This window comes from Lissotriton vulgaris, unplaced genomic scaffold (genome assembly GCF_964263255.1).
Source record: "Lissotriton vulgaris unplaced genomic scaffold, aLisVul1.2 SCAFFOLD_1950, whole genome shotgun sequence".
In the NCBI taxonomy this organism is placed as follows: domain Eukaryota; kingdom Metazoa; phylum Chordata; class Amphibia; order Caudata; family Salamandridae; genus Lissotriton; species Lissotriton vulgaris.
Window position 1 is genome coordinate 152623 of NW_028246568.1, and position 144179 is coordinate 296801.

The 144179-nt window shown below is 46.5% G+C and overlaps 1 protein-coding gene across 1 annotated transcript; it reads left to right on the top strand.

Moving 5' to 3' along the window:
• Nucleotides 1-21590: 21590 nt before the first annotated feature.
• LTO1 (LTO1 maturation factor of ABCE1) lies at nt 21591-121169 on the top strand. The gene is made up of 5 exons (XM_086949458.1): nt 21591-21726; nt 39454-39559; nt 66933-67009; nt 88295-88412; nt 120565-121169. The coding sequence occupies exons 1-5, from the start codon at nt 21671-21673 to the stop codon at nt 120631-120633; spliced, it is 426 nt and encodes a 141-aa protein (XP_086805584.1). The 5' UTR covers nt 21591-21670; the 3' UTR covers nt 120634-121169.
• Nucleotides 121170-144179: the final 23010 nt, after the last annotated feature.

The following is a 144179-nucleotide window of genomic DNA, read 5'->3' on the forward strand; positions in this document are numbered from 1 at the left end:
CGCAAACCCACAACAGGTCGACGACTTTCTAAAGCAGCGGAGACACGATCGAGCTGGGACTAACGAAGAGAGGGGCAGATCCCGCTCACACTCGCCGATGGAGCAACAGGACTGACTCCGTCCCGGATTATGCTGTTGTAAGATGGCTTCCTGTGCTTACTGCGTGCTGCTCCAGAAACTTCATTCCCGGTGAGGTACTTTTACTGACTTTCTCTATACCGGTTTCAATAATAGACCAGGCTCGACAACCTACCTCCATCCCAAGTCGGGCAGCCCAGCGGTCGGCTGGCGCCTTTTGGGTGTGACTTGTGGGGTAGGAGGCAGGTCGGGCGCCCCTGGCAATGCTTCCCTAATGGGTGATCCCCGATATTACCTCTCCCTTCTCAGGGAGGAGACGACTCTGAACTGTTGGTTTCTAGTACTTTGTTTCCAAATCGGGTTGTTGGGTGGGGCGGGAGGTACTCTTTACCCGGCGGGTTGGAGTGGCCGGTGTGGGTGGGGAAGGGGCTCTCTTGGGGGGAATGAGACTCTGCACTGTTGTGTTTCTTTGCTATGTTTCTCTAGGTTGTTGGGAGGGGCGGGAGGTGTGCCGTACCCGGCGGGTTGGGGTGGCCGGTGTGGGTGGGATGGGGATCTAGTATTCTACACTCGTACCATCTGTTACTTGATGACAATTCAGGTTCGTTTCCACTGTGTGGAACTGACGATTGATGTTTGTATGCACGATTTGCTCTCTTGTGAGTGCTCTGCACCTCTGCATAACTGGCACAACTGTTTGAGTATCTTGACATGGGTGAGGTAGAAGGGACACAGCCTAATCAACCATTACGCTTGCTGTCATGAAATGTCCGAGGGCTCAACAATCCGCGAAAGAAGAGACTGGTTCTGGGGTATCTAGCGCGGCACGGTGTCTCTGTTGCAATGCTGCAGGAAACACACTTAATGTCGGGACCGTCTCCGCTGTTTGCAGTCCGATGGGCCTCCAGTAGAGTGTTCTCTTCATACTCCAATTATGCTAGAGGGGTGACAATTTTGGTGAGACGGGGTGTGCGTTTTACTCTCGAGGGATCAGAGGCTGACTCGGCGGGCAGGTACTGCATGGCATGGGGTAGGCTATTTTCACACAGGGTGCTATTTGTCTGTTACTATGGCCCCAACGCGGATGACCCTTCCTCCCTTCTCACAGTGTGGGGTAAGGCCCAGTCAATGGGGATTGCGCATATATTTTTGGCGGGGATTTCAACACCGTGCTTCGCCCCAATGCCGACAGGTCCCACCCTCAGCCACTACACTACACGCATACTCAGCGCACACTGTCGCATATAGTTGAGGAGTACCGTCTGACTGATGCCTGGAGGCACTTACACCCAACACAGAGGCAAGGCACACATTACTCTTCTATCCACTCCTCTTGGGCACGCCTAGACTACATTTTTTGCTCTGCAGGGCTCTCTTCCTGGATAGTTGCTGCGTCCCACCTGGCTCGCACCCTTTCCGATCATGCCCCGGTATGTGTGTCATTGTGTATTCCACAGGACGCATCTCCCTATCTCAGTTGGCGCCTTAACCCGGCATATCTTACAGACTCCACCTTCAAGGCAGAGCTGGAGCAAGACATCCGAGACTTTTTTGACCGCAATATAAACTCAGTCTCCAGCATTACCACAGTTTGGGAGGCTTTTAAAGTTACGGTCAGGGGGTGGTGTATTGCCAAAGGGGGGGGAGTCCTTCGGTCCCTCAGGGATGAGTTGCGGAAACTTGAACGTGAACTGAAACATCTCGAAAGGGAGGCGGAGAGTAACCCACCCAACTACGCAGCTAGGGCTACCCTCCGTGAAAAACTGAATGACTACACAGAACTGGCTGACAAAGAATGCAATTTCCTGGGTAAGCCGCACGCAGCGCGCATCTATGGCGAAGGGGATAGGCCCGGTAAGGCACTTGCCTCCGCGATAAACCCCCCTAGATACCACAACTATATCACAACGCTGTTAGATGAACCCGAGGTACCTCAGCGAGCACTGCCGGAGCAGCTTCGGATCCTAGCTGACCACTATTCCAAACTCTACACTTCCCAACGGTCTAACCCCACTCCCCTGAACACTTACCTTGACGATACTGCACTTGCATGGTTAGGTCCCTCCCAACAAAAATTCCTCCATCATATACTTGAACTAGAGGAGATCACAGACGCGATAATGTCCATGAAGTCCGGAAAATCGCCCGGTTCGGACGGTTTGCCGATCGATTTTTATAAAGCCTTCATGCACATTCTCGCCCCGATACTGCAGCAGGTATTCTATGCGGCGCTTGAAGAGGGCATCCTGCCGACCACTATGCGGGAAGCCCTTATAACATCGCTCCTGAAGCCTGGCAAAGTCCCTGAGTCTTGTGACTCGTACAGACCCCTCTCCCTTCTGAACTCAGATGTAAAAATACTAGCCAAAGTGCTTGCATCGCGTCTTAATTTACTGATGGAGCGGCTGGTATTACCTGACCAGGCGGGCTTCGTTCCTAACCGTGCCACCTCCCATAACCTGCGCACCCTCCAGGCTGTCATCCAGGATATTACGCCCAAGTGTGAGGCTGCGGTCGTTTTTTTAGACGCTACCAAGGCGTTTGATTCCTTGGAATGGGACTACCTGTTAGCTCTGTTGGAGCGGATGGGGTTCCCTTTCAGCTTTCTTGACTGGATACGATTGCTCTACCATCAACCAGTGGCCTCAGTTTTACTGAATGGTTCCCGGTCCCCCCCTTCGGGATTCACAGAGGCACAAGGCAGGGATGCCCACTATCCCCGGTCCTGTTTGCGCTCGCCATAGAACCCTTGGCGGCCAAGCTGAGGCAGCACCACAACCACAGGTCACTTATATACCCGGCTAGACAGCTGCTCGTTGCGCTCTATGTCGATGACATGACTCTCTATGTCCATAAGCCCAGGGAGAATCTGAACCCCCTTCTCCGAGAGATTACTAAATTTGGTGGTTTCTCGGGCATTCAAATCAACTGGTCGAAGTCGGCTCTCTTTCCGCTTACAGACATTACAACACAGTTCCCCCTAGATTACCCTGTCATCTGGGAGGCGGATGAAATCAAATATCTGGGTATTAATGTAACGAGGCGTCGGGACACCATTATTAGAGCCAACTACGGTACGGTCCTGGATACGTTAACAGATAAAGTTTCCAGGTGGATACATCTTCCCCTGTCGATGGCAGGCCGTATCTCCCTGATTAAAATGGTAGTGCTACCCAAATTATTGTATTTGTTCACTAATATTCCGTATAACCCTGGCCCTCACTTCTTTCGTGCTCTTACTTCCCAAATGTCCAGATTGATATGGGGCGGCAAGCAGCCGCGAATCAGCATGCGCACCCTTATGCTCCCTTATAACCAAGGAGGCTTTGATGTTCCGAATTTTCGGAGATATTACGACTGTGCGCAGGCTCACTTTGCGGCATACTGGCTTCACCCCCCTCCATTTATGGCCCATCTGGCTGTGGAGGATGGCTACATGAGGCCGACGCCACCGTCGGGCTATCTCTACACCGAATCCAAAATCTCAGACCGCGACCCCAGCACGGTGGATTGCACAATTCTCGCCTGGAGACACCTGGCTGACGCTCTAGACACACCCTTTTTATACTCGCCTCTGATGCCGCTCGCTCACGATCCCAGACTCCGGGTGGCCTGCGAGGAATTAGGACGCAAGATGCTCACGCGCCTGGCGCTACGCACATGGGGGGATCTATACCTTCAAGGTAGTTTTCGAACGTCTTCACAGTTTTTTGGCGATGAATCTCTGTCCGTTATGGACACCTTTCTATATGTGCGCTTGCGGCAAAACGTGAAGGCAGTCACCCCTAACTTCCCAGATGAGCCTGAGACAGTACAGCCCCTTCATTCCCTCCTTCAGACCGAGGCTCCGAAACACGTTGTCTCGTTACTATATAAACACACACAGGCGGCAGGGTCCCCACCTGCTTTGAGGGCGAGACAAGACTGGGACGCCGACCTCCAGACCCCAATGACTGACGAACAATGGACGGAGAGCTGTGCTCATGCCGTGGCCGTAACGGGCAATGCACGCCTTCGACTCATACACTACAAATTTTTGCATAGACTTTACTACACGCCAGCTAAACTGCACCGTTTCCGCCTCCGGGAGGATGACAGGTGTGCCCGCTGTGGGGCCGAGGGCGCGGATTTTTTCCACCTCGCGTGGTCGTGTCCCGGTGTGGCTGCTTATTGGGAGGAGGTATTTGCGGCCGTGTGAGACATGATCGGGGTGTCTGTGTCCCCCTGCCCGAAGATAGCATTATTGGGGCAAGCCGGCCTTAATCTGCAAGCTCACCGTAAATTCTTTGCTCTGAGCTTCCTTATAGCGAAGCGCCATGTGGCGTGCCGCTGGGGGCGCGGTCGCGCACCAAAATTTAAGGACTGGCTTGCGACAATGACTACCTGGCAAGACCACTTGCATAATTACGCCGAACTCCTTCCCCACAAGTCGAGGCCTAAGGACATATGGGGCCCGTTTACAGCGTACCTTCTGCGACTCCAAGCCCTTGCGCAACCAGATACTGCCACACCGGGAGATGGGGAGGCTTCTGGGACACCCCGCCTGATACCACACTCCTAATACATCACGCCAAAGCGCTGCGGTCTCTAGGGTTGATTGCTTTGGATGCTCTACTGCCCGCCTTCCTGCGGGCAGCATTGCCCCTGCTGCGCTGCATTGTCCACAGTTCGCCCTTGTAACATACTACACCTCTACCACCTCTGCTTCACCCGGAATGAGCGCTCTACACGTTTAGATACTGCACCAGGCGCTACCCTTCTATAGACTGCTTCTACATCCCCTCCCCCTTTAAACGATAACCTGCTGTCGGAGTTGTGACCTTGATCCACCGTGAGGGAGAGACGGACAGGCTGCGTTGGCCACACTTGCTTGTCGAACCACACACTGGCGATGTTGTTGACAGTTTTTTCTTTGGGGGGAGAGGGAGAAAATCAAATGGAAAATGAAAACCTCATGCATTCTCTGCTCTTTATTCGTTGTCAACTCCGTTATTCTAGAATGCTGCCACACACAGCTCCCTATAGTTCTGAACGCGGCCGGCCCTGCGGGGTTGTAGGCGGCTTGCTGTGTCAGATGTCATACTCTTCATTATTATACTTCTTGTTGGACTCTGGGATTGCTGCCGGCCTGCACCCGCAGGATGTAGGCGTTTACAGCTGTGTATTTAATAACTGCTTCAATAAAGGTTTTCACAAAAAAAAAAAAAAAAACAATACATTCATCCGTATGTTACACCATTCTCACCAGATCAACAATGCTACTAATTGTTGGATATGTGGCCGACTCCCTCCCTATCAGGACTACAAGGGAGCTCTGCCCCTCTTTCCTTACCCGTTTACACATAATGGTTCCTGTGGTGCATGGTTTAGTTTAATATCCTCCTTAGACACTGAATCCCGTGTTTCCCAAGGCAAATGGATATGGGGAAATCTGAACACAGTCATGAACAAAGCATGTTTCCCAGACGAAGAAGGTCTTCCGCAAATGACAGGGACCGACCTAGAAAATGAAGTGTATGGATTAGGTAATTTCACACTTGACCTCATGATTCTAAATGTTCAGTCAGAAACTAGTCCAGACCTGCCCTCTATATCAGTGTTACCAGCAAAGGGTGTATTATGCGTCAGAAAGAATGGTTCAGTACATCTAGGCCATAGTGAATGTACTACTGTGGTCGAATTCAGTGATGAAGGCAAGTCTACATTCAAAGCTTCCCGACATTCCTATTTCATTTGTGGTCAGACGGCCTATGTACGTTTACCTCTAGATTGGGATGGTACTTGTTTCATTGCATTCCTATTGCCACCAGTTTTTCTAGCCCCATCTGATTATCACAGGAATTCCCGCCTCATTCACGTTAGACAAAGGAGAGGTCTCCCAATAGTTGATCAGACTGAAACTACATGGGAACAATATACAGACTTCAATAAAGGATTCTTTCCTTATCTAGGCACTGTCTCAAATAGTAAACTGATACGCAAATTAACCAGAATCCTTGAAGCAGTAGTGAATGAGACTACTTCCGCTTTGGGCAACTTAACAGAGGAGCAGTCTGCTATGAGACTTGTTGTTCTTCAGAACCGCCTTGTCCTGGACGTCATCCTGGCCGATAGGGGCGGAGCTTGTAGAGTCATCGGATCCAGTTGTTGCGTGTTTATTCCTAATAACGCGCCATCAGTCTATAAGACCATCACCAGACTTCACGAAATTGCCCATCAGATACATCAGAACCCAGACTCCTGGACTTGGTCCGGTTGGCTCTGGAGTGTAGTAACAGCCTGGGGATGGAAGCTACTGTCATTCCTAGGGATTGTATTGGCCATAGTATTCAGTTGCTGTCTGTGTCTTCAATGTGGGCCAGCGATTTGCGGCCTGTGCGCCACAGCTTGTATTCCTCGCCCAAGTTCACGTTCCCATTCCCGAATAAAGAAAGAAGAACAGATGATGTTATATGAACAAATAGACGGTCTCATGAAAATAGATATATCCTGAAGGGTCCGTAGGGGACAAGGAGGGAATGAGGTAATTGAAATTTTTATGGTCGGATAAGTCCCCTAACGTGTACCCCAACGTCTCTATGTACGAGTTTAAAGTGCATGTAACTTCCCTCCGCAACCGAATTTGAAGACGCAAATACATTTGCGTCCAACGTCAACATGTCCTCTATCAGATCCACCATGAATGGATTGATAATTCAGTTCCTAACTATGCCATGCCAACGTCTTTACATGGTGCACTTTCACGTTTTCCTGGCTCTGCCGAGCTAGGCCCTGATTTCTGCCTTCGAACCACTTCTGTCTCTGCCTCTGAAAGCTGCAGCGCGGAGATGCATCCCTGACCTCTGCCTTACTTCCTGCCTAGCGAAGCGGTGCCTGGCTCAACCTGGCCTGCCTGCCAAAACAGTATTTTGCCTTCGAGTTATCTGTTCAGCCTCCTCAAAAACACATTCCTGTCTAGTGATTTAGGTAAACATATCCCCGGCTGCAGAGCAAAGAGCAAGTCTTCCTGTCTCCATGCAAGTATTTTACAGTTCCCGTTGCCATAGTAGGCCCATGGCCCCGCACGTAGACACGTAGACACATATGCACGCACTAGCATTCAGTATAGTATAGCCTCTGCCCGAGAGACATTTTACTCCAGATAATACATCCTCCAAACATAAGATACCAGATATGTTATAGGTCCAGGTCGTTCTGACATCCCAGACTTCTGTCTCCTTTACTAGTGTTAAAGTTCTCCCCAGTTACACGTCTATGTCACGTCATGCTAGTTGCGTGCGCATCCGCACTTCCTGCTGACTCTGCAGAATTCTCTATGCACCCACCCACTTATGACACGTTTCTGTGACGTTTCCAGCACACACCTCCGTGCACACCTTTGTACACGCCTTTATGCTACGCACATGTGTTCTTATCACTTGTCACGCCTACTGTATCCATTGCCATAACACAGTTTTACTATATATGTCATGTACTGTTAATAAATCGTTGACATCTTTTTGCCATCATTGCATATACCCCCGAACCCTTGTATTGATGGAATTGATTTCCATGGCTCGAGCCATCCTGATTAAAGCCCGAATGACTCAGACACCCCGGACTCTGACTCTCATTTGATTGAGCTATTCTTTTACTTGTCTGTAATTATATGGTAAAACTAGTACGGTAAATTATATTTACCACACAGCCAAGAATTACAGAAAGCTTGGCATGACCAAAAGGCTGTTCTGGTTGAGTACCAGCCAGGGCAGAAGGTGTGGGTGTTGGACCCAGTGGGCCCAGCAGCACTCCAGGACAAATGGACTGGACCCTACCCTATCATTGAGAAAAAGGGAGAAGTCACCTATGTGGTTGACTTTGGAACCCCTAGGAGCCCCCACAGGGTGCTCCATGTAAATCGTTTGAAAGCATTTGTTGACAGGGAAGACATGAGTCTCCTCATGGCCACAGATGGGGATCAGGAGGAAGAGAGTGACCCTCTCCCAGACCTGCTTTCCCAGAACCCTGATGATTGTTCAGTTGATGGAGTAGCCTTGGCAGGCAGCCTCACTGAGCAGCCACAGGTGGACTGCAGACAGGCCCACAGACATATGTTTTCACTCACACCCAGTCAAACTAACTGGTGCACCCATGAGGTGGACACTGGTGACAGTCTGCCTGTGAAGAATAAGATCTACAGGCAACCTGACCATGTCAGGGATTGTATAAAGGCTGAGGCGCAAAAGATGTTGGAGCTTGGAGTGATTTAGCCATCAGAGAGCCCATGGGCTAGCCCAGTGGTCCTTGTGCCAAAACCTCATACCCAAGATGGAAAGAGAGAAATGGGGTTTTGTGTGGACTACAGAGGTCTCAATGCTGTCACTAGGACAGATGCACATTCCATTCCAAGAGCAGATGAGCTCATTGATAAATTGGCTTCTGCCAAGTTTCTGAGCACATTTGATTTGACAGCTGGCTACTGGCAGATCAGACTAGCTGAAGAGTCAAAAGCCAAAACAGCATTCTCTACCCCTAGTGGACATTATCAGTTTGTGGTAATGGCCTTTGGTTTGAAGAATGCACCTGCCACCTTCCAAAGGTTGGTGAATCAAGTCCTTGCTGGGTTGGATGACTTTTGCGCAGCATATCTAGATGATATTGCTGTCTTTAGCTCTATCTGGGAGGATCACCTGATCCAACTGAAGAAGGTTCTGGAGGCCCTGCAAAAGACAGGCCTGACTATCAAGGCTACCAAGTGCCAGATAGGGCAGAGCATGGTTGTGTACCTGGGGACACCTAGTAGGTGGGGGGCAGGTTCAACCACTGGAGAGCAAGATCCAGACCATACAGGACTGGGCTCCTCCAACTACCCAGACACAAGTCAGAGCCTTCTTGGGCCTGACTGGGTATTACAGAAAATTTGTAAAGAACTATGGGTCCATTGTGACACCATTGAATGACTTGACATCCAAGAAGATGCCCAAAAAGGTTCAGTGGAGAGTTAGCTGTCAAAAGGCATTTGAAGACCTGAAGAAGGCCATGTGCTCTGCACCTATCCTGAAGAGTCCTGACTACTCCAAACAGTTAATTGTACAGACAGATGCTTCTGAGTTGGGGGTGGGAGCTGTGCTTTCACAACTTAATCAAGATGGTCAAGACCAGCCCATTGCTTTTATTAGCAGAAGGCTGACCCCCAGGGAGAAACGTTGGTCAGCTATTGAGAGGGAGGCCTTTGCTGTGGTTTGGGCCCTGAAGAAGTTGAGGCCATACTTGTTTGGTACTCACTTCCTAATTCAGACAGACCATAAGCCCCTCTTGTGGCTAAATCAGATGAAGGGTGAAAATCCCAAATTGCTCAGGTGGTCCATTTCCCTACAGGGGATGGACTTTACAGTGGAGCACCGCCCAGGGACTGACCATGGTAATGCAGATGGTCTCTCCAGGTACTTCCACTTAGAACATGAAGACTTATCTGGTCAAGGTTAAGTTTAATGTCCCTGCGTTTGGGGGGGGGGGGGTTGTGTAGGAGAGTAGGGTCTGCTATCCTATGGTCACCCCAATTTTCGCTTTTTGCTTCACTGGTTTTCGACTTACTGAGGCTGTGGGCCTGCTAATCAGACCCCCAGCCTGCTGTTCTCTCTCTAAATTTGTAATACATGTGCTATAGGTACATACCACAATTGGAAATGGACTCCTTGTCAGCCCCTGTACCATGCACTATAGGTGCTCAGGGCATAGGTGCCACCAAGGCCTACCAGGGGCTGAAGCATAGCTTTTTCCACCGCTGGCTGGTTCTTAAATTGACACAACTGGCTGATCACTCAGCTGGGGCAAGTGGGTGTAATCACCCCTTGCTTAGATATAGTATACCTATATCTAAACCTATATCTGGACACATATAAACCTGTGAGTCACTCCTATGGAAGGCCTTATGAATCCTGGAGGCAGAGTGCGTGGTCTAATGTGAGATGGAGCTCTGGCATGAGCTGAGCCTGTCTGCAGCTGTCGGGAACAACTCCCTAAGCTGTTCCGAGATAATGCCATACCATATACTATTAAGTGCCTTATAATCCTCGCGGTTATATAGCAACTTTGGTATGGCTTTATCAAAACATGTCGTGTAAGGTGTCATACGAATTGGAATACTACACCCTCGCCAGTTCTGGTGACGGGGGTAGCATTCCACCCCTCTAGAGGGAGAAGACATGTTACTTTACTGAAACGCGGTTGATTTTAAAAGAGCCTCAGATCCACAAAATGGATGCCTCTGCCACAGACACGGGTCTGGCCTCCTGCTGCTGACCGAAACTCAGCAGATGGTGGCCTGGACAAAGGGATTCCTGTCGCAGGGCGGTGTTACACCACCCCAGACAGGAGATAGTGGATTGTAGCAGGGAGGTTTGAAAGAAACCAGACACTGCCTGGGGAGCACAAGGCTGCCCCTTGCATAATCCGGCCAAACCGGTTCTGGGGCTCACCAGCCCCAGTCCCAGCGTGGCCTGGATCAAAGGAAAGGGGTGTATCCACCCCCTTCCTGGGTCCCACCCATAGGAGGGGACCTAGCAGGTAATCCAGCCCACCAGATTCGAATAAGAGTGGGAGCAGTGCCAATGCAACTCAGATTATCCTGAAGAAACATAAGAAACGAAACTCTGGACCCTTCGACATCCTCCTCAACGTAGAAGACTGAAGAATCTCCCTTGTCGTCAAGTAGTGACCACTCTGTGCACACAGGTACCATCCAGCAACTCGGCCCTTGCTTTGTTGCAGTTCCCGCCGGAACTTGAGCAACAGAGATCGACGAGATCAAGCTTGCCTGCCTTCCTCCAGCCCGATCCACAGTCCCTGCAGAGCTGAGACCCGTGGAGGCGACCAGAAGCGTGGGGCACACCATTTTGAAAAGGCCACGAGATGCTGACCGTGCAGCCCACGAGTGACCCTCGTAGCTGTACACTGGGGTTTGAGAAGCCCCAACCCTGAGCTGCTCTTGCACCGAAGCTCACCCCTCGACACTTGACGAGTGCTGCTTGGGGCCCTTCTGCTTGTGTTGGCTAGACGCGTTGGCCCGGTCACTTGCCAGCTGGCTTGTGGCCCCTGTGCTGACGAAAACCTTAAACCGACTTGCTTTTCTGGTTGCTCCCAATTTGCACCAGCTCCTGTGAAAAGGAGCCCCTGCTCTGACCCTCCTGATCCGAGTGAGAAGCGATCTCCCGGTTTCGCGTGAATTGCTTTTGCCAAGTGCTGTTTGCTCCAATCTTGAAGCCGATGGCGCTGACGGCGAGAGCCTGCGTGAGACAGATCGTGACCTGCTCCTGGACGTCGCAGATGCCCCAGAGCCCACGTGACAGCGGAGAGAAGCTCCTCGACAACCATCTGATTGCGCCCGACATTGCCTGGTTCCGTCCTGGTTCCACCCTGGTCACTGCTGAGTGACCCAGACTCTGTCCCCTCTGCTTTCAGATACTTTTCAACTTCGATCCACCCTTGGATCACACCGGACACTTCTGCTTCCCATCGCCTGCAGCATCTTCAGCTCCAAGCACCAAGAGTCTGCGTGTCAAAACCCGACGCCATTTCGACCCTATGCACCCGCTTCCTGTGGGTGAGGTAACATTGCAACGCCAGTGTTCCCACACTGGTACACACCTCTAGGGTCTGTGTCTTAAGTTTTGTTCCTTTAGGTTCAGCGGAAGTATCTTTAAACTCTACTTGTGTAACTTTTACGCACCATTGACATTGCATTGGTGCAAGCCGCACTTTACATGCTGCACCCGAATCCCGCTGGCTTTTCCCGACTTAAGCATTGCTAGTCCAGACTGCTCCCAGCGAGTCCCTAGGCCCTAGGCCTAACCACTGTTCGATTGGTATCTCTTATACCACTTTTTTAATATATGGTTTGAGTGGCCACCCGCCCTCATCCATAATTGTACAACTTTGTATGTTATACTGTGCTTTTGATTTAACGCTTCTGCCCCTTTGCTCATAAAGAGTACTGGGGATTATTTTAGAAATAAACACATATATTTTTATAATATATTCCTGTGTGGTGTCCTTTCATTTGGTATTACAGGATTGTATGTGGTAAAACAGCTCGCTTAACACGACCTCTTAAGTTAAGCCTTTAAGGCTGCTTAGTCCATGCTACCCCTAGGATAGCTTGTCTCACAAGGTTGACTTACAACCAGACACCATAAGGGATTGTTTGGGCTGATACAAGGTGGTTCCAGAATTGGAAACACCACATATCAGGCCAACTTCTCACACAAATTCTAACGGATCACGGTGGTTTTCTAAGCTGGATCTGAACGCTGGTTACCACCGGCTGGTACTGGAGGAGGAGAGTCGCTAAATTACCACTTTCAGTACCAACGGTGGCATCCCGAAACCCTTCAAGATATAAACGCCTCAAGTTCAGGATATCAACGGCTGCCGAAGTATTCCAAGACACGGTAAAGGAGATCCTGATCTGGCTGCTGGGCGTACTGAATGTAAGTGATGACTTTCTCATCCACTCACAAACTGCCGACGAGCACTACAAGCACTTCAGAGCCCCGCTGAAAAGACACCAGGACCATGGTATCACTCTCCACCGCAGAAAATGCCTGTTCTTCCAGAAGCAAATAGAGTTCTTCGGGTACACATTCAAAATAGAAGGGATCCAGGTGGGCCTGCGAAAGACCCAGGCGATCAAAGATGCGACAGCTCCAATAACGGTAGCCGAAGTACGAAGCTACCCCTGGATGGCCATGTATTGTGGCCGATTCATACCTGATCTAGCCACAATCGCAGAACCACTCCGGTACCTCACATGTGCCTATGCCATTTGGCAATGGGGAGCGACTGAAGAGGCAGCAATCCGAGCTGTTAAGAGCGCCCTCCTTGACCACACTACGCTAGTGTACTTTAACCCCACTAAGCTAACCGAAATACTAGTAGACGCCAGCCCTTTAGGCCTCTGGGCTTTCCTCATGCAAGAACAGGAACCAAGAAGATGGGCAGCCCTGGCCTACGCCAGCAAAGAGCTCTCATCAACTGAAAGGCGATATGCCCAAATTGAGACGGAAGCCTTGGCTATCGGTTGGGCGTGCTGCCATTACCACCTATATGTTTGTGGCCAGTCATTTCGAGTCATCACAGACCACCAGCTGTTGGTGCCACTGTTCAAGGGCTCAGCACTCATCCTGCCCCCACAAACGAGCGGTGGGCCATTGGACTCCAGCAGTATTAGATGGAGCTTGTGTCAAAAAGCCTGCCGATTTCCTCTCGAGGCACCCAGCCCTGCAGGAGAATGGAGCAGAAGAGCCAGACACTGTAGCAATAGTATCATATCTGTACATGATCTCCACCATTACGTGCTCCAAGGCGCTGACTCTAGAAGACGTGGCCGCAGCCACAAAAGGGGTCCCGGTCATCACCAAAGTCCGTGACACCATCCAAGGAAGGCGCCAATTCCTACAGTCAGCCAATTCATGGCCAGTTCCCGAGAAGGAAAGCCTCATGCAAATGTGTACGATAGGCAAAGAAGTGAGCGTCAAAAAGAAGCGAGCATCACTAGAGAGGGGTTCCTACTGAGAGTATCTCAGATCATCATCCCGGCATCCCTCCAACAACAAGCAACCCAGTTAGACCAGGCGGGCACCAAGGAATGAGAAGATGAAAGCTTGCATGAGGGCAAAGGTCTGGTTTCCAGGACTAGAAGCCCGAGTCGAAGAAACTGTCAGTAGATGCTATGCCTACCTAGCGACAAGAGTGCCAGAAAGAGCTGTGCCGCTCCAAACAGAAGATAACTGAAAGGGTCCTTGGGAAAAAGTGAGCAGCGATTTGGGGAGTTTTCCAGATGGCGAGATGACCCTGGCCCTGATCAACAGTTACTTGAAATATCCCATTGTGGAGGTTGTCAGCTCTACCACCTTCTCCCAAGTAGCCTCAGTGCTTGAAAAGGTCTTCGCAATGTTCGGGTGTCCTAGTGAGCTCAAGAGTTACAACGGACCCCCGTTCTAGGGCAATGAGGTCCGAGAATTCCTACTTTACCGCCGCATCACTCTACAATGGCCCCAGTCTAACGGCGAGATTGAAAGATTTATGAGGACTCTCAACAAGACTCTTCGCATTGTAGTGGCTGAAGTCGCAGATCCTGAACGGCACCCACAGAGGTTCCTACGAGAATACCGGAGCACCCCCCACCGCTCTAAACGCCAGGCGCCGTAGGAGCTCATGTTCAACGGCGTTCACCGTGACACTCTCCCACGTTCCCGGGGAGCGGCCCCAAGCCCCTATGATGAGGAAGGCACTATCAGGAGGAGAGAAAAGCGAAACCTCTCTGCCAGTCAAATCCGAAGAGCAGTCTCCTGAGAGCTATTAAGGGGGGACACTGTAATAATAAGAGACAGGAGACCTGGAGGTAGGTTCCAGACCTGCTACAAACCCGGTACTGGACAGAGGTCAGCATATGGATGAAGCCCTGGAAGGGTGGGAGACAAGCAGAGCCGAGCAGTTCTCGCCTGGAAAAAGCCAACCGGCATGACTATCACCTGAAGGCTGCCCCACCCCATGAGGAGGACGCTAGAGAGAGCACAGTAGCCCCTTCAACATCCAGGGGACCTGGATCTTCCTCGGGCCTCAGAAATATAAACCACAGGTGTTAGACCTGGCACCATTGGCGTGAGTCTCCCTTCCATTTTTCGCATTTGTCTCCTCTGTGTATGCTGGTGTTAGATGCTCTGGGCGCTGTGCCACTGCCATTCAGTGCCACGGCGCGAATGCTCCCTGTTGTAATTTGACTGTATGAATTAGTATAATCCTAATAGACCCAATGAACATGATAGGAAAGTCGAAATTAGTATGCCTGAGCTGCAAATATGAAGACAATTCTTTGTATCTTCTGTGATTGAAAATACCACTTTTAGGAAGTAGGTATTTTCTTGACTAAACCTTCCAGTGTGCTCTGCTGTTATATGCATTGGCTGTCTGTTTTGGGGGTCAGGGGAGGCTGAATAGAGAGATCCGCAGTGGAGTATGGGGAGGGGCTACCCTTTGATCTGAGCAGGGCTGTGCCTGGGAAGTGAATGATGGCTCTATCTCCCACTGTGCGTCTGATGGCAGACCCTTTCTTTCTCAAAGGCAGAATGCAGCCTTGTAAACAAAGTGCTCCAGGACGACACCAAACAGGTTCTGGCTGGGTTCAGTGATTTGTGACTTTTTGAGAACATAGAATTTTGGGGTATATAGACCTGTGCTAAGACCCCGAGACGGTGTGTTACTTCTGGATGTCAAGATGTACCTCTGTCCGTGTAACTAGAGGGAAAGGACTCTGAAACTTTCATCCTTCTTGCTGAAGCAACTACCCAAGAGCCTGTTTTGAGCTTGCCTCCTGTCGAAGTCTCAGGGACATTACACTTCTCCCATCAGCCATCCGGATTCCTATTTGAGGGGAATCTACTCACAGGTGAGACCTCTGTTGAGAAGTCCAAGCCTCTGGTTCTACTGCGGGAAACGCGGACTGAAAGTCATCGCAATCGCTATTGTGGGCAGCGGCAGCTGAGGAGCTGTTGCCGCTGAGAGCCCGCATTTTCCTGTGCTACCAAAATCATCGATATCGCTATTGTGGGCCGCCGCAGCTGAGGAGCTGTTGCCGCTGAGAGCCCGCATTTTCCTGTGTTACCAAAGCCATCATTATTGCTATTGTGGGCCGATGCAGCTGAGGGGCTGTTGCCGCTGTGAGCTCGCATTTGCCTGTGTTACCAAAGTCATCGTTATCGCTATTGTGGGCCGCCACAGCTGAGGAGCTGTCGCTGCTGAGAGCCCACATTTGCCTGTGTTACCAAAGTCATCGTTATACGCTATTTTGGGTCGCTGCAGCTGAGGAGCTGTGTCGCTGAGTGCCCACATTTGCCGTCCTGCGAGAATCATCGCTATCGCTATTGTGGGCCGCTTTGCTGCTGAGAGCCCACACTTGCCTGTGTTACCAAAGTCATTGTTATCGCTATTTTGGGCCGCTGCAGCTAAGGAGCTGTGCCGCTGAGTGCCCGCATTTGCTGCCCTGCCAGAATCATCGCAATCCCTATTGTGGGCCGCTGCAGCTGAGGAGCTATGCCACTGAGTGCCTGCACTAGTCCCCACTTCAAGGATCTTGTTACCACCTGCGTATGCCGCTTGGTGACCGCCTTTTACCTGGGAGCTGTGGCTGCTGCGAGTCTGCCTTTCATCACTGCTGCTTCCTTTAAATTTCAGGTACATTGTGCAACACCAGGTCACATGGACCCCGGCCTCAAACTAAGTTTGTTCCACACGCTTTTTTGAGTGCCTTTATTGCTTTTGAAGTGAACCTGTAAGTATGTGCATTGTGGCCCCTTGAGCGCACGTTAGCCTTGTGTTCAGTCTATATAAAGATAACTATTTTTCTATTACTGCTTATGGTGTACGTTTGTAGCGTCTTCCCTGCGTTATTGTGTATGGTCATAAATGCTTCACACACTGCCTCTGAGATAGGCCAGTCTGCTTGTGCTACGCTACCACAGGGTTGAGCAGGGGTAATTAAAGGGTGAAGCCTCCTTACTCTGACTTAGGAAGTAGGATCCCTATTTGGACTTTGGTGCCAGCCGCTGCCAACTAGAGTTCCCCATTTCTAACACCAGAGGCCTCATTTATGAAAAGTGACGCATCGCTGCGAGAAAACAGCGATGCGTCACTTTTCATTGCGACCCCAATGATGCGTCATATTTACAATATGACGCATCATTGCGCAAGGAATTACAGATACGTCAATATTTCTGACGCATCTGTAAGCGCAAAAGTGACGCATTGCTGGAGTGTGTCACAAAAGTGACGCAACTCCAGCAATGCGTCCTTTCACATGGGGAAAGCCCCATGTGAAAGGGCTTGCGTCAGTCTTACGCCTGCTGTGAGGCAGGTGCAAGATTTTGACGCAACAGCGTCCTAAAAGTGACGCAGTGAGATCTCATAGATTTCACTGCGTCACTATTACGAGGCTTTTTGCGGGGGAACGCCCCCTCTGCATAAATTATACCTGACGCAGGTATAATGAATGAAATGAAAAATTCCACTTATATAGCGCATAACTGCCCGAAGGCCTCGCAGCTCTGGTGACTGATTACTGTGTTCGACTGCAGGGCAGAGTTAGTACGCTTTTGAGAACAGGTAGGTTTTTAAGTCTCTCCTAAATGACATCAGATTGTCATTTTGTCTAAGGGACAGAGGCAGGGAATTCCATGCCTTCGCTGCTGAGCAAGTAAATGAACTGCCACCCCAACGGGCTTTCTTGATTTTTGCCGTAGTTGCCAAATGCAGAGAGGCCGAACGAAGAGTTCTAGACGGCACATAGGGCGGTACTAGGGGGAGCAGCACTGCCGGGCCAGTTTGATGAAAGGATTTGTGCAGAATGCACATGGCCTTGAACAATGTTCTTGCAGCCACTGGGAGCCAATGAAGCTCCTTTAGGGCAGTTCTCGCTGACTGCCAACGGGGGATGTTAAATAGTAAGCGCGCGGCACAATTTTGAGTGACTTGGAGTTTTTTTGTCACTGATGCCGGAGCCCCTAGATATAAAGCGTTTCCATAATCCAGGCGGGAGAGTATCAGGGCCTGTACCATGACCCTTCTCGCCTGGAATGGAAGTAAGGGGAGCACTTTCCTGAGCATTTTCATTAGCCCCACGCATACGGAGGCTGTTTTAGTGGCTTGAACCGAGAAATCCAGTGCTCTATCCAGCCAGATTCCCAAACTCTTTATCTGGTCCTTTGGGAGAGGAGGGGCGCCGAGACACGAAGGCCAGTTCAACAGGAAGGTAGGAGAAGGGTTACCTAGTAACATGATCTCGGTCTTCTCCCCGTTGAGTTTGAGATGGGAGAGTTGCATCCACTCAGCATCAGCATCTAGACACGGACCCAGAGTGTTAGACGAACCCTCCTTGTGGTCCAATGAGACCACAAGTTGGGTATCGTCAGCGTAGGTGACAATCCGCACACCGTAGGGGAGAACAATCTTCTCTAGAGGCTGCATATAGACATTGAACAGTGTGGGGCTCAGGGAGGAGCCCTGAGGAACCCCACAGCTGAGCGGATGTTCAGATGATACCACCTCGCCCTAAAATACCTGGAAAAAGCGTTCCTCCAAAAAAGAGGTCAGCCACTTCAGGGCCGCGCCCAACACCCCCATGCCCTTCAAACGATGTAATAGGGTGGCATGGTTAACAGTGTCGAACGCGGCACTGAGGTCCAACAGTATGATAGCAGTTTTTCCACCTTGGTCCATTATTGCTCTGGCCGCCTCTGTGACCGCCAGAAGGGCGGTCTCAGTGCCATGTTGAGGACGGAACCCTGTTTGGGAGGCCTGTAAAAGTTTGTTGGACTCCAAGTAGTCCCCTAATGTTTAATTGATATGTCTCTCCAACAACTTACTCAACCACGGAAGCAGCGAGATAGGGCGGAAATTGGATAAGTTGTTAGAATCCAAGTTCGGTTTTTTCAGCAAAGCCCTAACGCGCGCACACTTCCACGTAGAAGGGACAGAGTTGGAGGTAATGGAGGTATTCAGAACTTCCAGCAAAGACGGGCGAATAGCGCCCATTGCTTTCTCTAGGGTCTGGGGCGGGGCTGGGTCGTTAGGAGATCCTGAGGTGACCTTCTGGACCAAAGTATCTAAAGCATTAGAATCCAGGAGTGGAAACGTGACCAGAGAGCATGATACATGCGAGTCTGAGTCTGAACCAGAGGGGGAGAATATGTCATCGCCATTTGTCGCAAATTGGGAGTAAATGGCCTGAATCTTCTGAGAGAAGAAGGTAGCGAGATCCTCACAGCGGGCCTGTAAACCCTCTGATGGTGGTCTTTCAGATGGAGGGGATATCAAAGATTTTGCAATTTTAAAAATTTTCCGGGGGGAGTTGGCCGTCATACTAATTTTAGTTTCATAAAACTCGGCTTGGGCAAGTTTTATCTGGCTCTTATAGGGCCTTATTGCTGATCTGTACTCTGAACTCTTAAGTTGAGAGCGATCCTTCCTCCATGCTCTTTCAGCTTTACGGCAGGCTTGTCTTAGCAGCCTAAGGGCGGGAGAGTACCATGGAGCAACTTTAGATCTTTTTATTGTTTGCAAAAAACACTTCGAAAGGACTAAATCCAGAGTGCTAGAAATCCAGTTGTGAAAATTAAGGACAGCTAGATCAGGATTCGTCGTTTTCCGAGGCGGCTGTTCGGAGAGGGCCTGTTCCCATGTAGGAAGCGGAAGGGCATTCCATTTCCTACCCCAATGCCTGTCGTGAGTTTGACCAATGATAGGGGTATTGATAGCCCATGTGAGGGGGACCAGAAAATGGTCCGACCAAGGCAGTGGTACCGGCGTTTCAGCAGAAAGCGTGTCTAAGTTGCTAAATATATGATCCAAAAGATGACCCCTGTTATGTGTCGCCTGAAACCCCTTTTGCGTCAGGTTAATAGCCTGAAGGTTTAGTCGAAGATTGTTAGCCGCGGCATCAAGAGGGTCATCTAAATGCAAATTTAGGTCCCCTAACAAAGTGAAGTTGTCTGAGGTCAGCACAGAATTAGCGACTAAGTCCGTGATGTCGGAAATGAAGTCGCCGAGCGAGCCTGGTGGTCGATAGACCACGATACCAGAAAAGGTACTTGTGGGGGACAAATATAAAGAGAAGTATAAGCTTTCACATGTTAAAGAGTTTGAGGAAGTGATACGGCAGCTGTAAATGCCCTTATAGATAATAGCCAATCCCCCACCCCTGCCTAACTGGCGAGCAAGGCGTTTAATGGTATAGCCTTGGGGGATGGCCCAGACTACAGTAGGGTCGTTTTGGAGCTGCAGCCAAGTCTCTGTTAAGAAAAGGGCGTCTGGATTGTATTCCTCAATCAATAGTGTCAGTTCAGTGTGGTGTTTAGGGAGTGAGCGACAGTTCAGAAGCAGCATTTTTATAATATGTGAAGGCTGATGTTTACTAACTTGTTTTCCTATAATCGGAGAAGGAAGGCTCCAATTACGGTAATTCTAATGTTCCAATAAAGTGCTCAAACAATTTTTAAAATTCGATATCTAAAATGTAGCAATATTACACTATTAAAACACAGTTTTAAAATACTTGTTCCAAATGCGTTCACTAGTGCGCCCGTTAGCGCGATGAGGTTTGATGAGATATAATGTAGCGCAGGGGTTTAGAAAGTGACGCTTCTGCTTAGATGCGTTACTTTGTAAATAGTGCGCAACAGGAGGCATGTTTTACGCCGCCGATGCATCACAAAAAGTGACGCACCTGCGGCGTAAAAGTGACGCACGTTATGAGTGAACTGAGAGAGCCAGTGACATCCCTGAGAGACTTTGAATGTCATGTGGGTAGCCAGCGGAACCACCGAGAGTACTTCAAGATCTGAGTTAGGATGGGATGTAACGAGTCGGTAGTCTAGCTGCACTCGGCCGGTCCGCGCCGGATATGTGACACCCACGCCTGAAGAGTGAGCGTGCAAATTAAAGAGGTGGGCGTGACCGCACGGGGTCAGTCCACAGCACAGTATACATGAGTGTGGTGTGTTTATTTTATGCGCAGCTGCAGCCTGCAAATGGATATAGCGACATCCTGTGGTGCATCCTCGGGATGCAACACCAAGTACTGATTACAGGCAATTATCCTTAGCGGTCCTACTACGCCTTTTAATTTATACCTTTGGGCGGGCCATGCCATTAGGGTTGAGGTGTAATACATCCGAGTTAAAGGGATCAGGTATGGTGGCCGGGTGGCCCACTATACTATACATATCATAAATGATAAAATTCAACTGCCAGAGTCACAATTTGTCAGGTGCCATAATTACTATTCAGTTACACGGCTGTCATCGATAATGGGGAATAATATGTAAAGTTTGATGCTCACTGTACCAAAATCCCTAAATACCGGTATTTACCAGGCATTTTTTCCCAATATAAATCAGCAAGAAACCTACCGAAATATTATATCCCGGAGATGCTTTAATGATAACAGACGTTAATACGTCTATCGGAATTGTAATCCTAATTAGTAACTAGAGGTACTTCAGTATGCGTATAGTGCCCTCAAGTGGCCATTATAGAACCTACAGAAAAATCATCCTGCACGTTTCCAAACAGATTACAGTGACGTCTTTCGATAGTAAATGTACTGCTATTCGCTCGTAAGCGCCGGCGCCATAATGTAAATGGTTCATAGTATTACAACATCTATGCAGCCCCTTACTAAAACCACAAGGTTCCTCTTCTTAAAATGCAAGTTGAAGCATGATAATGATTTTACAAAAAATATAATTCCTCACATTTGAAAGTATCGTAATTATTATTAGACAGTGATTTTCAAACCAATTGCAAATTGAACTCTATAAGGTTAAATACGTATATAGAAAATTATTGCAAATTTTTGCTAAACATATAAATTATCATTACTTATTTCTGACTAGCCACCTATTTATTAAAAAAAAAAAAATACGGAGTCTCTCCAACATGGCTGTCCTCGTTACCGGAAGTAAGCCCGGCGAGTGGCTGGCCCAGGCCCAGGTGTGTATAAGCAGAGTAGCTGAGGCTGTCCCAGAGAGCTCGCGGTCTGTATGAACCTTCTGCCGGGGCTATGGCGGCCGCCCGGGAGGATGACATGTTCGACTCGATTGTGATGGCTGAGGAGAGGTGAGAGCTCCTTTGGCGGATGCGCTGTATGGCACAGGCGAAAATGATTGTGTTGCTGTCAGTCTTCTGGATGGTATGCACTGTATGCTGTTCTATGCATCAGCTTCCATTGTCAGAGTAGAGAAGCGTGCTCGCTATTCTCATTCCTGGCAAAACCAGCATTAGAATAGTGAATAGGTTATAGGTTTCGCCTATACCAGAGGTGTTGGCTTAGCCAATTTATTTATGCGTTTTTATATAGCGCAGACTTTACCCGAAGGCGTCAGAGCCCTTCATAAAAGGAACAGAAAATTACAAGTGAATAAATTACAAAAGCAGACGTTAAGTTACAAGAGGTAAAAGTGACAACTTTGAGCAAACAAAATACATGAGGTAGCAAACAGTGCATTACAGGAGGAAAGAGTGACAAGTGTGCAGTTTAAAAGAGAAAATAAAGTACAATTAGAGGTAATATACTGCAATATATGCTAGACACTCAGGCAGAAGAACAAACGTTTCGTAGGCAATGGTGGCACTTGTGCAAGTATCAAAAGCAAACAAAATGTGAGAGGTAGCAAACAGTGTGTTACAAGAGAAAAGTGGTGTGTGCATGTTACAAAAGAGTACCAAACACAGGTACAAGGATAATACTGCATTAAATGGCAAACACTTCAACCACAAGAACACATTGGGAAGGCACTTCCAGAGTCATGGAGAATAGAGTTTTCAGTAATGGGAGGTCTTCCTTCAGATAGTAGAGAGGGTATGACTTACTTTTGGAGGTGTCTTTGGAGGAGGAGAACTTTGAAGTCCGTTATGAAGACCTGGGAGGAGGTGGTGGTCTGGAGCTGAGGCGGTAGTGAGTTCCAGATTCTCACCGCGTTGCCTGAAAAGGATTGGGCCATCGATCTTTCCTTCTTGAAAGTGGGAGGTTCGAGCAGTAGATTTTCCTCATTACGTGATGGTCTAGAGCAGGGGTCTTCAAACTGTGGGGCGCGACCCCCAGGGGGGCCGTGGAGTGGTGTGAAGGGGGTCGCGCATTCAGTCACACGCCTGCCCTAGCCTCCAGGGCTTCAGCCCTCCGCTTCCCCCGTCCTGTGTCTCAGCCCGGGCTGCTGCAATGAAACTCGAGCTGCTGGGGGCTCGGCTGGGCAGTGTCTGGAATCTTATCTCCGGCACGCCCGAGTTTTTCACAGGTCTTTAAAGACCATTAGCATATTTACATGCCTTTGTAAACTGGTTACAGAGGCTTAATGTTTTTTATGGTTCCAGTACCCCCTGGGCCCCCACTCTGCCTATTCCTTACATTTGTATTTTTGCTGTAGTGTGAGAATGCATTTAATGAAAAGGAATATAAAGTTGGGTTGCCAAAAGTAAAATGCCTACTCTTGACACTAAATAGTTATAAATAAAAAAGTATGTATTAATTAGTTATGTGACTTTTCTGTCATTGTTCTTTTTAATTTTCAGTCATGGATCATTGAGGCAGCCCTAGAACACAATTAAAAGTGACACAATGAAAAGTGCTTTCTATTTATATTTTCTGTTCTAAGTATTCACAGATAAGTGCTAAAAATACAGCTTTAGGTGACTACTTATTTCTGTGCCATCAAAATAATGAGCTGTAACCCTAATCATAAGACTGGAAGTATGTTGCAGGATCAGCACATTATTTATTTCCTCCACCCTCAATCCCTGATTAATGCCATTATAGCATTAGTTTAACTTATATTTGAAACCCTACACTTCAAGTTTCTGGGAATGCACCCTGCTTTCAGACAACTCACTTCTCATTCTCGCCTTCACTTTCACGCTCACCCTGCACTCACAGCGATCACAATGCACTCGCACTGATCAGCATGCACTCATAGCGATCACAATGCACTCACACTGATCGCCATGCACTCACACTGATCGCCGTGCACTCACACTGATCGCCGTGCACTCACACTGATCGCCGTGCACTCACACTGATCGCCGTGCACTCACACTGATCGCCGTGCACTCACACTGATCGCCGTGCACTCACACTGATCGCCGTGCACTCACACTGATCGCCGTGCACTCACACTGATCGCCGTGCACTCACACTGATCGCCGTGCACTCACACTGATCGCCGTGCACTCACACCAATCACCCACTCACACCAATCACCCGCTCACCCTGCACTCACGGTGATCACAATGCACTCACAGTGATCACAATGCACTCACAACATTTACCCGCTCACTCTGCACTCACACTGATCACAGTGCATTCACACTGATCGCAATGCATTCACACTGATCACAATGCACTCATACTGATCACCATGCACTCACATTCACCCACTCACCCTGCACTCACAGTGATCACTATGCACTCACACTGATCACCATGCACTCACAACATTCACCCGCTCACCCTGCACTCAGTGATCATAATGCTCTCACAGTGATCACAATGCACTCACACTGTTCACCATGCACTCACAACATTCACCCGCTCACCCTGCACTCAGTGATCATAATGCACTCACAGTGATCACAATGCACTCACACTGATCACCATGCACTCACAACATTCACCCGCTCACCCTGCTCTTACAGTGATCACTCTGCACTAAAAATGTGCTTGGATTGTTCACTCTGTACCTCACCCTGCAGTCACACGAGCACACTTCTCATCCTGCACTCATGTGACACTTCACTCACCTTCACCCCCCCCCACTGCTCAATCTGTAGCTCACTCAAACCATGCCATCATTAACCATGCACTAATTTGTCCCACTCTGCACTTACAGTCGAACCCAAATTCATATGGTCACCTCACTGAACCTGTAGTCACTCCTTTTACCCTACTCTCACAATGTTGCATTGCTCTCCGTGTAGTCACATGGGCACTCTTGTCACCTACACAGTGCAGAAGGTTAAAGTACCTGGTACACAGAAGATGTACCATTCACATCACAGAAGTGAGTGTGAGTAAACAATGAGTATTTTGTCAGACAGGTGCTATAGAGAGATTAGGTGTATTGTTGGTGAATGGTAGTGAGGGAATTCATGGAGAAGGTGGAAAGACTGTTTCACCGTGTGCAACTAGTGCTAGGGCCAGCCCTGGCTGGGAGTGTTAAACCCCGCCGAAGTTCGGGTCTAGTGGATACCCTGCTACTGCCTATTATTATTTACATTTGTAGTGCACTACTTTTACCAAAAGGTGTCCTAGGGCTAATAACCATCTACCTGCAATGTGACAGAGGGATCCGGAGTTGGGAGAGGAGAGAAGAGAGGTATGGAAGGAAGGGGTGAGAGGAAAGGGGCATGGGTAAACTGTTTAACTCTGCGCAAGACCGCCAGGGTTTGAAGAGACACTTGCTGCTCCCGGCCATGGCCAGGTGAGCTTCTAATGTGGCAGCGTGTATTTCTGCGGAGTTGGAGGCCCTTCATAAAGGTTGACTAGACATCTTTCTGATATTAATTGCTGTATTTTGGTTATAAACTGGCACTGATGGGGTGAAATCTTTCCTCAGTGTTACTGTGTTTAAAACATTTCAAAATAATAAAGCAATGCTATCCCAAAATGCGCAGCATCACAGAACATTATTTACATTTTCTACTCGCGCAATTTTATTCAAGCCGGTCTCATAATTTGGTACTCACCTGCCTCATAATTCCAGTAGCCCTGCCTGAGGTTTAGAAATGTTTGTCAGGAGAGGGTCCTTACGCCTGTAAATGTTGACAGGGGGGTCTCGGCATCCAAAAGTTTGAAGACCTCTGGTCTAGAGCCTCCAGAGAGTTTCAGTTTATTCGCCAGGTAGCGAGGAGAGGAGGAGTGCAAAGCTTTGTGGGTGATACAGGCAGTCTTGTAGATCGCTCTAGCCTCGATGGGAAGCCAGCGGAGGGTGGATAGCAGCGGTTTGATGTGGTCGCTTCTTTTGGCTCCATAAATAAAACGAGCTGCTGAATGGAGAACAAATTTAAGGGGAGACAAGTGAGATTTGGGGAGGCCAGTAAGAAGAGAATTGCAGTAGTCCAGTCTGGAGAGGACCAGCGATTGCACCAGGGTTTTTAGGTCCTGCTACAGGAAAAAGCGACGAGTTCCCCAAAGAAGGCGCAGTTGGTATCGAGCAGACTTTGTAATGGAATTGATGTGGGAGGTTAGATTGAATTTTTTGTCGAGTATGACACCAAGGGATTTTGCGCTGTCAACAATGATGGGTTTATTGTTAAGTAGGGTCATCTGATCTATCCATGATTGAACCGGGGTAGGAGAGAGTGAGGAGGAGAGGAGGAGGAGGAGAGGAGGAGAAGAGGAGGAATTCAGTTTTGGAGGGATTCAGAATCAGTTGATGAGTTGACATCCAGTTTTGAATGGAGTCGAGAGTAGAGCTTAGGATGGAAAGTTCGAGAGTTGAGGCAACCTTGAGGTAGATTTGAGTGTCGTCTGCATAGAGATGATAGTGGACCCCGGATTTACGTAGGAGATTTCCCAGTGGTTCTAAATAGAGATTGAACAATGTGGGTGCAAGTATAGAGCCTTGAACACCTTGACCTACTGCCACAGGAGCTGAAAGACTGTTCGATATTTTGATCATTTGGGATCTATCTGAGAGGTAGGAGGCAAATCATTTAAGCACAGTGCCCTCCATGCCCATTCTCTGTTGGAGGGTGTTTTGATTGACGGTGTCTAAGGCTACAGAAAAGTCTAGGAGAATTAGAAGACAGGACCCCCCCCCCCCCCCCCCACCCCAATCGAGTATCCACGCGCGTCATCAACCACTTACAGTAGTGCTGTTTCAGTGCTTCTGTTTTGGATGAAGCCAGACTGACAATTGTCAAGAAGATCACTGTCCTTGATATGACGAGAGAATTGTTTCGCTACACATCTTTGTGATTTTCGCTAGAAAGGGTAGATTAGTCATGGGGCGGACGTTGTTTGTCATTCGCTTCAGCAGTGGGTTTTTTAAGCAGAGGGGTGACCTAGCCAGTTTTGTAGGAGACAGGAAGGGAGCCTTGACAGAGGGAGAGGTTGACCAGAGTGGTCCAATAGGAAAGGGAATGGGTATAGAAGTCCATGGCAATGGCACTGGGGATGGGGTCCAGAGAATGGTTGGAGGGCTTTGTTTCGCAGATGCACTTGAGGAGGACATCTTCAGATATTGGGTCAAAGTTCGGCAAAATGGATGAGGATTTGCGCTCCTCTGGAGGGGTAGGATGAGCGACCTGATCTACAAGTGATTTCACTTTTTCATAGAAGAATATAGCAAAATCCGCTGCTTTCTTTGTAGAATCCTCCAACTTGGAGGTTGGGGTAGAGCAGTTAGGAATCTTGATGAGATCGAATAGTTTTTTGGGTCTAATTTTGGTTGAGTCAAGAAGGGTTTTGAAGTGCGATGCTTTCCCAAGGAAGATGTGCTTGTGGTACTTGGATCTTGCTGAACGAAGCGTGGCCAAATTATCGGTGGAGGGCACTTGCCTCCATTGTTTCTCCAGGAATCTTAGCTGCTTCCTTTCTTCATGGAGGGATTTGTTGAACCAAGGTGCTGAGGGAGTTGGCTTTATCTTTTTGTTTTTGAGTGGAGCGAAGTTATTGATTTTGGCTGCAAGGACTGTGAGGCATTGGGAGGTGAGTTCGTCAATATCTAGTTTCGGGTCCAGCCTTGGAAGTGATAACATAGCAGATTCACAGAGGGGACCGACGTCAATATTTTTAGCATCACTGAACCAGGAGGTAGCCCTCTTAGGTTGGCCAAGAGTTATAGAGTGTGGTAGGTGAAGAGAGAATGCGATGAGGAGGTGGTCGCACTAGTCTACATGAATAGGGGTAGTGATAGAGAGCATGCCTGTTTTAGAAATAACAAGGTCCAGGATTGAGCCCTTAGAGTGTGTTGATTCTGTGCAGTGTTGGATAAGAATATTTGCAGAGAGGAAGGTGGCCAGCGAGTTTGCAGAAGAGTCATGCGGTACGCCCCAGTGGAGATTGAAGTCGCCCACAAAGGTCTGATTGTCACTTCGCGAGTATTGGTCGCTGATGAAGTCAGTGAGTTCCTCCATAAACGAAGGGCCACTACCAGGCGGGCGGTAAATGACATGGAATCTGAGGGGTGAGCGGTGGTGCAATTGTAGCTCAAGAGAAAGGCATTCAAAGGTGTGGAAGGAGCTGCTAGGAGAAGCCTTAAGTTGAAGGGAGTTTCTAAAGATGACTGCAACACCTCCCCCAATATTGTCAGTTCTGTCATTCCTAAATATAGAATAGCCTGTGGGTAATAGGAGATCAAACCTAGAGTGAGAGGTATCGTTGAACCTGGTCTCTGTGAGGAAGATCATGTCAATATTGTGAAAGGTGAGGGTATCGGAGATTTCAAGTTGAGAAGTGTGGCTCAGGGGTTAGAGGCGGCAGACCCGGAGCTTGAGTTCGGCCCTGGACCAGGGTTCAATTCCCCGCCTCAGCGGGTCTTGGGCTCAATAATTCCACAGACTCGTTAATTCTCGCTCCGGTGCCTTCTCGACTCACGGGTTCACACTCTGCGACTCTGTGCAATAGCTTGCTTAATCTCCACATCGGCCCCTCGCGGTGGGATGCCTGGCTTTCACCTTGTGGATACCCTGCCAGGGTTATCTCACAGGGGAATACCAGGACGGGTTCCCTAAGCAAGCGCGGAGATGCCCCAGGGTAAGTCATGCGCTATATAAGCTTCATACAAGTTTGTGTTTTGCTGCAGATCTTCAGTTGTGGAGCAGACAGCGCAGCTCTGTCAAGACTGTTTTGGTGACGGGGGCACTTGGGCTCTGAAGGGTGATCGGGATATTGTACTTATGCGGGGGTGCTCGGGAGGGTGTAGGTGGATGCCTGGTTCTGACAGAGTAGATTGTCGGAATAGTGTTGATATTAGGGTTACTAGGGGATTCAGGTTGAAGAAGGGTGGCGTTCAAGGGCTTGTGTGTGTTAACAAAGTTTGCGGACAACAGGTTGAGCTTGGCTGTATTGGGGTGAGGGGGCAAGGTGCTACTCGTGGGAAGTTGGGAAGGAGTAGAGGTGCATGGAAAGGTGGAAATCTTGGAGCTTAAAAGTGAAATGGCAGCTACAAGCTGGGAGATGGAGGTGATAAGAGAGCCTAGCTTATTTTCCAGAGAGAGTTGGGTGGCTCGATGGAAACTGGAGGGGGTGGAATTGGTGGTGAAAGACAGGGAGAGGTGGGGGGACAGGAGGTGAGTTGGGGTATAGGGTTCAAGAGTGGGGAAAGGTGGAGGTTGAGAGCAGGAGTTGGTGAATCGGAGGTGAAGGGAGAGTTGTCTTTGTTGGCGTTGCAAGAGGGAGAGGAATTAAGGACATATTTAGGGGGAAATGGGTGTGGAACAAGGCGATAAGGTGGAAGGAGAGGGGAAGACTGTGTGGAGTCATGGGCCCTTCATCTAGGAATACATGATGCCACATGGCACTAGAGAATATTTACAAGGGAATTGTTTACATATGATAGGACCAACTTGACCACTTTCAGAACCTTCACAAAGCAAATATAGTTGAAGTAGAACAGAATATAAACGAACACCCAGTGACCATTGGTGAACACTGTACTTAACACCAGACTGTTAAGAGAACCACATTCGGCACCAACCGCATTGTACGCCCATGATCACAACCGACTACTATTGGAACCTAAGCTCCTGTGGATCACTAACGTTAGGGGCAAAGAGCATAGGGTGGAGCAAAATCTGACTAGTAAAACCTAAATATGCACAACCACCTCGTCATCTTAAGACCACCTGTAGTGGTACTCAGAACAGTGTGCGGAAATCAAATAACATGAAAAAACATTTCCTAGCACTACCTATACGTACAAGGGCCTGGTGCCCTACAAATCTCGCAGTCTCCCTGGCTAACTGGACACCTCAGAGGGGGACTCAAATGCCCTGAGTCCATAGTGTCAATGGTGCTGCCAATGCAGCGGGAGTCCTAACTCAATCAGAACTGTCCCCACATAAAGTTGCCTAAATGTTGAAGCTGGTACTACTTGCTGCGCAGCTGTAAAAGGCCTAAACGGTGCATCTGGCACTACTTGCTGCACAGCTGTTAGTGGCCTAAACGGTGCAGCTGACACTACTTGCTGTGCAGCTGTATTATTATTATTATTATTATTAAAAAGGATTTGGTACCGCGCACATACACCAATTGGTTTCTTGGCGCTCAAGACCGGGTGGGAGGAGAACATTCAGGAGCAGGGCCGCTAGCCATGCGCCAGACGGAACAGGTAAGTTTTTAGAGGGTTTCGAAAGCAACGATAATCGGTAGACAGACGAATGGCAAGAGGGAGGGAATTCCAGGTAGCCGGAGCAAGGAAGGAGAAGCAAGCTCCTCCATGTTTCTTGCGGTTAAACCTAGGGGTGATCAGAAGGTTGTGAGCCGAGGATCTGAGGTGACGGGAAGGGACATAGGCAAGTAAACAGGAAGAAATAAAGGCAGGAGCGCATGAAAACAGGGATTTGAAAATGGTGCAGGCCATTTTAAAAACACACCGCTGTGCAACTGGGAGCCAGTGTAAAGTTTTCAGCAAAGGGGTGACATGCTGATGTTTAGGCTGCCGAAAAATTAGTCTGGCTGCCTGATTCTGGACCAGTTGAAGTCGGGAAAGATGGCAGACAGGGACCCCCACGTATAGACAGTTGGCATAATCTAGACGTGAGGTGATGAGGGCAAGGATAACAAGAATAAGGGCCTCTTGAGATAGAAACCTGCGAATCTTCCCGATTCGGCGGAGGTGGAAAAAACAAGCCGAAGTGACGGTGTTAATGTGAGGCCGCATTGAGAGGTCACTAGAAATAGTGACCCCCAAGCTCTTCACTGTGTTCACTGGACAAGGAGGGGAACCCAAAGCTACAGACCAGAAGTTGGGAGACCAGGGAGTAAGAGAACCACCGGTCACCACCAGCTCCGTTTTACTGGGGTTGAGCTTAAGAGATGAGGCAAAGGCTGCCAGGGCGCTGATACTACCATTTTCTTCCGCAGAACTTCTGAGGCTAGAAAATATCCTTTTTTCCCTTTTTTTGCCAGGTGTAAACTCTCGGGAATTATGTCTTTCTCCCCAGTTACACGGAGCCTCCGAGCCATCAAAGTCACCGCCTTCTGCCTCCGGCGATGCTCTATGTCCTCCGGTTTGTGCACACACTTGTGGACACTTCATACGGCGTCTGGATCTGGTAGGAATCACACCGTGGTGGCGGGCACCGGGGAGGCGAGATTTTCATACATAATTACTGTACTTCCGGGGAAGAAGAAAAGGGATTTAGCCATGTGTTCATCAGCGTGTCTAAAAGTTAATGACATAGAGGAGAGTATTGTAGAGTGGTGGGTGTGAGAAGTTGGCCTGATATGTGGTATTTCCAATTCTGGAACCACCTTGTATCAGTCCAAAAAATCCCTTATGGTGTCTGGTTGTAAGTCAACCTTGTAGACAAGCTATCCTAGGGGTAGCATGGACTAAGCAGCCTTAAAGGCTTAACTTAAGAGGTCGTGTTAAGCGAGCTGTTTTACCACATACAATCCTGTAATACCAAATGAAAGGACACCACACAAGTATATATTATAAAAATATATGTGTTCATTTCTAAATTAATCCCCAGTACTCTTTATGAGGAAAGGGGCACAAGCGTTAAATCAAAAGCACAGTATAACATACAAAGTTGCACAATTATGGATGAGTGCGGGTGGCCACTCAAACCATATACTAAAAAAATGGTATAAGAGATACCAATCGAACAGTGGTTAGGCCTAGGGCCTAGAGAATCGCTGGGAGCAGTCAGGACTAGCAATGCTGAAGTCGGTAGAAGCCCGCGGGATTCGGGTGCAGCACGTAAAGTGCGGCTTGCACCAATACAATGTCAATGGTGCGTAAAAGTTACACAAAGTTAGTTTAAAGATACTTCCGCTGAACCTAGAGGAACAAAACTTAAGACACAGACCCTAGAGGTGTGTCCCAGTGTAGGGACACCGGCGTTGCAATGTTACCTCGCCCACAGGAAGTGGGTGCACAGGGTCGAAGTGGCGTCGGGTTTTGACACGCAGGTTCTTGGTGCTTCGAGCTGGAGAAGCTGCAGGCGATGGGAAGCAGAAGTGTCCGGTGTGATCCAAGGGTGGATCGAAGTCGAGATGAATCTGAAAGCAGAGGGGACAGAGTCTGGGTCACTCAGCAGTGACCAGGGTGGAACCAGGACGGAACCTGGCAATGTCGGGCGCAATCAGATGGTTGTCGAGAGGCTTCTCTCCGCTGTCACGTGGGCTCTGGAGCATCTGCGACGTCCAGGAGCAGGTCACGATCTGCCCCACGTAGGCTCCCGCCGTCAGCACCGTCGGCTTCAAGATTGCAGCAAACAGCACTTGGCAAAAGCAATCCACGCGGAACCGGGAGATTGCTTCTCACTCTGACCAGGAGGGTCAGAGTGGGGGCTCCTTTTCACAGGAGCTGGTGCAGATCTGGAGCAACCAGAAAAGCAAGTCGTATTCAAGTTTTCGTCGGCACAGGGGCCACAAGCCAGCTGGCAAGTGACCGGGCCAACGCACTGAGCCAATACAAGCAGAAGGGCCCCACGCAGCACTCGTCGAGTGTGGAGGGGGTAGCTTTGGTGCAAGTGTAGCTCAGGGTTGGGGCTTCTCAAACCCCGGTATACAGATTCGAGGGTCACTCGTGGGCTGCACGGTCAGCGACTCGTGGCCTTTTCAAGATGGCGTGCCCCACGCTTCCGGTCGCCTCCACGGTTCTCAGCTCTGCAGGGACCGTGGATCGGGCTGGCGGAAGGTAGGCAAGCTTGATCTCGTCGATCTCTGTCGCTCGAGTTCCGGCGGGAACTGCAACAAAGCAAGGGTCGAGGTGCTGGTTGGTACCTGTTTGCACAGGGTGGTCACTCCTTGACCACAAGGGAGATTCTTCAATCTTCTACGTTGAGTAGGATGTCGAAAGGTCCAGAATTCGTTTCTTATGTTTCTTCAGGATGATCTGAGTTGCATTGGCACTGCTCCCACTCTTATTCGAATCTGGTGGGTTGACATCCTGCTAGGTCCCCTCCTATGGGTGGGACCCAGGAAGGGGGTGGTTATACCCCTTTCCTTTGATCCAGGCCGCGCTGGGACTGGGGCTGGTGTGCCCCAGAACCGGTTTGGCCGGATTATGCAAGGGGCAGCCTTGTGCTCCCCAGGCAGTGTCTGGTTTCTTTGAAACCACCCTGCTACAATCCACTATCTCCTGTCTGGGGTGGTTTGACACCGCCCTGCGACAGGAAACCCTTTGTCCAGGCCACCATTTGCTGAGTTTCGGTCAGCAGCAGGAGGCCAGACCCGTGTCTGTGGCAGAGGCATCCATTTTGTGGATCTGAGGCTCATTTTAAATCAACCGCGTTTTAGTAAAGTAACATGTCTTCTCCCTCTAGAAGGGTGGAATGCTACCCCCGTCGCCAGAACTGGCGAGGGGGTAGTATTCCAAGTCGTATGACACCTTACACGACATGTTTTGATAAAGCCAAACCAAAGTTGTTATATAACCGCGAGGATTATAAGGTGCTTAAGAGTATATGGTATGGCATTATCCCGGATCAGCTTAGGGAGTTGTTCCCGACAGCTGCAGACAGGCTCAGCTCATGCCAGAGCTCCATCTCACATAAAACCACGCACTCTGCCTCCAGGATTGATAAGGGCTTCCATAGGAGTGACTCACAGGTTTATATGTGTCCAGATATAGATTTAGATATAGGTATACTATATCTAAGCAAGGGGTGATTACACCCACTTGCCCCAGCTGAGTGATCAGCCAGGTGTGTCAATTTAAGAACCAGCCAGGGGTGGCAAAAGCTATGCTTCAGCCCCTGGTAGGCCTTGGTGGCACCTATGCCCTGAGTACCTATAGTGCATGGTACAGGGGCTGACAAGGAGTCCATTTCCAATTGTGGTATGTACCTATAGCACATGTATTACAAATTTAGAGAGAGAACAGCAGGCTGGGGGTCTGATTAGCAGGCCCACAGCCTCAGTAAGTCGAAAACCAGTGAAGCAAAAAGCAAAAATTGGGGTGACCATAGGATAGCAGACCCTACTCTCCTACAGTGGGGCATAGCGGTGTGGAATAGAGTGGAAGCTGAGTGTCAAAGTGGTGTGGCATAGTGTCGTGGAGTGGCATACAATGAAGTGGCGTAGTGTGTCGTAAAGTGTAATGTCGTAGCGTGTATTGAAATGTTGAATGGAGAAGAGTAGAGTGTTGTGAAGTGGCATATAGTGGAGTAGAGTGGCGGGGCACAGAGTGTAAAAGAGTGGCTTGGTGTACAGAGGAGTGGGGGTAGAGTGTCGTGGAGTAGAGTATTGTAGAGTAGAATAAAGTGTAGAGGGATTTGAGTAGAGTGTCTTAGAGGGGGATGGAGTAGAGTGTAGTAAAAACACAACGTCCTGAGCACATGTCAATTTAATTTTTCACAAGCACATCTATCATGCAATTTACCAGTTTCAACGAAAATAACAGGAATAAGAAAATAAGATGGGCAACACAGTAGTTGATTTTTTTTCTGTTCTTTATGTGATTATGGTCCTCCTTCAAGAGGAGACCCACAGAAGAACCCAGCCAACACGTGTTTCGTCAACGGGTAGTAACCCGTGACTCTTCAGGGCTGATAAAAATCCAAAATGAACGGGATCGGGGAACCAGTGATAATTCCAACCCTGTTCCAAAACGGGTTTAAACGATAAAGAATGGCCAATCTATGACTTCAATGTTACGTGACAACGGGCCCCAAAGTCAAGGATGCCTAGTAATCTGACGGGCGGGTACAGCCGTCGATTCCGGGACAGCAGATGGCGCTGTGGGTGCTGTTTACTGGGCACCCTTTACTGTGGGACCCAATGTCAAGTAACATTACATTACCATGGTGTGGTAGCATACTGCCATTACAGACAATAGATTTTCAATTAAAATAACCATTACATTTGCAGATACCGATTTTTTTGATAACTATACAGTGCACTAACATGAGTGTGTGGGAATGGCATCACCTAGTGTATTGATTTGTTTTGATTGTATTAAAATATGTGTTTACACCACACTTCAGAATTACAAACATTGGCTTCATTTGTGCTTTCCTGGTTCTCATATTTTCTGAAATATTTGCACAGTTAATTTACAGACAGTGAAATGTTGTTGTGTGCTAGTAAAATACCTATCCTTTCCCACCTGAGTAGCCTGATAAATGATCACATAAATCCTCTGACTTCGTAGTCAAAGTTAGAAAAGTAAATACCAAGCTCCCTCGGAAGATAAGTATGACATTTGAAATCTATATGTGATTGCACAGTAAATGTGACCAGATATAAACAAAATTTAAGAACCTATTCTAGCACTCATGGTAGAATACAAGAAGCTAGTCAGAGAGTAGGTCAACAGTCTATTCTCCACGGGAGCAGCAAAAAGATGCTGGAGAGCCTAAAACAAATAAAGGCTGCAAATAAGCAAATGTGAGTAACAAACCACAAAGCCAATGGTAAGCATTGAGCCAATTGCCTTCTCAGGGTAGCTATAAGAATGTCTCCAAGAAGACTTTGCAAAAAGACAGCTGTGCTGTCTGGTAAAATTCGATCAAAAAATTCGTTTTTCCTAATGGTACAAGCCCACAGATCCTTAAATGCATGGCCCCGACCTGGTGTTCCGTCGAGGCATATAATAGCCCACATATTGAACTAGGCTGACCGCAATGCTATACTGCGGGGCCCCCAATCAAGAGACTTACTGCACTGCTGATCTTCATGAGTTATGGTTTTTCTGGACTGCACCCTCAGAGTGCAATAACAACCGCTCTCCTTCCAAAGCGTCAAGCAGTAACAGTGGGATATTGGCGTCCAACAGTAGCGACCCTTCCGCTAATGCGGTGGATTGTCGCCCACTGCTAAAAAGGGAAAATAAAATAACTACATATTGTTATCATTTTTTTTTTCTCTCTTGTGTCCATAGTGGGGCGGGGCCTGGCTGGCCAGGGGAGGGGAGGTGTGGTATGCACTCCCAAAGAGCGCATGTACTGTTTGGCCAGCCTCTTGGGCCGACCATACAGTTCATGCGAACTTTGCATCTTCCTGCAGGCTGTATTACACAGCCTGGTCAGGAACATGCACAGGCACCCTGATCTAGTCAGAACTCTGTTCCACGGCGCTCAGACTAATCAGTACACTGAACTACAGCGTTGTGATTGGCTCATGGTAGCCTGTCTGCCCGTGTGTTTCCTACTGCCGCCAGTGGAACAGGAAGATTAAGAGGACGGAGGAGAGGTGGCAGCTGGCTGTTCAAGTAAAGTTCTTTTTTTTTGTATTGTATTCCTTCCCCCACCCCAACAACCCTATCCTGTAGCAGCTGCTACTGGCATTCAATATATGTTCAGTGCTTTTTAGAGGTAAATCCCTGATCTTTGACACATCTGAGGCGTCATGGGAAATGGTGGAAGAGAGACCTCACCTCAAGACTGATGCTACGAAGACCAGAGGGAACTCCACCTTGGACCAGGAGGCTCCCATCAGTAGGTGATCCACTGATGGGAATAATACTCATTACCGCTTCATTTATACAGTAAACACAAAATAAAAATGGATAATAACCGAAAAAATGTGCAAAAAAACAATATGGATAAATAAAGACAGAAATGTTGGAAAGAGAAGTACCATAAAACCAGGAGCACTAATTATTAATGCTGACAGACGAGCAGAATGGGAGGAGGAGTGTAGTTGGAACTTTGTTACTGTCGGACATGCTGGTTATGGTTTATGTAAATACTAAGACCCCAACGGTCAATGTCCCAGTACTTACATCCTGCAAAAAACAATTAAGAGTATTTAAAAAAAGTAAAATACCACACAAACTATTAAATATTTGGCTTATTTCACATACAAAAGTAGAAGTTTTAATTTGTATAGAAAAGTTGGATCAATTCAGAACTTGGTTTTATTTTGAAAAGAAGAATTGATATGCTAGATTCTGGTATATCACTGTCTTTTCTTATTCCAATTGCATGCTCTTTCCTATCTGTGTATATCAGTGCTTCATTTAATGCCAACAAAACAATACGGTGGGGGAGGACCTAGGGGAGGTTTAAAGACCAAGCTCTGGGTACTATCCCCAAAAGAACTGATAAACAACAGAGGTACCAGAGGGTCTCAAAAGAAAACGCCCAAGAGTAAAGAAAACCAACCGAGAACCCACAATTTCTCACAGGTTGTGTCCCAGAGAGCTCTCCAAGCCACCAAGCGTCCACAGTAGTATCTGTTCGGTGTATTAGTGCTACGCCCACGAACCAAGCTAAAAGTAATATTTAGCCTCATATTTCAAATTCCTTCACATTTTTAACCTGTTTCAAAATGTTCAATTTTACATATTGCTTTTTATTGTGAATGTATACTTTATTAATCTTCCTATATTATTTTGTTTCCTAAAGAGTGGGAGGTCCCCCGAGAAGGCCACATGTGAAAAACTACTAATTTAGGGTATTAGGCAGGTCTATCCTGAAAGAATCTTATTTGTGGAGCAAACCATCCGGTATCCCCCTATAAATAGTCGGGACCCACCCTCCCCCGCCCCCTTCCCCCACACACACACACACACACCCCTTCTTTGTTTGAAGGTCACTGATAGATTGTCTTAAACCCCAAAGGCGGCATCCATTCAGTACATCAGATCAGACATCTACAGGCCTTGAAACATCTGCGATCAAAGACAGAGGTCAAATGTCAGCTTATGTGTTCTGACAAATTGCTACTGTTATTTACTTATATTTCTCTGACTGCGAAGTTAGAGGATTTTGTAAAGTGAACTGTCTGGCACTTCTGTTGGCAGCCCAACATTTAAATAGCTTCGTAATTAATTGTACAAATATGTCTAAATATTTTTCAGTAATTAGGAAAGTGCTCTTTCTGTAATACTGAAGTGAGATGGAAACAAAGATTTTAATAGGATAAAAACAAATCAGATTACTTTACTTGGTGATATGCAAATGATATATATTTTCTGAAACCTTAATTCTAAGCATTTGTATACTAATAATTTTATAGGTAAAAATGCATGTTAGTGGGGAAAGTTTGTGGCCATTTCAATGGAAACTTTGTAAATTACAGTGTGCTACCACATTATAGCCTTATAGCCCACCATAGCGGGCTACACTGGCTATTAAAGGCCCGATTCAATGTTAAAGGCCCGTAAGGGACTTTAAGAAAGCAGCTGGACTTTTATTGCCGATATAGCCCTGCTACTAAGGGCTATAAGGCTATTAGAACATCCTGCCACTAGAGGGCAGAATGTTTTAACGAATAACGCAATGCCTTCAGGGAGCGCGAGGAGTTTGAAATTACCTCAGGCTACCTGAAACCTTTGTTCATAGTCAGAGCTGTGAACAAAGAAACATTGGAATGTTGGAGCTCCTGGCTTATACCAGCCATTATAAGCCCGGTGTACGCCATTTTTTTCAATGGTACTCCCAACATACCAATGTTCTAATAAGCATTAGTAATATATTTATTATAAGTGAGTTTTTAAATATCAATTGAGAAACATTCCTCACCTTGATGTCAATGGTCTTAGTAAACTAAGAGACCCTTTTCTTGGGTGCCCTATATATGGGTAGATTTTTAATATATGTGGAGATAAACTTTAGTCTATTAAATCAAAGAAAAGAGTTTTTGTACAGTATTCATGCTAAACTCCTATTTTTGAAGGTGCTCTTGTATATGATAATGAAGCAAAGGGCTGCTTGGTGAAATAAATATTTGCCTAGGATCACACAATTTGAAAAAAGTTTTATTGGTCAAGTGCATTAATGTTAGGTCTAGTTGGTTAATCAAGTCACTAGACTTGCAGGTCTAGAAAAATGTTTCTTTTTTCGAGTCTGGATGTATTTTCCATTCCCTCACCTTCTGACAGTACAGACGGGAACATAGGTGTATTTAGAATGTGATAGACTACCCAGGTGAGCTTACTCTGTAGAGTATTGATAAGAAACAACTGCATGGAACCCCCAAAATCTTTACTCATGCAAATCACATTGTTTATTGTAAAGTAGTCTAATATAAATTATATGAATATGGATTAACATTATAATGGATAACTAAGCAGTTATGATTACTAGGAAAGTAAATACAATATAGATCTTTATGTGTTATTAATAACACCCCCCTAATCAATTAGACAGAAATTCTCTATTTGCCTTGACGCACCCTGTCGTTATACTATTTGTTGTTGAGTCACACATTGTTGCTTGCATACCTGCTGCATTCTTTTGGCAATCTTGGTAATATTTATCCATATTTATGTTTTTCTGTTAAAAAAAAATGTTGAAACTAGCTGACTTCAAAATATTTTTAATCAGTAAATGAGTACTCGCACTTGAATATTTTATTCTCTTTTTGAAAATAACAAGAAACAAAACCTTTTTTCTATCTTGTATTTGTGTTAAGATTTTAAAAAAATGATCATCTTGGCAATAACATAACACTGGAAGTGTGAGGATCATTCACCGAATTTTCTTTTTTCAAACAAGGATTTTAAATCCGTTTAACCATCTCAACTGAGATTAGATAAAAGTATAAAATATTAAAACACCAGTGAAAAACCAGAGGAACAATACTCTGAATTACAAGATTAGGCAAAGAATTCAGATGGGCTGTCGGTTGTTTGCTTTAAAATGTTACATTTTGAAGAGATTGCACAAGTAATTTGTCATTCTGTTGCCATGCTGCATTTTTTAATCCATCTAACTCTTTCCTTTAAGGTTCCATGGTGAAGGCTATGATGAAGGTTATTCTGAAGGAGTGCAAGCTGGTTTAATTGAGGGACATCAATATGGTGCAATAAATGGCGCTAAAATTGGATCAGAGGTAAAATATATCATAGATTTATTTATTTTAATTAGTAACAATCCTCTCGCAATATGATCAACCATTAACTATTATACTCAATACTCACAACGTTTATTCTACAATTAAAGTATTTTATTTGGACATAAAATATGACATAGTAGTCAATAGTGAATATGGGTAAAACGAAATTCCGATTGAAAAGTATTTTTTTTTTCTTTAGTTTATATATTTGAAACAGTTTGTCGAATCTACTCAAAGCTTCCAATCAAATAGGTTTTTTGAGGATCCCTCCAGGAAGGAGGGAGTAAATGGTGCGAGGAAAGGAGTAGGGTGGAGGAAGATAAACTTGTTTCCCATATTTGCTCCCAATGGAAACAAAAGGTCTCACCTATTCAAGAGCTATTGGCTTTGCCAGTGTGGTTTACCCAAGTTGTACACCAGTGTGGCTGTTAAGCATGGCTAGAGCGGAGTGGCGTAGAGCAGAGTGGCTTTGAGTGCAGTGGCATAGCAAAGAATGGAGTAAAGTGTCATAGAGTGGAGTAGCAAAGAGTGGTGTGGATTGGTATAGATTTGTGTGCAGTGGAGGATTGGAGTGACCTAGTGCCATGGCATAGTTTGGTAGGCAGTGGAATCAAGTGTCTAGAGTGGAGTAGTGTTGTAGAGTAGCATAGAGTGTTGTGAAGTGGCAAAGATTGTTGTGGAGTGGCAAAGATTGTTGTGGAGTAGAGCATTGTGTAGTGGCATAGAGGGATGTAAAGTGTTGTAGAGTGTCATGGAGTCACGAGGAGGGAAATGCACAGTGTCAGTAGCGTAAAGTGGCAGAGTGGCATGAGTGTGGTAGAGTGGCATACAGTGGAGTAGAGTGTCCTCGAGTGGCATACAGCTGGGTGGTGTGTAGTGGAGTAGTGTCATAGAGTGGCGTGTAGTAGACTGTTAAAAATGGGGTGTCATAGAGTGGATTAAAGTGGCATCGAGGGAATTGTGTAAAATGGAGTGGAGTATTGTGAAATGGAATTGAGTGGCGTAGTTTGGAATGACAAAAAAGGGGTGCAGAGTGAAGTGTTGTGCAAAGGAGGGGCGTGGAGTGGCTTAGAGTGTTGTAGAGTTGTTGACTGGAGTAGGGTGTTGTAGAGTGGAGTGGCATAGATTGCAGTAGAGTTGTGGAGCAAAGTAGAGTGGTCGAGTGGAGTAGGGTGTCTTAGAGTGAAGTGGCATAGAGGGAATAACTAAGAGTGACATAGAATGAAGCGGCATACAGTGGAGGGGTGTACAGTGGAGTAGAGTGGCATGCATTTTCTTAGAGTGGAGGGGCATAGAGTGGAATAAAGTCACATGAACTGTCATAGAGTAAAATGGCATAGAGTGTAGTGTTGTGGCGTACAGTGGTGTTGAGTGGAGTGGAGTGTCGTGGAGTGGCATAAAGTGGAGTATGCATGGTGTGGTAGCGCTTTGACACAAAAAGAGTTTACAATTGTAGCTTCCATTTAACCCCTTCGCTGCTAGGCCTTTTCCCCTCCTGTGCTAAGCCCTTTTTTGGCGATTTGGGGTAGTGCGCGCTTAGACCCTTGTAACTTTTTGACCACATAAGGTATCCACGCCAAATTTGCGTCCTTTTCTTCCAACATCATGTGGATTCTAAAGGCGCCCAGGGTTTGTGGATTACCTTGGAGGGGTCCCAGAAATTAACCAAAATATAGTGATTGTTTTGTTTTTTTCACAAAAATTGGAAAAACGGGCTGCAAATGAAAGCCTCTGGGTTTTTCCCTGAAAATGTTATCAAAAAAGGGTTTGTGGGGCTGAAATCTCCATTTTCTCAGCTTTTAGGAACTGACAGTCTTTGTCAGAGAACCGACATTTTTCACACAGTTTTGGCATTTTTCTGGGACATAGCCTATTTTTGCTATTTTTAGAGCTTTCCACCTCCTTCCAGTTAATGGTAGAAATGAGTTTGAAAGCAATAATGGATCCTAGAAAGCTGTACATTTTCAAAAAGTAGACAAAATCCTGAATTCAGAAAGGGGTCATTTGTCTAAATCCATGAAGGTTTCTTTATAGAAACTAACAGTTAAATATTGGAATAATTGAAAATTTGTTGAAAAAAACAGCCTTTTGTCTCCACGTTTTCACCTATAACTTTTTCTAATTTTGACAGCTCTTGGAAAGCAATATACCGTTACATCCGTTAGACCTTCCTAGTTGTGGGGATATATAGGACTTGTAGTTTCACCAAGAACCCGACGAACCCAGATCCAAAAACTGAGCAGCAACTTGCAATGGTATTTTTTCATTTACTGGGTATAGAGCACTTTGTCTTGGAAAATGTATACATGGAAAAATCTGTATGAAAGACACCTATGTATTTCTGAATTGGGTACAAAATATAGAGTTCAGAAACAGTATATAATTGCTAATTTTCAAAATTGGGAATACTCATACTAGCATGAGAATTATTGGTCATTTTTCAAAATTATTTTTTTTTTACACAATGTCTTTCATTGAAAGGGAGAAATGCGCAAAAGCTCAATTGGTAATAACAGGTGATTTACAAATCTGAATTACCCCAAGTCTCCCGATAAAAACGGTACCTCCCTTGTGTGGGTCGGCCTTGTGCCTGCGACAGGAAATGGCGCAAAATGCAACGTGGTGACACCTAAATTTTGCAGTTACAAATTGACCCTTTTTTAGCAAAGTGCCTACCTGTAGTTTTTGCACCCTAGCTCTGCCGGCACCTAGGGAAACCTAGCAAACCTATACATTTTTGAAAAGTAGACACCCAGGGGAATTCAGGATGGGGTGACTCGACTGCCTACCACCAGGTCTTATTACCCAGAATCCCTTGCAAACCTAAGAATTTGACCAAAAAAAACACATTTTCCTCACATTTCTGTGGAGGAAAGTTCTGGAATCTGCTTGGATCAACAAATTTCCACCCACCCAGTGTTCCCCCAGGTCTCCCAAAAACAATGGTACCTCACTTGCGTGGGTAGGCATAGTGGCTGCGACACGAAACGGCGCAAAACGCAACATGGTCGCACCTCAATTTCCCAGTGAAATCTTGCGCTCTTTGGACAAAGAGACTACCTTTTGTTTTTGAGCCCTAGCTCTGCCAGCACCTAGGGAAACCTAGCAAACCTATACATTTTTGAAAAGTAGACACCCAGGGGAATTCAGGATGGGGTGACTCGTCTGCCTACCCCCAGGTTTTGTTACCCAGAATACCTTGCAAAGCTAAGAATTTGACAAAAAAACACACATTTTCCTCACATTTCTGTGGTGGAAAGTTTTGGAATCTGCGTGGATCAACAAATTTCTACTCACCCAGCGTTCCCCCAGGTCTCCCGAGACAAATGGTACCTCACTTGCGTGGGTAGGCATAGTGGCTGCGACACGAAACAGCGCAAAACGCAACGTGGTGGCACCTCAATTTCCCAGTGAAATCTTGTGCTTTTTGGACAAAGAGACTACCTTTTGTTTTTGAGTCCTAGCTCTGCCAGCACCTAGGGAAACCTAGCAAACCTATACATTTTTGAAAAGTAGACACCCAGGGAAATTCAGGATGGGGTGACTCGTCTGCCTACCCCCAGGTTTTGTTACCCAGAATTCCTTGCAAAGCTAAGAAATTGGAAAAAAAAACGCATTTTCCTCACATTTCTGTGGTGGAAAGTTCCGGAATCTGCGTGGATCAACAAATTTCCACCCACCCAGCGTTCCCCCAGGTCTCCCGAGAAAAATGGTATCTCATTTGCGTGGGTAGGCATAGTGGCTGCGACAGGAAACAGTGCAAAACGCAACGTGGTCACAACTCAATTTTTCAGTGAAATTGTGCACTTTTTGGGCAAAGAGACTACCTTTTTGTTTTTGAACCCTAGCTCTGCCGGCACCTAGGGAAACCTAGCAAACCTATATATTTTTGAAAAGTAGACACCCAGGGGAATTCAGGATGGGGTCAATCGACTGCCTACACCCAGGTTCTCTTACCCAGAATCCCTTGCAAAGCTAAGAAATTGGAAAAAAAACGCATTTTCCTCACATTTCTGTGGTGGAAAGTTCCGGAATCTGCATGGATCATCAAATTTCCACCACCCAGCGTTCCCCCAGGTCTCCCGAGAAAAATGGTATCTCATTTGCGTGGGTAGGCATAGTGGCTGCGACAGGAAACAGTGCAAAACGCAACGTGGTCACAACTCAATTTTTCAGTGAAATTGTGCACTTTTTGGGCAAAGAGACTACCTTTTGTTTTTGAACCCTAGCTCTGCCGGCACCTAGGGAAACCTAGCAAACCTATATATTTTTGAAAAGTAGACACCCAGGGGAATTCAGGATGGGGTGACTCGACTGCCTACCTCCAGGTTCTCTTACCCAGAATCCCTTGCAAAGCTAAGAAATTGGACAAAAAACGCATTTTCCTCACATTTCTGTGGTGGAAAGTTCCGGAATCTGCGTGGATCAACAAATTTCCACCCACCCAGCGTTCCCCCAGGTCTCCCGAAAAAATGGTATCTCACTTGCGTGGGTAGGCATAGTGGCTGCGACAGGAAACAGTGCAAAACGCAACCTGGTCACAACTCAATTTTTCAGTGAAATTGAGCACTTTTTGGGCAAAGAGACTACCTTTTGTTTTTGAACCCAGCTCTGCCGGCATCTAGGGAAACCTAGCAAACCTATACATTTTTGAAAAGTAGACATCCAGGGGAATTCAGGATGGGGTGACTCGACTGCCTACCCCCAGGTTCTGTTACCCAGAATCCCTTGTAAAGTTGAGAAATTTGAAAAAAAAAAACAAATTTTCCTCACATTTCTGTGGTGGAAAGTTCTGGAATCTGCGTGGATCAACAAATTTCCACCCACCCAGCGTTCCCCCAGATCTCCCGAGAAAAATGGTATCTCATTTGCGTGGGTAGGCATAGTGGCTGCGAAAGGAAATGGTTCAAATTGTACGGTGGTGAATTTACAATACCAAATTGCAAAACAACCTTGATTTTTGGGGGGGGGGGGGGCACCTGAGTTTTTGGCCCAGGGCTCGGTGGTATTCTTTGGAAAGTACAAAACCCAAACAGTTCTGAAAAGTAGACCCCCCGGGGAGTCCAGGGAGGTATGGCATGCGTGGGTCCCCGAACGTTTTCCTACCCAGAACACCTTGCAAACCTTAAAATTAGGTAAAATAATCACTTTTCCAAACTTTTTTGCGTGGGATCACCATGCCGGCAAAAATGTCCTACCACCCAGCGCTCCCCTTGTTCTCACGAGTAAAAGGATACCTCACTTGTGTGGGTGCCCCAAAGCAGAACAGGCCAAAAACGAATGTTGAAAAAAGTAGTATTTCAGTGTTACAAATTAAGCCCCCCTGCCTTAGTCACAGGCCTTTGGCCCACCCACACAAGTGAGGTATCATTTTACTCGGGAGAACAAGGGGAACGCAGGGTGGTAGGACATTTGTGCCGACACGGCGATCCCACGCAAAAATGTATGGATAACTGTTTTTTTAACCTAAATTTGTGGTTTGCAGGGATTTCTGGGTAGGAAAACATTGGGGGACCCACGCATGCCATACCTCCCTGGACTCCCCCGGGTGTCTAGTTTTCAGAACTGTTTGGGTTTGGTAGTTTCCAAAGATGCCCGCCGAGCCCCGGTCCAAAAACTCAGTCCCCCCCCCCCCAAAAAAAGAAGGTAATCTTGCTATTGGTTATTGTAATGTCTCCACCGTACGATTTGGACCTTTTCCTGTTGCAGCCACTATGCCTACCCACGCAAGTGAGGTACCATTTTTATCGGGAGACCTGGGGGAACGCTGGGTGGGAGGAAATTTGTGTGAGCCCAGTGACGCCACGCTTTCCCACACAAAAAAAGTGTGTATAAACCGATTTTTCCATCAAAAATTGAGGTTTGCAAGGGATTCTGGGTAAAGGAACATTGGAGAATCCACGCAAGCCATACCTCCTTGGAAGCCCCCGGGTGTCTACTTTTCAGAAATGTGTGGGTTTGGTAGGTTTCCCTACATGGCCGTCTCGCACGGGGCCAAAAACCCAGGTAACCCCTCTTGCAAAAGCTGGTGGTATTGAATGTCAATCCCACCAGCTTTTGAAAGAGGGGTTACCTGGGTTTTTGGCCCCGTGCGAGACGGCCATGTAGGAAAACCTACCAAACCCACACATTTATGGAAAGTAGACACCCGGGGGCTTCCAAGGAGGTATGGCTTGCGTGGATCCTCCAACGTTCCTTTACCCAGAATCCCTTGCATACCTCAATTTTTGCAGAAAAAGTCAGTTTTTCACACTTTTTTTGTGTGGGAAAGCGTGGCGTCACTGGGCTCACACAAATTTCCTCCCACCCAGCGTTCCCCCAGGTCTCCCGATAAAAATGGTACCTCACTTGCGTGGGTAGGCATAGTGGCTGCAACAGGAAACGGTTCAAATTGTACGGTGGAGAATTAAGTTTTCAATTTGAGAGCGTGTGATTCAAGGAAATTGTGACAGACAATTTCAAGTTTGCAGGAGATTCTGTATAAAAATCAATAGAATTCACCAGAAAGACATGACCATATACTTCCATGGTTTAACAATAATAACTAAATTTAGTAAGTTATTTATAGCTATAATGTACACCGTAACAGAGTTACTCAAAAGAGAAACATTCAAGGCACGGCTAACTATTCCTCAAAGACACACACATACAGGTTGGATTTGGCACGAGGGCGAGTGATGGTTCAGTACATAAAATTTTACTAACAAGAACTTTCGAAAAATGAAATGCTCTGTCAATAAATAAATGCATAAAAACCGAACCAGTGACTCGCAACTCGTGAGCTGTAAAGCCACGACAAGGCACCAACCGTTTTACAGGCCATTCACGCGCCTTTCATACCTGATACAAACCAGACCATTGACACCATCCAGAAAGAAAAGCAACACATTACAACAATCACAATCGGGGACAAGGTACATCCTACTTCAGAAAGAGATAAAAGACAAACATTACTGCACAGCCATCTAATCCGCAAGCACACACACATTCTGGTTGGATTTGGCAAGAGGGTGAGTGATGATTCAGTACATACAATTGTATTCGCAAGTAATTTCAAAAAAATGAAAAACACTGCGTATAATTGAAAGTATGATAAACTGAACCACTGACTCACAGCTCGTGAGCTGTAAAGCCACGTCAAGGCACCAACCTCTTTACAGGCCATTCATACACCTTTCGTACATGTGACACATACAAAACATTCACACCGCCAGCCGCGGACCCATCACATTTCAACACTCACACCAGCAGACAGCGCCATTCAAGGGCCCATCACTTTCACACGCCCACATTTCTGACATTGCAACAACACAAAATGATGGACTGCGTGGAGTGTCACTCACCTAGCAGTGTGTGTAGTGACCAACAAAAAGTAACTACTCGCACACCGCTAGCCGAGCGCCAGTCCACCCACACCACCATCCAAGCACCAGACCATGCACACCGCCAGCCAAACACCACTCAGCGCGCACCGACAGCCAAGTACCACTCCACACACACCGCCAGCCAAGTACCACGCCACGCACACCATCCAGTCAAACGCCACTCCACGCACATCACCAGCCAAGCACCACTCCACACACACCGCCAGCCAAGCACCACTCCATGCACAGACAGTCAAGTACCACTCCACGCACACCACCAGCCAAGCGCCACTCCACACACACCACCAGCCAAGCGCCACTGTTATGTTATGTTATGTTAATGGGTGACTTATATAGCGCACGGCTACTCCAAGGAGTGTCCCGGCGCTTTCTGACCCATTACTGAAAAAGAAGAAGGATAACAGACATAACAGTATTATTGATTAAAAAGCCACGTTTTCAGGGCCTTTCTAAAGGCAAACAAATTGGAGATGTGGCGGAGACCAACGGGAAGAGAGTTCCATAGTCTGGGGGCAAGATGTTTAAAGGAACGTCCACCAATTCTGGCTTTCTTAATGGGAGGCACCATTGCCAAGCCAAGATTTTCCGACCGGAGAGATCTGGTGGGCTTGTAAAAGGAAAGCCGTTTCCTAATGTAAGAAGCCCCTACCAGATGGAGTGCCTTGTGGGCCAGTGTAAGAGCTTTGAATATGATTCGTTTTTTAATCGGAAGCCAGTGCAGGGAGACTAGCAACTCAGAGGCTCTGGCTTGCCGGGGTAGGCCGAAGATGGCTCTAGCCGCAGAGTTTTGCACAACCTGGAGTTTGTGCAAAAGATAATCCGGCAAGCCCAGGTAGAGGATGTTAGAATAGTCAAGCCTGGAACAAATCAGAGCTTGTACTGTCAACTTCCTATGGGCAGCGGGGAGCATAGGAAGGAATTTACGAATCATTTTTAGCAGACCAAAACAGGTACCTGTGAGGCCTGTGATCTGCGTTTTCAAAGCAAGGGTGTTATCAATTTTAACCCCCAGGTTTTTTGCAACCGAAGAAGAGGAGGAAGGGGGGGGACATGCTCACTGGCCACCATTCCTGCCAGGGCGGCTCTGCCGGACATCCGAAGAAGAGCACCTCAGATTTATCAGGGTTGCATTTGAGGCTGCTTCGCTGAAACCAGTTGAAGACAGCCCCAAGGCAACCACGGATGCTCTCCCCGTCAAACTCCGTGCCCTTCTTGCAGGTGAAGAGTAGCTGGGTGTCGTCAGCGTATGATATGATCTGGGCACCCATTGACTCCGCCAGCGCCGCCAATGGAGTCATGAAGATGTTAAAAAGGGTCGGGCTCAACACCGACCCTTGCGGGACTCCGACATCCATGGGCGGAACTTCAGCAGAGTACGGGGGGGCCCAGACCACTTGACGGCGACCCGCTAGGAAAGATCTCAGCCAGCTCAGCACCGTCCCTCTGAGACCGATCTCGTGAAGTCTTCTCAAGAGGGCCTCATGCGGGACGGTGTCGAAGGCCGCCGACAAGTCCAACATCACCAGCATTGCTCTTCCGCCTGCGTCGAGGACTTCCTTGATGGCTTCGCTAACTTCCAAAAGAGCGGTCTCAGTACTCAGATTGGAGCGGAAGCCAGATTGGGTGGAGTGGAGTAACCCATGGTCTTCAAGGAAGGAAGACAGCACAAGATGAACGTGCTTCTCGACGATCTTAGCCAGGGTGGGTAGGAGAGATATGGGCCTATAGTTGGCATGTATCTCTGGATCGAGGCCTGGTTTTTTTAAAAGGGGAACAACCATAGCCTTCTTCCAGGCTGGTGGAACAGTGCCGCTGGACAGAGAAAGGTTGAGAATGGGGGAGATTATGGGATTCAGGGTCAAGGCATTCCTAGCTAGAAAGCTCGCCGGACTAGGGTCAAGCGGGGAGCCAGATTTGATTTTGAGTAAAAGATCCAGAGAATTAGATTCCAGTAAGGGAGGAAACTCCGATAGAGTGGGGCAGGGGTCAGGAGATGAGGACATCAAATTAGATTCATACATTAAAGCAGTTGGAACAGCAGGTGGAAAGGATTCTTGAATCAATTTGATTTTAGTGTTAAAGAAAATGGCCATCTCCCTAACCCAGGGTTCAGAGAACTTGTGCTGGACTATGCTCGATTTTGGAGAGGTAAATTCTTTGACAATGGAAAAAATTTCTTTACTGGAGTTTGCCGCAGACTCGATTCTATCTGAAAAATAGTTTTTTTTGGCCTCAAGAATGTCAGAATGGTAGGATTTAATAGCTAGTTTATAAGCAAACTTAGTTTCTAGATCATAATGCTTCCGCCATAGTCTTTCGGCTACCTTACAATTACGGCGTGCTAGAGCAAGTGATTTAGAAAACCAAGGGGCCGAACTACGCTTGACGGATGAAGAAGGGGTGGAGAGAGGCGCGAGATCATCAAGCCTATCCGTTAACCATTCCTGGAAGGTTTCAAGGTCCCTCTCCAGATGGCCGGATTGGATACAGGGATAATCCTGAAGCGTTTGAGCCAGATTCTCAGGAGTAATTTTATGTAGGGGTCTTCTGGGATGTCTGTGGTGGTCTGAGTTAGTATAAGTAGTTGTACTTCTGCCCTGGATCAAAAAACTGATCAATGTGTGGTCAGACCAGAGAACAGGGGTGGGCTGGGACATAACAAGGGGAAAGGTGGAAAACACTTGATCAAGCGTGTGACCCTTGTTATGCGTTGCACTTGAGATGTAAGGAATTAGACCAAGAGGAGCAGTAATGTCCATGATTTTAGTCGCTTCACTATCAGACTCGACGTCCATATGGATGTTAAAATCCCCTAACATTATGCAGTTTTCCACCTTCAAGCAGAGAGAAGTGATAACCGATTGAAGGTCCTCAAAGAAGGAACCCCGCAGACCCGGAGGTCTATAAACAAGAAGCCCGGTAAAAGATTGATGCGGGGAGAGTGCAATGGAGAAGGCGAGGGATTCGCAGCCAGGAATAGACAGAGATGGAATTATTGAGCAGGCAAAAGATTTTAGGACTGCAAGTGCAACACCACCACCTTTTCCCACTGTCCTATCCTGTCTATAAACAATATATTCTGGCGGGAAGGCTACCGCGATGTCAGGATTAGACGAATCGCAGAGCCATGTTTCTGTGAGCATGAGACAGAGTGGTTTCTCAGAGGTAAGTAGCTCAAAGATGTCCAAAGCGTGCCTATGCAATGAACGGGTGTTAAGTAGTAAGCACTTAAACTGTTTAGACAGGGATGGCCGGGAACCCTCAGAAGCCCGGTAAATGTTAGGATACCAACCGCAACCTGGGCAGCAGCATTTACCTTTAAAGCGGCCGGGGAACACATATCGACAAGTGGCGGTGTTAGGGTTAAATGAGAGTAGATCCTCAGCAGAGTACATACGCCTAAGTACAGAGCCTGCCGCCGTGCCGACCGCTGCCGTGTCGCGGACGGGCGCAGACGGGCAGGACTCTGGCACGACTCCGGCGCAGATCCGGCGCGACCACTGATCGCGTCCGCTGCGCGGAGTCATCCCTGCCCGTTTTTATGACGCTGAAATCGCGTCAGTAAGCCCAACCCTACCCAAGATGGCGGCCAAAAACCGGTGCTCTGCCCTCGGCGTCGATACTCAGCCGAGAGCAGGTCCGGTGAAAGAGGGGAGGGGGTGAGAGGGAGACTTGAAGCGCAACGAGCGCTGGGGGGTCCAAAGCACAAATGTACAATAATAATCCCACCTATTCAGCTCAGGTGAGGCGAAGTGCAAAATGCAAGATGCTGCAATTAAAATCAATAAAAACACAGAGGATAGGCAAGAGACCTCCCGGCTTCCGCCTCAGGAGGGGGAAAAGCGTGCAGAGTCAGAATTACCTGCACTCGCCCTCTCGTCCCTTTTATGACGCTGAAATCGCGTCAGTAAGCCCAACCCTACCCAAGATGGCGGCCAAAAACCGGTGCTCTGCCCTCGGCGTCGATACTCAGCCGAGAGCAGGTCCGGTGAAAGAGGGGAGGGGGTGAGAGGGAGACTTGAAGCGCAACGAGCGCTGGGGGGTCCAAAGCACAAATGTACAATAATAATCCCACCTATTCAGCTCAGGTGAGGCGAAGTGCAAAATGCAAGATGCTGCAATTAAAATCAATAAAAACACAGAGGATAGGCAAGAGACCTCCCGGCTTCCGCCTCAGGAGGGGGAAAAGCGTGCAGAGTCAGAATTACCTGCACTCGCCCTCTCGTCCCTTTTATGACGCTGAAATCGCGTCAGTAAGCCCAACCCTACCCAAGATGGCGGCCAAAAACCGGTGCTCTGCCCTCGGCGTCGATACTCAGCCGAGAGCAGGTCCGGTGAAAGAGGGGAGGGGGTGAGAGGGAGACTTGAAGCGCAACGAGCGCTGGGGGGTCCAAAGCACAAATGTACAATAATAATCCCACCTATTCAGCTCAGGTGAGGCGAAGTGCAAAATGCAAGATGCTGCAATTAAAATCAATAAAAACACAGAGGATAGGCAAGAGACCTCCCGGCTTCCGCCTCAGGAGGGGGAAAAGCGTGCAGAGTCAGAATTGACTCCACTCCACACACACCACCAGCCAAGCGCCACTCCACACACACCACCAGCCAAGTGCCACTCCACGCACACCACCAGCCATGCACCACTCCACACACACCGCCAGCCAAGCACCACTCCATGCACAGACAGCCAAGCGCCACTCCACGCACACCACCACCCAAGCACCACTCCACGCACACCACCAGCCAAGCGCCACTCCACACACACCACCAGCCAAGCGCCACTCCACACACACCACCAGCCAAGCGCCACTCCACACACACCACCAGCCAAGCACCACTCCACGCACACCACCAGCCAAGTACCACTCCACACACACCACCAGCCAAGCAACACTCCACGCACACTGCAAGCCAAGCGCCACTCCACACACACCACCAGCCAAGCGCCACTCCACGCACACCACCAGCCAAGCACCACTCCACACACACCTCCAGCCAAGCACCACTCCATGCACAGACAGCCAAGTACCACTCCACGCACACCACCAGCCAAGCACCACTCAACACACCGCCAGCCAAGCACCACTCCATGCACAGACAGCCAAGCGCCACTCCACGCACACCACCAGCCAAGCACCACTCCACACACACCTCCAGCCAAGCACCACTCCATGCACAGACAGCCAAGTACCACTCCACACACACCGCAAGCCAAACGCCACTCCACACACAGCCAGCCAAGCACCACTCCACACACACCGCCAGCCAAGTACCACTCCACGCACACCATCCAGTCAAACGCCAGTCCACACACACCGCCAGCCAAGCACCACTCCACGCACACCGCCTACCAAGCACCAGCCCACACACACCGCCTGCCAAGCACCAGCCCACACACACCGCCTGCCAAGCACCAGCCCACGCACATCGCCAGCCAAGCTCCCATCCACACACACTGCCAGCCAAGCACCAGTCCAGACACACCACCAGCCAAACACCAATCCACGCACACCACCAAATAATTTTTTTTTAAAAACAAAGAAAAAAATTACAAACCATTTGGAACTAGATATAAAACTACAACTACAAACAGCGTTAACTAAAAAACAAAATACTAATGCCACAGATGCAACTGAATAACCAATAAAAAAACATTACAGACCAGGCAGTACACCATTAGACTCACGGTAGCTCCCAAAATTTCTTTTGAGTGTGATACATTTTGAAACATCTGGGCATACAAAGCCCAGGATTAGAAGGACAATCAGCACAGTGCATACGAGTATCCTTCCGCACATCTCTTCGATAGCAGACTTTACATCTCTTACAGGGATTGTTTTTTCTGGGCGTGGCAGGAATGTAATCAGCAAAGTGGCGATCTCGCAATCTAGCCACTTCCTCCACCACTCCGACTCTGGGAACATGTGCCTGATCCACAACAACAAGGCTGCCTATCACAGACTCCTGAAACTGAACAAAAGTCGACTTTGACGCAGGAGAACACTCCTTGAACACAACAAAAGCATTAAAAGTTGCTAAATTGAACAGATGGATGGCCAACTTCTTATACCAAATATAAGACTTACGAATAGCAGTGTAAGGTTCCAACCTCTGATCAATTCTGTCAACACCACCCATGTGCTTATTGTAGTCTACAATGCACACAGGTTTACGCACTTCAGCAACAGCACCCCAAACGGGCATAGATGTAGTACTTTCATCATGGATGGTACTCAGCATGTACACATCCCTCCTGTCGACAAATTTTACAGCTAGCAGTTCATCACTACGCAAGGCACTGCACTGTCCCCTCTGAAGCTTTTTGCAAACAAGCTCTTTCGGATAACCTTTACGGTTAGAGCGGATTGTGCCACAGGCAAAAGTGTCTACTTTCAACAACTCCTTAAACAATGGCAAAACAGTGTAGAAGTTATCAAGGTACAAATGGTGGCCTCTGTTAAACAGTCCTCTAGCAAGATCCCAGACAATTTTCTCTGCCACTCCAAAAGTGGACGGACAACCAGGAGGGTCAATAGTGGAATCCTTACCAGTGTACACACGTAAATTGGAGACATATCCTGTCCTACTCTCCGCCAACATATACAGCTTAATTCCATAACGTGCCCTCTTGCTAGGAATGTACTGCTTAAAAAGTAAACGACCCTTGAACAAGATCAAAGACTCATCAATAGAAATTTCTTTGCCTGGAGAATAGATCTCTGAAAATCGATCTACAAAATGATCAATAACAGGCCTAATCTTAAAAAGGCGGTCATAGTCAGGGTGATCTCTTGGCAACGCCAAATCATTGTCAACGAAATGCAGCATCCGAAGCAAAAGTAAATACCGATCACGAGACATAACTGCAGGAAATATAGACGTTGCCATCAAGGGACTGGAAGACCAATATGAAGCCAGAGAAGGCTTCCTTATCAAGCCCATCAAAAAAGTCAAACCTAAAAACCTATTCATCTCATCCAGATTTGTGGGAGTCCAACGGGTAGCTCTAGAGTGGGGCCTAAGTTTGGCATTGTTCTTCCTCAAAAACTGTTCCGCATACAAATTAGTATGCTCAACAATCTCAGCCAAAAAGACATCATCCATGAACAACTTAAAAAACTGTATAGGCAAGAAATTGTCACAATCCACTTTACACCCTGCATAACCAGTAAAGTCAGACAACACCGGCTGCACCATTTTTGGATCAACCCAGAGTCCAGCACTTCCAATGGGAATGCTTGCAGCACCAGGCTGCAAGCCAGATGTCTCTTGCTGCATCGGCACATCAATCTCCTCCTCTAAAACAGGCACTTCGTCCGCACTGAGAGTGGATTCATCATCCGATGATTCCATGTGGAGAGAAAACTCACTGCCTGAATCATCCTCTCCCTCAGACGCACTGTCAGTCTCATAATCCAGCTCAGAGGAAGATTCAAGAAGCAAACTAATCACCTGCTGAGCAGTCATTCTACGGCTAGCCATAATGCTAACTAAAAAAGATTATTTGTCAAACACGTGAACAACAAATCCTTTGGAAAAAAAAGAAATAAACACAATGTTGCTTTATCTCACAGACCTATATACTCCAACACTATACCACTCACTTGACAGAAGCAGCTAGACTCGGCACCACCTACTCTGCACAGACACGGAAAGGATCAACAATATCCAACTAAAAAAAAAAAAGGTAAAAAACAAATTACACATAAAACAACGCAAAAAACATCGCAATTAATTTCATGCTCAGAACACAAACAGAAATACAGCCATTATGACAGCACTTACAATAAAAGACATTTATGCATAACAATAATACTCATTTGAAGTAAACCCTACAAAAATCTTTTTCTTACCAAATAAATGCAAATACGCAAAACTGCAGAACAACCACTGCCAAAACCACAAACAGGAATCACAAGCTTTACACTACAATAAAAAGGAGAAGAAAAAACATTACAATCACATATTCAAATAATGCACCAGTCAACACACAATACACCAAAAAAGCTAAGGGGTAAGTGGGCCTAAGAGTATAAATAAAATATTCACCCCTGTAAAAGGGGAGAAACCCTTGCCCTTGAGGCCACCCCCCACACATGGCTTCATTGGTGGTCCAGTGGGCCAATACATTATCAAACATTCTATGTACCAAAATAAATTGCACCCTTTGGGGAGCTACCCTTGCCCAAGGGGCCGCTCCCCATACACATCCCTGGTGGTCTAGTGGCCAAATGGATACTGACCCTTGCCCTAGGGGTCACTTTCCTTCTAAACATCCCTGGTGGCCTAGTGGGCCCTACAAAAAACAAAAATACCGACGTGATCTGCCTACCCCAAGGGGGCAGACTGCCAGAAACATGCCCCCAAGGGGAGTGACCCTTGCACAAGGGGCCACTCCCTATAGAACGCAAAATCTGTGGTTCAGGCAGGCAGAAAAATACAAAATATATGGGGGGCAGACACCATAGACATATTTGCACCCCTTGGGGAGTGAGCCTTGCCCAAAGGGGCCACTCCCCACACACATCCCTGGTGGTCTAGTGGGCCAAAATGGAAAGTGACCCTTGCCCAAGGGGACACTCTCCTTATAACCATCCCTGGTGGCCTAGTGGGCTACAAAAAACAAAGCATGGCTTGATCTGCCCCCCCCCATGGGGGCAGACAGCCAAAAGCATGCCCCCAAGGGGAGTGATCCTTGCCCAAGGGGCCACTCCCCATACAGAGTAAAATTGGTGGTCCAGGGGGCTCAAAAATACATAAATATATGTCCTGCCCCTCCCCCCCCCGGGGGGCAGACACTGTAAAATTATATGCCCCCTTGGGGAGCGACCCTTGCCCAAGGGGCCACTCCCCACACACATCCCTGGTGATCTAGTGGGGCCTAAATGGAGAGTAACCTTTGCTCGAGGGATCACTCTCCTCCCTGGTGGCCTAGTGGGCTACAAAAAACAAAAAGCATGGCTTCATCAGCCCCCCCACGGGGGCAGACAGCCAAAAACATGCCCCCAAGGGGAGTGACCCTTGCCCAAGGGGCCACTCCCCAAACAATGTTGCATTGGTGGTCCAGTGGGCTACAAAAATCTAAAATATATCTCCTGCCCCCCCCCCCCCCGGGGGGGGGGCAAGCACAGTAAAATATTATGCACCCCTGGGGGAGCGACCCTTGCTCAAGGGGCTGCTCCCCGAAACAGAAATCACTCAAAAAAATAAAAAAATCGGACTATTCTGCATTCCTGCTGCACGACCGTGCAGCAGGAATGCAGAAAAGAGGCACCGGGGGGAAAGGCAAACCCTTTTCTGTCCCCCGGTGCCTCGCAAAGAAAGATTGATGCAGCGAGATCGCTGTGCGTACCTGTTTCCCCACCGAGGCGCAGCTTGGAAATGGCGGCCACCGGTGGGGAAACAGAAAGTAAACAAGTGCCGACGTCAGCGCGGCTCGCGCGCTGACGTCATCGGTGACGTAGGAGGGGGCGGGTGGGGGAGGCACGGGAAGGTCTTCCCCTGCCTCCCGCGGTAAAAAAAAAAAGATCGAGGACACAAGGGTGGAGCTGCAGCCCTCCTCCCGCAGGTAGGCGCCATGACGGCCGGGAGCCGTCATCAGCACACGAGCGCCGTGTGCCATGACGGCTCCCGGCCGTCATCAGCATCGAAGGGGTTAAAGCTTTCCTCTCTGCGCAGCAAAAACAAGTGAATGGAATTACACCTGACTTGGTACGGAAGAAACTTGATGTATCAGCATGCTTTCTTTGTGAGACCCTTATGATTCAAAAACATATCAGGCGCTCTTACAAAGTGTAATTAGACAGAGGTTCTTGTATATATTGACAGTTTATCCTCGGATTATTCAGGGAGCAGGATCCTGAAATCTTCCACGGACAATAGATTTGAAAAATAAGCAGATCCTGTTGGTAGAGGGAGCATTGTTGTGCTGTTGTCCTATTTAGGACGCGTGGCTCCTTATAGGAATAGAATGAAAGGGCAATCTCTAGTCACCTTGGTCTGAAATAAGTGGGAAAAGCAAGGCAGAATCCCTTGACTGCCTTGAGGATATTGGGAGCGGATACTGTATTCGGAAATACAAAACGGACACGTTTTTTTACGGGGTTCACAGCTTCAAATATGGTGTAGCTGAGCTGCCTATTGTATAAAAGAGCTGCAGATTTTTGGGGGGAAATTCTAAATTTGTTTTTAGTAAATCTTGGAAATGTTTAAAAAAAAAAAAAAAATCATAGCTCATACTCAGTGAGCACTGTGGAGACATGCGCATAACAAAGTGCACAGTGGGGTTGGATTAGTCACCCATGAATGGTTAGGCGCAGGGTCCGCCCCACTCTTCGGCTAACCTCCACTGAGTACATCAAACGCTCACTCGCAGTGGGTTGGGTTTAGGGCTTTTCCAGCCACTTACAGCGAAAGGTAATACATATCAGAGATTCTTCACTCACTCAGGGTTGGTCCACCTTCGTGGGTGCGACCAACCCAAGCTGGGCACAACAGTTATGGAAAGTGTATGCAGTAGATGATAAAACAAAAACATTAAAGTAGACTGAAGAAACCATCAATTAAGATGACCCGGAAAATCCAATCTCTGGTCTAACCCCCAAAGCAGTATCTGGATTAATCAAAACGATGTCAAATTAAATCCATCTAAGTCAGAAATGTGTCTAGTTTAAATCAAAGTGAACCGCTCCCCGCTATTGCCCTCCACTCTCCCCCCACCTTTGGCATCATTTTGCAATCTGTACCTTTATAAACGAATGGCCAGTGTCACTAAGATGTGCGCTCTGAGATGAAACTCACAATAATAAAGTCTAATGTCGTCAAAACTGCTAAATTGATTACGGACACTAAGTCTATCTCGGCTGGGTAAGAAAAGCATCTATAGTCTACCAAAATGTGTCAGTCAGATGCGTTTGGAATCGTTTTAGCCCTAACCATCTAAGTCAACAATATATATATCTTTTTTGGCAGCTTTATATAGCGCAGACTCGACCCAAAGGTATTGGAGTGCTTTACATAGCATCAGTTACATTAAACAAGGTCACAGCAGAATTATTTTTCTTTTTAAGACCGAAGTAAGTTGAGTGATTTTCCCAGAATCACAGGATGTTGAGGCAGCTCTGAATTTGATCCTAGTTACCCAGTTCCATAGTCGGCTGGTCTTGCTGTAACCTGTAGGTCTTTACTGAGAGTATTTTATGGCTGCTTTGTAGCCCTGTCAAGCTTCTCAGGTCCGTGCATGGCTATCTAGTTTGGTATAGGTTTTACTTTTGATTCTAGGACTTTTAGTCTTGTTTAGTCTATTATAAAATAAGTGCTGCTAGTCATAGAATGCAAGGAAAAAATGGGACTGGAGCCAGCTCATCAGCAATGGACCTGCAGCACATGGCAGCAAAGGCTTTGAAGGTGGGGCACTGGCTAAGGCTTTCATAGAGGGGGCTGGATAGGAGTATAATGGGCACTCTATATGAGGTAAAAGACCAAGACAAGCACTGCTGCTGTGAGGAAAACTATGACTTTGAGTTTCAAGGACCTCATAAACGTTTAGAAGGTGAAACTTGCGGCAGGACTAGTAACTTAGCTTTACCAAAAGGTAGTGGTTTGGGGGACCGAACATCAAAGGCTATCACTACTGCAATATGTGTTATGATTTTAGCCCAAATATAGTAGGAGTATTTGGGGAGGAAAGTATATACAAAGACAAGTATTTTGTAAACCTGAGTGTTCTTCCTCTTTCCTGCACCACCTTACCCCACATTATTATTGTGTCCTCTATGGGTGGAGGTGCTAATGATCTATATTGTATTGGAATAAATGATGTGTGTTTAATTGTAAATTTGTTGCCCTATATTTTCTTTATGGGGCGTTTGCTTCTTGCATTTTGTGAAATACTCAATAAAACAATCAATACTAAAAAAAGGTCTTGGTATCTGCTTTACTGCGATTTCCAGGAGTCTAGTGGTCGATATCCAGCTGAGCACAATTTCAGGAGACACCTGTTTATACACAAGTTCAGAAGCCTGGATCTTTAAAATATCCACCCATGTTCAAGGTTTTCTGTTGGAAGATACACCCACACGGCCCAGGGTAACCACTGGACTACAGATCTGGCCAGTAAAGTGGGATTTAGGATTTGGGTACAGAAACAAATAGAATGTTATGGTTACAGACGTGGTTAAAACAGTTCCAAAATTAGATCAAGGAGGTCATTTGCAGCCTACTGGAAACAATAAGGATAAATGGGGTCAAGATGAGAAACATTAATATCCACTTAGGTCGGGATGGCTGCAGGTTCGAAATCTTTAGGTGGTGCTGATAGGCGTCAGTCAGCTCAACCTTTTACTTCTCCTCATGAGGGCGCGGGGCTGTATCTCTCCTCTCCTCTCTTCTCTTTAGAGTTCAGCTTCTTCCTTCTTCCAAACAAGTCTAGTCCTTTACCCTATGTCTAATCTAGGGTAATCAGCCACTTGACCCAAGTAAAGATTCTCTCTGAGCTGGTGTTGTCTGAGGCTCATTTCAAAGGACAAAAAAAGGACAATGAGTCGCAAGTTCTATTTTTACCAAAATCTAGGGTTCTTGTAATGCGTAGACCCTCATTCACATTGAACATACGTTGTGGTATATCTTGATTCTTCGTTCTGGTAGTTATGTGAAAAGCAACACCATTGGGTCTTTTATCACTCGAATACTGGGTTCTCCAAGTGATGTCCCTTCATCCACCCGGTAGTAGACTGTCTGGTTTTTTGACAGCTGTGATAAAACGTGCAAGAGAGTATGTGAAGTGTGGGTTAAAATTACCTCCTGTCCTCAGGTTTTATCTTTAATTTGCAGAGGATGGGGCAAGTGAAAAAAAAAGTGAGTGGTGGTGCTGTGAAAGAAGTGTTAATGTTCCACTGCACCTGGTGATGGTTTGTGGTCGGTTCGTGGTAGGTCGAACACAGCAAATCCAAGGATATGAAGGACGGAGTGCTGAAAACTTTTCAGACACTCACCCCCAGTCACAGATCTTGATTGAATCCAACATCATTCTTTAGCACACTTTGCCACCTCAGTGCAGACCCAGCTATATACAAATCAGTCTTGACCCTGTGCCTCATGGGACCAGTCCAGCCCAAACTCACCTGGTCCCCTGGTAGTCCTCCTGGAGCTGTGGCCCTTCTTCAGGACCAGATCGTAGTTGGCTACTTTCCTAGTAGTTGTCGATGAGTAAGTACTTTACTCACCAATCTTTATCATTTCGCTCATTCGCTCATCTTCATTTCTGAGTAATAGATGCTGATTTAGTGTATAACTAGAAGAGATAAAAAGACAATATAGACAGAAACAATTGTAGATATATTTCATATATTACAATGTTGATATGACCCTATTCCATTTGGAAAGATGATCTTGATACTGCTGGAAGGTAAGGGGGTTCATTTGTATGTAAGTTGTTCACTACATGTATTATGCACTCAAAAACTGATATCTATATCTAATGCTACAATTACAGGTGTATAGAGTGGATTCTTTCCTCTGTAGTGGACATGTAGAGATACTAAGTGGATATTGGATTATGAACAGATGGATATACATGTTTTTACTTCAACCGCGCTTGTGGGTGTGGTTGGTGAGTACATGATCCTTTGAAGTTCCTCCCACCAGCCAACGTGCAAGCACGCATAGCTGGGAGAGAAACAGGAACCCATCGCAACTTCTCTGAGTTGTCTGAACAAATCTTTCCCAAAAAGAAAGAAATTATTGTTCAAACACCATTCAATGATATTAATATTAACCTTATTGTGTTTGTGATACTCCTATGTTCTTTTGGCCAGGAAATATTTGACTGCAACCAAACCTTTTACATGGTCTATGCTCGTATATAAAGACTCTACGTCTAAGGTAATTAATAGCATATCATCATTCCACCAGAGATCTTTAATTTTTTCCAGAAAATCACTAGTATTTTTCACGTAGCTGGGTAGATCTTTCACAATATCTTGCAAGAAAGAGTCAATGTATTGACCACCTTGTTCACCAGCACTTTTAATAGCCGAAATAATAGGTCTTCCAGGTGTGGGAGTTATACCTTTATGGATTTTCTGAATTAAATACAAAACAGGGAGAACTGGAAATTCATTGTTCATAAATTTGAACTCTCTGAAGAAATTAGTCCTTCCCTGTGCCATTGAGATAGCGGTTAGTAAAGAGTCTCCTTCGCTTAAGCATATTCCTTGTGTGTCGTTTTCTCGTAACAATTGACATCATTCAATTATCTATTGGCTTCATTTACATAGTCTTTCTTGGGCCAGATGACCAAATTACCACCTTTTATCTGAGATTTCTATCACAATTTCATTTTTTTCACTAAGTTTTTTCATAAGGTTAGCATAGTCTTGTTTGTTGTGTTGGCTTTTGTTTCTGTTTTTACTTTTGGTTTGTGGATACAATTGTTTAATGCCATTAATAACACAGTCATGAAATGTATCCACTGCGTCCTTAGGCATCAATGGGATGAAACTGGATTTAACTTTAAAAGGACTTATCCCAGCACCTTTTTGCGACATATTCATTTCGCTTAGTCTTAATTGTGTAGCTAAGTCAGAGTCAGGCCCTGAAGGTTGAGAGCTAGTAGCTTCATTGAGATCATGCATGGTAAGAAGGGTTGACCCATCAGAGGATCGTAATCTGTGTTCTTCATTATTGATTTCTATTGGGCACACATCTGCTACAGTAGTGCTATTAAATGTTTTCAATGCGAAGAATTTTTTCAATTTAAGTTTTCTAATGAAACAAAAAACATCTATGCGTGTAGAAGCATAGTTGAAGCACTGATTAGGGCAATAGTTCAGTCCAAGCGCTAATAGTTGTTCTTCCGCTTTGGTTAGAGTGACATTGGACAAATTGATGATAGATTTATCCCCTACTGTCGTTTCCTTTGCCATTGAGTTTTTGTCTTCTTTTTCTGCTTTTTGTTTACGCTTACTTCTACTCTCTCGTCTTCGTTTGTGCCTTCTTTTATTATTGATTTCTTTTGTTGCCTTGGTCTCAATGTCTGCAGTCTCTACTCGACTAAAAAAATCCTATTCCTGTTCTAAATTTAATTTAGTTGCCACTTGCTGTTTGTTGGAATCCGAATCAAAGCTGGACTCACTGGTTAAAGACACCGTTTCTACGCTACATAACTCTTCATTAGCATTTGACATGGTGTTTGAAGATAAAGATGGCTGAGAAACTGTTTTTTTGCCCTTATTTCTATATTGTTGTCTTTTGGCTGTATTGTATTTGCCGTCAAAGTGAAAATTTGACCATTGTTGTAATCCGCCTGGTCACGTGCGAACTTGTGCGCTTTTCTAATCTAATTTTTTCCTCATGTTTGCGTAGTCTTTCATTCATAGTGTCTTTCATTTTTTTGCTAATGTCCGATTCTTCCATTTGATCAATTTCATCATTCAGCCTATCAATTTCCTCTAGGATTCCTTCATGGTCAATGGCAGCATACTTTATTAGAATATGGACTAAATTCATTGAAGCCGCAAGGTTGTTTTCCCCCATTCCTTTAACATGGAGGGATTGGTTTCATCAAAACTGGGAGCCAGAAAAATACGCCAACCACGTGGGACACGCCCCACTTCCGCGTATATATACATTTGTCAACTTTTTAGAAACTCTCATAGTCACTGGATGAAGATAAATTCACTAAATCCATAATTGAAAACCTACTTGTGAGTTTATCTCTATTTTGACTCTATTGCTGTGGAAGTCAAGGACTACCCTTAGTCCGTGAGGACCACCTTTTACATATTCTTTGTAAACATCAGCAATAGGTTGCCCATTAGGACCTAACACCGATGGCAAATATTCGAACAGCCTGTGCCCCTCATTACCTAAGGCACTCAATAATAACGCTTGCTTTCTTGCTGGTGTAAAATTTTGTCCATCCAATGGTATAATTTAATTCTCTAACATCTCCAGCCAATCCTCCCACAATATCATTGGTGAACCTGGTTGAGAAAGGAAAGCCAATGGGGTAATAATATTATAAGCAGCCATAAACACTGAAATGGCGTAAAACCAAAGACGTAATGTACTACCTGTGTGCAAACCCTATTCACTGTTCTATTACACAATGCACAGAAATTGTTTGATGTGCAGAAAACCGTGTAACACCTGCACAGACCATGCCGTCTTCAACACCAGCTTATATAAACCTTCATGAGCCACTGTAACCAGTTCACAGAAAGCACCGTTGAAATAACCCTCCATTCAGCACATGAAACAGTGTGCCAATCACCGGTATGGCACAGCTGAGCACGAGAAGGCACAAGTAGAAAACTACAAACAGTGGGCCTGCCAGATGCGCTCGAGGAAAACTACAAACGGTAAGCCTAAGCAATCTCTCAATTCTCGGCTACCCGCTTACTATAAAGTTTTCTTGTGCAACTTCCATTCAATGTAAACTGCTAGTAATCATCCCTCAGTATTGCCAAGGAAAGGTACAGAAAGTTTAGAAAAGGTCAGAAAATCACCGGAGGCCGACTTGTAGACCACCCAGGTTGTGTCCAATTCTTTCCGTCGTCCTCCACAAACTTCAAGTCGTCACCAAAATGTTGAGATAGAAAGATACACCCACACACCACCATGATTGTTCAGTAATGAAGATTTAATGGAGACACAACCTGGCATCAGTCCACAACATGATGCCAGGCACAACTGACATTCTTGGAATACCCCCCGCATTACATTGTAATCATAGAACACCTGTAAATGCAGTGACATCACAACACTACCCAAGGCAATGCAGGCACTGCATGCAGTGGCTTCACAACAGTGCACAAGGCAATGCAGGCACTGCTTTCTGCTCTTCTTGCTTGTGTCAAGTAACACGCTGTCCCTTCCTTCGGCTCGGCTACAGCTGGCAGAGACAGATGTGATCTTTAGCCAGTCTGACTGCCAGCCTGCTGCCTCTGAAGCCAATGGGCCACCTGTATGAGGTGAAGCTGCTACCTATCTCCTGCAGATCTCCCGAGCAGCATGTAAGACTGTCGCATCACTGGGAAACGCTGAGCACTGACCCCTGAGTTTATCGATGATTGGTCAATCAATCAAGAATTTATAGAGTACTCTACTTACCCGTGAGGGTCTCAAGGCGCTGGGGGAAAAAAGGGAGGGGGGGACGCTACTGGTCGAACAGCCAGGTCTTGAGTAGCCTCCTGAAGGTCAGTAGGTCTTGGGTCTGTCATAGGTTCAGTAGGAGGGTGTTCCATGTCTTAGCGGCGAGGTGGGAGAAGGATCTGCTGCCAGTAGTTGTTCTTCGGATGCGAGGGACGGTGGCGAGGGCGAGGTCGGCGGAACGGAGCTGGCGGTTGGGGATGTAGAAGAAGAGTCGTCTGTTGAGGTAGGCTGTGCGGTCTTGTGAAGTGCCTTGTGTGCGTGGATAAGGAGCTTGAAGGAAATCCTGTTGTTGGCAGGGAGCCAGTGCAGGTTTCTCAGGTGGGGGGTGATGTGGCTGTGACGTGGTACGTTGAGGATCAGGCGTGCAGAGGTGTTTTAAATGCGTTGCAGTCGTTTGATGAGCTTGGCTGGGGCTCCCGCGTAGACTGCATTTCCATAGTCGAGTCTGCTACTGACGAGGGCCTGGGTGACTGTTCTTCTTGAATATGTCTGGATCCACCTGCAGATCTTGCGGAGCATGTGGAGGATGTTGATGCAGGAGGAGGAGACTGCGTTGACTTGCTTGGTCATGGGGAGTGTTTAGTCGAGGATGACTCCCTGGTTGCGTTCGTGGTCGGTGGGTGTCGGGGCTGCTCCCAGTGCCGTAGGCCACCAGGAGTCATCCCAGGCTGAAGGGTTGTAGCAGAGGATGAAGACCTCCGTCTTGTCCGTGTTCAGCTTCAGTTGGCTGATCTTCATCTAGTCAGCGACGGCCTTCATTCCTTCATGGAGGTTGGATTTGCCGGTGAGGGGGTCCTTAGTGAGGGAGAGGATCAGTTAAGTGTTGTCGGCGTAGGAGATTATGTTGAGGTTGTGCTGTCGGGTGACTTGTGCGAGAGGGGCCATGTAGATCTTTAACAGTGTCGGACTGAGGGATGATCCCTAGGGTACGCCGCAGATGATGTTGGAGGCTTCGGATCGGAATGGGGGAGGCGTATACTCTGGGTTCTGCTGGAGAGGAAGGAGGTGGTCCATTCCTGGGCCTTGTCTCGGATCCCTGCGTTGTGGTGGCGTGTGCGAAGTGTGCGGTGGCAGATGGTGTTGAAGGTGGCGGAGAGATCCAGGAGGATGAGGGCCGCGGTCTCACCGTTGTCCAGCAGGGTCCTGATGTTGTCGGTGGCGGCGATGAGGGCAGTCTCATTGCTGTGGTAGCTGCGGAACCCTGACTGGGATGGGTCCAGGATGCTGTGTTCTTCGAGGTATCGGGCTAGCTGTCTGTTGTCGATCTTCTCGATGACCTTGGCTGGGAACGGAAGCAGGGAGATGGGCCGGAAGTTCTTGAGGTCTCTCGGGTCCGCCTTGGGTTTTTTGAGTAGGGCGTTTATCTCTGTGTGTTTCCAGTTCTCTGGGAAGGTCGAAGGAGAGATTGATGACGTTGCACAGGTGGGGTGCGATGGAGCTTCTGGCTTTGCTGAAGATGTGGTGCGGGAGTGGGTCTGACAGGGAGCCGGAGTGGATTGTGCTCATGGTCTTGATAGTGTCATCTATGTTCACGTTGGGCCAGGCTGGCAGGGGGTCGTGGTCGATGGTGTACGGGGTGGCTGGAGTGTCGATGTCTATTGGGGCTGTCAGGGCGTTGAAGCTGTCGTGGATGTCAGCGTTCTTGCGGTCAGGAAGGTGGCGAGGGAGTCACACAGGGCTTGCAACGGCGGGATGTCGTTGGTGTTGGAGCTGGGGTTGGAGAGTTCCTTTACGATGTTGAAGAGCTCCTAGCTGTTGTGTGGTCGAGGCAGTCTTTGAAGGTCACAATAAATAAATAAATGTCGAAAGTACTAGCCTCTGCCGGGGTGAGGTTGTGTAAAATGGGGCACGAAACTGGTGAGAGACCCTCTTCACTGCAGCCTTTTTTGTTGTTTATTGTTTTTATGAGGTCTGTCCTGTCTGAGACATTCAGGTGATGGAGGGTGTTGGTGGATTGGAATGCTCCTGGACATACAGTAGCACTATCATGCGATCTGCGGAGCAGCATTCAGACTTCTCTTTAGGGGACGTGTAAGCAGGGAGCATGGAGAAACTGTCCCGGACCACAGGTCCGCCACATGCCCTGTCATTTAGGAAGTGGGAGCAGGCGTACTCCTGTTCACTATATGCATCACAGAGACAAACCATAGGGACGGATAACGGTGGACCGAAAGAGAAACTAGGTGGGAGAGGACAGGGGAGGTAAGAGGGGATTGAGGGGGATAAGAAAAAAGAAAGGGGTGGCATGAGAGACACCCTGAGACCAGACAGCAGGAAGGAAAGGGATAAAGTGAGTAAGAAATAGGGAAGCAAGGAGGAGAACGGAAAGAGAGACAGACCAAGGAAGGGAAAGTAGTAAGCGGATAGGGATGAGAAACGGAGAAGGTAGAATAATTGCAGTGAGAGAGGCGAAAAGAGAAACATGGCATCTCATAATACCATCTGGGGAAGAAATCACACAGTAATTTACTCTGATCCATAACCTGCAATGTGATTGTGTGAAATGTCACCATCAAAGGAGAGGGGTTGTTTGATGTCCTAAACAGTGAATTTGTCATTTTGCTAATGAATTGGTGTAGTGCTTGAAACATCAGGTGTGTGCTTGCTCTGTTTTTTTAGTTGTTGTGAAAGGAAAGGCTCTTTTGTTGTGAAGGGAAAGGCTCTTTACTACAGTACTGTCTTTTTTCCTTCTTGCCTCTTCCGAAATATTCGGTGTCTCTTTTTCCCTGATTTATTATTACGTGTGCGTAAAAAAAATGGCTTCTAATTAATTTCTGTGAGTCTTTCTTCTGCAGTGATCATGAACTTTTCTGTTTGTTTTGATTACATAGATTGGATTTTATCTTGGTTTTATCCTAACCTGGAGGAGTATTCTCCGCTCTGAAACCAATGAAGATAGCAAGCTCAGGTAAGAAAAATTATGTGAGTCTCAGGGTCTTCATTACGTGTTCCTTGTAAAATGGTAACTTTTTAAATACATTTTATTAAATGTAAATACAGCCACAGCAGGTGAAAAGTACTTTCAGCCATAGAATCTCAATAGCAAAATAGCATAGTGACTATACAGAAGTAAGGGATTTAGTAATGCTAGATTTACTCAAATTAGTCCTAGTACCTATACAGCTGTAAAGCAAATATACAGAAAAACAAACCGATGAAGTAAGATACATAATAGGGATCTAAGAATTCACACATCTAATCAGTTATATTATGACTCATCGAACACCAACTGTATTCCCTCATATTTCTTTAAATTCTTTTATATCCCACCCAACATTCACTTATATTTTGATATCCATGCCAAATGACCTACCAACCTCATAGCTGCCAAGGTTTCAGATTGCTTATGGGTGGCATTTTCATAATCTCAGTGTAATTATAAGTCACATTTAATGACTATGAATGAACTTTCTCGCGAACAGTATAATGTCACCCACACTTGGGGGTCGATTACAATGTTGGTCAAAAAGACTCAGAAAGGCATTCGGTTAGTTCGCATCCGATTCTTTCCGATCAACTCTGAAACATTTCCGAACGACCGATTATGAAGTTCGGAAATCGTTCGGATTTCCGACTCGTGACCGAACGCCATTCAGAGTTACCGAGTCGGTCGGAGCCAACTCGTGCAGGTCTACAGACCGCGTTCCCGACCGAGTGATTAGGAAGTCGGATTCAGACAGCCTTTCTGAATCGGTTGTTCCGACATGTATCAGCTGTCAGAATCTGGCTTTGGGGGCCAATAGCAGGCCTCCCTTCACCCAGGGGCCTCAGAATGTGGCCCGTGTGGGTACCCATGGGTCCCCCCTTCCCAACCATGCATAGTGTGGCATGCACCGTGGGGTGCACGCCACATGGTGCTCGATTTTCCGCAACCTCCCCTTTCTTCAATGGGAGCCTGTGTAGTCGGTCGAAACACTGGTTCCCATTGAAGTCAATGGGAGTCCGACTGAATGGTGTTCGGAGCCACCGTAATTGGTTGGTCGGACTCCCCGAATCCGATTCGGCCGTAAACCAATCCGAAACCGATTCGGTCGGAATGCGTTCATAAACACATCGTAATCGACCCGTTAGTACTAGGGTCGATTACGATTCAACCTAGGGTGTGGGATGTGCATGGCACATCCCACACCCTAGGTTGAACACCTTCTGCCGAGCTTGGGCTGCAGGGAAACAATACATCAAACAGAGATTTCCTGCCTTATCCAGCCTGAACCTCCCTGGATGGCAATAAATCAAATTAATGGCATTATCAGATCATGATCAATTGATAGTCTGTCCAGGCTTTTTGCTACATGGGACCCAGGGCCGACTACAGGATAGGAGAGGAGCCACATCGGGAATCTTTTCTCCGTGCATTTCTCTAACTAGGCCCCTCTTTTACTGTAGTTTAGACTGACCCGGTTTTTGGCATGTATTTAGAAGCTACGTTTTGCGGCTGGACATTACATCTGTTTGAGCTGGGGATGGTTTTTCTGTTTTGGTCTTGAAATCTCGGAAGTTTGTATGGCCTACTTTGATAAGAGGATATTTCCACCTCATAATATATTAAGAATCCTATATCTCCACTTGTGCACTATCGCCATCTTGTGGCGTTTGAAAAACAACACTTGAGCTCAGCTTTTTTCAGTCTGCCCCAGCAAAGTGAGAAACTGGCACTATCGTACTTCAGGACACGGTTCTTTCACCTGACCTTCTCAGCCATTGCGCTAATGTGGGGAAATTACCGGGTAAAATGGGAAAATTACCAGCTAACGCGAGATGCGCTGTACTTGGCAGAGCTTCTCCTCGGTTTCCAAAGTTTGAGAATCTATCCGTTATGCCTAAACATGGCAGGACCATTATTTCAGTTTGCATTTACATTTCTGTAATTGGCTTTTCATTATATTAAATTAAAGCATTAGTATATAACATTTTATGTGCAATAAAAGAGTAAGAAAAGTGTGATGCAAGGGTTGTCAGAAGCGAAATAAAATTGAAGTGAATAGGAATTCATTAACTCATGTCCGTTTGAGGAAAAAAAAAAGAAACTAGAGACGAGAGAGACAGATTTCAGCTTGTTGTTTGGATGACAATAGGTAGTCCTTATTCATTTTTGTTTTGCTTCCTTTGCTACTTTGAAGAGTAGTGCAGAAAGTCATTTGTCTTTCAGCAAGTGTTCCTAATTTGCAGGTTGATTCCTCTTTCAATTTATAACCGACTGAGTTTCGTGGTTTTCCATAAGAAGTGGCACAGTCGTGTGATGGTTTCTGTAGGGACCTGGGCCAGGAGGAGAATCCATTATGGTTTGGTTTGTCACAGTCCTGCCTCCTAATTATGAGGCATGTTGTTCTTTTACAAATACAGTGACAAGTTCTACAAAGGAACACGAAATGGGTGACAGATTTTTGTCTGTGACCACCGCTCGGACAATCTGGTGATTTTGCTTGGGACCCTCTGGCCAAGAGTTCGTTAACACGAAAAATAGTTGTTTTTGAGACATTAACATTTGTGATAATTGGCCGACGCTTTGATGGAAATGAAGATTTGCGCCATAGAATGATTTTATTTGATACGTTGCTGGGGCTATTTTTGTAGAGCAATCCTTGTAATTGTTGCTTCAACTTGGATTTTGCATTGTTGTTGCTAAGCTATGTGCGAAGTAAAAAGTCCAAGAGCTTTTCATAGATGGCTCATGGGGGTAGTATTTTTGGATTTTAGGGCATCGCGCGTTGTGGTATCAACAAGATGATTGGACGTGCTGAATTCTCTTTTGGCAGCGCAGTGCAAGGTCATTGGCTACTGTCTACAATAGATACGTAATCTAATTCTGCTTCTAACGTTTCATTTGTTGAATATTTGGTAAGGCCCATACATTTTTCCACCTGTGCATCTTCAGGCAGTCTGCTGCTGAGGTCACTGTAAAAACCCCATAATTAAGTAAAAAACACGATTCCTCCTACGTTTTCTTGCCCCACTGTTTTGAGGATTTCTGGGTTCACATTGCTGTATTTGTTTTATTGTACAATGGCCGTAGCACCTTTAGTCCTCACTAGTGCGTCATTGAGGTAGTTCTTCTAGGTTAGGGAATTGCATATGGTCATGCCTCGGTGTTTGAAGAAGTCTTATATGGAGCTGTGCAAAAGAACCAATTGATGGACGGAATGCTGGACAATGCAAACATTCACCCCCAGTCACTAGGATATCTGTTAAATCCATCATTCTTTCGCTCACCATGCCACCCCATTTTGGACCCAGCCACATGCAAATCAGTCTTGACCCTGTTCCTTGTGGGAACTGTCCAGCCCGAACTGCCAAGCCAGGCCCTGCCTAGACCGGAAACGAGCATCCTGGGGACTGGCTTAGCAGTTCGGGCTGGACTGTTCCCATGAGGCACAGGGTCAAGACTGATTTGCATATGGCCAGGTCAAACTGGGATGGCATGGTGAGCAAAAGAATGATGAATTTAACCCAGATCTCTTGACTGGGGGTGAATGTTTGATTTGTTCTGCATTCCGTCCATCAATTGTGTGTCTCTGTGAACATGGAGCTGGGCTGCTTTCTCAGAGTCAGTGGTCTACCGAGCGAACTTTTAGCATGCAGTCCCCAGGCCATAACCTTTGACCTTGCCAGATTGATATGAGGTGGTGGGTAGCAAAGTTTCTTTCGGTTGCATTGAGTGGAGTTTGGAGGGCATTTTGTGTCCTCCTCAGTAGAAATGAGTCATTGCCATAGGAGAGCTAATAAATCAGGATTTTGGTGATTTTTACTATATCTTGGGAGGCTTTTAAGTAGCCTCCCAATATAGACATGTAATTTGTTTATAGATTAAACAGCAATAGGTCAAGATGCACCTTGCTTTACTCCTATGACTCTGGTGACCAATTTTCTTCTAGCTCTAGTGATACCTACTCCGAGTTGGTCCTCTGAGATTGGAATAGACTCTCTTTACTATTCGCAAAAAATTTGGGAACATTATAAGGTTTCTAGTTGCGACTGTCGCAGATTTCTTTAAAAGCGGATGAATGCCTGGGAAAGGTTCAAAAAGGGCCAACGAGGGGCTACTGCCTCAAGAGTGAAAACTCATGAAGTGATAGTGATTGAAGATTGAGTCTGTTGTATACATGCCTCACCCGAATTCACCCTTGATCAGATTCACAGTTTGACAGTAGTCCTGTACCCAAGACCCATGTGTTCTGGGATGATTTCGTGAATACTTTTTCCTCTGTTACTTAGGCATTGATTCTTGTCTAGGGTCAAGTAATCAAATCCATAATTTAATATTATTATAACTGGCGATAGATGATCAGGTAATCGGTTTCCCCAAATCAGAAATATTTTTCCAAAACTATTTAAATCCAATGCTTGCTCATCTCATATGCAGAAGTGAGAATTCTGCACTTCCTTTAATATGAAGTATTTTACCCAGGATGAGTATTTATCCTGCCTGTATTTTATTTATAGTAAATAGAACAGATGATGGACGGATGCTGACTAAATCATACATTCACCCCCAGTCTCAGATCTAGGTTTAATCTATCATTTCTTTGCTCACCACACCAACTAGTATGGACCCAGCCATATGCATATCAGCTTTGACCCTGCTCCCCATGAGAACAGTCCAGCCCAAACTGCCAGGCGAGGTTTTCCCTGGACCAGGTACAAGCATTCTGGGACCGGTTTCTGGGTATCACTCCTCATAATACACGCTAGCTTGAATCCAGTGGCACAGTGTGCATGGTATCCAGGTCTGGGCATACCGTTCCCACCTAGGGTGACATAACAAAAAGAACAGAGGATGGACGGAATGCTGAACAAATCAAACATTCATCCCCATTCACAGATCTAGGTTTAACATATATACGTGCATTGCTCTGCACAATCGGTATTCACAAATGTTAGTCCAATCTCGTCATATGTCATCTAAGGTAATCTTTATTTTTCTTAGAAATGGAACAGACCAGCCAACGCGTTTCGTTCATTACATGTGAACTTCGTCAGTGCTGTAAAACATACAAATACATATAGTGTAAAACTACAGAAATACAACTGGCGTGTGATTTAGACCTTACAGGCAGGTCTTCCCTTGATACGTGTCGTTCTCACACTACCGAATCAGTTTCTCTCAGTGAGTACTTCCTGTCCAGCTAGTCTGCATGTATACGCGTATGTGCCTTTGCGTTCACGTGATACACGTAGAATTTCTTAAAGGGATGTTATTATAAAACCGGAATAGACCAGTTATGTACATAGATCGTTTAAAGTAAGGCTTACGTAAATAATCGTACGAATTGCACAGAAACACAAGACTACCACCATACTAAATTGAACATACAACTGGTAATGGGGATGAACAGCCCAACGTAAAACTGTAGAGCCATATGTCCAGCATCCAAGTATTACAACAAGACTGTTGTAATATTCAGATAGAAACATGCAAATAACGAAGAGATACCTCACCCTCTTATGAGTAAGTAGATTTGGTGTTGATCTCATTAAGATAATACAATTCATCCCCACGGTAGAGCCCTGCACCTTGCGTCTTAGCTTACAAAAAAGTTTTATACGATTCAAAATCCTAATTCGCCTCCATTAGATTAAGTGTTGGAATAACTACTGAGGTATGGCCACAAGACAATGTGGTCTACACGAACATAAAACCAGGCACCTTGTATCTAAATGTAACAAGCATTTACAATACAATGGTCTCGGCATTATTAAAGGTAGAGCTATTTGCATTGCTCATGACTTTTTTTAAAATTATAAATAAATGGCATTGTCATTTACATTGCCAATAGCTTAATCATTAAATAAATGGCATTGTCATTTACAATGCCAATAGCTTAATCGCTCGCAAATGCATGACCTATTGCATTTACACCCACACAGAGCCACACACACAAAGCCACACACACACACACACACACACACACAGCCACACACACACACACACAGAGCCACCCACACCGAGCCACCCACACAGAGTCATTCACATAGAGCCACCTACACACCTGGGGTAAGGAAGACATAGCACATCTCCACTGAACACAAACACACACCAGTGGGCAAGGAAGCGCCCATCACCCTCTTGTACAGCTACATATGCACACATACTAGGAGAAATGCAAGACACAAATACCTCCCTCCAATACCAGCACATAACACACCTGGGATAAGGGAAACATAGCACATCTCAACTGAACACAAACACACACCAGTGGGCAAGGAAGCGCCCATCACCCTCTTATACAGCTACATATACACACATACTAGGAGAAATGCAAGACACAAACACCTCCCTCCAAAACAAGCACAATACACACCTGAGGTAAGGACGACATGGTACATCTCCACTGTACACAAACACACACCAGTGGGCAGGGAAGCTCACAGCAGCCTCTTATACAGCCACATATACACCATACTAGGAGAAATGCAAGACACAAACACCTCCCTCCAATACTAGCACATTACACACCTGGGGTAAGAAAGACATACATTGGCCATTCCCCCTTTGAGAAAACCCACAGTTTTTTCATCCCACTTAAAGCCCTGGATTCTTCATAAAATGCAAACCCTCTATAGCGGATTGTAATACGGTTCGAGCGGAAGACGTCTGTTAAACCCATAGATACTACATTCTCTAAACATTTAGTGAAAACACCAACATATACATGCAGGAAAATGAAACCCTAGCAGAGCTGATTGATAAATGATGTATGGCTTGCACCAAAATGCAACCATCTCGGCCCTTTAACTCGAGGAGCGGCAAAAGTCCCTCTCCGTCGACCCCCACAAGGCACAGTAAAGCGGTAAATAAAAACGTCAATTTATGCGCTTTTGAATCCTGCATCAAAACTGGAATGTACAACTCTTCAAGACAAATCCATATCGAGGTTGATTCAGTCAGATAACAAAACATCCAGTCACCAGCAGCACTTCAGATGTGGATCTTAGGGCAAAGCCTGCGGTTTCAGGTCCTAAATTTGCTTTTTTGGACCTTCTGGTCAGAGCAGGCTGCCCTGGCTATATCATCTTGCCTAGTACCAAGTGTTCATCAATCCACAATGTAAAGCCTCCTGCAAACAGATTTTCAGCCACCTCTTTGGACCGACTTTATACCCTCCAATGTTTGCCTACAGCTAGCTGTTGAGTGGCTCATCTCTATGGCCTGGCTGTGTTGCAGCCAATCAAAGATGATGCAAGTTCTGGGATTTAACCATACAAGCTCTAGCGCCTAGATGTGCCAGCTCATTGGGCAAGCCATGCCAGAACAATGGGAACGCCATGGCCCCCAAAGGGACAACCTACAGGGAAGACATTTATGTATATGTTGGAAGGTGTAAAGACACATCCATGCCTCCACTTTGAGAACTCCACCTCCTGACCTTGCAGTTTATAGGGATTTGTAGCTCAGGATTCAGTTGTCATACAGTCCGCATCATGATGACAATTCTTGGGGCTGGTCATGCGATTTCCATGGTCAAGCATACAGTCTCTAAATAATAGATAACGATGTCTCAGGTGCTAAGTATGCCATGTCTCTGAGTTGTGCAAAAGATGGCTGGGTTTAAACTGGAATGGCATGGGAGCAAAACAACGATGGATTTAGGTCAGATCTCTGTGCTGGGGTGAATGTTTGACATTCTGTCCGTCAATTGTTGGGCAGTGGAAACAAGGTGGACCGACCATACCACTTTCACATGCCATCTTTGAAGCCTCCATGATCTTTCCGCGCAGTATTCAGGGGTCAACTTTGTGACTTCCAAAGGCTACCTGTACAATTTGGGCGGGGAACCAGTGCAAACTACAATAGTGTCTATGCAGACTTCAGGGACTGACCGCACAACCTATAAAACTCCTTCAACTGAAAAACAAAAACAAAAGCAGTTCCATTGGTGAGTGAGTAGAAATTACTTGGTCAGCACTACTATTCCCATAGAATATAAAATTAGAGGACCCTAACAAGCCCCTGTGGAGCGGGGCGGAAGGCAAGCAAAATCAATTAACACATATGCGATATATGGGAGACCCTGGGTCCTTCTTCACATCCACATTGGGGGGGGGGGTGTTGGGGAGGGCATCATTTTGCGACAAGCCACTAACAAGTTAGTAAACTGCCTCTTGCACTGAAGAACATGAGTGCCAAACGATACCCGGGGGACAAACCCGGCAATACTTTGCAATACTTAGCCCAAGTGCAGAAGCAAAAACTAATGTTGCTGTCTGACTTATTGATTTAAAAAGCAGTCCTCAGACCCGCTTACTTCTGCTAACCAATCCACTTAGCACGAGTCCCTCTGTCCTCGCTATTTTTATCTGGACTCTCAGCAGCCATGCCACCTCTCGTGCAGTTTTTCTAGAGCTGCTCGCGCGCACAGAGGAGACAACATCCATTCCACATATACATTCCTTTTCCGGGGTTGCTTCCCATCCTTATTGTCATGGGCAGCGCGTGCACCGAGCCCTGCAAAGCCAAGGGTGTCTTAGGAGCCCACGCCACTACCGCATCCACTCTTGAAATGGACATGTATGTTATGTGCTGTGACCACCGTGAGCATTTAATGTGCCCATTCCTCCGGAGTCGTGACTCTAAACAAGATTAGGAATGCACGCGCCTTATCACACCCTACTACCTGCCTAGATCCGCCAACCAGAGCCCATCCTAGGCATCCATCAGCGCTGCCCAACAGCCCTGCCACCTGCTGATGTTAAAGATGGAGACCGATACTAGGCGCTGTCCGGGCAGATACAAGGTTACATCAGATAGTAAAAACATCAACGCCGTATACAGAGAGGAAACAGAGGGCACTAAACTGCATGTTAAGTTGCTGCCACACTGGCTACACAGGGTCGCGCGCTATACTGAGCGTGAGAGATCACAAACAGCAGCTGTGTTGACACGAACCTTGTGACCTCCAGCAGATTTCGCTGTACTGACCTCAAGGATTTGTCCTCCGCCTGTTCGTCGTAGTCTTCCTCCTCCGGCTCTTCCTGCCCTGCGCTTCCACGGACAGCAGACCACGTCAACTTGGCCCACTGCACTGGTGACAGGATTTGCCGCGGGCTGTACGCCATGTTTCCGAGCGAGAAAACCCCCTGAAACGTCCCTTCTCCCCCAGCACCACGGTCACTGGCACAATCAGCACCTCTCCCTCACAGCACCCTGAATGAATGAATGAATGAAATTATTTGTAGAGCGCGCGATGGCCAAAACGGCTTCCTGGCGCTGGGAGCTCTAGAGAACCGAACAGACAGGCCAGGAGGTTTAGCGGGGGTAGGCCAGGGCAAACAGGAAAGTTTTTAGCGCTTTACGGAAGTGTGAAAAGATAGGGATCGAACGCATAGAAAGAGGAAGGGAGTTCCAGAACCGGGGAGCAAGAACAGAAAAACGGGTTCCACCAGTGCGAGATTTGCGAAAGCGGGGAACAGTGAGGAGGGCAGAAGATGATGAACGGAGAGTGCGGGCAGGGGTGTGAGGGGAAATCAAAGAATTGATGAAAGCCGGTGCAGAGTGATCAAGGGCCCGATAAACAAGGCACCCTAATTTGAACAGGGACCTCTGCAAAATGGGCAACCAGTGAAGGGATTTGAGGACGGGAGTGATGTGATGGGTTTTGGGCAAGTGAAAGATGAGACGAGCAGCCTGATTCTGGATAGCTTGTAAGCGGCGGGTTTCATAGGCAGGAATGCCAGCGAACAAGCTATTGCCATAATCAAGGCGGGAGGTGATAAGGGCAGAAATAATAATTTTAAGGGAGTCAGGAGAAAAGAAACGAGAGATTTTCCGGATCATCCGGAGGGAAAGAAAACAGGAGGACACCACGGCACTGACCTGGCCGTGCATGGACAGGTCCTGTCTGACCTTGATGCCCAGAGTTTTAACGGAGGGAACGGGGGTGGGAGGAGGGCCAAGAATGGGGGCCAGAAAGCAGGGGACCAGGGGCTGGATGAGCCGCCAATCAGGACAAGCTCAGTCTTATCTGGATTGAGCTTGAGGTGGTTGGCGCTCATCCACCCAGAAATAAAGACCATGGTGGAGTGAAAAAAGGATAGAGAGTGAGAAGAAGAGGAAAGATCAAAGACGAGCTGGAGGTCGTCAGCGTAGTTATACACAGAGACCCCCAGCTCAAGAAGGGAAGAGATAAGAGGGTGAATGTAGAGATTGAAGAGAAGGGGAGAAAGGGAGGAACCTTGGGGGACCCCACAGGGCACCGGGAGGGGGGAAGCAGAAAAACCGGGAAGGTGAACGGCTTGAGAACGACCTGTCAAAAAGGAGGTGATCCAGGAGAGGACAGAACCTCGTATGCCCGCTGCGCTGACACGGTCCAAAAGAATGTTATGGTCGACCGTGTCAAACGCAGCGGACAAGTCGAGGAGGATCAAAGCTTGGGGAGAGTTGACGTCGGCCTTGGCTTTAAGCTCGTCAAGGACGGCTAGCACCACGGTTTCGGTCGAATGACCCGAACGGAAACCGGCTTGGTGAGAAGCCAGGAGCTGGTTCTGTTCAACATAAGCAGAGAGACAGGAAGTAACGTAAGATTCGAGAATTTTAGCAAGATAGGGAAGAAGAGAGATAGGTCTAAAGTTAGAGGGAAGGGAAGAATCGAGACCAGGTTTTTTAAGAATGGGAGAAACAATAGCAGATTTAAATGAAGAAGGGACCAATCCAGTGGAAAGAGAGGCATTAAGAAGGGAGAGAGGGGTGTCAGGACAGGAAGAAAAAAGGGTTTTGAGAATGCGGGCGGGGGCACAGTCAGTAGGGGAGCCGGACTTGATTTTAGTGAGCAGAGCTAGAAAAGATTCCAAGGAGAGGGGGGGAAAAGAAGAAAAGAAAGATTTAGGCGCAGAGGGGACCGAGTGAAGAGGAGTAAAAGGAGTGACCAAGATGTTAGATTTAATTTTAACAATCTTCTCGATGAAGAAGTTGTTAAGAGAAGAGCAAAGGGCCTGGGAGGGAGTGAAGTGAGGGCAAGCATGATCAGAGGTGGCCAAGTTGTTGACCAAAGAAAAGATTTCTTTAGATTTATTAGCCGAGAGCGCCACTTGTTCGGAGAAGTACTTGGTCTTAGTGGCCAAGATGGCCTTCTTGTACTCCTTAAGAAGAAATTAATATTTGGCCTTGTGGTCGGGGCAGTAGCTACGACGCCAAAGGCGCTCTGAGCGTCTAAGCTCCAATTTGAGAGTCTTGAGCTCCGGGCTAAACCAGCGGTGCGCCTCGTGAGGGCGAATGGACTTGACTAACTTGAGGGGGGCTACTAAATCACATGCGGAAGAGAGCCAGTCACCAACTGCAGCGGCCTGTGAGTCAAGGGAAAAGCCAGTGAGGTCTGGGGAAGAAGAAGCAAGGGAGTGAGAGAGGGAGGCCAAGTCAACACGATTCCAGCTACGGGAGAAGACATTCTTGGGACGAAGGGGCTTGTGGGGGGAGCCAGTGGTAATAGAGAAAGAAATGAGAGAGTGATCAGACCATGTACATGGGAGGATGCTGGGGAGGGAAAACTATGTCCTGGGATGACCAGACTTGGTCCAGGATGTGTCCAAGATTGTGGGTAGGGACCAAAACATGGGACTTAAGGTTGAGACAGAGGAGAGTGGCCGTGAAGTCCTTGGATGCTGAGTCCTCTCTGGGGTCGCCAGGCCAGTAGTTAAAGTCCCCAAGCAGAAGAACAGAGGAGTTATTAACCACCAGCGTGGCGAGAAGTTCCTGCAGGGAGGCCACAAACAGGGGCATGTTCAGGGGAGGGCGGTAGACAAGGACAACAGTGAGAGGTGCAGACAGATTGGAGGAGCGAGCGACCAGGAAGTCCACTCCAGCGATGGGTGCTTGGGGGAGAAGCTGGAATTGAATAGTGGATCGGACAATCATGGCAACACCCCCCCCCGATCTTGTCCGCGGGGCGGTCGGCCCGGAGGACATAATAAGAATGGGGAAGGATGGCAAGAATGTCGGGTAGGGAGGCCTCCGAAAACCATGTTTCCGTTAGGAACAGAAAGTCTGGGGAGTCAGTGGTTAGAAGGTTAAACAGGTCAAGTTGGTGTTTGCCTGCCGAGCGAGTATTGAGGAGATAGGCAGAGGCAGTGTGAGGGGGAGATGAAGGTCCATTGGGGGAGTCGATGTCCGGTGTAGGCAAGGGGATAATAGGATGTGGAAACACAACACGGTCTGAATGGGGGACATAGATATCTAATGCAACAAGATGCTGCATGAGGGTATGGGAAAGAGGCATCTCAGTGGAGCAGGCGAGGAGTTGTGCAGGCGTATATGACAACAAGGAGGCAGGGGGTGTGGCCCCTGGTCCCGGCCCGTCGTGGACGGGCGCAGACGGGCTTAACTTAGGCGCAACTTCGGCGCGCCCGCTGCGCTCGTCCGCTGCGCGGCCGGGATAATAGTGCCATAAGTAAGGAACCGGAAACAGTAGGGCGTGGCAGGGGGTGGAGGAACAGAGGAGCTGCCCCGCCAACCAGAGAGCAGCCCAAGATGTAAGACACGCCCGTCCCCGCCCTCGTGACCGGCCCATCAGAGGGGGAGGGAACGCTCAGCGTGGGGCGCTCTGGTGGCGGTAAACAAGGAAGTCCCAGGAGGACAAGGGGTGCGCGGTGTCCTCAGCGCAGCCCCTGAAACAAGGAGCAAGGTGAGTAAAAGTGTCCAAGCACGGATAAAATGAACGTTGCGCCGCGCCTCGGCAGCGTTGTTGCTCCCGGCGAAGCCTCGGGAGGTCTGACGATTCCACATAACTCTAACATCAGTCACCTCCCTCATTTCCCAAAAGCGACACACATGGGGCTGTCACATTCAGCAACTTCCGTCCCATACGCACGCCTGGGACAGGCAATCTCAACAGTCACTCAGCATCCCTTCCTCACTCCCTGGGCACCTCGCGCTCAGACTGCCCGAGGGTGCGCCCTTTTCTCACGCCATGGGAACATCCAACCGGACTGCCAGAATCAGCTGGCTGGAAGATAGATGGAGGCAGCTGCGAGGGGGACACCCGAGGGGAGACACCCCCTTCTCAGACTGCACTACCCTGGAGGGGGCTGGGAAGGTGTTCCTGAAAGTCTGCGCGGCTTCTCGTGTTGAAAGTCGGGACAAAGACACGGACAGCGGGAGGGGGGGGTTCGGGATACAACGGGAACAAAGACACGGACAGGGGGAGGTGGGCGGGATACAACGGGAGCAAAGACAAGGACAGCGGGAGGGGGTGGGATACAATGGGAAAGAGGACAACGGGAAAGAGGACACGGACAGCAGGAGGGGGGCGGGAACAAGCAGCAAAATGGCAGACGAAAATTTCGGATTCGGGGGCGTGTTTTGGCGTTCTGAGTGACGGATGACGTCACAGGGCGAAAGAACGCAAAAAACACGCCCCCGAATCCGAAAGAGACGGTGCATTAACTGAGAGATGCCCCTCTCATCCAATGGCTGGCCTCCGTTTAGGGAGCCAGCCAATGGAAGAGAGAGGCGGGTTCAAGCCCCGTACTAAAAATCATTAAATATCCGACCGGAGACTGCGCAAGCGCAGCCTTTCGGTCCTCGACCTAAAAAGTGCTGGTATAGGGTAGACCTTAAAGGAAGGTCGTCATTAATGTGTGCCGTTTTCAAAGTCACGAGCCGGCTTCTGTTAGGCTAGTCTTCGTGTATACGTTGACATCTTGGGGCTTTCACGTGATACATGTAGAATTTCTTAAAGGGATATTATTAGAAAAGAGGAATGGACTTGTTATATTTGTAGATCGGTATAATGCTAGTCAATTCATTTAGAAAACAAATGCGAGATGCTACTAGAGAACGAAATACCTAGGTGGTTGCTGGCGTCGGTCTAAGGTTGGATGAAGTTTCCTCTTGGTGCAGCGTCGATTGAAGGAGTCTGTTGCCAGACTTGGCAGCGATTAGTGGAGCATAAAGTTACTACGACGCTAGTGGTCCCAGGAAACACAGTAGCAATCTGTAAGTTCATGGGAGGCAGAACTACAGTTGCCACAATGCACTAGACCATCTGAAATTGGGTGATCCCTCAGAGGGCCCGCTAGCCAGAGATTCTTCAGGTCTGGATTTTGGTTTTAACTGCAGTTTGCAGGGACTAGTGCCGCTGGTCTAAGGGAGTATGAGGGTGATTTTGCTACCACATGAGTCCCTCTGTCTTGGGTACCAAGAGACAGCCTAGGACACGTTTCAGTCAGACTGTTCCAGGAGCGTTGCCACAGGTGAAGAATATCCCTCTTTTGCTTTGTGAAAGTCCTGTTGTTTCAAGCACAGGCCTCTTCTTCTGTCCTCTTTAAATCAGGTTGTTCAAAACTGAGGTTCTGGGGTCAGCGTTGTCCCTTAAGTTCTGAATTTGGGGGAGTTTGGGTTGTGGGAGCAAGTTGCTAATGGATTTTTCCAAGGAAACGAATGAACAACAAAAGGCATTTCTCTTCATACGACCTCAATTACATCAGTTGGACATCAAGTATGGCTTATTTGCACCTGCACGTTTTCGTATTACCAGAAATGGTGAATCCAAAGATTTCTATGATCCAGAACTTCTACGGTCATTTCTAGAAGACATCAAATCACTGGCCATGGAAACACAGTCCTCACATCCTGACAACTTACAAGCATCTTCTTCTTACTCCTCACAAATGCTGTTGCATAATTCACGTGCACACAGCAACTCTAGGCAGAGAGGCAGAGACTTGAACAGAGTTACCCGCTCCCAGGAAGGTAAAGCCTCCGCTTTACATCCTGTCTCTACAATTACAAAAGAACAGCAGAGAGACAGATCTAGGTCTCCTCTTAAAACTCATTCGGATGCTGACTGAATATTTTAATGTTCTCTAATTGCCTATCAGATGTCTAGATATAGATATTACTATATATTATAATTAGTTTTATTCTTTTTCCGCAAGATTATTATCAGAATTTTTGATGATTTATAGTTAATATTGCCCTTCTGAGGTACAATGTTAATTTACCCATTATTAAAATTGGGTTTTCATATGTTTAGGTACAGTTCATAACAACCTCTAAATCTATTGCTTGTTATTGCTTACTCTTAGAAGTAGTAGAGGCATAAATATAGATCACCTCTTAACACTTCCTTGGATGTTGACTGATTAATTTACTGTTATTTAACTGTATCTTTTTATACCTTGCTATAGTTTCACTATATCTTACATTTACCCCTGGTTTCTCTTGTACAACATTATTAGTAGAATTGACCTGTTTGCCTTTTGTGTTACTATATTCATTTATGTATTGTTAGATAATTTACAGTCAGTATTATTTTTATGATGTGAAATGTTTATCTACTTATTAAATAGTTTGGTGCATGATTAGACATATTTCGCAGTAAACTGCATTTTTATTTTTTCGTATTTAATAATTCTTAGGGGTATTTGAATTACCTTATCTATATTTGCATGTTTTATCCTTCCTATATTGCTCAGTGAGTTACGGTTGCTATTGTTATTTCTTTTCTTTATATTTCCGATTTTTTCTCCTTTTATTTATTATGTATGTTCCCCCATTATCCTATAGTGTAGTTCACCATCTTTCATTGTAGTATAGCAGTTTAATATGTATTTCTTTAGCTTTACCTTAGATATTAAGTGCTAATATGCGCTTTTATGTCCATTTAATTGGGAGAGTTCATACTATTAGTAACTCGCTTTTTATTATGAGGTTGTTGTTATTCGTACTACTCATAATTTTGCCATAATATATTGCACTCTTCCCATACTATTTTCCTATTATTTTACCATGCCAGGGTTTTGTTTGTTGCTATTTCATTCACAAGATATGACAAGATAATATGGGCATGGTCTAATGTAGTCATTTTAGTATTCTGTTGAATAATTATTACTTATTGCATTCTCAGGTTGTCTTCATTCCTCCTCTATCCTCTTCTACTATACATATCTTTCTTTCTTTCCTAGTTCAACTTTTTGGGCTCCCTACCTAACATTATCATCTTCTCTGCTGATTTCTGCTTTTTTATTTTGCTAGATGGGGTCCTACCCCATGGTGGTGCTCATGTACGCCCGGACCCGCGGTTCACAGTCTAGGTTTTCTAACATTCTTCATATCTACTTCTCCCATCCACTTCTTTTAACTCCCTTATTCCTTTTTCTTTCTCCTACTTTCCTTTTCTCTTATACTATCTCACTTAATAGCCAGAGTAACTACTCCTCCAATTCAGCCCTATTCCTCCCCCTCTTCTATTCTTCTTCTTGATCATTGTGTGTTTACTATACTTTTTTATATATTTTTCTTTCTTTCCATTATGACTCGTAATCATCCTTTATCTGTTATTACATGGAATGTGCACGGCCTCACCCATTACATTAAAAGGAAAAAGGTACTTTCCTTTTTTCAGTCCAAACATGTGGACATAGCTTTATTACAGGAAACGCACCTTGATGAAATTGAATCATACAAACTCAGTAGAGACTGGGTTGGTAAGGTCATTCAGAGCAGCATTCATAAAGATGATTACACCAATCCCAATCCTGTCCGTAAATATGGAGTGGCTAATCTCATCCGGAGATCGCTTCTCATTACGATTTCTAAGACTTGGTCAGATCCTGATGGCTGCTATGTCTTCCTAAATTACGCATTTTTAACTCTTCAATCTGTCTTGGTTCGATCTATGCTCCGATTGGTACTAAAAAACTATTTTTTCTTCAAATGAACCATCTTCTTACAGAAATTAATGCTTCCCAATACCTTATTGGCGGAGACGGGAATCTGGTACAAGATCCTATCCTTGATAAAACGGGTCCATTTGACAAGGTTAATGCAGCAGATAGGGCCATTTTACAAGATATCCTTTCTAATAATGGTTTGGTTGATCATTGGCGTCTTAGTCATCCGCATGATAAGGAATATACATTATTTTCTTCCTTGCATGGCACATTCTCCTGCCTAGATAATTTTCTTCTATCGCACAAAGTGGTTCAATTGTCACAGAATCTAAAATTCTGGAAGCTGCCTTATCTGATCACTCTCCTGTTCTTCTGTCTCTAGATTTAGGACTATCTAAACCAGGACGCAAACCATGGCGAATAAGTTTACAGAAGTATAGGACGCCTGGGGGCAAACTTCTTTTGCAATCTCATCTTCAAGATTATCTCACTGTCAATAAGGATTCTGTCTCTTCTAAGAGAACAGTTTGGGCAGCAGCAAAAGCCACCATTAGAGGGCAGTTAATGTGGGATGCTGCTCTCATTAATAAGAACAATATTGCACAACAAAAAGAATGAGAACGAAATATTCAACATTACTCTCAATTATATTTATCATATCCTACTTTACAAAGACAGAAATCATTGGAGCAAGCATGCATGTCTCTTAATGGTCTCTTCACATCTAAAGCTGAATATGCGTTACAGAGGATGATAGGGAGACATTATGAACAAGGAGAAAAAGCTGGCCGACTATTGGCTGCACAATTACGTCAAAGAGAAGCTGCTATGGCTATTCCAGCTATTAAGTCGATTCAAGGTGAAGTACTCACCAGACCTCAGGAAATAGTTAACAAATTTGCCTCCTTTTATCAGTCTCTATATACACCAAGTAATCAACTTGATTTGGATAAGATGTCATCCTTTCTACAGTAGGTGAATTTTCACGGCTCTCAGACGATGGCAGAGCTTTACTGGAAGGTAATATCACAAGAGAAGAGACCTCTTTGGCTATTACTGCTCTGCCTCATCATAAGGCTCCTGGTGAGGACAGTTTCCCTGCTGAATTTTATAGATGGACTGGCTAGAATATGACTGATACTTTACATGTAGCGTTCCTAGAGGCTGACAAAGAATCCTCATTGGGTCCCCTTTCTAATAAAGCAATCATAGTTGTTTTACCCAAGCCAGGCAAAGATCCTCTTCTGTGTGGAAGCTACCGTCCTTTCTCTTTATTAAATTCTGATATCAAAGTCTTAGCTAGTATCCTTGCGTCCCGTCTTCGCAAAGTATTACCCTCCTTAATACATAATTCCCAAGTAGGTTTAGTCCCGGTCCGTTCCTCCCGCAATCATCTTCGTACATTAGCTCACACGCTATGGTCTGCTAAACATCTCCCGAAAGTTACCCTGGCCCTTTAGCTTGATGCTGAGAAAGCATTTGATCGCATTGAATGGGAATATCTCTTTACAATAATGCACAGATTTGGATTGGGTGACCAGTTTATTAATATAGTACGTTTTTTGTATGATAGCCCATTAGCTCAAGTCAATTGTGGGGGTTTTCTATTTATCCCATTTCCAATTCGTAGAAGTACACGCCAGTGTTGCCCACTGTCTCCTCTTCTTTTTCTTTTAGCAATGGAACCTCTCGCTGCTGCAATCCGACAATCTGCTAATGTTACAGGTGTCCCCCTTCCAATTGGTCATTCCAAAATTTACTTAAACGCAGATGACATTCTTCTTACTCTTACTAATCTCCCTCCATCATCTCCAGCCCTCCTTCAAATTATTAATGGTTTTTCCTCCTTTTCCGGTTATAAAAAAAATTGGGACACAAGCGAAGCGCTACCTATTTCAGTTGGCACTACGAAATCAGCAATTTATGGATCCCTTTTTATTGGCAACCTTCTCACCTTAAGTATCTAGGAATTCTGATTAAAAAAGGTATGGAAAATATGATTACGGAAAATTTAGCTCCTTTATTTTCTGAAATGCAGAGGCATTTTGACAAGTAGAAAGCTTTAGGATTATCTTTATGGGGCAGAGTTCAAACAGGGAAGTTGGTTACCCTACCAAGATTAATTTATGTTTTTGGAATGCGTCCCCTCGAAATTCCTTAAGCTAGATCAATTGATTCCAAGATAAAATTCTTAATTTGGGGCACTATTAAACCGCGTCTTGCGGCTGCTAAATTAAAGGCCCATCATATGGAGATATGGGTCTTCCATCCATTGAACATTATTCACTTGCCTTACATCTTTCTCAACTCTCATATTTTTTACCCAAAACTAAGACATCCCACAGTGGGTATCAGTTGAATGTCATCTTCTCTCTCAGGATTCAGGACTATCTCTTTTATACAGTAGTGGTACTAGTTCTTCTGATTCTAATAATCCAATCTTATCAGTCATGCAGAAATCTTGGCAAAGGGGTCATCGCATATTAAGTTCAAATCCGCGACTTCACCTTAGAGCGCCCTTATGGAATAATATAGCTATTCGTATTAATGGTCTTACCTTATCCTGGCCTTAATGGAAAGAAGCTGGCATTTATTCTCTAGATTAACTTCTGCTTAATGGAGACTTTATCACTTTTCCCCAACTCTGTGAGGAATTTAATCTTCCACTCCAACATTCCTCTAAATATGTTCAACTTCAAAAATGTCCTAAACAATTGGGTTCTCCACCTTGGTTGCTCCAGGTTTCTCCAATTTTATCTTATCTGCAAATATGCCGGAAGTTTAAGGGAGTGACTTCTGGTCTTTATGAAACCTTTTTACTCCCTCTTTTTTTCACAACCTCCCTCTCATTCTCTTCGGAGTAAATGGACAACACGGATGTTTACTGCGGCGAGTGTCTAGAGACGGAGATAGATTTTCCTTGACTGACGCTTGAGGAAGAAGAAAATGGTTATAGTGGGCGCTTTAAGTCGTTTTAGGGGCACGTGAAGTGTGTACGGAACGGGGCGTCCGTCCCTCTCCCTGGGATTGGATTGTCCCCCAAGAACTGAGTTTGAAGTACCCTTGTCCTGATGAAGCCATAAGAGACTACTGGCTGAAACGCGACCGCGACTGCGTTGACACCATTTTGATAAGGAGTCCCCATAAATTATCAGTTTAATTTATGCTTGATTTCATGCGCCCTGATAAATATATATTGTTTTAGAGAAGTTATTCTCTGGCGCTGCTAGGACTTCATTTTGATGTGTATCACTTTAAGTTAGGAGTGGATACCGTGAGAAGTTTGTATATATATATATATTGTAGATGTAGTGTATATACTGTATAATGTGATATGTATATATAATGTATGCCACCTTGTCTTTTGACACTTATATATGCCATTATAAATTTGTGAACATTAATGATTTCAAATATTTGTAAGTAACAGGAGAATTAATTATATCTTGTTTGCAATGAAATATTGGATTGATCCCTCAGTACCATTTTCCTTTCTTTTACATCTCTTGATGTCCCTTGCTCAGGTATGGGAGGGTGATTTGGGCAAAACCCCTGTATAATTTTCTAGTAAATGGCAATCCCGCTTATCTAGTTTGTACTCGGATGCTCAATGGGATCAGATCCTGGTAGGATTGCATAAAGGTGTTCGAGAAGTGCGCCTCAAAATCTGTGTCTTTAAAATTCTCCATGATTGGCACTGGTCGCCGGTCAAATTACATCGAGCCGGGTTATTACCGCATACTTCTTGCTGGAGATGTTCCAGTCCTGATTGTGACATAACACTTATCATTTGTGAATGCCCATTCACTAAACCCTTCTGGATCTTTTTTGGCAAAACTTTAAATTCTACAATGGCACTAATTTTGCCACTTACGTCTGCCATCATTATTTTACATGACTTCCGTGATTTTTTCAAAACTTTCTAAGCCACAGACTCGTCTTCTTCATACTGCTTTGGCTACGGCCAAAATTTGCATTTTAATCCATTGGAAGTCTTCATCTGCTCCTTCTCAGGATGAATGGTTGGTGGCAATGATGCAGATTGCCTTACATGAACACACAATTTACTACCTTCAGGACCAAGCTGACATCTTCCTACAGACATGGTCCCTCATTCTGGAAACCACATTGGATAACAACCTTGACTCAACTCTTTCTTCTTCTGTACATACTTTACCTACTTAACTCTATTTTCTTCTATCCTTTTCTATTCTACTTCACTTTTTCTACCCTTTCTTTCCTCTCTTCCCACCCTACCCCTGTTACTCTGGTGCTTTTCTGTTATATTTTCAATTTTTCTCTTCTTTCTTTTAAGTTTGATATATTTAGTTTGTTATTCTATTACTTGTATATGAGATATATTTATATTTTTTGTATTAGTAATTCTTATAACAGTTTATAGAATATGCATTATCTTTTGTCCGTATTACTACTACTAGGTATCAATTTCATAATTTATAGGTTCATTTATTAATATCTCTCTATTTTACAAATACTGTTTTATTTCTCATGATATTATTGGTTTTTATTTTTACTGCTTTACTGTTTCATGAAATTGATATTTCTTTTTACTTTTTGTGCCTCCCTATAGCAAAAAGTTGAAGGTTCTAGATTCATTGGAAGGAATAATTAAAGCATGCCCTTGGGAGGATCCCACCAATGATAAACTCCAAGAGAACCTGGAGAAGGTTAGAGGAAAATTTAAGCAGGTATGTATTGTACATTTCAAACTCTGTTTCTGGACCCACAATGTCTCCCGCAAGTTATTTGAATTGTCTTTACTTGACACATTTATGTCTCTTTGTAATTTTTATTGCACAGTCATGGATACTTGTATTGATAATTCTGGGGTATTATTCGGTGTCGAACTAGTTAATCTAAGTAAATAGCACTCTAGAGAGGTGTGAGCCTCTTTACTAATGGCTGTATTAGAAGGACCTCTGGGCAATAACTTGCCTTGTCACCTTGATTTTACACACTAAGAACTGCCTACTGTAGGCACGTAGCTGTAGAAGTCTTGCCTCCATGTTTTTTTCTTCATTTTTTGCACCTGATCCGCTTTAGTCTGATTTCATGGCTCCCCATGTGTTGTGGTGACCTCTGGGACTGTTCAGTTTTTCAGGTAAGTATGTGCACTATTCAATGGTGCTTTGAATGTGACCTGCTTTGTATCTGCAGTACCCACTTCCTGAAGAGAATCCCATAGGCCAGGGGTCTCCAAACCGGTCCTGGAGGGCCGGATCCATCCCAGATTTTTAAAATTACTACATGTATCTCAATGGGGATATCCAAAAAATCTGGCATGGATCCGGCCCTCCAGGACCGGTTTGGAGACCCCTGCCATAGGCCATAACCCTTCAGCACAACTCAAGTATACCCTTCCACAGCTATCAATGTATGTTTATTCCTGAAATTAGTTCCCCCGCCCCCCCAGCCGTCACAAAAAAGACACATGGCAACATTCCATGCCTCCGCTCTTTCTCACAGCATCCACACTCCACATTTTGCAGCATGCCCACTCAGCCCATGCATGCAGACAGATCGCGTTACCATGACATCCCATTCCTAACACACGGGGCAAACCAGGCAGGCCACGTTACTGCAACATCCTGTTTGCTTAAGCACAAGAAAATCCTAAAACTAATGCAAAAATAAATAAGAGGATAAACTCTCAACACCTTCTCCATTCTTCCACAATCCACACATACAAGCCCACAAGGACAATACACTCAATCACTCACTCTCGCAAAAACACACTTACACAAAAGTGGAGTGCCCAGCACTTCACGAGGCCTAGCAGCGTCACATGAGCTAGCTAAGCTAACATGAGCAATTGTCAGACAGAAGGAAGCAACTACACCTGCTCCCGTCGCCAGACCTCTGGAAGCTGCACACACATCAGACAGACACCCCCTGCACACAAGGATGACATCCTGTAGTCCTTGCAGACTGAAACATTTGAAAACGCTACATTCAGAAGCCAGTAGAGTCCAGTACTACAGCCCCAATACAAGTACACGTCCGTGCACCAGGGCAAAGCAAAAAGAAGTTGGGATTAGCTAGCGCCCACATACCACATTCTACACTTCCATTCATACTGACATCACATCCGCCCGTCCATACGCTACGACGACTGACTCCAGTATGTGCAGTCACAAGCACAAAAAGACAACCCTCGGTGTACCCTGCCTCCTGTACCATAAGACCTGCCCCACAGCAGATATAGGTAAAACAATCCCTCACACTGATGGATTCAGCCACCAGCACCAAGCATCTGTTGAAATGTCACTACTGGTCCCAGAGCACACTCAAGCGGCACTTGTGGCTTCAGGTCACAAAACATTGGCTGCTACACCTCCCATGTTTCCTCTTGAGATAGTACTATGCTTCCTCACTTTTGCTCACAACAGGACACTCCCCCACACAACCTCATGCTGTAGGATACTGCTCTTCCCAAACTTCCACATCACCCCACACCAGTCTACTGCAATTTCAGCTCGTGCAGCAGAGTGGATATTCCTCTTTTCCACCTTCCAAACATCAAAACTGGAATACTCCTCTTCCACTTTTTGTGAAAGGGTACCCCTCACTCATCCCATAACAGGGCCTCTCGTAAACCCGTGCAAGTCCATTCGTTTACAAAATACTCACACCCCATAGTATTACAGCATTTATATATCTGCCCACCTTGCCTTCCAGCTCAGGTGCAACCCAAGAAAATAAATCCGGCTCCTAACCATACCACTTGCAGCAACGTAATTTTACAATTTTCGAAATAAAATCATAAGCACTATATCACCACTTCTCCAGGCAGTGTCTCTAAACCGCAATCAAAATGTAATGTAATGGACACTTATATAGCGCTCCTACCACTCCAGGGAGTATCTTGGCGCTCCGCCAACCCAGATGAAAATAGGTTGGAGGGAAAGAAGCCATTCGGTGAACACATACCTTACACTAGTGCCCTGCACGCAGCGTCTGTGAGGGAAAACACCCAAGTTTTCAGAGATTTCCTAAAGTGACTTTCATGGGACAATGATCGAAGGTGCAACGGAAGCTTGTTCCAGGCCTTAGCTCCCAGGACAAACAGGGATTTCCCTCCTTTAGTTGACAACCTAAATCTGGGGACTATTAGCAGTTTCTGGCCAGCAGACCTCAAACAGAGGGTAGGGTGATACCGTTTAAAGCCACTGGACAGGTATTTGGGTCCTTGCTGTTGAAAGGCTCTAAATGTGATCGGAAGGATCTTAAATAAGATCCTTTTGCCAATTGATAGCCAGTGGAGCGCACTAAGTGCGGCCGAAGCAGATGACTTACGCGGCCACCGTAGTACCAACTGGGCAGTTGCGTGCTGGACCATCTGTAGCCGATGGAGTATGGACTTAATAACTCTAGCTTATAGGCTGTTACAGTAGTCCAGCCTCAAAGTTATTAGCGCAACTGCCACCGTTTTCCTGGCTGGCAGAGGAAGATCAAAAAATTTCCTCAAAGATTTAATTATGTGAAAACACATGCCAGCTACTGCCACTGCTTGCTGTTTAAAGGACAATTGGTCGTCTAATTTAATGCCCAAATTTCGAGCAGACGAGATGGTACTGTGGGGGGCTTCAGCATCATCAGGCCACCAGTGTTTCGGGGAAAACAGATTTTGATTTCCAAACGGCAAGATTTCCGTCTTACCGGAATTACATTTGATGTGATTGTTAGTCATCCACTCAAACATAGCTGTTAAGCATTTTTTCAAGTTTTCCTCTGCACCAGACAGTTCCTTATCCAACACCAGAATGAGCTGCGTGTCATCAGCATACGATATTGTGCTAATCTGGAATGACGTAATTAGCTCAAATAAAGTATTCAGGTTCTAAAACCTGATCTCAGAGCCCCAGAATAACCCTTAGTTCCACTTAGCCAGTACTTGATTTGAAAAAAAAAAAAGAAATGCCCCTGCCATGCTACCAATGATGGTACCAATGCAACTACTAACCACCACGTTCCTTTCAGTGTGACAATACGGACTATTCCAGGCCACCATAGCTATAAGAATGGCCTGGACGGCAGGTAGTAGTAATTTCTTGAGGATATTCAATTAATAATTAACTGTTGTTGTGGTCTTCTCCAAATTAGCCAGACAGTGCCCCCTTGTGGTAGCCTGTTTGGCATGCTCCGGTGCTGACGATAAAGTGCCGGTACCGAGCACCGGAAACCACTGGCTCAAATTGCGTACTTTCAATACAGTATCCACTTAAATTATCGTTGTGGACAGATGCACACCCCCTAATCACTTACTAAGTAAAATGTTGTTCCAAAACTGTTATTATCCTGAACCAGGCTTGTGAAGCAAGGACTAGCCTGTCTTCTCTTTTGCCTTTCTTGCTGAACAATCCCTTGCCTACTAGAGTCCCTTTTGTCTTTCTATTAATAATACAGGCATTGGAACATTGATGTTGGCAGTATAGTACTCGGGCTTTGCTCCTTATCTCACTACGATTCCAAGACCTGCTATAGGAAGCTTGCCTAGGAGTTCCACATGAGCCCTTGCTCTAAGAAAATGACGTAACACACCACATATTTGTGCTGAGCACTCACTGCTGTAGCTTCAGCATGTGCTGCAGTGCGACACTGCCAAAGGTAACATCCATTGGTAAATCTACTTGCACTGCCATGGATGCATTACCTGGAAGCAACTACTTGCATACGGTCGCACTGTTGACAACAACAATCTTGAGACCTCCCGCACCTGCAATGTGCCATGCATGTGAGTGCAGCCATTTAATCTAAAAGCGGTGTCTTCCCAAAGCGTAGTGTTTGACTCACAAGTATGCTGAATCATATGCTGCCCATCACATATCAAATGCCGGTCCATCACAGCCTATCTATCCAAACTCTCGAGTATGCTGCATCAAATGCCGGTCCATCACAGCCGAGCTATCCAAAATCTCAAGTATGCTGAATCAAATGCCGGTTTACATGACAGCCGAGCTATCCAAACTCTCAAGTATGCTGTATCAAATACCGGTCCATCACAGCCGAGCTATTCAAACTCTCAAGTATGCTCTATCAAATGCCGGTCCAACACAGCCGATCTATCCAAACTCTCGAGTATGCTGAATCAAATGCCAGTTCATCACAGACGAGTTATCCAAACTCTCAAGTATGCTGTATCAAATGCCGGTCCATCACAGTCAATCTATCCAAACTATCGAGTATGCTGAATCAAATGCCGGTCCATCACAGCCGATCTATCCAAACTCTCGAGTATGCTGAATCAAATGCCGGTCCATCAAAGCCGAGCTATCCAAACTCTATGCTGAATCAAATGCCGGTCCATCACAGCCGTGCTATCCATACTCTCTAGTATGCTGCATCAAATGCCAGTCCATCACAGCCGAACTATCCAAACTCTCAAGTATGCTGAATCAAATGCCGGTCCATCACAGCCGAGCTATTCAAACTCTCAAGTATGCTCTATCAAATGCCGGTCCATCACAGCTGAGCTATCCAAACTCTTGAGTATGCTGAATCAAATGCCGTTCCATCACAGCTGAGCTATCCAAACCCTCAAGTATGCTGAATCAAATGTCCGTCCATTACAGCCGAGCTATCCAAACTCTCAAGTATGCTGAATCAAATGCCGGTTTACATGACAGCCGAGCTATCCAAACTATCAAGTATGCTGAATGAAATGCCGGTCCATCACAGCCGAGCTATCCAAACACTCAAGTATGCTGCATCAAATGCCCGTCCATTACAGCCGAGCTATCCAAACTCTCAAGTATGCTGTATCAACTGCCGGTCCATCACAGCCGGACTATACAAACTCTCAAGTTTGCTGTATCAAATGCTGGTCCATCACAGCCGATCTATCCAAACTCTCGAGTATGCTGAATCAAATGCCGGTCCATCACAGTCGAGCTATCCAAACTCTCGAGTATGCTGTATCAAATGCTGGTCCATCACAGCCGAGCTATCTAAACACGGATAGTTATTTCACCGCCTCATCACCCGACTGTACGTGCTAAGTCCCTGAAATACCAACCAACAGCACCCTCCTGCTGCTTCAGTGCTGCTTGTGAAAACAGGTGGTTCACAGTTTCTATTTTCGCTGTTATTGCCTCTAAGGAGGCGGCTTCATGGTGAAGACAGATGCCCCTAGCACATGCCCCTGCCCACAGGGCACTGCAGCTCATTATTGACTTGTGTTCCACTAACATCTTGTCCTTTTTTTTTCATCCTCCCTCCGCTTCTCCTGGCCAGGAGCTAGCGCTGATCCCACATGTTAAAGCATTTAAGGGTTGGGTGCCCCGACTATTCTTCTATGGAGATAGGGCCTATCTCCATCTCGAGAACCAGCACCCAACTAGTGCCATGGTACTACTGCAGCTCCAAGTAGGTTCTCTAATCCACGTTAAGCTCCTTGATTGCAATAACAGCAGCTATGGTCTACTAGGTATCCCTTTTATCTGTAGCTGTAATCATCTCCCAGGCTGCACCCAACATACACACACCTACTTTTTCTTTTAGTTATATATAAAGTGAACTCGACCCAAAGGTATCAGAGCGCTTTACGTGAGCACCTGTTGCGTTACAGACGGACACATTAGTTCTGTTAGGCACAGGAAGATTACATGATTTTCCCAGAATCACAGGATGTTGAGCGTCCCTGCTAAAACTCGAACCTGGTTCCCAAGCTTTGGGGTCGACCACTCTAGCCGTTAGGCCACATCCATGCAATATCACAGTCTCAAAGCAGCCACACCCAAAATTGTTCAGCATGCCCTCTCAGCACATCCATATACAAACAAATACTATTACTATATATTTAATTGTAAATCTATTCATTATTTTTCACATTGGTCACTCTTCTTGATTTATACTACAGTTTATCAGTGCAAGTGTGTTACTCATGGATTCCACTGCATTTTGTGTCTACGATGTAACTGCATCGTAAAATCCTGTTTTTGAAAATGTCATGACCTAGGGCTCTGCGTAGTAAGCCTTTGTTGCAGTCACATAGCTTTCAATTCACATAATCAAAGGCTTTATAATTATAAAACAGGGAAGTCGCAATGTACAAAAGGCGCATTGCGAGTTTAATATCACTTTCTGATTAACCAAATGCTTTTTGCAACTGATTTCAATCCACTAAGAGATGGGGGCATGAAAGGGCCATCCGCCACTCCTGCCAAATTACAATGGAATTTAGCAATACGTTGCTACTGCATTTTCAGTCTCAAACCATTTATCTTGGACTGACTACGTAATATGGATGTCTCCTGTTCACAAAGGGCAAGCTACCTCCATCTTATGACATGCATTTGGCACACGGGAAGCAGACGGTGGTCTGGGAGCCCACCACATGCTCACCCCAATGTAATTTATTGATTTGTAACTTTTATTTTTTAAATCAGCCCCTGTTCTTTTAAGGGACAGGGGCTGTTTTAAACAAATGTTAGCATTCAGTAAATGCAAAATCTGATAAAGACTTTTAGCTGCAGATTTCTAACCTTTTGAATTTTCCCAGGTGTCAGAATGGATCCGGAAGATTTTCCTTCAGCTGTACCTTTTCGCGCCAGTAGGTGACACTGAGGGGCTCCGCATCCGTCATCGTCCACTCGGGAAGTGACTACGTGGTACCTGTATAGTCCAGTCAAGTCAAGTTTAAATTTGTATAGCGCACTACTCACCCAGAGGGTCTCGGCGCTTGAGGGAGAGGGGAACTTTACTTATCAAATATCCAAGTTTTTAGTTGTTTTCTGAAGGAGAGGTGGTTCTGTGTAAGGCGGAGGTGGGTGGGGAGAGAATTCCAGGTCTTGGCCGCTAAGTAGGAGAAGGATCTTCCCCCCATGGTGGATCTTTGGATGTGTGGAATTGCGGCGAGGGCTTGATTGTACGATCGTAGTTGGCGGGTGGGGGTGTAAAAGGACAGGCGCGTGTTGAGGTATTCGGGTCCTAGGTCATAGAGGGCTTTGTGTGCGTGGGTGAGGAGACGGAACGTTATTCTCTTGTTGACGGGGAGCCAGTGGAGGTCTTTCAGGTGACCGGAAATGTGAGCTTGGCGGGGGATGTCTAGAATTAGTCTGGCTGAGGCGTTTTGGATGCGTTGGAGTTTTTTCTGTAGTTTGGCTGTGGTTCCGGCGTAAAGGGTGTTTCCGTAGACCAGTCGGCTTGTGACCAGTGCATGGGTGACCGTCTTTCTTGTTTCGGTGGGGAACCAACGGAAGATTTTTTGAGCATACGTAGGATGTTGAAGCATGATGATGAGACGGCGTTGACTTGTCTGGTCATCGAGAGGGAGGAGTCCAGGATGAAGCCCAGGTTACGTGCGTGGTCCGTTGGTATGGGTGCGGTTCCCAGGGCCGGTGGCCACCATGAATCGTCCCAGGCGGAGGGGGATGATCCTAAGATAAGGACTTCCGTTTTGTCCGAGTTTAGTTTTAAACGGCTGTTCTTCATCCACTCGGCTACTTCTTTCATCCCTTCGTGTAGGTTGGTTTTGGCTGTGTTTGGGTCTTTGGTGAGGGAGAGGATCAGCTGGGTGTCCTCTGCGTAGGAGATAATGTTGAGGTTGTGTTGGCGCGCGATGGATGCGAGGGGACTCATGTATACGTTGAAGAGGGTGGGACTGAGTGAAGATCCTTGTGGTACGCCGCGGATGACTTCGGTGACCTATGATCTAAAAGGGGGGAGGCAGACTCTCTGGGTTCTTCCGGCGAGGAACGAGATGATCCAGTCCAATGCTTTTCCTTGTATTCCGACGTTGCTGAGGCGTTTTATAAGGGTGCTATGACAGACTGTGTCGAAGGCTGCGGAGAGGTCAAGTAGGATGAGGGCAGCTGTTTCTCCGTTGTCCAGTAGAGTTCGAATGTCGTCTGTTGCTGCGATGAGGGCGGTCTCGGTGCTGTGTTTGGCTCGGAAGCCGGACTGTGAAGGGTCGAGGGATTTGTTAGTCGAGGAAGGCGAGTTGACTGTTGACGGCTTTCTCAATGACTTTGGCAGGGAATGGGAGGAGCGAAATGGGGCGGTAGTTCTTGAGTTCTGTGGGGTCTGCTGTGGGTTTCTTCAAGAGGGCGCTGAGTTTGGCATGTTTCCAGCTTTCCGGGAAGGTAGCGGAGTTGAGGGAGCAGTTGATGACGTGTCTGGTTTTTTTTTGACAGGCTTTATCAATGTTTTTGAGATTTTCCTCCTGATGTGTTGAGGATGTCTTCCTGTGGTTTTAAACCCTGGTTTTAAACCCTGCGGCGCCTGTCTCGGACCAATAGGTGTGACAGACCCCCACCTCGTTTGTCTTTGGTTTCTGAAGTGCAACCAAGACACCAAGTCATGCTCCGATTGTCAGGCCGTGGCTCTGAAGGCTATGAAGGAGCGGTGCCTGAAGCTGCAATTGGCCCGGCAAGCAATTTCGCTTTAGTCAAGATCCCAGTCCAGGGGTAGGTGCCAGGGTAATTTGCGGAGCCTGAAGTCATCCTCGTCCCATTAAAAGTCAACTGGATACTCAAGTCGGAGGACAAAAAGAATAGGCCTGAAATTCCGTTCCACTCGCGGAATTTACGGAATTTGGGTAATTTTGCATTCCGCGGAGAACGCTAAATTGCCTAAAATTCTGCGTTCCGCTATTTTGTGAAATTTTTTGCTTGTTCGCGTTCTCAAAATGCGTGTTCGAGATATTTTCCCCCGAGCATGCAAATAGCAATTACGAACAGGAAAAAAGCATTGCGAACAAGCAATTCCACCTGTTCGCAGAATTTTTGCATGTTCGCAGAGATTTTTACCGTTTTGCAGAGATTTGCGTAACGCGATTACGCAAATTCCACCCACCCCTAAAAAAAGAACAGCAAGTAGTCGAAGTGCTCTACGAATACTCCTCCATCAGCTAGTGATACGAGGGCACTATGGTGTACTAGGCCTCGTTCCCCGGAACCTGTGCCAACTCTGCGCCTCCCTGTATTTCCGTATGCCGTAGAGACCCCCACCCAATTGAAAGAGTTCTATGAGGACCGGGGCCTCATATTTGGGCCTGTTGATGCGCCTTTGGGCCCCCTGGGGTCTGAAGGGGCCCCAGCTGGTTTCGCGCCAGCAGCTTCGTCCCCAGTGGGGCCACAGGGATCCATTTCTGGATCCGGACTCACGCTGCTCATGCCATCTCCACCTACCCCAGTCCTTATGTGCCCCAGCAGCACCATCCCCATTGTCATCCCCAATGCAGAGGAACGTTGCCCGATACAGACTGAGATGCCTCATTTTCATCGGCTAGGCCTCTGGAAATACTGGTAGGAGGTCAGGGGAACATTTAGAATACCAGCCCTATGAGCAAGAACAGTGTGTGAACTGGTATGAGTACCTGGGTACGTCTCCAAAAGCTAATCTGCTACCTCCCCCTACTGTGGCAAAAGAGATGGGTGCTTCTTACTCATGGGTGGTACAGAGGGCAGCTGTGGTCCTTGAGGTCAGCTACACAATATGTCAGTCAAGACTAATCTTTTGACACAGGTGCTGCAACCGGGAGTCTCTACATCGGAACCCATACTCCCTCTTATTGACATCTTCATTGACGTCCTGTTGGGTACCTGATCCACAGGGGCTCCTGTAAATAGGCTGATTGCCCTCTGCCATCACCCTGTACCTGGGGACTCAAGCTTCCTCACACAACAACCACCCCCAAGCCTCCACCACCCACTGCACTTTCCCAACCGATCCAAGAGGCTGAACTTATTTGGGAAGTAGATGTATTCTTCCGCCAGCCTGGCATTGCGGTCCGTGAACACCAATTGCCTTTTTGGCCCTTATTCCCACACGTTGTGGGATACAGTTGCGCAAGTGCTCCCACAGGACCCGGAGGAGGCCCAGGCTGTACTCTACCAAGCTGTCACAGTTGGGAGAGACACAGCAAAGTTCACTATTCTATGTGGATTTGAACCAACTGACTCACTAGATAGAACTGGTTCCATGACCGTGGCTCTTAGGCACAACGTCTGGCCTTCAATGGCACCCGTCTCTTCGGAGACTAGGCAGATTCAGCACTTGAGTGCTTTACAGATTCTTGTGCCATGCCCAGGTCCTTGGACCTCTCTGCTGCCTCATGACGAACTCCATCTGCCTTTTGTGGTTACGGAAGAGTTTTCTAGCAGTGCCAATTTCCGCTCAGCCACCGTGCCACCCAGTCTCTGCGTGTCCATAGGCACGGTACCTACAAACGTCTATGGTCAGGTGGACAATGGCCAGTACGGTCATCCTCTCCCTCTACTGCAACAGACTCCAAATCCTCCTAGTCTGCCCCTTTACCACCATGCTTACTCAGTTGGTGGCTCAATTTGCCATCACCTGCCCCACTGCCAGTCAATAACATCGGAAAGGTAGGTTTTGCAGATTGTACGTAGTGGCTAATCCCTCCCCTTCACACCTACCCTCCCATGTCCCCATCTCATGACCGACTGACTCAAGATTATCTGTCCCTACTCCGCAAGGAGGTCTCAACTGCCTTGGTCAAGGGAGCTATAGAGCGGGTTCTGGTGCCAGAAGTAGACTGTAGTTATTGTTTCTGCTACTTTCTGGTTCCCATAAAGGCAAGTGTTTTCGTCCTATCCTCTGTCTCCGAACTCTCAAACTCTTCCTCGAAAAGGAGAAATTCAAAATGCTTACATTAGCTCAGGTTTTTTATGCCCTGATTCCAGGAGACTGAATGGCAGCGTTGTACTTGCAGGATGCTAATTTTCCCATTCCCATTCTGCCTGCCAACCGTCGCGATGTGCGGTTTACAGGTCTTTCAGTTAACCGTTGTAGGAAGCTGACTCCCTATATAGTGAACTAAAAAGAAGTACAGAGAATCCCCAAATGGTACACAAAGGTAAAGGCAGATCATTCTATTGTTCTCTTTGTGGTAGTGCGGGCGAGCAGTTAGGCTGATCAGATCGGTCGTCCTCAGCATTTGTTGTCCTCACAGTAGCAATAAATGAGAAATGCACTCAAGAAAAAACCCAAGACCAATTGTTAAAAATAAAGTCATTGTTTTAATGTATTTTTAAGACCGAGAACACTGCTCTAAAGTAAATACTTTTAGAGTTAGAATTTTTCAAAGTTCGGAAAATGTATCAGTTGTGCACAATTATTCACCATAGAAATCAATTGGGGGGGGAAAGACCCCAAAAAATCAGGCAATGCTTTCATGTAGATCCCCTTTTCATTTTAAGTCGGGATCAGTTTCAGTATGAGAAGTTCGGGAGTGGCTCCTTAGAGGGAACATGTTACAAGAGCATGGGGACCATGGGAGCAGAGCTGGTTAGTCGATGCTTTGGTATTGGTACACCGTGGCTCCTGTAGGTCCTGGTGCCTCCAACTTGGCGTAGAGGCAGATCTGGCCCTCCGGAACTGTTGTACCTTTTCTTGCTTTGGTGCTGCGCAAAGATCGTCGTGGAACAGTGTGAGAAGTTGGCCTGATATATGATGTTTCCAATTCTGGAACCACCTTGTATCAGTCCAAACAATCCCTTATGGTGTCTGTGGTTGTAATTCAACCTTATAGACAAGCTATCTTAATGGTAGCATAGACTAAGCAGCCTTAAAGGCTAAACTCAAGAGGTCGTGTTAAGCGAGCTGTTTTACCAATCACAATCCTGTAATATCAAATGAAAGGACACCACACAAGTATATATTATAAAAATGTATGTGTTTATTTCTAAAATAATCGCCAGTACTCTTTATGAGCAAAGGAGCACAAGCGTTAAATCAAAAGAACAGTATAACATACAAAGTTGCACAATTATGGATGAGGGCGGGTGGCCACTCAAACCATATATTAAGAAAGTGGTATAAGAGATACCAATCGAACAGTGGTTAGGCCTAGGGCATAGGGAATCGGCAGGAGCAGTCGGGACAAGCAATGCTGAAGTCGGGAAAAGCCCGCTGGATTCGGGTGCAGTGCTGAAAGTACACGCATGCACCAATGCAAAGTCAGTGGTGCGTAAAAGTTACACAAATAGAGTTTAAGGATACTTCCGCTGAACCTAGATGGACAAAACTTTAGACACAGGCCCTAGAGGTGTGTACCAGTGTAGGAACACCGGCGTTGCTGAGTTACTTCACCCATAGGAAGCGGGGGCATAGGGTCGAAGTGGCATCTGGTTTCGTCACGCAGGTTGTTGGTGCTTGAAGCTGAAGATGCTGCAGGCGATGTGAAGGAGAAGTGTCCGGTGTGATCCAAGGGTGGATCAGAGTAGAAAAATACCTGAAAGCAGAGGGGACAGAGTCTGGGTCACTCAGCAGTGACCAGGGTGGAACCAGGATGGTACCAGGCAATGTCGGGCGCAATCAGGTGGTTGTCGAGGAGCTTCTCTCCGCTGCCACGTGGACTCTGGGGCATCTGCGACGTCCAGGAGTGGGTCACAAGCTGTCCCACGCAGGCTCTCACCGTCGGCGCTGTCGGCTTCAAGATCGTAGTCAACAACACTTGGCAAGAGCAATCCACGCAGGACTGGAAGATTGCTTCTCACTCGGACCAGGAGGGTCAGAGCGGGGGCTCCTTTTCAGAGGAGCTGGTGCAAGTCTGGAGCAACCAGAATCACAAGTCGGTTTTAGGTTTTCGCCGTCACAGGGGCCACAAGCCAGCTGGCAAGTGACCGGGCCAACGCGTCGAGCCAAAGAAAGCAGAAGGGCCCCACGCAGCACTCGTCAAGTGTAGAGGGGTGAGCTTTGGTGCAAGAGTGGCTCAGGGTTGGGGCTTCTCAAACCCCGGTGTACAGCTTCGAGGGTCACTCGTGGGCTGCACAGTCAGCGTCTCGTGGTCTTTTCAAGATGGCGTGCCCCACGCTTCCGGTCGCCTCCACGGGTCTGAGCTCTGCAGGGACTGTGGATTGGGCTGTAAGAAGGCAGGCAAGCTTGTTCTCGTCGATCTCTGTTGCTCGAGTTCCGGCGGTAACTGCAACAAAGCAGACGTCGAGGTGCTGGGTGGTGCCTGTTTGCACAGGGCGGTCACTCCTTGACCACATGAGAGATTCTTCAGTCTTCTACGTTGAGTAGGGTGTCGATGGGTCCAGAGTTTCGTTTCAAATGTTTCATCAGGATAATCTGAGTGCGTTGGCACTGCTCCCATTCTTATACCAATCTAGGGAGCTGGATTACCTGCTAGGTCCCCTCCTATGGGTGGGACCCAGGAAGGGGGTAGAACACCCCTTTTCTTTGATCCAGGCCGCGCTGGGACTGGGGCTGGTCTGCCCCAGAACCAGTTTGGCCGGATTATGCAAGGGGAAGCCTTGTGCTCCCCAGGCAGTGTCTGGTTTCTTTCAAACCTCCCTGCTACAATCCATTATCTCCTGTCTAGGGTGGTGTGACACCTCCCTGCGACAGGAAAGCCTTTGTCCAGGCCTCCTCTGCTGAGTTACGGTCAGCAGCAGGAGGTCAGACTTGTGTCTGTGGCAGGAGCATCCATTTTGTGGATCTGAGGCTCTTTGAAAATCAACCGCGTTTTAGCAAAGTAACATGTTGTCTCCCTCTAGAGGGGTGGAATGCTACCCCCGTCGCCAGGACTGGCGAGGGGGTAGTATTCCAAATCGTATGCCACCTTACACGACATGTTTTGGTAAAGCCATACCAAAGTTAACATATAACCGCGAGGATTATAATGCACTTAATAGTATATGGTATGGCATTATCCCGGATCAGCTTAGGGAGTTGTTCCCGACAGCTGCAGACAGGCTCAGCTCATGCTAGAGCACCATCTCACATAAAACCAAGCACTCTGCCTCCAGGATTGTTAAGGCCTGCCATAGGAGTGACGGATAGGTATATATGTGTCCAGATAGGTTTAGATATAGACATACTATATCTAAGCAAGGGGTGATTACACCAGCTTGCCCCAGCTGAGTGATCAGCCAGTTGTGTCAATTTTGGATAGCCAGCCAGGGGTGGCAAAAGATATGCTGCAGCCCCTGGTAGGCCTTGGATGCACCTATGCCCTGGGCACTTATAGTGCTCTGTACAGGGGCTGATAAGGTGACCCAAGCCAATTTAGTTATGCACCTAGGGTACATGGAATCCATTTTACAGAGAGAGCAGATAGCCTGGGGCCCTGATTAGCAGGGAACCAGGCCAACTAAGTCGAAAACCAGCTAAACACAAGGCAAAAAATCTGGGGTAACCATAGTCGGGTAGCCACCTTCCTACAAACAGCAAGTCAACAAACCATACTTAATGGGATCCGTGCCTGCAGTGTGCAGGAGAGCGATACCTTCACTCCAAGGGAGCTTTCCTGCAATTTCTCGTTAGTAGTAGGTGTTCTGGGCTTCTTTGAGTCATTGCAGGTTCAGGACAACACAGAAGGCAGCGTCCATGCAGCTGACAAGGTTTGGCGCCTTTTTCTTCTGCAGCAGAGCTTCAGTTCTCGTGCAGGGAGTCCTGGTCTTCTTTGGTCCGATGAATCTGTGGTTCAGGTTTCGGGAGCCACCTAAATACAGAATTTAGGGGCATTACATGGAGAGACAGGAAATAGCAGGTATTGTTTCTATCCTCTAAGAGCGCTGGCTCTCTCCTCTTGAGATCAGAAACGGGTCTGGTAGTGGCAGGCTGGTAAAAACCTGCCAGAGACCCCAATAGTGTTTGATAATGTTTCAGGGCACCCACTAAAAATGTCTCCTGTGTGAATGTATTATTAAATCCAACACTGCCATCAGTCAGTATAAAACAGCAAAGTACATAGCCTTGGTGAGAGGGCCCTGGGGTGTCACAACCAGTGCTGCAGCCCCAAAGGTACTTATTTAATATCCATACCCTAGGGACCAGGGGTACTACTTACTAGGTAACTATAGGCAGACCTGTAGTTGTGCCAATCGTAGTACAATGTTTTGGGAAAGAGAAATCCCAAAACACTGAGTTAGCCGGGATCCAGTGCCCTAATAGAATGAAATCACATCAGACAAAAAGTGGGGGCTAACCATGCAAAAACTTCCCTAAAACCGTGCTTCCTTTTGGCCTTATCGGCAACCCGCGGGTCTTCATCTAGGTGATGGCAGTGGTTTCAGCTCACTACTGCACTCGCTGCGGTTAACTATCAACATGCCATAGTCACACTAGACTTCCTCTCGGGCGCTCCCTTTCTTCTTAGCTGTTCTGGACATAGTGTAGTTTTGGGCTTATCCTCCTGAGTGGCAAGACAAGTACATTCAGGCTATAATACTGATATTTCAGCCTCTATCTGGGGTTTCGGTGGGAGTGACTCTGAGGCTGCTGGGCCTCATGACCTCCTGCACCGTGCTGGTGACACAAGCCAGATGGTATATGCAGGCTCTACGGTGGGACCTGAAGTTTCAGTGGAGCAGCATCAGGGGAATCTCTCGGACTAGGTCCTGATCTCAGTCACAACTACTAACGATATGCAGCGGTGGCTAACGTACCACAATTATGTCCGAGGAAGACCCCTCTCCATTCCTCAACTAGTTATCACAGTAATCACATATGTGTCACTCCTGTAATGGGGCGGCCATCTGGGAGAGGTGGAGATCAGAGGACTCTGGTCTCTGGCGTAATCCGGACTCCACACCAACCTGCTGAAACTCTGTCCGATCCAGGGTGGGATGCGTTGAGTACCTTTTTGTCAAGAGGCCCTGCTTCTATGGCCATAGCTGGTAGTTCAGTGTTGTCCCTGGTGGTTCAACACCTGGCGGGTTCTCTGAACTCCAGAGCGGACAAACTCAGCCGAAGATGCCTAGCAGATCACGAATGGCGTCTCCACTCAGATGGTGGCGCAAGGTCTTTTTCAGCAGTGGGGAGACCTTGGTAAGATCTGTTGGCCTACTCAGAGAATGAGTAATGTCAGCAGTTTGGTGTGCTGCAGTATATGCCTGTAGTTGGAAACAAAACTTTGGCATGATGTGTAGAAAAATCTATTGATCCCCTTTCTGTGCCGCTTTTGGACACTCTGCTTTTCATTCTTTCTCTTGGCCAGCAGGGCTCTGCACTGGACACTATTAAGGGCTATATATCTGCCATTTCTGCCTTCTTGTTCTCGCCTGATCAACTATTTGTTCAAGTCCCCTATTGTTTGTTTGTAGACATCTTTATTCGAATCACTGTATCATCAAAGCTGAAAAAGTTCATCAAGAACCATAAAATAGATATGTATAAATAGGATAAAAGCGATATAAATAAAGTGTAGTATCCGTAACCAATCCATTAATTATAAAGTGCAATTTTTTAAAAGTCCTCAGCGTAAAGTACCTCTTCCATTAATTCCAAGTTCCAACAATATATAGGGGATATTATCACAAGATTACAGTCCAGCTAAAATAACAATTATTGACTTATCATTCCTAGGTCCATCAGTAATCATAACGCAGGAGACATTGTAAATTAGGCAGGGTCTACATAATCCAACTATACAGCATTTCTTACATAAAAAAGCAAATGTAATTAAAATTTGATGACATTTTTTGGACAAGGCCACAATTCATGTATTATCATATTCCCTCTTGTTTCAGAACTTTAAGCCTCGTTTTAATCTGATAAAGTTCGTCGCTAGTAGAAATCTACTCAACCCAAATACGACCAACCGGGAGGTGTCTGTTCTGAGAATACGTAACATTTCAACGCACTGTCTAATACCCAAGTTCCTACCCAAGGGGCGAATCCATTTTCTCCTTGGGATTTCATTGCAAGTACAAAAGAATAGAACATGTGCTAGGTCTTCTTGACCACCCATAGTACACTCGGTGCAAAAGAAATCAATGCCCTCCTCAGAATTTTTTCCCCAACTAGACAAAAATTTCTTAATTTGCAATGTACCATATCTAAATTTTAGGTACAATACTTTAGCTAGGAGGGGCTCGATATCATCCATAAACGGCTCAAAGGAGGGGCTTATTTTAAAACTTAAAAACTGATTAGTAAGGGATCCATAGTCGGGGCGTGCTGCAATATTTTGGTCAATATAACTCCAAAAAATGGTTTTGCACTCCAGCTTTGAGTCAGAGGAGAGCTGTTCCGGATGCTCCCAGTATCTACTGGGGCCCAGTCACAAAAACCAAGTACGGATGTGGGTCCACCAAGAAAATGTGACCAAGTAGTCAAGACTAATCAATTCACCTATCGCCTTTCTGTATATCAACAGTTCTTCGGTTGTCCATACTCTAATCCAATAGGAAAGGGAGATTCATATTGCCCTATGCTCAATTCGTTTGAGGCCCAGATCCATCATTAGTGGTATCACTGGGGTATTTTGTGGGAGGGCAGTGAATCTCCTCATGATTTTATTTTCTGCTACAGTTAGTGGGGCAAGACTCCCGCCTCCCCATAACTCTGAGCCATATAAAGCAGACGATTGAGCCCTAGCTTTGTAAACAAGTAGAGCAGAAGTAATAGCCTTTGATGAGGTAGATAGAAGTTTCTTTACAACTGGGCCAGCATATTGATTAAGAACAGCTGTAGATTTCATGATCTGTGGGTTCCACGAAAGTTTAGAGTTTATGGTCACCCCCAGATAAACAAAGTTTGCCACCCGTTCCAAACTAACTCCACTTGACTGCATTTTATTATTGAAACATCTATGTGGTCTGAAAGCCATATATTTAGTTTTAGTCGGATTGATTTCAAGACCCTTTTGTTTACAATAACGATCCAGTGCATCTAAAAGATTTTGAAGTCCCCTTGGGGTTTGTGATAACAGGATGGTATCGTCTGCAAAAGTTAAGGCACAGATGTGTTCACCTCCCAATTTCGGGGAGTCATGGTGAACTTTTTTGAGTGCCATAGTCATATCATTAACATACAGGAGAAAGATCGTTGGCGCCAGGATGCAGCCCTGGCGGACACCCCTTTTTACAGGTATCTCCTCTGTCAGTTCACCCCCTTTCCCCTAGCGCACTTTTGCATATGTGTTCTCATGTAATCTAATGAGCTGAAGTATAATATTGTTTGGGACCCCATATGTAAAAGACTACATCAAAGACAATCCCTAGAAACAGAATGAAAAGCGGCCCTCAAATCAATGAAGGCCACATACAAGTTCCCATGGCGCAGCCTTGTGTACTTCCAGGCAATAATTACTGGTCTATCGTGCTAGTTTTCTTTCTAAAACCTGCTTGACAGGAGGAGAGGACATTGTTATCCACAATCCAATCTTTCAACCTATCTAGGATGTGTTTAGCGTAAACCTTTTGCAAGTATCTAGGAGACTGATTGGTCTATAGTTTACGGGTTCTTTCTTAGAACCTTTCTTGTAGATTGGAGCAATCTCTGCTCCTTTCCACGAAGCAGGAACAAGCTGGCCATTGGCTATACTATTACATAAAAGATTTAGATAGGGCGCCCATACATCTGGCTCATGTTTAAATATGTACCTGGGGATTTTATCGGGACCTGCTGCCTTAGATGATTTTATAGCATCAATTGCACTTCTGGTTTCTGATAGGGAAAACTTAATAGTGGATGTATGGGTCAATGACAAAAATCCTTTAACCGTAGCTACAGAGTCTTCATTAACAGAAGCCGGGGGTGCATAAAGACCGGCAAAATTAGTATACCAAGTCTTAGGATCCAAGTAATAATCTTGCACCGGGTTTTCTGCTTTTGAGCCATTCACTAAAATTTTCCAAAACAGGAATTGATCGTTCCTTTTGGAGGCTAATAGCAATTCGGCCCAACAGTCGTCTTCCCATTTCCTACGTGCAGATTTCTGGACACTAGTAAAAGTAAACCTTGCTTCTCTAATCAATATGATGTTTTTAGAATCAAGAGCCTTACACAAATTTGTCTTGGCCAGGGAACAGCCAGAATCAAACCAAAGATTGGTACAACCATCCTTGGATTTTGGTTTATTAGTTCCAGAAGCTGGTTTTGTTAGCTGGGGCCTAATAGTATCTAACAGCATCTGGTGCGTTTGAGTAATCGTTGGGCCATTTGATGACCCCGCTAGATACTGTGTTAAAAGATCAGCAAAAGTATTATATACAAAAGTTAAAAGATCAGCATTGCCCAAAATAACTGGCCACTTCAGAGCCCTCCTATTATTAGCGAGTTGAGGCTGGATTACATTTGGGACCTTAGCGGGTCCTGGTGGAAAAATATACTTGATAAGACTCCTGAAAGTTCCAGCCATAAAGGAAAGTGATAACTGTCTTTCCTGGCACTATCTACAATAAATCCCTCAACATAATCCAAGTGACCAATGCCTATCATGATATAGTCAATTCTCGAGGTGGATAACCCCCTCGAGAAAGTATGTGAGCTCTGGATATCTAGCTGGTTACTGCCGTTACACACTCTCAATCCCTTTTCAATACTTAAGTTAAACAGCTGTAAGGCAGAGGCAGTGGGTCTCATCATCTCCACTGTATCCAATAGGGGAATGCCCATTATAAGGTCTTGCTCCTCAATGGCCGAACTCACTCCCTGTAGGGGCTCGTAGCGGCAATTAAAATCACCGGCAACTAAAGCAAAATCTTTTGTAGGGACCATATCAAGTACCTCTTCTAATCGAGTAATAGTTACTGACTCTTTTGAAGGGTCTCTTGGTCTAGCATAAACATTGAACATGTACATACAGTGCTTGTTTGATATATTAAGTCTGAGTCCCAATATATCTTCAGAACCAGTAGATAATGTATCAACAGAGACATTTATTTCATTCTTTATCCAAGCTAAAAGCCCACCTGAGGGTCTCCCTCTAACCGATTGACGTGCTTCAATGCTAAAAGTCCTGTAGCCAATTTTAAATAGGGACTCTTTTGCCCAGGATTCTTGGGACAAGCAGATATAATACATAGCAATATATGTTTGCCAATCCGGATCTTGCATTTTCCTTGGAAGTCCTGCTATGTTCCAAGATATAATTTTAATTCTACAGTGAGAAGGAGATTGTAAGGGGGCTTCGGGGATGTCTTGAGTTAATACAACTTCCCTCAATTGATCAATATCAGAAGTAAGAGTTACAAAATCCCTATGCTCATTTGCAACTAGTTGGTTACTTTCATTTAAAGGGTTTATGCATAAGGCTGGAGTTTTAGGCTGGACGGTTTGTTGGTGGTACTGACTGGCTTTTTCAGGCGAACTGAATAATTCTCTCGGGTCCAGATATTTTTCTTCAAATTGAGGCAGTCAGTCTATTGCCTCTAGGTCCCTATTGTACATAGGTTCCTCAATCGTTTTACTCATCTCTTACCTTCTTTCCCATTCATTAATTGCCGCCTGAGGCTTCTCACTTGAAAACAGCCTTCCTTGTTTCAATTGCATATGCCTGCAGCATTAGTGTCCTGCTGGCCTTATCATCTGAGCCGCCTTACCGCTCAGTCTATCCTGACAAATTATTAATTTCTACAAAGGCCTTCTTTCTACCAAAAGTGGTCACCCCTTTTCATGCATGCCAATCTGTACCCTTGCCTACCTAGTATGCTCCTGCACACCCCTCGGGGGGGGGAAAAAAGGAGCAACTCCTCCGTATGGACCCAAAAAGAGTGTTGTCGTTCTACAATAATCACACATAAGAGTTCCAGGTGGACCAACAAATGTATGTGGGTAATGAAATGTCTGGGCAGTACAGTTGCATACCATCTTCAGCTGGGTTGTGCTCCCCATCAAAATCTGCTACACACTGGCCAAGAAGCAGCCTCCTGAAGGTTTGTAGGCTCATACCACCAGAGCTTAAGCGGACACAACTGCGTTAGCTCACTGAGTTTGTGTCCTGTATATCTGCCAGGTTGTAACTTGGGCTTCCCTGCACACGTTCACTAAACATTACTATCCTCCCTGCTCTGACAGATTTCTAGGGACAGGGAGGAATCCTTTCAGGGCTCTAGTTTTGACACACCATTATTCAGTGTTCATCATTGCTCCACACTTCTGGCATGGAAAGTCATGGAAATTAACTGACATCAGTGTGCCTGGGTGGCACCTATACTGGTACGGCAACGTCACTTATGACGTGGACAATGGATGTTGAACCAATTGAGGACACCTACGAGCATGCAGGGGTACTGCTAACGAAAATGTTTCTGGAGTCAGTCAGATGCATGGGGAAATTCTGAGCCAAGGTACATTCTCTACCAGATAAGGTGTTACCGTAGGTTAGTAACTTATTCTTCAGGGACGGAGGTCTGTTCCTCTCATGCCCTTTGTTCCTAAATTCACAGATATTTGGATGGAGTCTTAAAGAGACTTCTGCTTTATAAATATTAATGAGGCAAACTTTGTTTCGACCCTTTGGAATAAGTTTTTTGCTTTTAGAACATCGGTCACAGTACAAAATGAAGGTGTGTGTCATAAAGCAGTTGGTGTGCCAAAAACGCCAAGTGGCTAGCGACTCCCAACCAAGTGCATTTTGCCTGTAATTCTGTAAAAAAGTCAAAAAAGCCAGAATATAATAAACTTCATAAATAGGGAGTACGAAGGAAGGACAGGAATTATTCTAGAGGAAAATATTGAATCAAGCCATTGGATTCTATCATGCTGAAGTAGCTCAATGAGAGTCCATTTAAACTATTTTTAGGAATAGTTTGTTACAAAATCAGAGATAATAAGTTGAAATGGAATTTCTGTAAGCACTAAGAATTTCAACATTAATCCGAATTGGAAATGAACAACAGCTCGACAGACGGTCACATGAATAGTGTGACCATCTTAAGAACTAGGAAGACGAGAAGGAGGGATAACTGAGACTTGGGATGAAAAATTATGTATTTATACTGTTTACATGAGACAGACTGTTCTTTACGGCGATATGCGAATTATAGATCTTTTTGAACTGAGGAACAGTTTCACATTGTCTAGGTCGCCTCTACTTTATTTGTTTATGGGGTGTTTTGGGCTCTCCTAACTGTTTTTCCAAACTATTTTTCTGCTTAATAGTATCTTCCTGCACCTTTACCACATTTGGAACGTAATTTGAATAGTGCAAATTTGTTTTTTTCTCCCCAAAATAAAGATACTTATCTGGCAGACGATCTCCAAAGGTTGTCTGATGGTACAACGCTACCTGAGCCCTACAAACTATCCCCTAAACTGCCTGACCCTGCTCCTTGCCCTGTAAGCAGTCCTTTTTCCACTTGCCCTGAGCTCTAAAAATTAATCCCTCACCCCAAAAACTATCCCGACCCCAGCCCACCTGCCCATAGCCTTAAAAAACTGTTCTCTACCTCAGTATAGTACCCCGACCCAGCCCCCACCCTCCCTGAGGCCTAAAACTGTCCTCTGCCCTGAGCCATGAAAACGATCTCCTACATCCCTAACCTACCCCGTCCCTGCTCCCTACCCTGTAAACTGTCCCTTCTCCCCCAGCCCTGAGCCCTAAAAATTAAGCCCCCATTTCAAAAACTACCTCCGCCCCATGTCCTGAGCCCTAAAAACGATCCTCTACATCCATAAACTACCCCTAACCTGCTCCCTGTGCTGAAAACTGTCCCTTTTTCCGCCACCCTTTGCCCTAAAAACTGTCCTCAACTTAAAAACTACCTTGACTCGAGTTCTGAACCTTATCTCCACCTCCAATCCCCCAGACCAAGCCTTAGCTCTACTTACCTCTCCTTCTCCTCTCCCAATTAGTCCTCCTTCTTCCTGTCTTCCCCTTACTGTGCCTCCGCTCGGTACTCGGCAACTAGACAGCGCATTAACAAAACTGTGTGTTAGAACAGGGGCTATCTAGTTGGCAGAGATAGGTACCACTGTCCAAATAGGGACTCTTGCTTCCTGTCAGGGTGAGGAGGAAACACTCTTAGATAACCTCTGCCCACCCTCTGGGTAGCTTGGCACGAGCAGGCAAGGCTTATCAAAGGCAATGTGTAAAGTATTTGTACCAACACTCACAGTAACACAGTGAAAACACCACAAACTGACTCCACAACAGTTTAGAAAAATAAAGGTATTTTAATCTAAACTACACAAGACCAAAACAACAAAAATCTAACATACACAGTTCAAGAATATGGTTCCAAAAGAGTTCTTAAAGTTGCGATAAAATAGTCTACAGTTGCGTGGAAAGTTCCCAGTTGCATCACATTTAGCCAACGGTACCTTTAGATGCGACAAAGTACCAAAACAGAAACTGGTGCGGTGGAAAACAAGCGATGCGTCACTCCTTAGCTCTTGGGGAGGCGACGCGACAGCCCTGCGGGTGTGATGCGGTGACTCCGGATGCGATACCTTGTATGGATTCCGGTGCGGAGGTTCCGCTGTGAAAGAAGCTTGCAAAGGTACGATGCGATGATCTTTGGAGTTGCGACGATCTCCGGGGTGACGATGCACGGACCAGCGGTGATCTTCCTCTCGCAGCTCCTTGTTGCAATGGCTCTGCGACGGCACTCGCAATGACGTGAGGCTGTCCGCAAGCAAGCGGTGCGACGATCTCATCCAGCGATGACTGGCTCTGCGACGACACTCGCAGCGATGGTAATCTTCCTGCACCGGTCTGGTGCGTCCCGCAAACAAAGGATGCGATGACTTTGGCAGCGGTAACAGGCGTTGTGACAATCTCGGCCTTCGTAGCGGTGGGAATTTCCTCGCACTGTCGGGGATGCGCTCCGCAAGCGAACAATGCGACAAAACTTGCAGAAAGTCTTTAAAAGCTTGGTTTCCAGCTTCCCAACACAGGTACAACTTCCAGAGGCACCACAACTGGCTCAAGCACTCTAGGAAGGACAGAACTCTCTCAGCAGAGTACAGGGAAGCTGGGGGTGAAGTTCTTTTGTCCCTGAGACTTCTTAACAGGCAGCCAGCTCTTCTCAGGCCCTTGGAGATTCCTTCAAGCAAGGGGACACAGCACCAAAAACAAAGTCCTTCCCCTCCCCTTGGCAGCAAAGAAACAGCAGGTCAGTCCAGCAGAGCAAAAGCAGGACAGTCTTCCTTCTTCAGTTTCAGCTTTCTCCTTGGCAGAGGTTCCTTCTTGATTCCAGGATCTACTTTTCTGTAGTCAGGGGGGTCCTGTACTTATACCCCTAAAAGTCTTTCATCCCTTTGTGCAGGAGGGCTCTGAGCCCGGTCTGTACCAGTTCTGGATGTTCCTTGAGCACTTTGTTTTCCTGGCCTCTCCTTTCCTTTCACGGAGAGGGTCAGGGTCGTCAGCCGCCCAGCAGGAGGTGGAGCCAGCATTGTGGAAGGCAGGCACAGCCCTATTCAGGCCCAGGTGCGATCTCCTCCCACCACTCAAGATGCAGATGCAGTCACAGCCTAGGACTGACTCAGCCAGCCTCCTGGGGGCTCCCAGCCCCTGTCACTCTCTAACCAGACAGTAAATTCACAACCAGGCCGAGGCACACAGAAAGGTCAGACAAGAGAATAGCAACTTTCTAAAAGTGCTGTTCTCAAACACAGGATTTAAAAACAACCTCTCCTAAAAGATGTGTTATTAAATTCTGTGTTCAGGGATTCTAGACTTTTATGTCTCCTCTTGCTCCAATGGGAAGATATGCTGGTAGCCACTTTAGCCAGAATTCCCCATGATAGCCTATGGGGCAAGATTGCCTTACATCAGTGAAAAACGAAAAGGCTGTAATTCACTACCAGAGCATGTCACCTGCGCATGCTCTACACTGCACCCTGCCCAAGGGGATACAGGGGGCCTTCCATAGGGGTGACCAATGTGTACAGAAAGGGAAGGGTTAGGCCTGACCAGTGGGGACACTACCCAGGACATGGCAGTTCACAGACTGCACACAGGCACTGCGGTGGCAGGCCTGAGACACCATTTTAGGGCTAATCATGTGGGTGGCACAATCAGTGCTGCAGGCACACTAGTAGCATTTATCACCAGCCCTGGTACACTCAGTGCACTTTGCTAGGGGCTTCTTGGTGACACAATCATGGACAACCAATCATAATAGCAATTTACACAGGGCGCTCTTGCACTTTGACACTGAACAGCAGTGGCAAAATGCCCAAAGCATCTAAACCAGCAAAAACGAAATCAAGCACAGCATCAAAAATACAAGAGGTAGAGGCAAAAAGATAGGGGAAAGCCACGCCAAAGATGCCAGGTCGAACACCATGCATATGATTTGTTAAGGCACATGCGTGGTAAAGGCAATTGTGGTAAGGCTTGAGGGGAAACAGTCTTAACAACGTCGGCTGAGCCAACATTGCTGTTTCCCTTCACTGACAATATTTTCCATGGATATTTTATTAAGTAAAGATTTGTATGTATATTTAACCTCTTTAATGCAGAGAACGAGACATTAGCCTCCTCCGCACTACCTCGCCAGTGACAAGTGTGTGATTGTCTCATCCTCCAACTAAAGAAACAAAATCCTTCTAATTCGAGCTGCGTTGGAGAAGCTGCCCTTACAGATATATACCGGAATGCTTGAAATGTGATTGGTGCTGAGGGCACAACTAATCCCACCCCCAAGTACGACATGGGAGACGTACTGTTTAAAAAGAGAGAATTCCTGTAAATAAAATCGGTAAATCGTTGTATAATGTTGCATTTTAAGGTTGATGTTGATGTTGAAAATATTTGTAAAGCGCGCTGTGACCAACCGGTTTCCTGGCGCTGGGAGATTGATAGTATCAGATGGAAGAGGCGGCCAGGGAATTACGGGTTTGTGTAGGCTTGGGTAAACAGATGGGTTTTAAGGGCCTTACGAAAATGCAGGTAGTCCGTGATGGAGCTGATGGTGGGTGGAAGGCTGTTCCAGAAGCGGGGGGCAAGAATGGAAAATCTAGTGCCACCGGTTCTGGATTTGCGGAAGCGGGGGACACTGAGGAGAGCCTGACTAGAGGAACGAAGATTACGACAAGGGTGGTAGTGGGTAATCATGGAATTAATGAAAGCGGGAGCAGTGCGGGCCTGGGCCATGAAGACTAGGCATCCCATCTTGAAGAGAGTTCTCTGCAGGATGGGAAGCCAATGAAGGGATTTGATGAGGGGGGTGGTATGTTGGGACCTGGGGAGGTGATGGATAAGGCGGGCGGCCTGGTTCTGGATGGTCTGAAGGCGCCGGAGCTCATAGGCAGGAATGCCCACGTACAGGCAGTTCCCGTAGGAGAGAATCATGGCCAAAACAATTATTTTTAGAGCATCAGTGGAAAAGAAATGGGAAATTTTTCTGATAATCCTGAGGGAAAGAAAACAGGATGATACTACAGAGCTGACCTGAGGACGCATGGAGAGGTCCTGACTGATTTTGATGCCCAGGGTTCTGACTGTCACCGATGGAACCGGAGGGAGGCTGAAGATGGAAGGCCAGAAGGCAGGAGTCCAAGGGCTGGTGGCCCCACCAGTCAGGACCAACTCCGTTTTGTCCGGGTTGAGTTTGAGGTGGTTTTGATTCATCCAGTCAGAAATAAAAATAAGTACGGATTGAAATTTAAGAAGAGAATAAAGGGCAGGGGAGAGATCAAAAACAATCTGAAGGTCGTCTGCGTAGTTATACACAGAGACCTCCATGTTGAGCAGGGAATTGATGAGGGGATGAATATAAAGATTAAAAAGAAGAGGGGAAAGGGAGGAACCTTGGGGAACCTCACAAGGCACGGAACGGGGAGGGGCAGAAAAACCGGGGAGACGGACGGCCTGTGTCCTACCCTGGAGGAATGAGGAGAGCCAAGAAAGGGCGGTGCCCTGGATGCCCGGTGCCCTGACACAGTCGAGTAGGATGGAATGGTCGACCGTGTCAAAGGCAGCGGACAAATCAAGGAGCACCAAGGCCTGAGGGGAGTTGGAATTAGCCTTGCTCTTCAACTCATCGAGAACAGAGAGACTGTTGAAAATATATCTTATTTAATGCGTCACATACTGCTCCAGTAATCTACTTGAATATCTACATCAGCTTCAACACTATCAGTGAAAAATACACAATGGGCTATATGCATAAACACATTTTCCCATAGACACAGAATGCGCAAAACCCTTTGATACATCTGGCCCATAATGCTTTAATTTTATGATTTGCTCTTTTAAAACATCACACATAGAAATAATTTGTGCCCTAGGCCGAATTGATTTGATCAAACTTCTGTATGGAAGCCCATCATGTTCTTGCATCTACATGGAAAAAAGCACTGTACAATCTGTGCACTGGGCTGAACAGTTGACTGAATACATTTGGCAAGAAAGTCTGTGGCACATCTTAGTCTACCATAAGAGCAGCAAAAATCTTTGGTCTCTTGGAAAAATATGATAAATCATTATGGGAGTCAGATCTGCAGTTTTTCAGTGATCTTCCTGGGAAGATAAAATATGTTATTAAGCAATTAACCAGTACACTGGTCTTAATCCAGATGCACAAGATAAGAAATCTGTAACCGCAGTCCAAGATGTGGGTCACGTACCGGGGGCTTCCCCCACAAGAAGAAAAGTCTGGGGGGGGAGGGGGTGGGGGGCGCTGTCACGCTCCCTGTGAAGTGGCCCAAAAGGCCCTGATGCCAAGAAGGGCACAGCACCCCAACTCTGGGTCCCGAAGCTATGGGTGAATTTGGGGAGCACAGTTGCGCTCCCCGTGAAGAACTCCCACGTGGAGGGGCCTGGGATCCCCAACTAAAGGCTCCGGTGTGCCCCATGTAGGAGGGTGAAGTGCTGCCACACTCCCCCATGGCATGAGGAAGGATCTAGATCCGGCTGGACCAGCGGGAGTCTTCGTGTCTGTCCGTGGGAGCGGGCAGACCAGAACATAGTTGCCGGCTCCAGCTGCAGCACACAAGAAAGAGTGCTGGCCAGTCGGGTAGCCTGCGTGGGCAGCTGGTGGGTGGGCTCCCTGAGCTGCCTTCCAACGAAACTGACAGGTGGGGTGCCCAGGTGAGACCGAGACCCCAGGAAGACGCGCAGCAGGAGCGGCCGGGGGTGTGCTCCTTGTGCTGGGCTAATCTCAGGATGGTATTAAACTTTTCATAGGTTGGTTCATACACCCACCATTTCATTGGCAAGAGCCATGTGTATATCATTACATTGCATGGATGGCTCTGTTGCCTAACATTTGTATATTAGCTGAAAACCAGAAACCAGTAAAAACGGCAACAACATGCAAAATATAGCCTTACAGCCTGCGGTAGCGGACTATACTGGCCATTTAAGAACCATTCCAGTATTCAGCTCAGGCTTTTTAAATGGGAGCTGGACTTTAATGCCAGTATAGCCCAGCTGCGGAGCGCTCTAAGGCAATTAGAACATTCCACTACTAGAGGGCAGAATGTACTAACAAATAAAACAAAGGCCTCAGGGAGCCCGAGGGGTTTGAAATTCCCAATGGGTCCATGAGGCCCTTGTTCAATCAATCACTGCATTTCTAAAGCGCGCTACATACCCGTAAGGGTCTCAAGGTGCTGGTAGGGGAGGCGATCACTACTGATCGAAGAGCCAGGTCTTGAGAAGTCTTCTTAAGGCTAGCAGGTCCTGGGTCGGTTGTAGGCTGGTAGGGAGAGCGTTCCAGGTCTTGGCGGCGAGGTAGGAGAAGGATCTGCCGCCGGCGGTGGTTTTTCGGATACGAGTAACTGTGGCGAGGGCGAGGTTGGCTGAGCGGATGCTTCGAGTGGGGATGTGGAAGCTGAGTCGGTTGTTGAGGTATGTAGGTCCGGTGTTGTGTAGTGCATTGTGTGCGTGGATGAGGAGTTTCAAGGTGATCCTCTTGTTGACGGGGAGCCAGTGCAGGCCTCTCAGGTGGGGTGTGATGTGGCTGTGTCGGGGGACGTCGAGGATCAGATGTGCCGATGCGTTCTGGATTAGTTGTAGTCGTCTCAGGAGCTAGGTTGTTGTTCCTGAGTAGAGGGCGTTCCCGTAGTCTAGTCTGCTAGTGATGAGGGCCTGGGTGACGGTTTTTCTCGTGTCAGGAGGGATCCACTTGAAGATCCTTCGGAGCATTTGGAGGGTGTTGTAGCAGGATGCAGAGACGGCAGTGACTTGCCATGTCATGGAGAGGGTGGAGTCAAGGAAGACCCCCAGGTTGCGTGCGTGGTCTGTGGGTTCTGGGGCTGTGCCTAGCGATGTGGGCCACCAAGAGTCGTCCCAGGCTGATGGGGTGGGTCCGAGAATGAGGACCTCCGTCTTGTCTGAATTCAGCTTCAGTCTGCTATCCTTCATGCAGTCGGCTACGGCCTTCATTACTCTGTGGAGGTTGGCTTTGACGGTGTGGGGGTCTTCGGTGAGGGATATGATCAGCTGGGTGTCATCAGCTTAGGAGATGATGTTGAGGTTATGTTGTAGTGCGACGTGGGCGAGCGGTGCCATGTAGATATTGAACAGCGTCGGGCTGAGGGAGGATCCCTGTGGGACGCTGTAGATGATCTCTGTGGTTTTCGAGCGGAAGGGTGGTAGGCGGACCCTCTGGGTTCTGCCGGAGAGGAAGGAAGTGGTCCAGGCTAGGGCCTTCTCCTGGATTCCGGCGTCGTGGAAGCGTGCTGATAGGGTGCGGTGGCAGACTGTGTCAAAGGCAGCTGATAGGTTCAGGAGGATGAGGGCGGCTGTTTCTCCGATGTCCATGAGGATCCTGATGTCAGTGGCGGCGATGAGGGCGGTCTCGGTGCTGTGGTTGCTGCGGAAACCAGATTGGGAAGGGTCTAGGATGTTGTTGTCTTTGAGGTAGCGGGTTAGCTGTTTGTTGACAATCTTCTCTGTCACTATTTCCGGGAACGGGAGCAGGGAGATGAGCCGGAAGTTTTTGAGGTCCTTGGGGTCCGCCTAGGGCTTCTTCAGAAGGGCGTTGATCTCTGCGTGCCTCCAGCTTTCCGGGAAGGTTGCTGTCTTGAAGGAACTGTTGATTGTTTTCCGGAGGTGGGGCGCAATGGTAGTGCTGGCTTTGTTGAAGACGTGTTGAGGGCAGGGGTCGGATGGGGATCCGGAGTGGATGGGGTTCATGATTTTGCTGGTGTCTTCGTCGCTGACATTGGGCCAGGCAGTCAGGCGGCTGGTGCAGGTAGTGGTTGCGGGGTGGTGTACTCGATGGTGCGTATGGGGGGTCTCTGAGTTGAAGCTGTTGTGTATGTCGGTGATCTTGCGGTGAAAGTAGGTGGCCAGGGAGTCGCACAGGTCTTGTGATGGTGGGATGTCGTTGGTGTTGGAGCTGGGGTTGGAGAGTTCTTTCACGATGTTGAAGAGATCTTTGGTTTTGTGTGCGTTGTTGTCTAGGCGGTCCTTGAAGGCAGTCCTTGAAGGCGGTCCTGATGAGTTGGTGGTGTTTGTGGGAGGCGCTCTTGTGGGCTGTGTGGCTGTCTGGTGTTCGGTCGTAGAGCCATTTCTTCTCCGGCTTCCGACAGGTGCGCTTGGAGATCCGGAGGTCTTCGGTGAACCAGGTGGCTTTCTTGTTAGTGTGGTTGGTTTTGGAGGTCTTGAGAGGGGCGAAGGTGTTGGCGCAGTCGTTGATTCACTGTTTGAGGCTGGTCACGGCGGTGTTGGGGTCGGTGGGGTCGGCAGGTGGTATCAGGGCAAGGGTGGTAGTCAGTTGGTCCTTGGTGACCTTGCCCCAGCAGCGGCGTGGAAGCTGTTGGGTGCGTTGGTGTGTGGTGGTTTCCTGAAGGTGAAGTGGACGCATCTGTGGTCGGTCCAGTGGGGTTCAGTGGTGTGGTTGAAGGAGAAGTGGTGGCTTGTGGAGAAGATGGGGTCCAGCGTGTTTCCAGCGGCATGGGTGGGTGTCGTCACAAGCTGTTTGAGTCTGAGGTTGTCGATCAGGGCTGTGGAGTTGGCGTTGTTGTTGTTCTCGAGGTGGAAGTTCAGGTCCCCGAGGAGGATGTAGTCCGTGGAAGCGAGGGCGTGGGTGCTGACTAGGTCGGCGATGGTGTCGCTGAACTGTGGTCTTGGTCCGGGTGGTCTGTAGACGAGTGTTCCTCGGAGGGTCGTGTTGGGGTTGGTGTGGATTTGGAAGTGCATGTGCTCGGCAGTGGTAAGGGTGTCGTCGGTGTTGGTCGAGACTCTGAGGGTGTCCTTGTGGATGATGGCGATTCCCCCTCCAGCTCTGTTGCTGCGGTCTCTGCAGGTGATCTTGTAGCCCTGTGGGATGGCTATGGCGATGTCTGGTGCCGAGGTGGCGTTCAGCCAGGTCTCCGTCAGGAAGGCCACGTCGGGGACGGTAGAGTCTAGGAGGTCCCAGAGTTCGATGGCGTGCTTGCGAGCGGAGCGGGTGTTGAGAAAGATGCAGCGGTGGTGGTTGGGTTCTCTGGTTGGTGGTTTGGTGGGCTGGATGCCGGTGAATCTGCAGTTCGGACAGGCGCAGGGCCCTTGGGTGCGGTTCGGGGTGGCCTGGTAGCAGGGGTGGTCTCGTCCAGTGTTGAGTGCGTGGAGGGTGCTGGAGTCGTAGTGCAGTCTGGCGTTGCGGGGTCCAGTGGTCCTGGTGCTGGACGCGGTCCAGGCACGGACAGGCACAGACAAGCTTGCCTTTGGCGCGCTTTCGGCGCGCAGCGGCACACCCGCTGCGCGGCCTTCATATGAGGGTCAGATGGAGGGAGGAGCAGCTGGGAGGTGGGAGCGGGGCGGCCAATGGGGGGCAGGGGGGCAGGGACGCAGAGGCGGGAAAACGGCGGAGACAGGGAGGGCGGGGGAAAAAGGAGAGGGGGCACAGGGGCAAAATAGGCACATGGGTACAGAAAAACAAGGAAGGGCACTGAACAAAACAAACCAAAAAATGGCAGCAGAAACAGTACTCTGTCGCGTTGTAGGCGGGCCAGCACAAGCTGATTACAGGTCACACAGGGGGCTGCGTGGCGGTGAGAGGAGCGACCTGCCTGGTGACAGGGTCAAAGGACAGCAACAGCTGTGAAGGACAGCATTGGAATGTTGGAGCTCCGGGCTTCTATCAGCCAATTGAAGCCCGAAGCACTCCATCATCTTCAATGGAGCTCCCAACATTTCATTGTACTGTTTTATGTTCAACTTATTACAGAGTGGGGTGCCTCTAGCTGATTGTTAAATGTAACAAAAAAAAGAAAATCTCATAAATTACAGATATTTCCTCTTTTTTTCTTGTCTTTGTACAGTTGTGCTCAATGCTAAATATTCAGCCGGACATCATGCTGTCAAAGGAAGGCTCTGGATTTTCATTTTGAGGGAAATTGCTGTAAATAAGTGTTGATGCAAGGACCAGATTGATAATCTCGTTAGGAAGCATTTACAAGGTGCTCGACATTTCGATCTCGTCATAAGCGGGCCTGCTACAGTGCTTTGTTAATCCTAGCCCGAGAAGAAGCAGCAAGTAGGAGACACCTGGTGTTGAAGCGTGCAGGTTGGAAGACTTGCTTTGAGTTGTAGCTGCTCTGTATTCATGAACTGTCTAAAAGAAGCCACCAGTAGGATTCTTCATAGTAATGTGGTGGCAGTGGGCAGTGCACTAAGAGGACATTCCCACATTCAGAGGTACTTTCCAAGTGCTCTTTTGAATAAATGCTTAATGGAACAAATCAGGATTTTAAGTCCGTGCCTTACCTGACTTTCAACATGTTTTCCTAAAAAGTATACCACAAACATAGCTTGTGATTGAAGCTATTTGTGAAGTATGTTTTTAATATGCTACAGTTTTTAAATAGTTTACACTGTGTGATTTGTACATTTGGAAATAAATAATAAAATATATATTTTTGCAGTACCCAAATGTGTAGTTATCCTGTCTACCACCGTTTAATGATCGGTTTCCTGAAACTAGGAAATTATTTTGGGGAATTATTCAGTAAAATACTTTTCACGTATAGTAAGCTGCATCTTTTCAAAGAAGAAAGAAATTTGGAAATACCTGTTGTAAGGACATATGTGACACCAATGAAGTCACAGAGCTGCTGAGCTGTAACAGTGCATTCTGTAGTGTTATATTTTGGATGCAGAATTTAGTAGGTATTGTAGCCAGTGCAGAAGTTACTTAGGAAGATCTAGAGAAGCGCTGTTGTAGTAATTTTTTTCTGGGCAGTACCACAGCAGTTGGCGTCTGAATGCCGTGTGGAAAGAGTGAATTTGTCTTTGAATAAGTAAGTGAGGGAAACTGTTCCTTGAATTATTTAATGCTGGAGGTGAGATTGGTAACTCAGTTTCCATAATCACACCCAGTTCCTGTACAGCTAGGACTGGATCTTCTCCTAGTACCACTGGCCATAGGTTCTGTAGCTGTTCTGCGACTGATTCTCCCACCACCCTAATTTTGATCATGATGGAGTTCAACTTTATAAAATTCAGTTCTGTCCAAATAGGGACGGGTCTGGGGAGAGGAGAGAGATATTGAGATTGAGATTGATTTCACTGAAAAAAACAGAAGGTTAAGGTCACCTTATAATTAGGTGAAAGGTCCAGTAACCATGTAATCTCAAGTATATATCACATTGTACCCTAACAAAGGTATAACTCATTACCCCGCCAAGCATAGCTTTCTCATCAATTTCTTTGCAAATGTTTCATTGATGTTACTGATGTCATGAGTTCTTAATACACTTTTAGTAGGAATGCACATTGTGGTACTTGTTTTATGAGAAGTGTGTAACAGATAAGTACTGTGATGATTACAATGTTATTTATTATTTATTTTTGTATGTTCTGATCTCGCAAGACTCTCACGAATGACTGAAAAGTAGAAAGAAGGTGATCTTTGCATACACTAGTATACACACTTGCTACCGAGGAAGGAGTGTAACTAGAGATGGTGTTTATCAGAGTCAACTGTTTACGTCCATCAGCTTGGTAAGAGTTGTGAGTAGAATGCAAGCTCTTCCCACACCCTACTGTGCACACCTATTATCAGAGAGAGGGGTCTTAGTACTTACCCATACACACCACCGTCATCTAATGGGTGTCCGCAGGGAGTACATCCTCTGGCATTAAACTCTTCATCTGAGAGGGTAGTGTTAGGTAGAGGCCAGTCCCTCTCCACACACTGCTACATCCACCCTTCATCTTAGAGAGAGGTCTGAAAGGAGAGGAAAGTCCCTATCTGCACACTACTACGCACACCTGTCATCTAACATCTGAGAAAGAGGTCTCAGCGGAGAGGCAGTCTTTCATACACCCTACCATGCACACCTGTCATCTGAGAGAGGTGTCTGAATGAAGAAGTAATTTACTCTCCGCACTCTACTGTGCACATCCATCACCTGAGAGAGAGAGAGAGAGAGAGAGAGAGAGGTCTGACAGGAGAGTGCAGTCTCTCCCAGAGCACTACCACGCAAACCTGTCATCTGATAAAGTTGTGAAAGGCTTTGCCAGTCCCTACAGACACTCTACTACTTACAACCATCATCTAAGGCAGAGGTCTCACTGGAAAGACCACTCTCCACACACCCCCACCCGTCATCTGAGAGACAGGTCTGACAGGAGAGGCCGGTTCATGAACACTCTCTAATTTACACAAGCATTAAAATCTCATACATGAGCAAACAGAAAATAATAAAATATGACAAATGAGCAAAGTAAATGTTTGGCACCCTTCAGTGCTATGGAATTTGACATAAACGGGCAGTCGTATAAACGGAAAAAGTAAAGCAAAAGCTGCAGTGGCTGTTCTGTTTTGGTGGAGGAGCATTGCCCCACCTGCTGCGAGTGCAGCAGGAACACACACTAATAAAATAATAAATACCATTTTATTATAACCTTTCCCAGGTTTGCGCTGTTACTACGCGAGGCAGGGGGGCACGACTGATCAGTGCAATAGAACTATTACTTCAGCCCCTGCCAGTGCCAAGGTCAAATTGGCCGATTGTCTAGAGCCGGCCAATCTGACATGCGCACTTCAGAGCTAGCAATCCCAGGTCTGAGAAATAGCCGGGGAATTGCAGTCGAAGGTCTCCAGTCTCAAAATGAGCTCTGGGTTGGCCTGCTCCAACCAATCCTGTAGCGATTGGTTGGCTTAGCGTTGTACAAGGGAGGCAGTCCTTTCCTTTCTGCCCGAGTAAGCACCGTGGAGAGCGGCAGGACATAGGAGAATGCATCCAGAACTTGCATGCAGCAAGCCAGCAAGTCGAACATCTATGAAGAGTGTGTTGGGCATTGCGCCACACCATACTGTAATGTTGCCGGTCACAGCTGAAAGAAAGCACTAACTGTGAATGTCTTCAGGACTGGAACAGTTATTACAATGACAAAATTCAGCATTCTTGAACTTGTGATAGTATAGCTCACAGGACCAGAATGACAAATAGAGACCAGCAGAACTGGAAAACCAGGAAAGCCTGCAGAAGATACAGTGCTTCTAATTCAGAATTAAGAATGTACAATTCAGTGAAGCAAAATATCAAAATCCCTAACCTGCCTTACAAATATTCACAGTGCTATGAGCCTGCAGAGACTTGAAGGGCATGATGCTAGGCCACTCATTTCTAATTGACCAGTTGAAACGCTAAAAAGTTTCAACTGTTCCCAGCCAGAAGCAGCCTGTTGTAATCTAGAGATGCTTGGAACACTGTTATGTCATGCTATTTGTTGAATCACTAATTCCAGAGCTGGGCATCCTGCTGTACAGTTGGTGCTGTACTATTGTACTGTACTGTTGTGCTGTATCCAGAATAAAATCGGTTACTTCTATCAGCATCCTAACTTCATTAATTTAACACTAGCGACGAGGGTGAGATGTGCAAGCTTCTTTAGGATCACAACATAATTCATCAGAAAACAGCCTTATATACACCGCAAGCCAGTGGTTTGACTGAAAGGATTAACCGGGTTGTCAAAGCGTGCTCTTATCAAGATTATCTTGCAGTGGTGTCTTGAGAGATGCATGGTGGGCACACCGCACTACTCCTAATGTGGTCACGCAGAAGTCACCTTTTGAGGCCTTCAGAGGAAGGAAGGCTGTTTCAAAGTTAAACTCATCTTGGCAGCCTTCATGTACTGATGTGGGTATTTCTTTTGAAACTAGGCGTTCTAGAATTTCTGAATATCAACGAAAATACAAAAAGAATTATGACTCCAAGATGGGTGTAAAAAACAAGAAGTGGTGCATTGGTGACAAAGTCATGGTGAAAAATACTAGACATACTCTGAAAGGGAATACTAGTTTCACTGGTCCTTTCACCATTGTTTCCATCAGAAAGAATGCTGTGCAAGTTGACACAGGTTGCATGTGGAGCATGTCCAGACTGGTGATATATACCGGGAAATCCTCAAATGTACATACAACATTTGAAAATAGTTTATCTGATGGTTATGACCCCTTGAGTAAAAGTACTTACCTGGTAGGTGTATAAATCTGCCTGTGAAGTTAAGAGACTGTTTTATATTGATACAATGTTTCTCTTATGCCATGATTCTTTGCAGGATGTTTGTGTAGTTGAGACTATTAAATTGGGGTAATGTTCTTTGGTGCCATGTCTTCTTTGCAGGATTATTCAATTTTTTTTTCCTTTACTGTAGTCTGTAATTTAGTTCTCTTTGTTACTGTTCTTTTCTCATTGAAAGGGGGATGTGTTGTAATCTAGAGATGCTTAGAACACTGTTATGTCATGGAATGTAGTGATGCTTGCCATCTGATGTATCGCTCATTCCAGAGCTGGGCATCCTGCTGTACTGTTGTGCTGTTTCCAGAATAAATCTTTTACTTCCATCAGCATCCGGACTTCATCAATTTAACACAGCCTGAGCACCTGCTTATTTTTTGTTTTGTTTTACAGGAACGAGAAGGAAATGAATTAATCACAAGTTTATTTTTATGTATTTTCTGTTACCAAAGTATCCGGCTTCTGTTGCGGGTGCTGTCTTTGCGACCTCTAAGGCATGAAGTAGCAAGAGCAGTGCCAGGGGTAGCAAGGGGCAAGCCAGACCCCTAAATGACGACCATGGGAGTATGCGAACGAATCCGTCAGAGAGGCCAAGTGACCGCCAGCTCGGAGACGCCTGATCAACATTACCAATATCGGGCCTCTCGCACCTGGATAGAAGTATCCCAGGCTCTACATTTGCACGTGTGAAAGTTATCTTTAAGACGAACACTCTACTCAAGGGCTGTGAAATGTGACCTCATCATCCTTGCACTAAAGAGCATCAGTAAAATCCCTTCCAGTCCCACAATACATTCAAGGCAAGTTGCATCGAAAACAAGCCCTCAGAAATAAGACGGCAGCATTCATGGCTGAGAAACAAACCATCTGGGGTGGGCAATGCCACACAACCGAGCCAAGACAGCACTAGACTGGAGGCAAAGAAATCCAGGAAAGAAAAGAGTGGAAGGCAAGCCTTCAGCCCCCACACCTGGAAAGAGGTGCAATCTCGCCAACGACAACAGAACTGCTCCCACCCTCTTGCAATTACCCAAGTAGACCCCATCCCTACATGCATATATAGACATTAAACATCGTGGTCCCTATGTATCCAGATCACAACTATTGTATTGCAGGTGAAGATGTGACGTACTCATTGGCCGGATCTCATGAACTTCTGGAGGAAAGTACCACTTGCTCATGGAACAAACCATTTGTGAATCGACCCTTGAAGAGCTTGTACCAGTGCCAACTGTCACACATTAAAAAGGTGGTGATGTTGAGATCACATGGGCTGATATTAAAAAGTATTAGATCCTTAACAGCCAGGTATGGTAATAAAGAAATACAGCCCAAGTATAAATAAATAGAGTGATAGATGCAAGTATGGAATCCCCGAAGTTACTCAATCCCTCACTCATGCAAAGAGAATACAGGTGCGGCCCGTGCAGGTAGGACGGTGAGGCCAGGTTGGGTGGGGGATTCGACAGACCACCACGAGGGAAAAATGCTATAAATAATGAATTTTCTCTTGTCGTCTGTCGACCTCCCCACCCCCCAAATACAGCCTCCCCGCTCTTACATGCACGGGTCCATACTGAGAGAATATAATGCAATGATGATATAAATAAGAGTTTATTTTTGCCCCTGTTTCGACGATTCCTTCAATACGTCTATACTACTGAAATCGTTGATCGCGGTATCTATCCCAAGGAAACATTTACTATTTGGTGCCACCTGCTGGAAAAGCAAAAAGATTGCAATTAAAATCTTATTATTTTTTTTATAGTATAAGGTTTATTAGGAGCGATGATGCATTATCAGCAAGCACTTAAATGGAAAAGGACGTAAATAGGTTTTCCTATAAATCATATGTATATATTATTTATTCATACAGCACTAACCTAGACTGAGCAAACAGAGCTGAAAGTTTTTACCATGGTTTAATTTTATTCCTAAAAAAATTCATTGTTTGCTGCCATCTAGTGGAAAATGAATAGATACAGTTTAAAACTTTAGACCGTGTTTTTTCAGATTATAAAGATAATTAAATAGGGTCAAAAATGCAATTTTTTTTTAAACTTTATTTTTCAGATTTTTACAAAATATAACCGTCAAATCCCCCCTCACCCCACATGGCATCATTTAAAACAGTATTACACAGATCGATGGACTCATTATGGCACTCCCCGGGTTAAGACCACAACTGTGAGCAAGGAAGTCTATGCCCTGAGGAAGACGTTGCTAGTGGACACCGGTCCCTCGTACGAGTGCACATTTGGAGACTTCAGGAAGAGCGTGTGACTTGAGCCACCCCTGTGAACCATACGATTTGGAATCTATATACTATGTTGGGCGGACACACTGTAAAGATTAAGATTTCTCGAGACTTGAGCCGAGACGTTGGCACCTACCCCACCCTTCTGGGTGGGCTGTGGGTTGATCGAGTATATTTGCCCTAGATTTGGACAGGGCCTTGCAAATGAGAGTACCCATGTCCTGATGAAGCCTACATCATCTGGCTGAAACGCGACCGCGACTGCGTCGACATCTTTGGTTTAGAACGGAGTCCCTTAGTTCAATACAACAAAGATTTGATTTATTCATTGATGCACCTACACAAATATAGGTTGGGTAAATGTGTTAACCCCCTGGTGCCTGTCTGTTGGGACTACCTTTTTTGTATACTCAGTTAGATTGTAAGAGGAGATACATCTGTAAATTGGTGTATGTATATATATATTTTTTCTTATATATATATATAATTATTTTCCTTAGGGTACATAAAAGTGTTGGTTGTATTATATATGTTGTAAATTTGTATAGAATGTACATGTGATGTGTTGTGTATATATAATGTTTTTTGTTGTGCCTCTCTGGCTGCCCGCCCATATTTGTATATATGAATTTATGGATATGTTTCTTTGATTTAATTTACTATTCACAAGAAAATTAATTGTTTCTTGTTTGAGAAATAAGTGGATTGATCCCTTCAGTACCATTTTTTTCTACTTTTTTCATCCGTGGATGACTCCTGCTCAGGTACGGGAGGGTGAGGTGGGCAGAACCCCTAACCATTTTTTCTAGTCCTTGCAAGGAAGTCTATGCGACAGAGCAGTGTATTCATCAGCACATTACGAAACGCGTGAGGATTTCAGGCCAGGTCCATTAGCGTGCACTCCACAGGCAATCACTCATAGGTCTGCATCTCCTTCCCTCTTTGTCTGAGTCGGATGGAGAGAATAACTCGCCACTGGTCCCCTCCGAATCAGAGTGGGACTCCATGCCAAACCCTGCCATACACATGGTATGCCATGCCCACAGGTACTCTTGCAATTTGTCATCCTTTCTGGTGTGTTGCAAGTGCGTTTCCACGGTGAGTACCCACTCTCGTACATCTGTAAGCCAAGTGTTTACTTCAGGGGCCCTTTGTCCCAACCACGTGATAGCTACCCTACGCCTAGCCAATACCAGCCTCAACTACAGCATCGTGTACGGAAGTTTCCTTTTCCTGGGCTTGGGTACCAATCCCAACATGCAGTGTAAAGGGGACAATTCAATTTGGAGACCAGTAGTGGCCGCTATGCGGCCCACGACATCCGCCCAGAAGCTCCTCACCAGCGAACACTCCCAGGCCATATGCAGAAATCCCCCCCCCACCCCCGCGTCACACCTGGGGCAGTTATCCCGCCTGTCTGTCAAATAACGGCTCATCGTTTTCGGGGTAAGATAGGTGCGATGGAGGAAATTGAAATGAATGAACTTGAAGTGGGCATTGTAGGACACTCGCTTCATTAAGTCCACTATGCGCTACCGCTGTCCCTGGTCCAGGGACATACCCAGGTCTTCCTCCCAGGCTGCCCATGACGGTGGGACCGGGGGGGGGCTTAATCACGTTTCATGGCCGCGTACAATAAAGTAATTCATTTACATCCCCTACCACAGGACAATATGATATGAAGTGTGTGGGTCATTTGGGGTGTCTCTGGACAATGCGGCCAAACCGATCGCACAATGGCACACAGGCTCTGGTATTGGAGAAATTGCCCACCGCTGAGGCCAAAAGATTCCTCCGCCTGCTCATAAGTCAGGAAACTCTCCGAGGGGTCCGCAAGTAGCTCATAGGGCCCTGCCCTCCATTGAAGGAAGGCCATATAATTCTCCACTTCCACCATTGGGGCCAAGATCCAGATTGGCAGCTGTCTGTGAAACGGCGCCGCACGCAGGACCCTTTCTACAAAACGTGTCCTCACACTAGCCATGTGCCGTACCACATATGAAAGGTCCGCCGGTGCCCCCGACCCCGCATAAATGCCAGCTGGAGCTCCTGCGTAGTGGCCCGTCCTGCTAATAGTTGCGTCTCCCACACATCGATGTCTGCAAACCATCTAGCTACTGGGAGGAGCTGTACTGCGTAATAGTAGAGGTCGAATCGCGGGGCCGCCAATCCCCCCTCTTCAAAGGAGCACACGACGGTGCTAAGTGCCACTCTGCTGCGCCATCCTGCCCACAACAGAGAATTGAGTAGGGAATTAAGGGTTTTAAAAACCCTCGGGGGGAGGGGGCACAACGCATTCTGGAGAAAATATTACATTCTTGGCAACATTCTTGGCAATTGCATTCTTCGTAATTCCCAGCCGCCCCCTCAGTGAGAGTGGCAAAGTGTTCCAAAACGTTACCGACTTGCGCAGCAATACTAACACTCTATTCATATTGCAAACCAGGGATTGCTCCTCCGATGAGATTACTTGAATACCCTAATATCGGAAACTGGTCCGTTCCCATCTCAACGCCAGCTCCAGTAAATCCTCCGTCTGTACAGAATCAAAGCTAGAGAGCGGGAAAATCAGGGATTTACTGCGATTGAGCCGCAATCCCGACGGATCTCCAAAAAAGTCCAGGAGATGTTACAGCTGCAGGAGGGCCTCTCTAGGAGTTGACAGGTAAAATAACGCGTCATCCGCTTAGAGCGACAGAACATGACAGGTGTCACCGACCTTGATACCCCACTGCCGCAGCTCAGTACGAATCTTTACCGCGAACGGCTCTATAGCCAGGGCAAAAAGCAGCGGCGAGAGGGGGCACCCCTGTCTCATTCCCTGTCCCAGCTGCCACTCCTCGGACCTCGCACCTCCCAGGCGCACACGGGGAGTATTATACAAGATCGCGACCCAGCGAGCAAAGTTGGGTCCGAAACCCAACTTCCGAAGCACCTCTTTCAGATAGCCCCAGTCAACCGTGTCGAATGCCTTGGCCAGGTCTATGGAGACCAACACAGTCTGCTCATCTCTACCTCTCACCTCGTGCTGTATGTGGCTTAGCCTTCTCAGGTTCATCGCTGCAAAAATGCAATATTAAGATTAAAAAGGTAACGTTTTCATCGAATCATTTTTTATGAGGCTTGGCCCTCCATGTAAGAGCAGAGCATTATTTTACAATCCCGACAAATGGGTAATGTAATGTTAGAGATGATAATCTGTAAAGAACTGTAAATTATCGGCGAGGATGATTAACAAGCATTGGCATAGCCAATAGGTCTCACCTTTGGGGCCTTATAAGTATATTGTGATTTACAAAGGGCCATCTTTCATTTGGGTCAAATGAAGTAAAAGTGGAAAATATAAAAAACCCATTATCCCCTGGTGGGGTTTGAACCCTTGTCAAAAGGCCCTAATAGCCCATGAAAACTACCACTGCAGCATCTGTTTTGATGATAGAATTTTTTGGCGCAATGCTTTTTACTTCATAAAATGAATGCACAGCCTTTTTCACAGCAAACATTTTCTTCGTCCCACATGCCACAGCATGCTATAAAAAGGTCAACTAGCTTAATTATAAATTAGATTTTACATACATCTAGTAGTTTTAAAATGCACACATTCTGGCAAAATGTACTTAAACAAACTGCAGTATGTTGTGAGTAACCGTGACGGAACCTCTTTGGCTCCTGATATACTCCGTAGTACTCTGACGTAAGTGTTCGAGTGTATAGAGGGCTGTTTCAGAATGGTGAGTTAGCAGTTGCACGTATACAAATATAAACATGTTATGCTAAGGTCCCAATGTGGTGTAGTCATTGGCAAGTACCTGGGCTGGGAAAACAGTACTCTGACAATATTTCTTAATTTCTACTTCTGCTACTATGCAAATTTTTTTCATACATTCCACACATTCACTAGTTTTTTTATGCTACAAACCGAACTAACCAGTTCTCTATTTTTGTTGCCACTAATGTCTACATTCTACAAAACTTAACTATTATAAACTATCTACTAATAAAGCACTCTCTTTGGGGTATATTTACAAGAACTGCCACTAAGCAGTTGTCACGCTGCTTAGCGGCAATTGTTGTACCGCTGCTGTTCGCCTAATCCTAACGCGATGTTTGCGACATATTCACAATATTTAGGACTAGCTAGTGACTGGGAAAAATGTCGCTATCACTAGTGTCAAGGCAATAGAAAAAAACACGCTAACGTGAAAAAAGTGATGGCCAAAAAAAAAATCACGCTAATTAGCCAAACTTCACTTTTCATCGTCTAGCGATAAAGCGAGCTTAAAAATACCTCACTAAGAAAAATAATTAAATGAAAACACTGTAGAAAGCAGAATGGAGCAGCCAGGACCAAGTCAGCACAAAACAACCTTTCTCCCCCCTCCAACAGCCAGGATGACTAGCCAGTGTCCCAGTGGAAGAGGAAATGCAGATTCAGGGCCACATTTATGAAAAGTGGCATATCGCTAGGGAAAAACAGTGATGCGCGACTTTCCATTGCGCCATCCTTGCAACACTATGGACTCACCGTATTTACAACAATAGGGTTCAGCCCTACGTTTCCTCCTGTACTGGCGCTAATTTAAGCTGCCTAGCGCCAACGCAGGCACCTGTGCAACATAGTGTAAGGGGGCCTACATTGTGGGTATGATTGTTTATGTAGAGGATGGTGTCCTTTCCACATCTACTGGACCCACCGCCACCTCCCACCCTTCACTGACACCATCGTAGATCTCATCGTACCTCCAGCTCTGGCATCCACAGATTACATCCTACACGCGGACCACAAGTTGTGCCACTATAGAAGGTATCTTTATCTTCCTCAGCATGACCACTCGGTAAGCTACAACAGACACCATATCCAGCACTTGCAACCACACTGCACCCCAACAGATCGTGCTTACCAAAAATATTATATCATCAAAACAGATGCTACAGTGATAGTTTTCATGGGCTATTAGAGCCTTTTGACATAGGTTCAAACCCCACCTGGGGACAATTCGTTTTTTAGATTATATTTTTATATTATTTTCCATTTTTATTCTATTTGACCCAAATGATTGATGGCCCTTTGTAAATCACCCCGTAGCAGTGTCTGGGAGATTTGTGGTCTCTTTAGTCAAGCCAGTGCATGTCAGAAATTTGTGAGTGCTGCGGCATGTGGAAGGGGGGGAAAGTTTGCTGTATAAGAAATCCCTTAATTTGTGGAATGACACTTAGAGTAATACTTTGTGGGGGGAAAAGAAATGCATGGGACTAGTGCCAGAGTGAAAGAAAGGAAAGGTTATTGTTATTTTTTTTATAAAAGATGAAAAGCAAATATTGATTTATGGCATGTAAAAGTAGATTGAACAACATACTCAAGAATTTGAAGAGCATCCACTAAGGAGCCCCATTGGATCCCTGCCCGTATCACATCTTACATACAGCAGCCACCTCGATCAACCCCCAGCTTAGCCGCACCATTAATTTCTACATCGAAACCGCAACCTTCCCTGACGACTAGAAATACGCCGAGGTCAACCCCAGCTGAATAAACTGTACGTCGAACCAACAGACCTCCAGCCACATGACACCACAACCGACAATTCCACTGGCTTCCAATCAACAATAGAATCACCTACAAGCTCCTCACACATGCCTACAAGACTCTTCATGATGCAGGACCAGTATATCTGAACCACTGCCTCGCTTTTCACACACCTGGCAGACATCTGCACTCTCCCCAACCTGCCCTAGCCTACTTACCATGGATCCACAAGACCTGAACCGAAGGAAGATCCTTCTCCTACCTTTCCCCCAACACCTGGTACACCCTGCTTTTCCACCTCAGGAAATCCGCATTGTTTACCCAATTTAGGAAGTACCTCAAGACCTGGCTATTCGACTGAAACCTCCACACTCCGACGGATCAGCTGTCCTCCCCCTCTTAGCGCCTTAAGACCCTCATGGGTGAGTAGCCACGCTATTTAAACCCCTGATTGATTGATTCCTGTACAAAATCATTCAACCCTACAACGCAGGCACCTTTACACCTGGGTTGGCAAAAGGCAGCCCGTTGTGTGCCAGCACTGGGAGAGAAGGATAGGAATGCACCCTATCGTATAGATACAGCACATTCCTGCCTTTTCTTTTGAGGCAGGGCATAAAGGTAAGATTCCTCATAAATGATGCGGACGTGCTTTCCTGGTGAGGAGCTAGCTGCTTTGTACAGAGCTCCCTGTTTGCCTATTTGCACAATTCTCATTCTATCAGAAGCTGCTAGTTTGCACTTTATCGCTGACATCGTTTTTAAATCCTGATCAGAGCTGCACTCTGTTTACTTTGCTTACTGTTCAGTGTTCAGTGTTAACTTACTCAGCGTTCGCTCCACCTTTGTTGCTCTCTGCTACATACATCAGCGGTCATTAGCCCCGGTCCACCACGGCTTGTGCTGCTTGAGTGGAGGGCTCTTCAACCAATAGCCGGGTCTCCCCTGGGAGTGATGTACTTTCTGGGACGGAGCAGGCGGGCCTTTCCCTGTGAATACTACATCTGGGAATGCAGGCGCTGACGCGCAGCGGACCCGCCCAGCGGGCACGCCGAAGGCTCGCCTGTCCGTGCCAGGCCGGGCCCAGGGGCCATGACCCCTGGTCCACCCATGGTATATTCTAAGCAGGGGCTGCTTTCCTTGAAGCTTGTAGTCCATTCGCTACCCGACAGAGTGATAGCTAAACTCGAACGGGATGGCCTGATCTTTCCAGAGGCGGTCGCTCCCCCACACAGCTCCTCATCCCGACTGCAGTGGTATCGTAGAGCTTGAAATCTACTCTGATTGCTGGCTCCCCGCATTGCTGCTATTTTGGAACTTTGATGCTGTAACTGTATCGCTTGGATTTTAATGTGATTGCAGCCTCCTCGCATTACTCCTAATATACTGAACTTTGATGCTCTTCTTTACCCGCGCTGCCAAATCGACTTATTTAATTAATTAGACGCAAACACGCTCATTTGTGTCTGCCTGCTGCCGCATTGTGCCGTAATTTATTCCATTTCATTTGAATGCTCGATCGCATAGCATAGTATTGCCCCAATCCAGTTCGGTTTGTTGCCAGCAGCCATCTTCATGTGTGTTGCTGTGCCTCCCTGCCTGGACCTACACCCCGCCCTCGGCCTCCCAGCTGTCCCTCCCTCGCCCCTCCCCCTCCACTATCCATATATGACAGATGCCATTGCGTGCAGCGTTCACGCGCAGCGGTCGCGCCCCATGCACGCCAAAGGTGCGCCAAAGGTAAGCCCGTCTACGCCCGTCCGCGCCTGGACCGCGCCCAGCGCCAGACCCCCTGGCCCCCGCCGGTCCCGGCCCACTAGATTCACATATGATGCCGCTACTCTCCTCGCCCTCAACCCCGGACGCAAACCACGATGCTGCAAAGCCACCCCAGGACATACCCACGGCCCATTCGCCTGCCTCTCCTGCAAGTTCAACTGCCTCTGGACCCTCGCCAAATCCCCTTCCTCCATACACAGCTCCGACTCTAACCGGCTGAAGTGCATCCTGCTCAACACCCGCTCGGTTCACAGACAAGCTACTGAGCTCTGGGACCTACTCGACACTGCATCACCGGACATCGCCTTCCTTACAGAAACATGGATGCACACATCATCAGCACCCGACATCGCCATAGCCATCCCGGACAACTACAAGATCATCCGGAAAGACCGCACCAATCAAACAGGAGGAGGCATCGCCATCATCCACAGGAACACCATCAGAATCTCGACCAGCTCCGACGATAACCTTACAACTGCCGAACACCTCCACTTTCAGATCTACACCGACCCTAGGACCACACTTAGAGGCACCCTCATCTACAGACCTCCAGGTACCCGCAGTCAATTCAGCGACGACATCACAGACTTCATCAGCCCACATGCCCTCACCTCCGAGAACTACATTCTTTTAGGAGACCTCAACTTCCACCTTGAAAACAAACACGACAACAACATCTCCACCCTTCTGGACAACCTAGCCAATCTCGGACTCAAACAACTTGTTGACACCCCCACCCATGTAGCCGGTCACACGCTCGACCCTATCTTCACCTCCAGCAAGCACATCTCCTTCGATCACACCACAGCTCTCCACTGGACGAACCACAGCTGTGTTCACTTCAGTTACAAAACTTCCATGACCCACAACCGCCCACAACCTATCCCGCGAAGAAACGAACAAAATCTCCACCGAGCGACTCCTCACATCACTCAACCAAAACCCTCCTACCCTCTCATCGGACCCAAGTCAAGCAGCCACCAATCTCAAGCAATGGATCACCCACAGTGCTGACGAATTAGCACCCCTAAAAAAGCACCAGATCAAATCAGCCAGCAAAAGAGCTCCCTGGTTCAATGATGACCTTAAAAAATCCAAGAAGCTATGCCGCACCCTGGAGAAATCATGGAGAAAAAACCCAACCACCGTCAACATGGCCACCCTCAAAGAAGCCACCCGCCAACACCACCAACTGATCCGCTCCGCCAAGAAATCAGCATTCAAGGATCGTCTCGACAACAACACTCACAACAGCAAGGAACTTTTCAACATCGTCAAAGAATTCACCAACCCCACCGCAGCATCCAACGACATCACTCCCTCCCAAGACCTCTGCGATGCGTTATCCTCCTTCTTCTACAACAAAATCGCCGACATCCACAACCGCTTCGAGAATACTCCCAGCGATCCACCCTCCCCACCACTCTCAGATCCTACTCCGCCAACTAACAACCTTAGCGCCTGGAACCCAATCACCACCGAAGACACCATCCGCCTAATGAACTCAATCCACTCTGGCTCGCCTGCCCCCACCACATCTTCAACAAAGCGGACTCCATCATCACACCCCATCTCCGCGACGTCAACAACTGCTCGTTCAACTCTGCCACTTTCCCAGAAAGCTGGAAACACGCCGAACTCAGCGCCCTTTTGAAGAAACCCACAGCAGACCCCTCTGAACTTAAAAGCTACCGACCCATATCCCTCCTCCCATTCCCGGACAAAGTCATTGAGAAAGCCGTCAACAGCCAGCTCGCCGCATTTCTTGAATCAAACAACTCCCTCGATCCATCTCAGTCCGGATTTCTAGCCAAACACAGCACCGAAACCGCCCTCATTGCAGCAACAGACGACATCAGAACACTACTGGATAACGGAGAAACAGCGGCCCTCATTCTACTCCACCTATCCGCCGCCTTCGACACAGTCTGCCACAGCACCCTCTTACAACGCCTCAGCAACGTCGGCATAAAAGGAAAAGCCTTTGACTGGATCATCTCGTTCCTAGCTGGGAGAACTCAGAGAGTCCGACTTCCCCCATTCAACTCAGAGGCCACTGAAGTCATCTGTGGAGTACCACAAGGATCATCACTCAGTCCCACCCTCTTCAACGTCTACATGAGCCCACTCGCATCCATCGCACGCCAACACAACCTCAACAACATCTCTTACGCCGACGACACCCAATTAATCCTTTCCCTCACCAAAGACCCTAACACCGCCAAAAATAATCTTCACGAAGGCATGAAAGAAGTAGCCGAATGGATGAAACAGAGCCGCCTTACACTCAACTCAGACAAAACAGAGGTACTCATCCTAGGAACTTCCCCCTCTGCCTGGGATGACTCCTGGTGGCCATCCGCCCTAGGCACAGCACCCAAACCTACAGACCATGCACGTAACCTTGGCTTCATCCTAGACTCCTCTCTCTCGATGTCCAGACAAGTCAACGCAGTCTCATCCTCCTGCTTCAACGTTCTTCGCATTCTCAAAAAGATCTTCTGCTGGATCCCCCTCGAGACAAGAAAGACTGTCACCCACGCACTGGTCACGAGTCGACTGCACTATGGTAATACACTATACGCCGGAATCACAGCAAAATGACAGAAAAAACTCCAACGCATCCAAAACGCATCAGCGAGACTCATATTGGACATCCCTCGACAAGATCACATCACCGAACACCTAAAAGACCTCCACTGGCGTCCCGTCAACAAAAGAATCACTTTCCGCCTTCTCACCCACGCACACAAGGCCCTCTACAATCTAGGACCCGAATGCCTCAACACTCGACTGTCCTTCCACAAACCCACCCGCCAACTAAGATCGTCTAATCAAGCCCTCGCCACAGTCCCGCGCATCCGAAAATCCACCATGGGGGGCAGATCCTTCTCCTTCCTGGCTGCCAAGACCTGGAACTCACTCCCCACCCACCTCCGCCTTACTCAAAACCACATCGCCTTCAGAAAAGAACTTAAAACCTGGCTATTCGACAAATAATGAACCCCTTCCTCTAGCGCCTTGAGACCCTCTGGGTGAGTAGCGCGCTATATAAATGCCCGAACTTGAACTTGAACTATATCTCATGTAACTTCTAGGAAGGTAACTACTGCCCCTTTACCGGCTAATCGTCTAAAGCAGGCGAATGGTCAAGGATGCAGGTTCTCACTGCTTAATATCCGCTCATTCCAGAGGCACTGCCTTGAGGTCTTCTCGCTTTTGCAAGAGGACAACCTGGACCTCCTTTGTGTCACTGAATCTTTGCTTAATGAGTCATCTGTGCCTGATTTGGTGGTGGCCTTGCCCCCTAATTTTACTGCTATCTATGCTAATCGACCTAATAATTTGAGGGGGGGCGTAGGCTTCCTTTTCAGACTGCGTGGTATTCCTTTTAGTTTACCGTCCACCTATCACAACATTTAGGTATATGGAGCCTTTTTTTAAATTGGTACATGACTTTTGCACCCGTTATGAAGGATTGGTGGTGTTCGGGGATTTTAATTTTCACTGGGAAATAACCCTGAAGGAAGGCCAGACAAAATATTTAGAAGAGGTCTTAACATCTTTGGGACTTACCAGATGGTGGGTGGCCCTACACATGAGAAAGGCCACATATTAGATCTAGTTTGGTCAACCTGCTCAGTTATAGGCCCCTAAGTGATCTCTCCATGCTCCTGGTCAGACCACTATCTAATTGAAGGCCAATATCCACTCTTTACTTGAAGAGTAAAAGCTAAGCCAGAATGGAAAACATTGCGTAGTTGGAGGCAGGTCAAAGCGACTGACCCAACAGCCATCCTATTACATTCTGATAACAATTCACCCATGAAGGACGATTTGGAGTTCTAAAACGCTACCCTGTTGTCTACACTTATGGATGCCCTCGAGGTAGTGGCTCCGGCTCATAAAATCAGACTGGTAGACAAGGGTAAGGGTACACCATGGTGTAATAATGCTCTTAGGGAACAAAAACAAGTACTCCACCAATATGAGAGAGCATGGCGTAAGTCTCACAAACCCAGTGCCCTTTCTGCTTATGTATTGAAGTTCGCTGCATATAAAAAAGCCATCCGTTTAAGGAAGGCCGAATTTTATGAGGCGACAATTACTGAGGCTGCCAACCCGCAGAAAGAAGTGTTTAGGGTCCTAAACGATTTGAGGACGGCTAGGGTGCTAAGACCGACCTGTAATCAAAAGGACTGCCATGATTTTCACACCTTTTTCTTGGACAAGATAAAGGATCTGATGACAGAAATCAGTCATACCCCAAACCTTCTTAGTTCAATCGAGCCTCCTTCCCTTCTCCCTAGGCTGACAACGAACTTTTTGTCTAGTCTGCTTGTAGTAAATGGACCCAAGAAGCCAAGTAGAAGTCTGTAGCTTTATTGGGACAGACAGCTTGAACAACCACCTTCAGCAGGAGCCCAGTAGAGAATGGCTCATCAGTGCATAGAATGTTACAGTGGAAATGTAAGATAACAATTCTAACAGAGAATGCAGAACATGAATTACATGGATTACTACACACCTTCCCCCTTTGAAAGAAAAAAAAAACAAACAAAAAAATGAGGGCCAGAGGAAATGAAACAAGGGATGAGGGGAAAGATAAAATTCAACAACAATAATCAAGTAACTTTACAGGAATTTGTTTAACACGAGAACTTTTCCTGGGACCAGGTTCAGGAGGGTTATTCCCATGAGGAGTAGGACCTGGAGGTACTGGTACATTCGCTTGAACACAGGAATTGTCAACATTGCTAGCAATGGGAGAAGGAGAAACATAACTCTCATTGACCGGTGTAACAGGAACGGATGTGGAGGGAACACACTGAGAGGAAATGTTGCTCACAGGAACAGACACACTTGTATTCTGACACTCCGGTATGAAAGTGTCAACCATGGGAGAATAAGGTGCAGGATCCTCCAGAATGGGATTAATGGGTGGAGGAGACGACAAGAGATTCGGGTTCCTACACAGAGAGATTCTCCTGAAATTCCACACTTTCCCCCCTTCAACGCGAACAGCTTCGGAGAAAATTTCAATAACTTTGCAAGGATCAGACCATTTGTTCCACCTGTTCCCAACAGATCTGCCAAACTTGACACGAACAAAATCACCGACACTGATTTTCTTACTGCAATTGCCAGAAGACAAGGCACAGCCTTTCATTTTCTCTTGATATCTCAACACTCTATCCCTAACTTCATCACGGTCAAAGGAAGAACCAACAGGAAATTTAACTTTCATCCACCAGGGAAGCAGTTTCGAACCAGGTTTCCTACCTCTAAGCATCTCAAAAGGAGAAAGACCTGTAACAGAGTTAGGGGAGGTACGATAGGATAAAAGAGTAGCACATAAGGTTTTCTTCCAATCAAGGTTACTCTTAACTGCCAACTGGATAGACTCCTTGATAACCCTGTTAAAGCGTTCTGTCTGGCCATTGGCCTGGGGATTATAATTGGACACTCTTTTGTGGACTATGCCACATCTCTCAAGGAAAGATTCAAACTCCTTACTGACGAACTGCGGACCATTATCAGACACGATCTCAGCTGGAATACCTTCTCTACAAAAGACTTCGTCTAGGAATTGGACAACCTGTGTAGAGCCAATCTTGTCAACAATCTTGAGCTCAGGCCATTTGGAAAAGTAATCGATTAGAACTAAAGCAAAAACTTCTTTGTTTGGAGACAAAGAAAGAGGTCCAACAATATCGATACCTAGTTTCTTCCAGGGACAGTCGACAAACTCGATGGGAGAAATATCTGTAGACAAAGGTTTTACAGTTTTGTCGCTATTGGCACATGGAGAACAGGAACTTACCCACCTATCAACCATCCGGTCAATGCCAGGCCACCAGTAGAATTCACGGATACGTCTTTTGGTACTGGACATGCCCATATGACCTTCATGTGCCATCGAAACAATTTTTTCTCTTAGGGAGGAGGGAGGGACAATTTTGTCGCTGCGAGACACAAAACCCTGGTTAAACATAAGTACATCCTTAACTTTAAGGAAAGATAGAATGCCACCAGATAAGTGCCTTTCTTGAGGCCAACCATACTGTAAATAATCTACAACACCGGATAAATAGGTGTCGTTACACATTGCTTCTCTCCAAGCAGCCTCAGAAATGCCAGTGGATAAACCTGTACTGTTGCATTCATTTACGTCATCAATGTTAAAAACCACATCAAAGTCAAAGTCAGAACAATGAGGCCAAATAGAATTGACATGGGGTAACCTGGACATGCAGTCGGCATGTACGTTTAAGCGACCAGGAATATATTCTACAATGCACTGGAACTCTTGAAGTTTGGCAGCCAAACGGGCCAAACGCGCGGTTAAAGTTCTTCCACCACCAGCTGCTAACATATGTATTAAAGGCTTGTGGTCGGTTCTTAATCGAAAACTGGTACCCCAAATGAACTGTCTGAAATGCTCACAAGCCCAGGTACAAGCTAGGAGTTCCTTTTCTATGGTAGAATAATTATATTCAGTACCACGCAGTGTCCTGGAAGCGTAAGAAACTACATATTCTACACCATCATTTTTCTGGATTAAAACAGCACCCAAACCAGTATTGCTTGCATCCACACATACTATGCATTCTTTACCCAGGTTAAAAGGTTTGAGGAACGGAGCATTAGCTACTTCTTGTTTCATAGTGTCAAAAGCAAACTGCTGGTCTTTGCACCAGCTGAATTTTACATCTTTCTTTAGTAAAGACCTTAAGGAGTGTACTTTGGAGGCATAATTCTGAACAAACTTGCTATAAAATTCAGTTAAACCTAAGAAGGAGACTAATTGTTCCTTATTTGACGGTGCTGGAGCTTTTAAAATACTCTGTATATGGTTGAACTTAGGTTTAATACCCTCCGAAGAAATCTCATGACCAAGATATTCTACTTTGCTCTGTCTGAACTTGCATTTAGATAATTTCAGTGTTAAACCTTTTTCTTGAACAGACTTGAGAACTTTCTCTAGATTGGCATTGTGCTCCTCATGATTCTTACCATAAATGAGGATATCATCCTGAAATGCAATTGCACCCAAACAACCCTCTAGCACAGTTTTCATCAGCCTTTGGAACACAGAGGCTGCACTAGCTAAGCCGAAAGGCATGCGGCAATATTGGAACATGCCTTCCGGCGTGATGAAGGTTGTTAGGAATTTTGATTCTTCGTGTAACAATACCTGATGGTATGCACTAGTTAGATCCAGTGTGGAGAATACCGATGCTCCAGACAGAGTGGAAATAAGTTCATGGATGTGGGGTAGGGGATGTCTGTCAATCCAAATTTCCTTATTTAAACTCCGTAGGTCAACACATAGACGGAGTTCGCCATTGCTTTTAAGTGACAAAACCACTGGCGAAACCCATGGAGAGGACTCAACAGGCTCAATAATTTTTTTATCTACTAAGTCAGAAAGAATACCCTTCAGCTTTTCACGATAAGCCAGGGGAACGTTCCTTACTCTATGGCGAACGGGTATGGCTGAGTCCTTAAGAATGATGCGGTGTTTAAAATTCACAAAGGTCCCCAAATTATCTGAAAAGATGGAAGAAAACTTGTTTTTTAATTGTGCAATGAAATCATTTTCAGGGGAAACTACGTATACCGGAGGGGAAGCATTGGGGTCAAGTTTTATACCTAGGTCGTACTGATGGGGCCAACATAAAATGGAAGCTCCTTTGGAAGATACGTAAACCTTCCCATTAATGGATCTATCCTTGAATTTGATCTCAGCCCACATGTAACCCTCAATGTCAATTTTCTTACCCGTGTACCCACCAGGATTTATGTCTGGTGGTAACAACTTGGTTGAATGCCAATGTCGATTAAAAATATTTTTCCCAATGATGGTGTACCAGGCACAGGAGTCAATTAACATTGAAATTTCCTTACCATCAATGGTGATGATATCAGTAGGAAAACCTTTGCATTCAGAGTCACCTACACATAACAGAGTGTTAATTTCAGAAGGTTGTTCAGTATCATCGAATTCTTCATAAGACAAAAAATTTACTTTTTGAGGCGACTTGCACATTTTGCTAAAGTGGCCAGACTTTTTGCACTTTATGCAAACCTTGTTCCAAGCTGGACAACCTCTGTAATTACCAACGTGATCATTGGCACCACACCTATAGCAGATGATCTGGGATTTTTTAACAGGGAACCTACTTTCTCTACCAGAGAGATCTTTTCTGGGAGGAAAAGAACTCTTCTTAAAATTATTAAAATTTTTGACTAAAGAAACTTCAGGGATGACCACTTTAGATTTGGTGTCCTGGCCTCTAATCTCGTTCACAAAAAGCTCGGACTGTTCAATGCCTTTGGCAATGTTTAGTACAGCACTAAGAGAGGAATCAGTACCCATCCAAAGGCGTTCTTGGATTTTTTTACTTTTAGTACGCATCATAATTTGGTCCCTCAAAACCTGTTCAAAATTGATGGTTTCAAAAGCACAAGACCCAGCCAGGGTACGTAAAGCGGCTACATAATTTTCAATTGACTCATCCTCTTTTTGTATTCTTGAATAAAATTTAAATCTTTCCATTACAATGTTAATTTTTCTGCCAAACCTAGTGCTTAGTTGTTTAATAACAATATCAAAAACGTTTAAATCCCCAGCACCAGTACTATCAATGGGTGGTAAGCTTTGTAATTCTTTTAGACCAGCACCACCCAGACAATTTTTTAACAGTGCTAGCTTCCTTTTGGGAGAACAACCATCCTCTTCAACAACGTCTACGTAAGCCAAAAATGTAGGGAACCAAAGATCCCATTCCACTTTAGGATCACCTGCTGCAGGGGAAGGAATGTTGTTAGACATTGTAAATAATTCAAAGCTAGTTTCACAAAAACGAGAAAAAGTCCAAAAAAAATGAAATGAGTAATTATAGAAAATAATAAAAGTAGTCACCGTTGTCTGAGGATGTTAGTTCCAGTCTTTTCTGAATTTTGTTGTTTAAAAGTTTTTCTTCCAAATGTCTCTCTTTTTCATGAAGTAGAGAAAAATGAAAAGGAATCACTGTGGAAAGTAGTCTGTTTTTATCTACAAACGTGGTTTAAAAGCGCGTTATATCAGAGAAGTATTGAAGAGACGATCGTAATTATAGTTTGTAGACGATCGTGGTGGTTGCCATGGAGACGCGAAAACAAAATGGTTGCTGGAACGCATACGCGAGAGCGTGATGCGTGCGTGATGACGAGGCGGAGATGACGAAACAGGAACAGGAGCGCTGGAAGAGAAGAAGGAGGCTCGCGTAGATAGAAGCGCTCGTGTGGAAGCAGGCTCGCGTAAATGGAAGCGCTCGTGTAGGCAGAAGCGCTCGTGTGGACAGAAGCGCTCGTTAAGTGAGTTTGAAAAAATACAAATGTGGCAACAGTCAATAAAAGGGGAAAAACTCTAGAAAAGTGGCGCTTTGGGATACAAAAGTCGCGTTAAGTCGGCAGTCAATCACTGGGCAGATTTTGTACATGTAGATGTCGCCAGTATGAGCGAGATAAAAGTAAGGGGGAATAAACACAAACAGCCGCTGGTGCAATCAAGGCACAGAAAGTTAACACAGCCGCTGGTGCAATCTTTACACATATAAACAAAAGCAATACCTTAATATCCTTGAAGCTGTACAGGTGAACGCTGTCAATGTCCCTTAACTTCACTGGAAAGGTTCTTGAGAATAGGGTTCTTTTCTTGAAATAGAAAAAAAAAATTTTTTTGATGATTTCTGATGTTGGGTTGAAGATCCCGGTCGTCACCAGGAGCCCAGTAGAGAATGGCTCATCAGTGCATGGAATGTTACAGTGGAAATGTAAGATAACAATTCTAAC

Bases quoted from the DNA above. Each gene is read 5' to 3' on its own strand.
- LTO1 (XM_086949458.1), top strand. From the start codon at position 21,671: ATGGCGGCCGCCCGGGAGGATGACATGTTCGACTCGATTGTGATGGCT. The intron at 21,727-39,453 runs GTGAGAGCTCCT...CTTTCCTTTAAG, and splicing joins ATTGTGATGGCTGAGGAGAG to GTTCCATGGTGAAGGCTATG. The intron at 67,010-88,294 runs GTAAGAAAAATT...GCCTCCCTATAG, and splicing joins AATGAAGATAGCAAGCTCAG to CAAAAAGTTGAAGGTTCTAG.